This window comes from Podarcis raffonei, chromosome 9 (assembly GCF_027172205.1).
Source record: "Podarcis raffonei isolate rPodRaf1 chromosome 9, rPodRaf1.pri, whole genome shotgun sequence".
Taxonomy (NCBI): Eukaryota; Metazoa; Chordata; class Lepidosauria; order Squamata; family Lacertidae; genus Podarcis; species Podarcis raffonei.
In genome coordinates, this window is record NC_070610.1 from 70148868 (window position 1) to 70293046 (window position 144179).

General features: G+C 46.5%; 2 protein-coding genes across 7 annotated transcripts; one reads left to right on the forward strand and one right to left on the reverse strand.

Moving 5' to 3' along the window:
• Nucleotides 1–7233: 7233 nt before the first annotated feature.
• On the reverse strand, nt 7234–109453 carry SEPTIN11 (septin 11). 6 transcript variants are annotated; one of them, XM_053404344.1, is made up of 10 exons: nt 109152–109453; nt 66357–66471; nt 59169–59364; nt 47921–48107; nt 43989–44150; nt 36789–36948; nt 35284–35452; nt 29877–30009; nt 28189–28376; nt 7234–9184 (listed from the first exon to the last, which is right to left on the reverse strand). In XM_053404344.1, the coding sequence occupies exons 1-10, from the start codon at nt 109176–109178 to the stop codon at nt 9169–9171; spliced, it is 1353 nt and encodes a 450-aa protein (XP_053260319.1). In that variant the 5' UTR covers nt 109179–109453; the 3' UTR covers nt 7234–9168. The 6 variants fall into 6 exon arrangements, with proteins under 6 accessions (XP_053260319.1, XP_053260317.1, XP_053260321.1 ...); XM_053404342.1 differs by lacking the exon at nt 7234–9184 and adding an exon at nt 13268–14882 and having other exon boundaries at nt 109152–109452; XM_053404346.1 differs by lacking the exon at nt 7234–9184 and adding an exon at nt 13268–14882 and having other exon boundaries at nt 36789–36885; nt 109152–109451.
• A 30877-nt stretch (nt 109454–140330) lies between these two features.
• On the forward strand, nt 140331–143428 carry SOWAHB (sosondowah ankyrin repeat domain family member B). Its single transcript, XM_053404338.1, has one exon. It carries the CDS (start codon nt 140574–140576, stop codon nt 142611–142613), a length of 2040 nt encoding a protein of 679 aa, XP_053260313.1. The 5' UTR covers nt 140331–140573; the 3' UTR covers nt 142614–143428.
• The last annotated feature ends 751 nt before the right edge of the window (nt 143429–144179 follow it).

Here is a 144179-nt window from a genome sequence, read left to right on the forward strand (position 1 = left end):
GACGGCTTTTTCTGGGATCTGATTTTGCAATGGTGGTATAGATAAGGAAGCGAGAGATTTGGGGCTGGGGCGTGGAACAAACGGTGGTGCCTGGAATGACGAGGCTGGCTTTCTTGGCCTGAGCTGGAAGATGGGTTCACAATGCTACACATACAATCTCGCAAGGTTATTCTCAGGGGGCAGGTCAGCAATAAATCACACGGAGTAAGTGGAGTTAACTCTTTATTGGAAGAAACAAGGCTGCTTGCTATGACAGGCCTAATGAGGACAGTGACTCTTCCTAGTAGATCTTGTACCTATGAGATTCAAGGTCCCCGCCTTCCTGTAGCTGCTTAAGCCTCCTCTCCTGGGTCCTTCCCAAGTACCGTATTTTTCGCTCAATAAGACGCACCAGACCATAAGACGCACCTAGTTTTTTGGAGGAGGAGGAAAACAAGAAAAAAAATATTCTGAATCTCAGAAGCCAGAACAGCAAGAGGGATCGCTGTGCAGTGAAAGCAGCAACCCCTCTTGCTGTTCTGGCTTCTGGGATAGCTGCGCAGCCTGCATTTGCTCCATAAGACGCACACACATTTCCCCTTACTTTTTAGGAGGGAAAAAGTGAGTCTTATAGAGCAAAAAATACGGTAATCGGAGACTCTGCAGACACGCCTGCCTCTGATCCTTCCTCTTCATACCGCTTCTGGTTCTGGAAGACCAGAGAGGAGGGGAGCCCATTGCAGCAGGAGACACCCGTGCCTCTTCACCAGCCTGCCTCATCTCTGCCTCCGATTCCAGTCTTCTCTGCCAGACTCCCCACTCACTAAGCTGTTACCTTTCCGGCTCACGAGTTTTCCCTCTGCCCACTCTTTGTCTTCCCAATCCCCTGGCAATGAGCCGCCTTCCCTTGGGGGTTCCCCAGCTGGTGCTTCCCATTTAACCTAGCACTAAACATGCACTGAACTCTGCATCTCAAAGCAGCTACCAAGTGTTTAGAAATCCAGGGTTGCCCTTGGAAGTCTTTAAAAAGGTAAAAGGTCTTTCAAGTCTTTCTTCCACGCACAAGAGGAATCCAGAGCAAACGTGGCTGGAGGATATGTTGGTTGTGGGGTTTGCCCATAGTGGTCAGCCTTCCCTTTTTTTGTGGGAAATTCGCTTATTTCAGCGCCGTTTCCCGCTGCTATCCCAGATTGTTAGATATCCCGTAGACTGTTTCCAGGACAGGTGAGGCTGCTGATCCCTTATTTTCAAATCCGAAAGTTGACAGTTGTGAGTTTGCCTGCCTGTGCCTCCACTCGTTTTTTAACCTGGAGTGGGAACCCTTGTCAGCCCATGGCATGCACTGCATCATGCAGTTGAGAGAGGACATATTGGGTAGGCAAACTAAGGCCCGGGGGGCCAGATCCGGCCCAATCGCCTTCTCAGTCCGGCCCACGGTCGGTCTGGGAATCAGTGTGTTTTTATATGAGTAGAATGTGTCCTTTTATTTAAAATGCATCTCTGGGTTATTTGTGGGGCATAGGAATTCATTCATTCCCCCCTCCATATAACCTGGCCCCCCACAAGGTCTGAGGGATAGTGGAGCGGCCCCCTGCTGAAAAAGTTTGCTGACCCCTGCACTAAGCTGTTACCTCTCTGGCTTCGAGTTTTCTGTCTGCCCACTCGTCGTCTTCCCAATCCCCTGGCCCTGAGCTTTCTTCCCTCACACCACTCCTCTGCATCTAGCCCATCTAGCCCATCCATGACAGTTGTATGCCATATTGAATTATCCCTGAACAACTGCCCCCCCCGGCGCTCTCTTTTTTGTTTGCAGCATCACCAACTCAAATTAGAACTGCAGCCTTGCTGTCTTGCAATTGCTACCCTTTCCCCCCCAAAATTATCCTAGGCCTAATAGACAGGAGCATGAGAAGCTATTTGCACCTCAGCAAAATTAGCACATGCAAAAAATAGCTTGCTGTATCATCTGGGGCCCTTTTGTGGGTGGTGGTGGGTGGATATCAGTAACACAGCTGCATCTCCTTTCCAATTCACCTATTTTCCAATTCGCTTTTTTACAGCGAAAAAGGCAGGGGGGGGGATGAGGGGAACCTCACAAAAACTCTGCGTCTCAAAGCAGCTACCAAGTGTTTAGAAATCCAGGATTGCCATTGGAAGTCTTAAAAAAGGTAAAAAGGTCTTAACCACACATTAAGTCTTACCTCCACGCACAAGAGGAAGCCAGATGTGGCTGGAGGATATGTTGGTTGTGGGGTTTGCCTGCCTGTGGCTTCACTCATTTTTTAACCTGGAGTGGGAACCCTTGTCAGCCCATGGGTTGAGAGGGCATATTGGGTAGGCTTAGTGCTTGCTTGCCGCACCTGTTTGCATGCTCAGTTCTTCATCCAGCTTCCATATGAAGTAGTTTTGGTTTCTGCAAGACGGTCTGTGGTGGTTGCCGACGTCCCACCTGCAAGTCATTGCTTGGCACAGATAGAAAAACTCATTTCTAGGGGGCTGGGTGTATTCCCTTGTCTGTGAGCCCCTTCCCAGGCTCCCCTCTCACCAATCCCGCTTTCCATCACCCTCCATCAGGAAAGTGTCCTTGCACTCTGACAACAGCTCCTGCTTGCCCAGGTGTGTGTGGATCTGTGTAGAAACTATCCTGTATACAGCTAAAATCTGCATTTCTTGCTGCACCCACTGTTGCCTCTGTGCTCTGCCCACCACGGTCATTGGAGTGAACATGACCCCCAGTCTGAACAATGTCTCCCCACCCTTGATTCGGCAGGACAAGCCTTGAGCATGGTAGGTGTGAGGTCTTCCTCTTGCAGAGTCAGAACACCAGGTCAGAGCACAAGAAAGGATGTGAGGAGGGCAAACCCAGCCATTCCCCTTCAATAAGCAAGCCTGCCTTTCGCTAAGCACGGCTTTCGTTATCAGGCATTCAAAATGCCCCTGTGGATAGCACTCTCTTTAGTGCAGTGGAAGCACACTAAAGGCCTTTCCATGGCTGGAAGAGGGGATGGTGTTTTGTCTCGCAACAAGATCTTGGTTTCATTGGAGCAAGACTTCGTGCCATTCCAGTTGTGTCCGTGCTTCTGTATAAACGACGGCTGAACGCAGAGACAAACACGGAGACCGCTCCATCACAAGTTTGCAAGGCCAGTTTGTGTTTTATTTGCATACGACGGGCACAAAAAAAACTTGCACAAACTTAATAGATCAGTTTAGGAATCCTTGAACAATGGCGTGGGCACTGCCGAGCCCCTAAATTCTGTTTTTAGAGAAGGCTCAAAAGGTAGCTGCGTCAACTCTTGCTCCAGAGAGAAAAGGGGGTTGGGGGCCGGTTCACACATTGCAGAGAGGACTCTGGATTTAATAGGTGTACACTGTGCAGGGAGCTGCAGTCAGTCATAGCTCCCCAACAAATGCACCTGTAGGATGGCGTGGTATTTGCATAAAAGGTAAAGGACCCTTGACAGTTCAGTCCAGTGCGCCACTCATCTTGCGTTACTGGCCGAGGGAGCCGACGTTTCCCTGCAGACAGTTTTTTCAGGTCATGTGGCCAGCATGACTAAGCAGCTTCTGGTGAAACCAGAGCAGTGCACGGAAATGCTGTTTACCTTCCTGCTGCAGCGGTACCTATTAACCGTATTTTTCGCCCTATAGGACGCACTTTTTCCCCTCCAAAAATGAAGGGGAAATGTGTGTGTGTCCTATGGGGCGAATGCAGGTGCGCACCCACCCCTCTCGCTCTCCAGGCTTCAGGAAGCTATCCGCAAGCCTTCGGAGCGCGGCGGGAGTGCCCACCACACTCCGAAGGCTTGCGGATAACAGCCTGCAGCTCGAAGCCCGGGGAGCGCTGCGCAGCGCACCCCGGGCTTCGTGCAGATATCGGGCAGCCCCACAAGCTTGGGGGACAGCGGGGAGGCGCAGCGCGCCTTCCCGCTGTTCCCCGACCTTGTTCGGAGGCTGGCGCTGGGAGAAGAGCGCTTCTCCGCAGCGCCAGCCCCACAAACTCGGGGACAGATATCCGCAAGCCTGGGGAGACCGGCGCGATGTCCCGCCGGGCTCCCTAGGCTTGCGGATAGCAGCCTGTTCTGGGGGCTGGGGTCGGGGGAAGCTCGGGCATCCCCCGCCCCAGCCCTGCGCCTGGGGGGGAAAAATAATTTTTTCCCTTTATTTCCCCCCCCAAAAAACTAGGTGTGTCCTATGGGGCGAAAAATATGGTATCTACTTGCACTTTGATGTGCTTTCGAACTGCTAGGTTGGCAGGAGCTGGGACTGAGCAACAGGAGCTCACCCCGTTGCGGGGATTTGAACCGCCGACCTTCCGATCGGCAAGCCCTATGCTCTGTGGTTTAGACCACAGCGCCACCTGCGTCCCTGGTATTTGCATGTGTGCCCCTAAAGATGTAATGTGTTAACTGGTCCATGGAGAGGGAACTACAGTTGCAGGAACATGGCAGTGTGTTTTATATATTAAGTTAGGCAAAGATTTGAGACAAGTTGATCACTATAGGGGGAGGGGGAATGTACATCTTCCCAGACGAAGGAATCCTCTAACACAAATAAGAAGCAGATCACACTTAACAGACCCACTAAAACCACGCTAATACATCATTGTTCCATGCTTACCTTGCTAGCAAGATTTTTGGCACGTTCCGGGCTTTATTCCAGTCAGTTTTACAGTTAATTTGTTTTTGCATATGTTCCATACAGAGGCTATAGTAAGCTATTAAGCAAAAAATAAAGACATGGAAGGGATAGGAGGCTTCGTCCCCACAAACAAAGTAAAAAGGAGGGTAGGAAGTACTCTTCCAATGGCAATGCAAAATATCAGAGTTTGCAAGTAAAACCCAGCTTCCTACAGGACTACTTGGGAAACATGGGCAGATGTGGACATGTGGTTGTTGTTTTTTTAAAAAAAGACTTGTACCAAAGGTTTCTTTTTTAAAAAGGACCCTTACCCAAGATGTTTGTAAAATACGAACAACAAACAGGAACAACATGTGTCTACAGATATGTGCATCACAAACACTTAACTGTTTAGGATACTGGGATTGGCTGTGTTTTCAGCTTCCTTATGGATATTTACAGTGGCAAACCCCTTTGCCACAGGCTGACGTGTGAAAGGGGCATCTCAGAATGAGATCGTATCAAACGGTGGAGGTTGGCAAGGGATCTCGGTGAATGCAACATTTTGCTAAAGGTAAAGGACCCCTGACAGTTAAGTCCAGTCGCAGACCACTCTGGGGTTGCGGCGCTCATCTCACTTTACAGGCCGAGGGAGCCGCCGTTTGTCCGCAGTAGTTTTCCGGGTCATGTGGCCAGCATGACTAAGCCTCTTCTGGTGAAACCAGAGCAGTGCACAGAAACGCCGTTTACCTTCCCGCCGGAGTGGTACCCATTTATCTACTTGCACTGGCCTGCTTTCGAACTGCTAGGTTGGCAGGAGCTGGGACTGAGCAATGGGAGCTCACCCCGTCGCGAGGATTTGAACCGCTACCCTCCCAAAAACCCAGGACCTACCTTTTAATCCCCCCCCCCCGTTAAAATGCAGCATTTCAAAGTGTGAGATCAAGCAGGTGAGGGTGCTGTTTTGGTGGGTGGGGGAGTTGAAGCCCACTGTGGAACTCAGGAAGGTGCCTTAAACAGATCATGAGTCCATGTAGCTCCATACTGTCTACACTGGCTGGCAGAAGCACTCCAGGGTTTCAGGCAGGGACTCTCCCAGCAAGACAGTCTATCGCTGAGCTATCTACCCCATAAAGAGTTGCTCATGTGCTTCTCTAGATTATACCCTAGAAGTAGCTTGATAAATGTTCGTGCCGAGGGCATCTCTACATTGGGACTGGCACAAGGAACAGAAACTCTGCTTTTTGTGCATATAGCCCAGTGTAGTCGACTCTTGACATGCAGTGGTTCTCTGGGGTCTGAAGGAATAAAAGTTACATGCCCACCCCGTACACACACCTGATTCCTAGTTATTTTAACTGGAGATTTGAACCTGGAATGTTCTGAAAGCCCTGTCTTTGCTCTGCTGAGTTCCTCCCCTGACTTTACACTTCTCCAAGTCGCAGCAGTGACATAATCTGCAAGGAATCCTTACAAACTTGGCAGGGTTTTTTTGGGGGTGGGGTGGGGATTTTGGGCTGTGGTTAATCTTACATTTCTACACAGCTGCTTCACCAAAATAGCACCCAAGACAGTTTATAATGTTCAGATGTCTCTTGAAAGATGGATGTTTCACAGCTTGATGTTTCCACTGGACACTGTAATTAAAGGACTTAACTCCCAACGAAATCAACGAGATTAAAAGGTTTAACGGACTCTGGCTGTGCTCCTACATCATGTAAAACAATGGTTTAGCACTACCTGCACGAGCATGGGAGAAGTGTTTACTTAAGTTGACCTGGAACTCAGCTTCCCATTGTGTCAACCGAGGGTTGTGTTTCATATAACTCAGTTTCAAAGCAAGCCAACTTCAAACCATGGTTTATCAAGTTGGTTGGTTTAAACTAACCATAGTTAATGTAAATCACTGCCACTGGTTCCCATGCAAGAAGCAAAGTTTAAAGGAAAGGCATCAGTGCCAAACTCTTCCTTAGCATGTGGCCAGAAACCCGCATTTGCTTAAGGTGGTTCTTCTAGTGCATGTCACAGTAAACAATGGTTTGGCATAATGTTCAGATGTGTTTTTTCTGCCCTGTTGTTTTTAATTATAGGGCAGTCACCTGACAATCTCAGCTCAGTAACCATGCAAGTTTTAGTTGATTATAAATGTTGCTGATCATACCCAACTTGCTTCCTCTGTAACATCTGAAATGGGAGTAGCTGTGCAACTACCTCGCTGGATCCATGTCGGCTTACAGTGGTGGGCTGGATGTTGGCCAATGAACTGAGCCTGAATCCTGACAAGACAGAGGTGCTATATTTGAGTGGTTCCCGTCCATTACCTGTTCTAGGCAGTGCAGCACTTCCTTTGAAGGTGCAGGTACGTAGTCTGGGGGTACTCCAGGATCCATCTTTCGTCCATTGAGGTCCAGGTGTCCTTAGTGGCTACGGCTGCCTTTGACCAGATTCCACTGGCAAGACAGCTCCAGCTCTTCCTGGACAGGGCTAGCCTGACCACAGTTGCGCCTGCCTTGTTAAATCTGGAGATCTGACTACTGCAATGCACTCTTTGTGGGGCGGCCCTTAAGGTGGCCTGGAAGTAGAAGCTAGTGAAAAATGTGGCAGTTAGGTTGCTAACTGGAGCAGCCAGCCTTCTCAAGGTGACATGCTACCTGGTCAACTTTAAGGTTTTGGTGTTGGTATATAAAGACTTCCTGGAGGGATAACCCCATCAGTGCCGCCTGTCAGTTGCACAAAGCAGAAGAGCAGTCCCTTATATTGTTTCTGTATGTTGCTATCACCTTACACGTTTTGATTTTGTGGGACTTTTTGCTGCATGCCACTGAACCTTCTCAAACATGACTCAGGGACAAAGTGCCCACTCAACAAGGGGGCACATTTTTAATTGCTACACCCCGCTGGAATTGATTTATCGTTGAAACTCTAATTCAGGGTTTCCCAATCTTAGGTCTCCATCTGTTTTTGGACTACAATTCCCATCACCTCTGACCACTGGTCCTGCTAGCTAGGGATGATGGGAGTTGTAGTCCCAAAACAGATGGAGACCCAAGACTGGGAAACCCTGCTCTAATTTACATGTGACTTAAGCAGAGCTTTGTGTACTGTGGACTTCAATATGGGCTGCACTGCAGAAATCAAAAATCCTGCGATTGGTGCAAGTTACCATATTCCCTCTTTGCTAGTCACTTGGAAGTGCAAACTCTCCTTAACACCCCTATGTCTTTAGAGATTTTACATATGCTTTCAACCCTAACCTAGTTGCAGCTAGGAGGACAAGAAATCTTCTTAATTTCTTCTCTTTCCAAAGTGCCCCAGGCTGCTGAATTTTGCACCTAATACCGAAGCCATTGTGCTCATGTCCTTGGTCTCATGTGGCTTTGGTGGTGATCAGAGAATAGTGCCCAGAGTTTCGTCCCATCCCATTCCAGTTCAGCAACAGCCTTCACAGAGCAGACCATGAGACTCAATGGCAGTTCAGTGCTCCTCTGAATCGAAACCAGAAGTGTTGAGACCTACAAGTGTCTAGGCTGCTGGTCTCTTGAACTGGGACAATTGTCTTCATTTCTTAAAGGTGGGCCAGTTTGAAAATCCAAGATATCAGCCCTTACACCCCAGATGAGGGAAAGAAAGAAAGTAAAAACGGGAATTTTTCTTCTCAGACCACTTTCACCCATTGCATTTTAAGTATATTCTTGAGAAATAATAATCAAGCATACACCTGAGAATACAATGCGTGAACGAGATAAATATGAGCATCACACGCAAAAAGAGTCGGGATTGGTGACTGCATCCTGCCAAGTGTACCTGCAGGGCCAAGCCTGAGTTTCTGTGGGACAACCTACACAAATGAAACCTGATTAAAAGCAGGTTGCAATCTGAAACATGGATGGCTCCTTCCTTAAGTTCGGGTATGTCCAAACCGGTGTCGTCGTTACTTCCCCCACCCTCAATTTAGCGAGGGTTATGAAGACAAATACTGGGAACCCTTGAGAGTTCATATGGCTTTCAGAGCAACCATTTTTTGCGGTGTCTCTTGGAGAGAATTAAATTTAGTGCTAGAGCTGCGTAGGGTTTTAACGCTTGAGCAACCATCTCTGGCTTTTACACACACACACACACACACACCCCTTTCCCTCTTTCATGCAAACACACACACACACTCTTTTGCAGTCCACAATTTCCTTGTTCTCGTGTCGAGCGGCAGGTGCCCGTTGTATCAAAAGGAAAGGAAGAAGAAAATTCCCAGTGCAATGTCTTGGGTGCCACCCAAGTTTTCTCTGCCACCTTTTGTGTCTCTCAGTCTGGGCAGTGTGAAAAGTCAAGATCGGTCGCCAGCGGCGAGTGGACGGACAACTCGGGAAAGAGACGCACACATACGCACAGACACACACGCACACGCACACCGCGGTGAGTCACAGTTTTCGAAAAAGACAGAAAGGCAGAGGTGGTGGAAGAATGAGGTAACTTGTCTCCCAATGAGCGTGTCTGGCAATACGCCATGCTGGCTCCTCTAATGCGCTACTGTCCATTAGGAGAGAGGGAAGTGGACCTTGGCAAGGTGACTGACAGCTACATAAAGAAGAAGCTACGGAAAAGAGAGAGAGAGAGAAAGAAAGAAAAGGTTCAGAATCCAAAAAGGGGGAAGCAAAAAATAAAAGCGAGAAGGAAAACAAAAAACCCAACAACAGCTGTTTGTTAAAAAAAGGAAACTGTGAGGGGAAAGTGAGAAGGAAGGTTAGGGTGGGATTCATATAGTCGGGGCTGGCAGGCATCTTCCCGAAAGAACAATTTGGCAATCTGAATCAATCTGATGATGCTTATTCTGCCTGATTTGTATTTTGTTCTGTTCTACATGGTGGGGAGAGAGAGGGGCAAATCTCGACCCTCAAGGGGGGTTTCCAACATTAGGGCAAGGATTTATTTGCCTCCCCCTGCCCCAAATGGTTTGAGAAGTACTCCAAATAGATTTAAGAGGTGCACAGGGAGAGGAAAGGAGGAGCTGTTCTGCTGCACAGTTAAAATCTGTGCAAATCTGCAAAATACCGTAGATTCTGGCATAGAAGATGACGTTTTAACCCCAGAAAACCCTCTAAAAAGTCGGGTCGTCTTATATGCTGGGTATGGGTTCGCTGGGCAGTGGCAGTGGGCGGTGGGCTCCATGCCGTGAGGAAGTCGCCCGGCGAAGCTGCCCAGCAATGCTAAGCCGGCTTCGCTGGATGGCTTCCTCCTGGCGTGGAGCGGAGCCCGCCGCCCACTGCTGCTGCCCAGCGAAGCTGCCAATTTGGGGGGTCGTCTTATATGCCCAGGGACGTTGGTGGCGCTGTGGGTTAAACCACAGAGCCTAGGACTTGCCGATCAGAAGGTCGGCGGTTCAAATCCCCGCGACGGGGTGAGCTCCCGTTGCTCAGTCCCTGCTCCTGCCAACCTAGCAGTTCAAAAGCACACCAGTGCAAGTAGATAAATAGGTAGAGCTGCGGCAGGAAGGTAAACGGCGTTTCCGTGCGCTGCTCTGGTTCGCCAGAAGCGGCTTAGTCATGCTGGCCACATGACCCGGAAGCTGTACGCCGGCTCCCTTGGCCAATAAAGTGAGATGAGCACCGCAACCCCAGAGTTGGCCACGACTGGACCTAATGGTCAGGGTCCTTATATGCCCAGTCGCCTAATACACCGGAATCTACGGCATTGCAGTGGATGCTGCCCTGCAGTCCCACCCCAGCCAGAGTAAAAACCTCTGCTGCCAAAATTTTGCAAGCCACCTGTCCTCCCCCCGTGCCACCGAATGCCCTACAGCTGCTACACTTATCCCTTTCTAAACTGAAGCAAAGGATTCTGAGGGTTAAGTCCGTGCCACATACTGGCAGCCCTCTTGCCCTTTGCAAATGAATGCAGGAATGCCAAAAACAGACCCGAGTATAAAGAGGCTGGAACATGCGAGAATGAAGCACAAAGATGTCTGGACCTTGCCAAGATGCTGTGAGGGGGAACAAGAGAGCACAGAATGGACAATTTAAAATGGCAGTGACTGTGCCCAATGATCTGTGACCAAAAAGGGGACAGCAAAAGAAAAAGGGGAGGGAGTGTGTGTACAAATGATGGAAGAGACCCCTAAAGGCTGCAAACCAGCTGGGCTCCAGTGGCTCCCGTCCCCAATTCTCCCCTCCCCATCACTCCCAGAAAGTTTAAGTGGCAAACCAAAATATTTTAAAAATGAAGGCCGCACAAAAAAAGAATAATGCATGTTATGTTTTGCTTTTGCTTTTTTAAAATGTATTTTCTCCTTCCCACTTTTGTGTGTTCGGACTCTTCAGGAGTAAACATCCAAGAACATATACAAAACCAAAAGAAAACCCCCAACCCCGTGTCTGTCAAATGCACAAAGATGCCGATTGTTGGTGTGCTTGGAAAAACCATTTTTTGACATTGAAAAGTGTTAACAAAAGTCTAATGGACGGATACATAACATATATATATAGCGCTATATTAACACTGTAAGTCGGTTACAAAGTCATTCTGGTAAAAACATAGGATACTTTCAAAATAGGAAATGAATAGAAGAAACTACACCTAAAAAGTTTTAAGGCAGTCAGCAAACTCCCCCCCCCCTAAAAAACAACAACACAAAATCCCACAAAACAGAAGTATACAAACGACATTTTCCTACGGCTGTTCACAGTTCAATATCGATAAAATTGGGGGAAAGGAGGAGATAAAACAGAACCCTTCATATATGTTTCAAGGCTACACTGCCAGGCTCCAGCTACACAGATGTAAGGACTACTTTACCGTAAATGCAACCGTGGTTTTTGACCCCCTTTTGGTGCAAAGATATGGCAAGGTTACAGGTTGGCGTTCATGAATGGCAAGTCAGAAAGATACAAACCTCTTCAGGTATAATAAATGTTCACAACACACGTCTCAGTTTGTCACATAGCAAAACAAGACATTTGTAAGCATCAACCCTAGTAAAACAAATAGGGCCGCTCTTGAAGCGGGGAGCCCCATGTTCATGCTGCATAGAAAACCCATGATTTGGTGCGAATGGGATTAAATGGCTTCAATCTGCAAACTCTGGCTGTGTTTGAGTGTTGGCTGCCTATTAAACGGGGCTCACTTAAAAACAAAAATCGTGTATGCATCTACCTGGTAACAATGCAAGCACTCTAGGCAGCAGGAAGAGCGTGTTGGAGTTTTGACGGTGCAGTATGCAGATAGTGAAGAGTCTATGTTAAGGTTAATGTGTAAACCAGTGTGGTTGCAGCTGTCCCAAATAACAATGCACTATCACCATTAACACTGGCATTCTTGCTTGACACTGTGGCTTCTGGCATAGCTTGCCCCAAGTGTTTATTTGCTCGTTTTGATATCACAGAAGTGGCTGGATCTCACCCATCTTGGGTGTACATGGGGTCCCATTCATATGTTAATGTCTAGGAGCTCCTAGCTCCTGTAACTGGCTCACCAGTTGCCACTAACATCACATTCAACGTCAACACTAAACGCACAATATATATTTTTTAGAATTTTGGTGCTCTGTCAAGACTTTGTTCTTTGTTCCCTTATGTTTGGAGTCTAGCCTTTCCACTTTTGTTATTATTTTTAAGAGCCCTACTTTATCTCAATTGGACCCTCTATAGTTCCAATTGGGAAGCTGGGAGACAGAGTGCGTAATGGAAGTGACCTGGACACACATTCCCTGACCAAGAAGCGAATGCCTCCGAATGCAGCTGGTGTGTGAAAGGTGATGTGATTTTGAGGGGTTGCCCTCATAGAATAGCTCCCTGTTTGGTGATTAGCGTTTGACATTTTAGCACCCGGGGGGGTGTGTGTGTGGGTATGGCTGAGATGGCACGTTAATGCCCTTTTAGGCAGGGATTTTGGAGGAAGGCTGCAAGTTGACAGAGCTTCGAGCAAGCAAGGCCATCACTTGCTTATACTCATTCTTAATATGGGAATCACTGAGCAGTTTCGGATAGCAAGTCATCAACCACGTGTGGCAAACACCTATAATCTCACTGTCAAAAAGGAAACCAGTTGTCTGTTGTGACCAGGCCCGTCTTACCCATCGAGGCTAGTGGCGCGGGGCGCCAGGGCACCAAGTTCTGGACGGCGCCAGGAGAGAGTCCGGGGAACACTGAATGAGCGCGCTGAGTGAGCGAGGGTGCATGCGCCACTCCCAGCAAGCATCGGCTCGGTTTTTTCCCTTTTAGCCTGCAGGTGCCGAATTCTGCAGGGTGCCTGCAAACTAAAAGGGGGAAAAGCGAGCCGACGTTCAGCGGGAGTGGCGCATGTGCCCTCGCTCAGCACAGAGCCGCTCGCTCAGCGTGCTGCCTGCCATGGCCACCGCGGCACGAAGCAGCTAGCCGAGCCGGGAGGCTGCCTTCCAGCCACTGCCTGCCTCCTCCAGCCCTAAAAAAAGCTTGACAACTCTGGGAAAGGGAGGTGGTGCTGGAGGGGTCTTTGCACCGGAAATGCTTAAGACGGCCCTGGTTGTGAATGGCAAAGCTCTAGCCTTATTGAATCTCAACTAACCCCCATCAACTGTCTGTGGGGGGGTGTGTGTGTTGGTGGTGGTGGTTAAAACCTGGTGCTTAGGATATGAAATTACACATGGGAAAGAAGCATGCAAGTTCAACTTGCAATGGGTGGGGCGCATTGTTGCTATGCTATTCGTGATTCCATTGGGATTTCCCTGCCGGCTGCAACAGAAGTGGGCAGGCCAGCGCTGAGCGATTTCCAAAATACCACTCTGTGTTAATATCCACCACACCTTCCAGGGATGCAGACCAAGACTGGTCTTACTTTGAAGCAACGTGAAGCCATTGCACCAAACGTTTTTGTAAGAACCAAAACCAACCCTCTCCCACCCCAACACCAACCCTCCCAGGGCACAGCAAAGGGGTATGGTTTTTATTCAAGTGCAAATATATATACAGCTGCAGCTGTTATAGCCTTTGGCACTTGGAATAAGACACCGTGGACATTTCTTGTGTTCAACAAAAAAACAACCAAATTAGATAAAAGTTTTGGGTCTTGTTTTCCTGCTCCTTTTTATAGCAAGCACTTCTTCAAAAATAAAAATAAGCAAATGGTAAACTTCTTGATCACTTGACCTTCCTGACTAAACACTACCAGAGCTGGCCAAATACAATAGTGAGAATTTACTCAAGGGCCGGTCATCATTTCTCTACTTATTGGTTTGAGTGACAGAATACTAAGCTGGCTCCAGGAAGTTATTGGGAGGAGGGGAAACTCGGCTGTCTCATGGCAGGTATTCATAGAATCACAGAATTGTAGAGTTGGATGGGACCCCAAGGATCATCTATTCCAACCCCCTGCAATGCAGGAATGGGCAGCTGTCCCATACATTAAAACACGTATAAAATAGAAAATAAACACGTAAGCATGCATATTAAAAATGGAGCTTGTGTCTCTAAGCTGTGTTTTTTCTAGGACTACCAGTAAAACCTGGGTATTTAGGGCGGTTAAGCTGGGAGATCACACAAAATGGTGAAGTGGGCTTTTTTCCTATCACAAAAAATAAAAATGGGAGCACCATGAAAGCACTGTTGCTTGAAGCGAACAGGGCTGGAATTGCGGGCGGCTCCTGTCAGTGAAGGGCCAGGCAAAAAAATAAAATAAATACAAATTGCATAGCCCTACCTCCAAATCGTGGGGGAGGAGTAACTCCTTCCTGGATAACCACCACTGCTGAAAGTGAACTAAACGTTCACCACTTGGATATTAAGCATTTTTACTTGGCAGTATGTTCCAATGCTCTCTCAATGAAACTTTCTGGATATCAGATCAACAGAACAACCCTAAACGTCTTTACTTAGAAGACCGCCCTGCAATCAATATGTACAGCACAGCACCCTTACTTGGAAGTAACTTCAACCGAACTGAATATAATTTCTGGTTCAACATGCACAGGTTCCAGCAGCAAAGCCCTTTGAACATTATTTGTGAACAAACTGCGCCACTGAGCAAAAGGAAAGCCAAGTTAAACCAACTGTTGCTGGACTGGAGTCGCTGTGCTTGGCCACCTGCTGCTTCGCCCCTTCTGTTCTGTACTACCGAGTTGCAATTTAGCCGAAGGAATATTGGAACATCTCTGCACCCCTGCAGATCACGAGCACCCCTGTTTGCAAAAAACCCCCAGCCCTTTCGGGTAGTTCCTAAAGGTGGGCAGAATGGTCTTGTGCAGCTATACTTACATGCAAAGGAGAAAGCACATCCAAAAAGCTTTTGAGGAGAGACATTATTCCGTGCAGAGCCAAGGACTGCTGTGAAGAAAGGCATAGATACAGAAAGGAGAGGCAAGTGCGATATTTAGCAAGCTAAACGTGGTCTGGGGAGTGGCTAAGGTAGGGCAAGACCCTGGCTCTCTGGCAGTTAATTAGCTCCCAGGGAACTCGTGGCCCTCCAAATATTGTACTGCCATCTTCTTTAAGCACCGGCCATAATGGTTGGGACTGTTGGGAGACCAGCAATATCCAAAAGGCCACAGGTGCTTCACCTTTCTGAGCTAAGGCGACCCATGCAGGTAAGCCAGCTTCCATGCATGCATCTCTCGTTGGATCAGGAGCAGACAAATCTGGTGTGTCTCCAAATATACGCTGGGATCTGCATCTGAGTGTGGCTGCTGCTTATCTGTACTGAACTGATTATTATGATATTATTAATTGAATTTATATGCCGCCCTATACCTGGAGGTGCTTTTGACTGCACACGCATTAAAATTCTGGTGCACCTAGTTGTGAGCAACCAACTGACAAGAGGTGGACTGCAGCCCATTCTAAGGTGCCGTAAAGATGCCATGTTTCGAAACGTTTAAAAGGTGGGTTTCGAAAAGGGCATTACAAGAGTCAGATTGGAGCATACATCAACAAATAACTTTACGTTATGGGGGTTTCTGAAGGGGAGGGAGATCAGAGCAATCGGAAAGAAATCCCCCTCTCCCAAGAATGAATTTCATTCTCTGGATTAGTGGGCTAGGAAGGAAGGAAAGAAACTCGCGGAGTTTAAAAAAGAAAGGAGGACAAAAGCCAGAATACATTTGGCAAAGTAGTTTGCAACGGGAGATCTGTAGAGACATCTAGACCTAGGCTGCAAATAGCAGAATCTCCAGGATCTGGGTGCCTGCACTTATATAGTCCGGCCCCCCACAAGGTCTGAGGGACAGTGGACCGGCCCCCTGCTGAAAAAGTTTGCTGACCCCTGAGCTATACTGACTGCTGGAAATTGACAAGACAAAATGCTTGCTTTAGCAAGAACGTCTATTGTGGGCTACTATCTGTCTTCTATCCTGGCATATTAGCCACTTGCCTACTCACCTGTGGTGACTAAGTCCTGCTTCCAGGTGATCAGATAAAGAGGCTTCTGAAAACTGAAAGGGGCTTGCGGGGGGAGGGAACAGGAGGTGGCCTAGGTGCCACAAGGGCTGGCACTCACATGCATTGGCAGGCTGGCTTATCTGCAAGGCTGTCAAGAGCCTGGTAAGTCCTGTGCCTGTACGGCCTCCTCACCAAGCTGGGCAGAGAATTTTATTACCCTCCTGTTCTGATTTCTGGGAAGAAACTTCTGGTCAAGTTCTCTTTACCGCTTGGTAGGTTGCTATAGATGGGGAAAACACCTTATTTCTCAGAGGGATTCTCTTAAACTAAGCAGGCGGAACAAATAAAATACTTAAAACAAACTGAGCAGGCACAAAAGCCGATTAGGAATCAGGACACACACAGACATGGCTGGTGCAAACACGGCACACAAGCATTCAAGCTTTGGGAAACTTGAACATATAGTTGCACAACGAAGCTGCTGCATTGCATGATTAGGAAACTGGCTCCTTCTGTTCAAGGCCAAGAGAGAAGCAGTTGTTTGGATCGCTACTTTTCATCCAGCTTGCTTAGCTGGCAAGTCCTTCTTTTGGCCGCAACGCTTGCATTGAAGCAGCCTTAGGCAACCTGGAACCCTTCAGATGCTTCGGACTACAAGTTCTGAAGCATTTGGAGGGCACCAGGTTGACAAAGGCTGCATTACAGTATAGCACAAAACTGGTCCTATATTTTGCTGATCTGCCTCCCTTTGGGCAGGTTTTCAGCCATCCTGCTAAGGGTGTTCACACATCATATTCCACAAAGGTACAACCTGTGCATGCAGATAGCCAAGAAGGACACTTGAACAGTTGATGTAATGTTTCAACAAGCGCAGTCCGTTTGCACAACCTCTGGGCTCCACAAATGGACATGTTTACACCCCGCCACACGAAGACTTGTTCACCTGCAGAGGCAGCTTGAACCTGTGTTTAGTGTGATGTGTGAACCAGCCTTCTGGCTTTTGCTAAGAACAGATTAGCCTTTTTTGCTGCTTAAGAGCAAGGGAAGAGGAAAAAGAAAAAAAGACACCTTGGCGGTTTGGCAGAGAAGCAAGCAAAGTTGGAAAGCGAAGGGAGGATGGTGACTTTGGTGATGAGCGTAATTTCAAAGAGTGCGTTTTTAAAAAAGGTAAGAAACAGGAGACTACCTAGCTGGAAGCAGAGGGACAATTGGCTGCACGTCAGCAGTAGAGAAAATGTTGAGGGAAGCGGAAGGTAAACAGGACTCGCCATCTCTTGGAAAGTGTCAGAAAGGAAAATGTTCTGTCCAGCACAGAAAAATACAAACAGTTAAATACTTCAGAGTCAGCTTCACAACAGTTAAAGTGAGAGCGAGGGAAAGCAAAGGAGGAATAGGAGGTTGGGTACGGGGTGAGATTTCATTCCAATATTTGCCTTGGCTGGCACATACAATTTCAAAGTGGAAACAGTAAAAGTAATCTGGACAGGAGAGGCTTGTCTTCCCTCACAGTTCGACATTGACACTGTGAGTTCGAGCAAGTTTAGAAATTAGTTTGGCTGCCACACGGCTTCACGTTCTGCTCAATAAACCTGGCAAAGGCTGGTTTTAAACAAGGGTGCCGAGAACCAAAAGCTACGTCTTCCACAGTTCCCTGGGAAGTCGTGGTGGTTAGACCAGCTTCATAAAGATGTGATGTTAATGAGATAGAAATCGATCTGAAAGTCACTGGAATTCAAAGGAGCTTTCCTTCTATCCCTGCTTGGCTCAGCTTCGGATGGACAAGTACATTGGTTGCAACCAATGAAACCTATTTTAAAAAATACATGTGGCCTTTTCGCTCTGCAGAAAGTCAGGGTGCTGTAGCCATTTCTCTCTCCTGTGGGCCCAGCCTTTGACAAACATGTCTCCCACCTCCGCCAAAATGTCTGGCTACAACTCCCATCAGCCCCCATCATGTTCTGGCTGGGCTCTTATGGGAGAAGTAGTCAAAAACATCTGAAAGTTGGTGAAGGCTGCTCTACGCTCTGTACGTTCCAAAACCCTCACATTCCCACAATACTCTTACTCTCTACCTACTTGCCAGTTTTTGTTGTGTAAATCCTGCTAACCATTAACAAGCACAATCATGCACACAATCAACAGAGAGTCGCACCCATTTCTGGTACTCTGATGAGCGTCCGTGTGCTCCCAAACACCTATTTTTCAACACCGCAACTTAAAACTTTGGGTGCACGCTCAGAAACGAAGCAAAGGGGATTTGGGTGCACATCTAAACTTGTGTGAATAAGCCCTTGAGCAGGTGCCTATGACGCTAGTCTGGCAATGCCTTGCTCGCTCAGCCTACCTTGTCCTTGCAGCAGCAATTCTGAAGTCCTGGCCCAAGCAGAGCTTTGACAACAACCAGCAACTAACCATGGTTTAACAAATGGCGTGAAGCCCGAGGGATGGTTCTTACGTTGCAGGAAAAACATGGTTGTCTCTCTCCCATGGCTGCACCCAGTGCTTTTTTCCTGGGGGTAACGCATAGCCCTAAACATTTTGTGAATCTTTGTACTTTTTGTCCATTTACTGTATTTATTTCTCCCAATTTGAACTATAAAATGGCGATTTTCTTGGGTCAAAATGAGAGTACCCCTCAACATTTTTTTAAAGAAAAAAAGCACCGGCTGCATCCACACCACACTTCAACAATGTTAAAAACAGGAGAGATCACATGGGAGCACTGAGATGGTAAGACCCGCAGGCTATTTGGAACTGCTATTCACTTCTAAGAACTGAGAAATGAAAGATGAATCTTTTACATTGAGCTCATATACTTACACAAATTCATTTAAAATCAGATGACAAGAACAACACCCATCACCCATAAGATTGAGCCCTAAGGGGGTAGGTTTAATTTCTTCATTTCAGAATAAAACAGACCACTAATTCTTCCAGTAAATCCTTGATGCTGTAAAGATTATTAACATTCCAGGGATGTTTCTCCTGTGCTATCTGATGCCCTTGTGGCTCCTATGTGTTCAGACATTTGTAGTAGGTTGTCCTCCATCAATTAAAAATAATAATGTGCAGCTCTGGTTTGCACACATGCTGCCTTCGTTAGTTATATCATGTTTGCAGCGAGGTTTGGTTAAAAGCAAGATCAAAACTTACTGGGGGAGCCTGTTAAAAAGGACATGCCAAAAGTGAAAAGCATTCAAGAGGTTACAAAAGGCATCATGCGTGTGTGAAGTCATGCAATGTCAGTAAGAGACATGTCACAAATCCTGAGCCTGGGGCTTCTTCCGCAAACTTGCAAGCTATTTCCAGAAAAAGTCTTAGACGGAGTGGGACCGGTGGCTTTGGAACACTTTTGTGTCAGGATGAAAGAGCCTTAGGACCCATCTGCACTCAACATTTAAAGCAGTATCATACCACTTTAAACAGCCATGCCCCCCCCCAAATAATTTTGGGAATGGTAGTTTAAAACTGCTCAGAGTTGTTAGGAGGTCGCGATTCCCCTTGAAGACCTACAATTCCTAGAGTGATTTAATAATCAATTGTTCTTCCCAGGGAACTCTGGGAATTGTAGTTCTATGAAGGGAACAGGGGCGTCTCCTAACAGCCTTGCCACCTTTAACAAAAACTCCACCTCCCAGGATTCGTTGGGAGGAAGCCATGACTGTTCAAAGTGGAAGGTTTTAAATGCATAGGGCAAGCGGGGCCTTACTCTATATCAGCAGTTTGCTTCAGATGTAGCCCCACATGACTCCTCAGGCTACTGCTCTAAGACAGTGTTTCAGCTGTTTTTGGACTCCCATCATCTTGTTCAGTCCTGGACTGGCTTTGCTAGTTGTAGAAATGGGTTGTATCTGGGGGGTTGGGGAGGGTTTGTGTGAAAAGCTAACCACAGTGAGCCAGTTCAGTATAAATGGAATGTGCTATACATAGCCAAAATTCCTGAGCATGGCTATAATCCTCCTTCACTCCGACAAGTGATGAAGTTTTTCAAAACATCATGGCCCTGGTGCAGACGACCACACAGCAATTTGCATGTGTAGTGGGACTTTAATTCTTTCTTCTTTCAAACCCTAAATAGTATCCCCTTTGTACTAAATCTTCTTCTAAAGGAAAATCAAGGCACAGCCCTGAGACCCACAAAAGCCCCATTGATTTCAATGGGAGGAAAATGCAAACATGTACTTAAACCTTCCATAAAAGAAACCCATGGACTTTAAAGGGTTTTATGGTGGCTGGATGGTGTTCTTGCTAAGAGGTGCATTGGTGCAGGAGGTGGGAGGGTAGGAGTTTGCCATTCAAAATGGGGGGGGGGGAGCATAAGCCCGTTGTACGAAAGCAACCCAAGTTTCAGACACCTCAAGAGGATCTCAAGAGGACCATGGCCAAAAGGTGGACCCAAGTGCAATGAACAAGACCCAAGTTTAAAATTGTTACAATCTAGTTCCAGCTCCCATTCCAATCAATTTTACAGTTTCTGTTCTTCAGAGGAAGAAGGAATATCCCCAATAAAGCCCAAGGCCAGGTAGCCTTTGCTCCATCACCCACCCAACACAGTATTATTAATATAGTAAGGATTTGTGTTTAAAAGGGAAGAGAGAAAAAAACCAAAACAAAGATGGCTGAAACTCATTACTGCAAAAGCAGGTGAATGCAGGAACATCCTTTGACTTGGCAGGCTTTATGTGAAGCTTGAACTGCAAATCAAAAAACAAACACGAGAACAGAAATGTTAGAAATAATAGCAACTCAAAAAAGGGGGGGAAATTAAATTGAAAAAAAATATCAGTGGGGAATGACAAGGAAGCTGGCGACAGCTTCTTGCTTCATGGCAGAGGGTTTTGCAAAAGGGATTATTATGGAATGGGAAGGAATGAAAACCAACCAACCCTTAACCTTTAAAATCCATGCTAAGTTCTTATTGTGTGGAAGCCTAGTAGCAAAGACATAAAACACAGACCCAAAAGCCACACAGCATTTTTAAATTTATGGCCATGTGTGACAAAAACAGGACGGTCTGGTCGGTTAATTTATCCATTTCCCCAGTTAATGCTCCGGTTCCGGCGACAGACACAAGCAGCTGCCTCTCATAAAGTTATGGTGTTGGAAGGGACTCTGAGAGTCATCTATTCCAACCCCTTGCAATGCAGGATTCTCAACACCTGGTCTCCCATCCAACTTGGAACCATACTGGACCCTGCTTATCTTTGCAAGTGTGCCGGCAGTTTTAATGCTGCACCACTAGGTGGCTTCACTGGTCCAGCTACCTGTCTGTTCCAGCCTTCCCAAAGCTGGTACTCTCCACATGTTTTGGATGTCCGTTCCTGAGCACTGGCCATGCCAGCTGTGACTGATGGGAGCTTGGAGCCCAACAACACATGGGCAGTTCCAGCTTGGATAAGGTTAGTATCCTTTGAGTAGTTTGGGAAAGGGGCATAGCTCAGCCACAGGATGTGTGCAAGAGGTTCCCAGGCTCAAAACTCTTGTGTCTCCAGATTGGGTGGGGAAAGACTCTTGCCTGAAACCCTGGAGAGCTACTGTCAATCGATGTAGACAAGACTGAGCTAAATGGACCTATAATCCGTACAAGGCAGCTTTCTGTGTACCTCCAAGTGCTCAGGCAAAGGCCTTTCCCCAGCTTTGCTACTGGAGAGCCTTTCAACTGGGCATGCCAGGACTTGAACCTGGGGCCCTTCTTCATGCAAGCACACACATTCCCCCCAATGCCCTCCTTAGATGTGCATGGGATGCGCCATTGATTCAGTGCCTCATGTGCAAAGAAATGCATGTGCAGATGGGCTCCCTCCACTGGAATGAATGCAAAAGTTTCTGCAAGCAGTGGGAGCCTGTGCATGCCTTGGGACAGATTGGAACACAGCGATTTAATTGCAGATTTAGAAAGCGTATACCAGTTAATTGGCAAATCACTATCCTTGAGTAGCATATTGTACTTTGCACTAAAAAAAAACCCCCCAACCCCAACAACCCTTAATTGAGCAAAGGAACAGACACCCACCGCAAAACACCGGGCAAACTAAGTGCCTTGGAAAAGTTCTTTAGTAATCTTGGTGAAGCAAACAAAGCTGTACATCTCCCAGAATTAACAAGCTAGCATGTTTGAAAATTGTAGCTAAAGGAATGCATGCTGCAAGAGTGCATGTTACATGCAGGAGTCATGGGGTACAGAATTTCCTGGACTGCACCATTCTTGTTTGAATGCTGGGGGAATGGAGGGACTCCCACTAGCAAATTCTCTCCACATCAAAAAAACAGTGCAAGACAAGAGCCTAAGTCAGCACACAATAGCGCTGATAGGAGTTATGGCATCAGGTTGCAGAAGGCTGGCAATGACTGTTTTAGGACGAGGGTTTTTCCCCTGCTTCCTGAAATCATTTAACTGGAGAAGTTGATCTGGAAGTTCTGCTCCAGATCAGCACATTGTCTCCCGGAAGTGTTATAAAAATGCTAGATACTATATATTCTGCCTTGCCACAAACATACAGCTGCCCAGTTCCTGCTCTGGATTAAAAGGGAGCACTCCAATTTGCTGGGTTTCAGAGGGAAGTCATGCCGGCAGCAGTGAGCAGGTTGATCTGCCACTAGTCAATGGACTTCAACAACACTGCAATCGTGCCACTGTGGGTTCTGTTACCAAGAAAAGTCCAAACCCTTTCCTAGGCAAAGTGGAGCACTGCATTCAAGGGCAAGACAAAACTCAAAAACCTTTTAAAAGCAGAAATCCAGGCTAGGTTGCAACATCTGTGGGTGTGCATGATAAATATATCTGCATATAAATTGCAATAATGATGACATACTCTCGCTTTTCCATTTAAAGCATTCAACAGCAAGTGAAAGCACTAAACTGCACATCTGAGCACACAACAGTTTCTAAAAGTGGAAAGAGCTACCTGCACAGAAAGTGATTCTCTGCAGGAGAGAATCATAGAATCCTAGAACTGCGGAGCTGGAAGGGACATCTAGGGGGTCATCTAGACCAACTCTCTGCAACGCATGCAGTCCATTGCGAATTGTTAAATGTGGCCATCAGACACAGGCAGCATTTGCATGCAGTGCCAAGTCACAAAGTATAGTTTCTTAAAGCATAGTGTTCATGCAGTTCAAGCCCTTAGGCAACATGCCTCCCTTCTGCATGCAGGTACACAAACTGTGAAAGTTTTGTGACTAATTGATTGCGTTTACTTATATGTTGCTTTCCCACAATAAGCTGTGCCCAGTGTTCCTTACAGTAAACATTCAAGAAGACATCAGAATACAAATATACCCTATACAGAGCATGTCAGTAAAGCTAAGTGATGCCGGAGATCATGGTTTGTTCCACCCAGGCAAATCACAATAGCTTAGGTAAAAAACAGGTAACTGTGGTTTGGGCAAAACAAAGGTTTAGATGCAAAGCTAACCAGCTCATCGTTTGTTTACCTGCTTGCAGAAGGAAGGGGGAAAATAGGAGCACTTGGGCTGCATTAATAAACCACCCTCTGTAGCTCAGCACATGTGCTTGCATCTTGACAAACCAGTTTGCCAGAGGGCCCCATCTTGAAAGAAGCTACAGTTAGCCTTCTCTCGCCAGATGCAGCCTCCAAGAATATGACCCCATCGGCCTTGAGGGGGAAAAGTGGAAACCCCTCCACCCCCAGTCCAATTGCTGCTGACTGCATGGAGATAATGCGCACATCCGTGTGTGGTCGTGGCACATGAGAGTGTGTGTGCCTTCCAAGTGTACATTGTGCTCACACGGTGTGGCCCCTGGCTTAGCATTCTGTGTCAATGCTCTGTCAGGGGTTTATATCTGCGCTGAAACCTTGCCAGGTGTAACTGGGACGCCTCTCAAACCACCAAGGACACCCAACCCTATAACGGCAGACAGCATGCAGCATCTGGGTTGGCCAGGTGTGTCCTAACTATCAGGAGGCTGGATCGTGTCCTGCCCACTGCATTTCAGGCTCCAGCACCACAACTCCACTTCTGGCAAATGACAGTGAGAACCGGGGTTGGGAAACACCTATCACAGGGCGTGATTTAGATATGCAGCCCTGTGCGTGTCCTACATGTGTGTGTTGCTGCATGTATGAATAGTGCACGTGCGCAGGAAAGCTGAGCCAAACCACAGCTTCCTAGCAGATGTATACATGCAGTGAAACAAACATTATAACCGTGAACAGCCAGTCTAAGCCAACCAGAATCTGGCCCCATGTTTGAAGCATCTGCAGCCCTTAACAGTATTATCTGCAAACCCAGCAACTGCTCCTCTGGCTTGACAACTGCAGTGACAGTCTGACGCCACGTGGGGGAACTCCAGACACGTAAAAAGAAATAACAACCAAATGTTTTATTGGATCCACTACAAAAATAACCTTGAGAATTCCATCTTTCCTCCTCTCTCTCTCTCTCTCTCTCTCTCTCTCTCTCTCTCTCCAAAAGTTAATACTTTAGGCCCTTATCGTTGCAGCAAAAAAAGGCGAAATGAAACAAAACCTGGAATGTGTCCACAGAGCCTGATAAAAAAATATTAAGTTCCTGTAGCCCCCATTCAGAAGGCTCAGCCTTATCTCCTGGAAAGCTTTTTGGGATGCTTCTCAAAAAAGGCTTGGTTTCTGCAGGGATGCCAGAGTTGCCATTTTCAGGCTTCGCCCTTCTGTTAGCTCTAAACATTACACCTCTGAGAAAATGGCACGTCTTAGGCCTTGCCCCCCTCCCCATCCCTCCTAAATTTTCCTTAATGTAACATCTGCACTTTCCCTAACTGGTCCCTCTTTATAGTGAGTGAGGGGCAAGGGGTCTGTTTGGGATTGCAAGTTTGAAACCCAAGTCAAGATGTTACGGTTTATTTCATTTCTCTCTCTCTTTTTTTACAAAATTCACTGCCGCATCTCAGACGCATGCTCAAACAAGGAAGTAAAAATGTCAGCCTAATTTATAGTCGAAGGTGGATGGCTTTAGTTTTGGGAAACAGAAAGTTGCTGCCTCATAAAATATTATTATAGAAGAGATTGTGCTTATATAGACAGCAACTACAGCTTTCTCTGAGCTAGGGATCGGTACCAGAAACTTCCTATCACCAGGTTCAGCCCTGGAAGATGTGATATTATAGTAACGTTAGGGAAATCCCTCTTGCACAGAGTGCTTTTCCTTCACCACTGAAGAACCACAGCCAGCCACACATTATCTGGTGTTGGAGAAGGGTGGAGAAAAATTATCTCCAAGTGAAGCTCATTTCCACCTCCTCCTGTTTTAGAAACTGAGGTTGGGACACTGAATGTGGGACTAAATGAACCAGGCATGGATGGGGAACCTGAGGACCTGACCAACATGGGCAGAGCTCAGGACAATGGGAGCCAGCCATATCTAGAAGTCTACAAGCTTCCTAGTCCTGGTCTGAACCCGTCCTGAAGTTTGTCTGCAATCAATGGAAGAATACTCCTTCACAGCTACCCAGTTTGGGTTCTGCACAGCAGAATGTCTCCTTAACTGCTCTACAATAAAGGTGCATTGTGAACAAGGCCAAAGGGGCACAAGGTGAGGTGAGATAGCCAGCCCATGCTGAAAATGTACAATTTTCCAAAGATGGAACGTCCTCCTGTAATTTGCAAATTCGACCAGAGACAGACCTCCTCGACTAGGTCAAGCAATCACCATTACAGATGCTTATAAGATATACAAAAAATAGTTTCTTCCATGTAAAGACAGCTTCAAAAATAATTACTCTTTCAAAGAATCCTTCATTTAAAAAAATATAACCTACATATTGATTCCCCACCCCCACAAGGGAAGCACAGTCAGAAGCTAGAACAGTCAGAACGGACCTTGCTCTGCTCATTTTTACAAATTGCAGAATAGGACTTCGGTTATAGCAGAGAGGTAGCCGTGTTAGTCTGCCGTAGCAAAAGCAACCAAGAGTCTTGTAGCACCTTAAAGACCAGCACTCAATTTGTGGCATGAGCTGTCATGAACATGAGCCCAATTCATCAGATGTAGGAAGTGGCAGGGATATATACTGCACAAAAATTTAACGGATCTACCGAACTCCTTTGCAACCCATGACATTTGGCAACACCGTGCATGGAAATTATTTTGGCCCCTGCGTTACATGATACTTATGTCATGTGACTGTTGTTGATTGTCTAGCCAAATTGGCATCAATCCACGCCCAAAAGAAGCGGGAGGAGATCATCAGCAAGACTGAGGGACAGCCCCCAAATTTTGCACAAGTTAAAAATAAACCTTCCCTAAGGCTCCTAAGGGAGGGAAATTTAAAAACAGTGAGGACGGAGTGTGGCCAATGGCCACAAAATGTTGGGTGGAAGGAAGGATGGAGTAACTAGAAGTTTTGAAGAGCTGCAAAGAGCAACGGTGTGTTGCAGATCTTGCTTGTAAAGAGAGATCATGTCTTTAAGGTGTCTGTTGTTTTAGCTACTGCAGAAACTAAGCTTAGCCAGTATTCAGGACAAGTAAGAGAGAAAGACGGAATGGATACGAAGCTCTTTGGTGGGTCAACTTCCGCTGGCAGAAGTGTAACCAAAAGGAGTTTCCACACCAAAGTTTTTGTGGGTGACCGGCACTCTGAAACTTGCAAAGAAGGTCAGGAAAGACCTTTGGGGGTGCACATCCCTGGTTACATTTTTATGGTGCAAGATTGCTCCCGTAACTCTCTCCAGCGGTCGCAACGCCTTTAAAAAAAGGTCAACACAAAAAAGGCAAATCTGTATACCTACATTGCAAGTACATAATCCTGAAGCCAGTAGATGGCTCCATCTTTTGTACTTCGCCCTTTTCAGTACCTTGAGACCTTGTAAGTGACCTGCAGGAGGACTCCAATGTTACAAAAATGCAACCAGGGAAGTTACGTTAAGTGGCAAACGTCACCCAAATCTCCTATGGGTGCTATGCGTGCAGAGCCGTATGCACAGGTGCAGAATCAAAAGGAAACCCGCTGCAGCCCTGGCACCCACCAGGATTAGAAGAAAGGTCTGGAGAACAATGGCAGGGGAAGAGAAAGGGCTTAGTGGTCCTGCTGTAGACCAGACACCTGTTAAGGTTCATGCCTAGTATGCTTCTCTCTTTCTCAAGAGACACTGCAACAATGCTTCGAAATTCCCCCTAAAAGGTATTTATCAAGAGGAAACATACTGCCTTTGCATGTGCTACTGCTCCTTCAAGAAGCACTTGGGGGACCCATGGGCATAGCTCCAGAGCCCCATCCATGCACGGCACTCCCATTGCTGGTGCAGTTAAGTACCCTTACGTGTCTGCAAAACTTTTCTTCACTTCCGCAGCCAAGCAGCAGCTAAAGGTCTGACTGCAAATATGCGGGTCTGACTTGCTCCAACGATGCCAGACTGCTGGTTTTATTTTATTTTTTACTTTTACAGTAAGAAGCATTGTACTGCAATCATAGCATACCAAGCACTGTTAATTTGTTTGGCTAGCAGAGGGGCAGAACTGGCACCAGATAGTTTATACTGTAACTAGAGTTACTTGCACGCTCTAACAGCCACTTTTGCAAATAGTCGCTTTTGGCACTAAGCTACTCCGAGCTGAATATACCTCTGGCTGGTTAGGAATGCAATATGAGCCGAGTCGCTGCGTACGGTTAAGGGGGTTGGGGCCACAGGATCACATCCTCCCTGCTGCCCGCAAAACCTGGAGGTGAGGCGAGGGAACCTGGCGGCATGGTCTTGCGGCCCAACACAATCACTTAACCATGCGGCTAACACTCAGGAAAACTGTCATCTCTACACTGGCCCATTGTGGCAAGGCTTTTACACAGTGAATTAAGCACAGACCTTTTGAAGCATCACTGGGAAAGACAGCGAGAGACGGAGCGCTGTGTGTTTTGCTTTGGCAACAGAAAATCCAAGACTTATTGCAAAGTCGGTTCAGCCGATCGCTGGGTGGGCTGGCTTTCGGTCTCTGCTCCCCAACTGCTCTCTTGCTTCTTTGAACCAGCTAGTCAAGCTTTTACAAAATATTATTTAGGTACCCTCTGTATAAAAAAATAAAGCCGGTCATATTCCCTTCCCGCTCCTCTTTTAAGGAAAAAGCAAACAAACCTGTATTTTCTTTTATATAAAAAATAATTCAGTCTGGGGTTGTTGTTTTTTGTTTTAAAGTGGGGGCAGGGAGAGAGGGAGGGAAGCCCAGTTTCCAGTCTGATAATGGGAAGAAGCGAATACAGACATGCAACGGAAGACAGCACACTGGAACAGAAGCCCACAGAGCTTGACCTGAGACAATGGCTTACTTTTTCTTGTCCTTGTCTTTCTTGGTTTGCTGAGAGCCAGCCTGCTGCCCTTGTGACTGGAGCAACTGGGCTGCTGCTTTCTTCTTCTGGAAATTGCCCAGCTCCTCCTCGAGCTCCTTCTTCTTGTCGTCCACTTTCTTCTTCTCTTCCTGGTGAGTCCGCTTTAGGTGGTCAAACTTCTCGTGAAGCTGCCCAACCGGAAAGAAAGAGGGAGGTCATGGACACAGAGAGAGGCAGAGAGAGAGAGAGAAAAGAAGCGTTAAGTGCAGGAAAAAATTGTAATAGTCCAAACCTGCTGCACAGGCTCAAAGGATGGAAGGGGCTTGAACAAGCGGACTCATGGCCTATGGCCAGAGATCGCAGCATCATAGAATTGTAGACTTGGAAGGGGTCACCAGGGCCATCTAGCCCAGCCCTGTAGGAATCTTTCACCCAATGTGGGTCCCTAAGATTAAGGGTCTCCTGCTCTACCAACTGAGCAAGGTCTTAGCACACTCTTCAAGCAGAGAAGGGAACAGGGTGTGTGAAGCATCAGACCCTTGATTGGGAAGCAGTTTGAAGACTGTGGATTGATCCGCTCTGACATAAACACCAGGTGATGGGCTGTGGTTGAGTGGGTTCAACCGAAGGGTTCAGCCAGCCTGCTTATATACAGCTCCACTACAACGCAACTGTAACCATTTCCTGTAACTATCCAATCACTGAACGTCACTTCCAATCCCCTATTTGCATATGTGGACCTGAGTGAAAACTATCTACAGTATCCCCCTGCTGGCCCAGGGTGAGAACTTCAGTACATAACAGTAGTGGTGCCTTCTACCTGATGAACGTTAAACTCCAGACTGGGAACAGCCCTTTTCTATCTCCCTCTCTAGCCCCACAACTGACCTAGGTGATTCTGGTCAGGATTGACTACAGGCCCCTCCAGAAATCTTTTTTTTTATTGTGCATTCACAAAAACACTGGAGGGGGTTCTGTGTGATCCCACTTTCAATAAAGTTCAGGCCTGCAACACTTTCAGGATCGACATACTGCTTTGCTTCCAGTCGGCGCATGCCCCATAGCATCCTTCAGAATCTATGGGGCATGCAGGGCAGAAGTCCTGTAATTTTTTAATACCACAAATGTCCTGGTTTTTCTTTTTATGTTCTGCGTTTTATTTGGGGCTTTATTTTTTGTCCCGTTTTTGCTGCACTACGCAGCATGAAAATCCAGTAATGTGGTAAGTCTTAGGAAGCATTGCGGGACAACTAATATAGACTAAGTTTTAATGTATATATTTTTAAACTGTTGCTATATCTGTATTGTCCCTGTTATACCTAATTGCAAATTCAAATGTATCCCCATAGTGTTCTATGACTTCCTTGATACTGTATGTGGGCTGGAACTGGTCTGTGACCGAAATAATAAAATTCATTCATTCAACTAATATAGTGGCAGAATGTCCAGCATAAATCCACCACAAATGCGCTATTACTGCAACAATGACTTGGTGCTGAATGCACCCATACACAAAAAACACCAGTCTGGAGGGACCCTATACATGATCCAGCCCCAAATAACTCTGGTTTGTGTTTTCTGCTTCACACAAGTGCTCCCATATGGACCCCCTGATGATTCCAAGCTGAATCATTCAGAGATTCAGGGGTGGGGTCATGTATTAAGAGTGAGGGGAGGAGTCCACTTACATCCTTTTCTGCTTCTTTCAACTCGGCTTCTTTTTCCTTTACCCGCATGACGAACATTTGCCTCATTTCCTCCTCCTTTTTCTGGAGCTCACCCAGGAACTCATTCCTCTTGGCTTCATAAGTCTCTTGCAGACTTGTTATGGAAGCACCCCGTTAAAAAAAAAGAGAGGACGTGGTGGTCGTGGGCAGATAGAAAGAAAGCCAAACCTCATTAGTATCAAGGATGAATAACATCGAAGGAAGAACAAAATCAATCAATCAATCAATCAATCAGCAGCTCCTGGTAAATCAGGTAAAGTTGCACATGAGCCTGTGACATACCTTGCTGGGTTATTGAGAGGTTTAAAGGTGTATGAGCATGGGAGGTTGCTTTTACACCCCCCCCCACGAGTCCATCTAATGTGTTATTGGCAGAAGCAATTCCCCAGGGCTGTGTGTGTGTGTGTGTGTGTGTGTGTCTTCCCAGGCCCATTTGCAGAGATCTGGGAGATACAATTGGCGATTGAACTTGGAACACACACAGAACCAGGTGGAGGGCCTTCTCGGCAGTGGCACCCTCCCATCAGATGTCCAATATAACCAACTATATGGTTTTCAGAAGACATCTGAAGGCAGCAATGTACAGTGGTACCTCTAGTTACGGATTTAATTTGTTTCGGGGTGCCGTGCGCACCCCAAAAAATCTGTAACTAGAGGCGCCGTTTCTGCACACACGCGTGGGGCGATAAGAGTTCTTCTGCGCACATGCGAGCGGTGAAACCCGGAAGTATACACTTCCAGGTTTGCCGCAGCCATAACCCGAAGATTCTATAACCTGGAGGTTACGCAACACGAGGTACCACTAGATAGGGAAGTTTTTAATGTTTTATTCTGGTTTTGATATATATATTTTGCCAGAAGCTGCCCAGAGTGGCTGGGGCAACCCAGTCAGATGGGTGGCACATAAATAATAAAATTATAATGTACCAACCCTCCCCCCCAAAAAAAAACAAGCCTTGGCACCTTATACACAGCTCAGAGCTCTTTGAAGGAAGGACAGGATACAAATGGGATACCCTGAATAAATAACTGTTCATCCCAACAATATTTACTTTCAGCCAGGATTTTTCTGGCGTGGAAACATCAAGTCCTTATCAGTTGAAAAGTGTTTTTGAAAAGAAGCACAAAACTGGATGAAAAGCAAAGAAGGCCTAAGTAACTTCTATACTACTACTACTATTACTACTACTACTATTACTACTACAGTCCTAAAAGCCTGAGTGAATTACAAAATATATTGGCCTAATGCCTAAAAACCAACATTGATGGTGCCAGGCATGTTTCCCTGGGGAAAGCGTTCCACAAACAGTGGGGGCCACTACTGAAACGTCCGCTCTCTGCACCTCCCTTGGATGAAGCGCCTGGAGAAGGCACCATTACCAACACTTCTTCTGTGTGGTGCAAAACACTTCTTCCCTTCTTTTGCTTCACCCTCCGCAGAGCAAAACACGGCACTCATGCTGTGCTGTGCACAGACCCTGCCTCAGCTTCCCCCTTTCTTAGAACTACACCAAAGCATCACTTGCCAAGGAGCTTGATGAAGTTTGCCTGATACCGGGGAAGCATCTCCTTGCTCTCGCCCCTTATGCGCTGGGTCCTTCGTGAAGTAAACGGGTTGTCACCACTTCTTTATCCAGCTTGGTTTCAAGAGTTCCTGGAATGCTTTCTGCTCCCTCTCAGAAAGCAAGGCTGGCTTGCTGAAGAGTCCAGGCTGGTTTGAAAAGATTAAAAGTGCCTGCACTTCACATCTATTCTCCAGCTTGTGCTATGAGACAAGAAGAAAGTGCCCTTATCTGTGGTCCTCTATCTCCTCTCTTTCTCCACTTCCTCTTTGCTATCTGAACTTGAAAATAAATAAATTGCTACTCTTGGCTCTGTCCTACCCCTGCAATTATCTCATTGCAACCGCCAAGCGGAAGCCATTTTGGATCCATTTGGCCAGAGGTTTTCAACCTTTTTGAGCCCACGGCTCCCTTGACCAACTACATTCTTTCTGTGGCACCCCTGTGGGGCTCAGAAGCCCAGCTATGTCACCCCTTGCTTGCCTGCAGAGCTGGCAATCTCTCACCCTTTTAAAAACGCCCTTTCTGGTTGAGGATTCCCTCAGCCTCTTCTCCCCTCTCTTTGGGAGTCTTCTGGGCGGCTGCTGCTGCCTCCCCGGTCTCTGAGCTGCGCCCCCCTGCCCAAAACTGAGGTTCGCCAAACAGGGACCTGGGAAGAGGATGCCCCCAGCCTTAGTGGCCCAACAGACTGGCCAAAGATGAACGTAAGTCTAGCACTACAGGGGCCCGGGACTTGTCTGTCCATTCCAAACAGCAAGGGCTGGTGGACTGGCTGGCTGGGCTCCCTCGCCCACTTGTTTGCTCACTCCGAGGCCACCTCAGCTCCTGGCAACCAGCACCCCTTGGCCAGCCCCAGAGGCATCATTTGCCTGCAGAGCTTATAGCCACGGCTGCTGCAACGAACAGCTGTGCAAGCCTTCGGGAGGCAGAAACACAAGAGGGCATCAGAGGAGGGAGGGAAGGAAGGAAAGAAGGACAGAGGCCAGTGTTGCCCACAGCACCCCTGACCATCATTCAAGGCACCCTGGTTACAAAACCACAGCATTTGGCTATTGCTGCCATTAGCAAGACAGCATCTACAGGCCTTGCCAACATTTTTAGGCCTGTGGGCACATTTGGATTTTGGGGGGAGTGGTGTAGGTGATAACTTCTCTGGTCTTGTCTCTCTCCTCCTCCTCCCAGACCAGATCATCCCCCTGCCCCAAAAAAGATTGAAAGAAATAAAGTGTGCTTCACTTTTCCAAGGGATCTGGGCAAGAGTCAGATCCAGCAGAACTAATCTGAGCCATGAAATGCAAATTTCATTACAGCTGCTTCAGGTTGTGTTTTTTTGGGTTACGGACTGCCGAAACCTGAAAGTACCAGAATGGGTTACTTCCGGGTTTTGGCAGTCGCACATGCACAGAAGTACTAAATCACGCTTTGCACATGTGTAGAAGCGCCGAATCGCAACCCACACGTGCACAGACGTGGATTGTGAACGCTGCAGGTTGCAAATGTGCATCTTGCATGGATCACGTTCGCAACCCGAGCGTAGAACAGAACGAGGAAGACAGGAAGAGCTTCACTACCTTCTCCATCATGTCTATGTATTTTCAAGGGATACAAAGGTAGACACACTTAAGAAGGCTTTGAAGTTATCAATGCATCCGCAAGCACCATGTTGGAGACTGCTGAGCTATAGTGTTGGATTTTGCAACAGGAAGACCTGGATTAAAATCCCTTCTTAGCCGTGATGCTGACAGTGAGTGATAAGAACCTACAAAGAGCTTGACAGATCAGGTCAGTTGTTCATCTGCTTCAGCATCCTGTTTTCACAGCACACACATATACTGTGGTACCTCGGTTTCCGAACGTAATCCGTTCCAGAAGACTGTTCCGAGACGTTTGAAAACCGAGGTGCAAAGTTCGGTCTGCAAATTTAATAGAGAAAATTGAGAAAAATAACATATACACTCTGCAGAAACTGTTTGACTTCTGAGGCGTGTTCAGAAACGGAAGCATTTACTTCCGGGTTTACGGCGTTTGAAAACCAAAATGTTCGTCAACGGAAACGTTTGAAAACTGAGGTACCACTGTACACACAATTATAGCTACACACCCATCTCTAGCTCTCCGTGCCAGCAAATTACCATTCCCAGGAAACAGTGTGGATGCTCCTGTTTCCCCAATTAAATAACATAACCGTGTTCATATACTATTTCTGTATGAAACTGATTTAAGATGCAGACTGATGCAGTAGCAAAAAAGCTGGAAGCAGAGTCTGGATCCAGACCAGGCAAAAGCGTGGCAGGCTGTGAGGAGAACCTGCTTAGCCACATGGACGGGGAGGAAAACAGGAGAAGGTAGGTGGGGAACGAAAACCCGACATCATCTGCCAGTCGCTAGCGCACAACTTTGGCAGAGGGAGCCAAGCCTGCCTTTGGCAGATTAGACCAAGAAACCATCATGTTAGGGGAAAAACAGTGAACTGGGTGGGAAGATGAGACCCAACGCTTTGCTCCTACGCTTGCGTAATTGAACAGAACACTTGTTGTTGCTCAGAGATAAACCAGGGCTGCTTTATAAATCTGAACTATTTTATACACCGACAAAAGCGATACTGACTCAAATAGCCACTCATCTTGTCGCCCAGCAAAGAGTAAGGGTTACCCAGAAAGGAAAGGGAAGTTTTTATCAATTATCTCTTTTAGGCCATGGATGGATTACCAAGGAATGTGTTTACAGGCAAACTAGCCACCTGGTAAGTTCTGTAGACTTCTTCGCCATGCTGACATGCACACATATCACTAATAAAATATATCCAGGGCTTTATGCATTCCTTGCATCTATGGGGATTGCCAAGCTAGCGTAGAATTTGACCTTTGGTACAGAGTCCACCATCTTGCACATCTCAACCGTCTTCCCCTTTACGGCCAAGGAGATAAAATTTGAAAGCATATGGGAGGATTATGGTGTGGCCTCATCTCAGAAGTGACAAGAGGCTGGGAACTGTTATCAGGAAGTTGTTAATCATTATTTAATAGCTATAAAGCCAGCCATAGGATAATGTCTTTGGTCTGCATAGCAGATCAGTGGAAGGGCTGGTTCTGTGGGTCGACATAGTTACTATTCAACCAGCCGGTGAGTCCAGCCCCTTCTATTAGGGGCAAATGGGGCATTACCTCCCCAACTTCAGCCTGTCCACAGTTAGCCTCCTTACCAACGACCAGTTTGGGTGGGGTGGGAGAATTGCTTGCCATTTACGCTGGTCTCCTTGCCTTCTGCCACAATGACCATTAGCCGCCACTGTCCCCTTTCCTATGAAAGGAATACCCTGGAACCTGAACTGTTATGACTAACTGCCAGGGAAAGACAGTCTCCCAACTCTCTCTCTCTCTCTCTCTCTCTCTCTCTCTCTCTCTCTCTCTCTCTCTCACACACACACACACACACCCCCCCCTACAAATCCATAATTATATTGAACCTTGGTGTGGATTAAATTAAGAGCTGCTATGGGAGCCATTCTTGCCTGGAAAGCAGGTATGAACTCATCATCATCATCATTGAGCTTTTAAGCATTCAAAGTGCTTTGTGTGTTTGTTGTAATCCTCGCAACAGCCCTGGAAGGTAGGTCAATACGTTATCCCAAAATTGCAGTTGGTAACTGGCTTGCCTAAAGGGAAGTTTGGGAACATGGCAATGTTCAAAATGAGCTGTGCCACTATGCCCATCACGTCTGGAATTCTTACAGCAGAATGCCTTGGGCAACTGTTCCAGAAATATACTCTGCTTTCCATGCCGGTTGGGTGTTGCAGCTGCCTTACCTGAATGGTTTGCTGTCAGGGTCTGTGTCTTTGAACCCCATCTCTTCCAGCTTGCAGCGGCGATAGAGCTCGTAATGTCGGCTGTGAGTCTGTTCCCTCAAGTCCTCCATGTTCACTCTTATGAGCATTTCACGCAGCTTCACAAAGTCACAGTGGTTTTCATTTTCAACTACAAAACAAAAGGGCTCCTTTAGCAATCTAAAACTTATCAAGGTTCTCCCATCTTCACCCTCCCCTCGCCCGAATAACTTTTCTACGCACAAAAGACCTGATTTCCCCTGGGAAGATACTAGTCACTAGACCAGTTCCGTCACTCCAAAGGATTTTCCTATGAGCTTAAGGCACTTCAAGTGCAATACTTCAGCAATAGCTACAACAACCCTGTAAAGTAGGCCAGAATTCTTTACAGATGGGAAGCGGAGTTGAGAGCTAATGGCTTGCTCCAGTTAGTTCATGGATGAGTTGAGTTTTCATGAATCAGGCCCTTTAATCATTATGCTACAGCTGCTCTGAAAGGCACCAGCTTATATTTCTTTGCAAGAGACACAAGAAACGGAGTGTATATATTAAACAAGCCATAGCTTTCCAAACAGCAGTTGTTCCCAGCTGTCATTTCTGGTCTCCACTTTTATAGTATTGCAGTCTCCCATGTGTCCCAACCAGAAGGCAGTTTCTAAAGTCTCACTCTGAGCCCCCAGTGAGTGCTCCCTTTTGCCTGTTGACTGTTACAGCTTATAGAGAAAGGGCTCAGCAATGGCCTCTTCTGGATTCCTATCCCATGGTGTTCAGGTTTCAAACATTTTAGCGTCTGATAATGTGTAGTACAGTGGTACCTCAGGTTACAAACACCTAAGGTTACAAACACTTTGGGTTACAGACGCCGCTAACCCAGAAGTAGTACCTCGGGTTAAGAACTTTGCTTCAGGATGAGAACAGAAATCGCGTGGCAGCAGGAGGCCCCATTAGCTAAAATGGTACCTCAGGTTAAGAACGGACCTCCGGAACGAATTAAGTTTGTAACCAGAGGTACCACTGTACAGTGCACCTGTAAATAGCACAGTGCACAACTTAACCCAGGCAAATGCATGAGTATGGATTTGAACTCGGGCCTTCAAAGTCAGAAACTCTAGCCAGATACCCAGTGCAAGAACTCCAGCAGGTCCAGAAACTGCAATCTCCAGGCCAAGAACAAGGGCAGCCCCACAGAAAGTGCACTGCAGTAATCTAAATCCTGAAGTTACCGGTGTCTAAAATACTGTGGTTAAAACTCTCCCAGTCCAGGAACATATTAGGTGCAGCTGGTAAAAGATGCTTTTGGGGAAAGAGAAGGTTTCTGCATCTGACACAGCTTATGGGGTCTTAATATGCTCTTCACATTTTCTTTCTCACTCTGTCTTTTTCTGTTGCTCAAAGAAATTAGGTTTTATGGTGCCACCCTGCATTTCACTAAACCAAAGCTGAGCAAGCAGATCTGCCACCCAACCCCACTTCTGCAGCCAACATACCTTGCACGACTCCCCATGGGTATTGCCTGGCCTTGGCCATCTTATTGCCAATTTTCACTTCTTCGGTGCTGCCAACCACAGCAAACGGGAGGTGGACCTGCAAGGCAAGAGGCAGAGGAAGACCATGGGAGCCTTCAGTTGCTTTGCCAGACATATTTTCCTTAAATGAAAAACAAACAAAAAAAAAGGGAAGTAAAAGCAGTGGGAAGAAAACACTTCAACAGACAACTGCGCTGGCTTTCACCGATTTAGAAGTTGTCCAAGTGTTTCTGGAACACAGCCTAGCTTTTTGAAGAACAGGTTTGGTGGGAATCAAGGACAGCAAAGCGGCAGATCAAAACAGTCTCCTAATATCTGAGTGGTATTATAGGCCGAGTGAGCTGGTTTCTTCTTCTTCTTTGGTGGCCTGATTCTCTGGTTCCCTTTTACTTGTTCGTGTGTTTAGAATAAGGTTACCGGATTTCTTTCAATGAATCTCAGGACACTTTTCAACTTCAATGGATTTTGTATGGGGACTGATTTGTAAATCTGGGGACTGTCCCCGGGAAACAGGGACATCTGGTAACCTTAGTTTAGAATTGCATATTGGTGGGAGATTTTCTGTTGTCTGCTTGTTTTGCTCTTAGGTTTGTTGAGACCAAATGTATAGGGGTATATGCTCCCAAGTTTTTAGTGTTTCTTTGCCAGTTTTCATTTGATTATAGAAGATCTTAATAAACAGTCTTAACACATGCACACCCAAAGAAACACTTCCTTCCCTAGGAATTAAACACAACCTTAGCATTTTCATTGGGCAGTATTTAGATACAGTTCATCATCATCATCACCATCATCATAAATTATTATTTGTATCCCGTCCATCTGGCTGGGTCTCCCCAGCCACTCTGGGCGGCTCCCAACAGAATATTAAAAACACGATAAACACCAAACATTTAAAACTTCCCTAAATAGGGTTGCCTTCAGATGTCTTCTAAAAGTCAGATAGTTGTGTATTTCCTTGAAATCTGATGAGAGGGCATTTCACAGGAAGCCACTACTGAGAAGGCCCTCTGCCTGGTTCCCTGTATTTTCGCTTCTCGCAGTGAGGGAACCGCCAGAAGGCCCTCGGAGCTGGACCTCAGTGTCCAGGCTGAACAATGGGGGTGGAGATGCTTCTTCAGGTATACTGGACAGAGGCTGTTTATGGCTTTAAAGGTCAGCACCAACACTTTGAATTGTGCTCGGAAACGTATGAATCAGTACTCATCTGTATCCCACATACCTGACATGCAGAGCATTAAGCAACTAGGTGGAGTACTGAAAGCATGTCCCTAATCACTGGGAACCTTACTCAGCCTCTCCTCTCGCTTCTGAGGTTTAGTTGGCTGTATGGGCAACACTTTCATGCACATCACTGCTCGCTTTTTAAAAACGGAAGCAGGGATTCTCAGGATGTTGAAACTTGGGACCACTTTCTTCTGTGGTCCTGCAGAATTCTAGCCACGTACATAGTCTTCCTAGAGAAGAGTGCACCCCTTGGGTCCATCAAACTCAGTGCTGCCCACACTGACTGGCAGCAGCTCTCCAAGGTGTCAGAATGAGAGTCCTTCCCAGCCCCACCTGGAGAGGCCAGGGGATTGAACCTAGAACCTTCTGCATGCAGAACAGATGCCCCACCACTGAGTTACGAACCTCACCTGAACTTCACATCAGCACACGCAGTTCGACCCACTCCTTAAACCTGATGCACGTATGATAAATATTGCCAAAGAGCAGGTGGGTCTGACTTTGGATGAGAGTCACATGCAAGCAGCGTGAGTAAGGCAGAGGGGTCAATCATATCTGATACCTGCCTTCCCCCATCCCCAAAAGCAGCAGAAACAACATCTGAAAGGGGCCTGAATGCTTATACCTTCAAATTAGGATTGATGGAATGTTTTTATTGTCAGTATCAGCTGGCATTATTTCCCCCCTTTCTTTCTTTCTTTCTTTCTTTCTTTCTTTCTTTCTTTCTTTCTTTTTCTTTTTAATTTTTTTAAAATTTTATTAGTATTTTCCACACAACAACAACATGAAAAATATCGAAAAATAACAATACACAAAACCCAACATACAAAAAAACCCAAATCCATATCTTACAAGTTAATAATATAAACACTAAAAAGAAAAACAAACATTGACTTCCACCAATCCCACAACACCTCCTTTACCTCTCATTATGTCTTCCTGCTTCCCTTATCATCTCTATCCTAGCATCTTGATAAAAATCCCTCTTTCTTATCCTTTCACTTCACAAAGTTATTCCAGACTCAGCCAGATTTCTGTCTTCGAACCTTGACTTTTCATGTATTCATTTAGACACTCCCATTCCATTTTCACTTCACTTTTTGGTTTCTGTCTTATTATATCTGTCAATTTGGCTAATTCTAAATATTCTGAAAGCTTACATAACCATTCTCCTCTAGTGGGAAACTGATTCCCTTTCCAATACTTAGCCACCCTTTCTTTCTTTTCATCGTATTTGCAAATAATTTTATTTACTTTTTTTTAAAAAAAATGGATGGGGCCTGAGAATGCACATACCTCCCGAAACACGCAGTAGCTGGATGTGCTTTCCTTCTAGGGGGAGGGTGGGGGGGTTGCAAGACAAACAGATATGACAGCAATAAATGGGCTGACGGAATCGTAAATTGACCTGGGAAAGGAGTAGTCAGGGGAGAGCATTGTGACTCAGGCACTGTCTGCTTCCTCCTCGTTCTGTTTAGATGCGCTTGTGCAGTTTACATACTGATGGTCCATAGCACAAGCCGGCGCTGACACTTCCTAGGGAGTGGGGAGCAGGGTGAATGGAAGGAAGTCGAGATTCTACCCACCCCATTTTATTAGCTTTCACTAAAGGAGGAAGGAAAAGGGGACTTTAAAAAGGAAGCCTGGCTCTAGTCCAAGACGCCTAAACTAGCCAGCCAGCCAAGGCAGCCTGTGGAAGGAGAATGCGTAGATGCTTGTTTCAAAAGGGCCAGCAATAGTTATTGGAGGCAATGCAGCAGTAAGTGAGGATACTATAAAGCAGTGAACATAGCAGCGATTAAAGAATGGTTCTCGACAGATATAATTACAGTAGAAGAAGAAGCTACGATAAAAAGAATTTTAAAAGCGTGTTGTGATACAAAAATATCTGGGAGAATATTTCAGGCAAATGTACGTTCTCCCTATGCACCATTAAAAGTTTGGCGTGGAATTAATATTCACCACTAATGGCACAGTTTTATAACAAATATTTGAAGCCTGGTTCAGGATGCAACAAAATCACTCAGTGCAGGCACGTCCAAAGTCCATTTTGGGGGCCTAATCCGACCCCATGGCCAGTTTTATCCAGCCCCTGTGGCAGTTAATGTATTGGTGTCTAATCCAAAAAAACAAGTTCACTCCTAAAAATAAGCTCAACAACCTTGGGGGGAAATCGTAAAAAAAAGGTTGGCCCTCACGCATGTTCACGTCATCCAATCCGGCCCTCTTTGAAAAAAGTTTGGGCACCCCTGACTTAGTGGAAATGGGAGAAGCATGCATACACTTACATTCCTACCAACCAAAGTGGGGGACAGACACCTGTGTTCTTCTCCATCTCAATGGTAAAACAGACTAAGAACATAAGAAGAGGTCTTCCAGCCTAGCATCCTGTTCCCAGTATACCTGAAGGAGTGTCTCCATCCCCATCGTTCTGCCCAGACACTGAGGTCCAGCACCGAGGGCCTTCTGGAGGTTCCCTCATTGCAAGAACCAAAGCTACAGGGAACCAGGCAGAGGGCCTTCTCGGTAGTGGCGCCCGTCCTGTGGAACGCCCTTCCATCAGATGTCAAAGAGATAAACAACTACCTGACATTTAGAAGACATCTGAAGGCAGCCCTGTTCAGAGAAGTTTTTAATGTGTGACATTTTAATGTATTTTTAATATTTATTGGAAGCCGCCCAGAGTGGCTGGGAAAACCCAGCCAGATGGGCGGGATACAAATAATAAATTATCATCATCATCATCATCATCATCATCATCATCATCATCATCATCGCAGTAGCCAACCAGAAGCCTATGGGAAGTCTACAAGCAAAACCTCCATGCAATAGCCTTGTGTGGTTGGGCACAATGTATTTATACTTGTTTTCAAACTGTTCATAAGTGACATCGCCTTAACTGGGGGGTTTTTTACAGAGGAAATTGTTTTACCGATGTTTTTATTGTTAACTCTCTTCAGAGATATTTCACAGGAAGCACTTCATGAATGAATCGATGTATTGACTGGACAAGCCACCGCTGAATTGTATCTCTGACTCAAGAGGAAGGTGGACCACAGAAAACAGGATTGCGTCCCCTCATGTGGTTGGAAGGGTCCAACCATCGTCTGGCTTCTAAACTGTGGCTGGAGAAAACATGGTTTGGGGTGGTGTCTGAACTGAAATCATTCTTTCAGATACGTAAAGCTGAAGTTTGTGTGTCTTTTGCTCAGCAGTTTGTTTTGCTGGAGGACCCCTTTGGAGAAGAGACTGTGGGATGGAAGAACACAGCCTTTCCAATGATCCACCCAATAATAATAATAATAATAATAATAATAATAATAATAATAATTTATTTATTTATAGCCCGCCCATTAGGCTGGGCTTCCCCAGCCACTTTGGGCGGCTTCCAACAAAATATTAAAATACTGTAATATATCAAACATTAAAAGCTTCCCTAAACAGGGCTGCCTTCAGATGTCTTCTAAAAGTCTGGTAGTTGTTGTTCTCTTTGACATCTGGTGGGGGGGCGTTCCACAGGGCGGGTGCCACCACCGAGAATGCCCTCAGCCTGGTTCCCTGTAACTTGACTTCTCGCAGTGAGGTAACCGCCAGAAGGCCCTCTGCGCTGGACCTCAGTGTCCGGGCAGAACAATGGGGGTGGAGACGCTCCTTCAGATATACTGAACCGAGGCCATTTAGGGCTTTAAAGGTCAGCACCAACACTTTGAATTGTGCTCAGAAACGTACTGTTTTACTGCTCATCCACCCACCCTACCCACTTCTGTCTCTGGAGTCAGAAGGGTAGAAAGCGCAACGCATTTGGCCTATGGACCACTACTTACTGAGCAGTTTTGCATACGGTCAACTCTTCACCGAGTTCCTAACCATGCAGTGCATTAAGACAGACAAGACACAAGGCCCCCTGGCCTGGCCAGAACAGCGCACTTCATTTCCTCCTGCATTTCCTAAGCTCCAAACCAAAAAACCTCAAAACCACACTGGAGCTCTTGGAATCTGCCAGTAAACAGCAGCTGAGCTTGTGCCGAAAAAAGACGTGCCTAGCCCAGCCCGCTTAGCCATAAAAGATGCACTTGGGATTCTTCCCCGTCCAGGATATTGTGTGTTTAGAAACGGGAGCCAAAGCCAAGAGGAAGCTGGGTCTGTTTTCGGTCTCTCAGGACTCGTCCAGGTGGTGTTTTCATTACGCTGTGTGCAATTCTGAAGGGCTGGCTTGCATTTTGGGGGAAGGCCAGGGGCCATGCCCAGTCTGGGGCGGGAGAAGAGCCAAGAGCTGGGCAGATGGGTGGAGAAAGGCTCTCGCTTACATGCTGTGCAGGACAGCTGCCGCTTGGACATTTCTGTGGCTGGAATAACTGTCTCTCCTCCCTGCTCCCTGTCGCCTTGTCACAAGCACCCACACTGGGGCAGCTTCTACTCCACACTGCGGCTATGGCCAAGCAGCACCGCCATGGGGCAGCCTCCAGCCCCACCTACTTCTCCTCATGGATTCGAGCTCTTCTGTAGAGCTCATCAGTAGAGCTGAAGAGCCAGGAAAAGAAGTCTTCCCCATTTACTTGCATTGCAGTGACAAAATGAGGATTCTACCTCATGGAGGAGAAGGGTCTCTGTAGCTACTAGCCACAATGGTTCTGCTCCACCTACATTGTCAGAGGCAGAGTGCCTCTGCGTGCCAGTTGCCGAGAGCTGCCAATGTCACACTCAGGTCCTGCTTGTGGGCATCCCAGAAACAATTCCTGTTTTGCTAGATAGGTCCAGCGCCGAGGGCCTTCTGGCGGATCCCTCACTGAGAGAAGCCAAGTTACAGGGAACCAGGCAGAGGGCCTTCTCGGTGGTGGCGCCCGCCCTGTGGAACGCCCTCCCACCAGATGTCAAAGAGAAGAACTACCAGACTTTTAGAAGACATCTGAAGGCAGCCCTGTCTAGGGAAGCTTTTAATGTTTAACAGACCACTGTATTTTAACACTTTGTTGGAAGCCGCCCAGAGTGGCTGGGGAAACCCAGCCAGATGGGCGGGGTATAAATAATAAATTATTATTATTATTATTATTATTATTATTATTATTACTGTTCTACTTCGGTTCTTGAATGTCTCCGCTGACTAATGAATGCCGAAAACCCGGAAGTAAATGCTTTCATTTTCAAACACGCCTTGGAAATTGAACAGCTTCCGCTGAGTGTTGTTCAATTTTCTCAGTTGAATTTGCAGACAGCCCTTTGTGCCTCAGTTTTAGAACATTTTGGAACTCGAACAGTCTTCCGGAATGGATTACATTCGAGAACTGTATTATTATTATTATTATTATTATTATTATTATTATTATTATTATTATCCTTTTGCTCCGCTCTTTCCAGGTAGAGACCAGCGCTTTAATGCCTCATACCTAAGCGGTTTTGGCTGTTTTTATTGGCTCTGAGCTTTCGCAGAGGAAACCACTCTTTAAAGCTGAATTGGAACAAATGCCAACTGGGTGATGTTTGCACCTATTGAGCTTTAAGGAGCAGTTTTTGAGGAGAAAGCTCTGGAGCAAAAAAAAAAAAAAAAAGGGTGGGTGGGTGGTGGGATGGGACTCGGACACAGAGTTTTAAATTGTGGACCATTCCTGGAAAGAGTGGAGGAAAGGTTAAATGTGGATAAGCTCTAGGCTGCATCCAAGGTGTAGTTGGCTTAGAAAGCCAAAGAGTGACACAACACGGCCTGGACATAGCCCAGAGGTTAGAGCATCTGCTTTGAATGCAGAAGGTTCTAGGTTCAATCCCCAGCATCTCCAGGTCGGTCTGAGAGAGAGACCTTGATGTGAAACCCTGGAGAAATGTTGCCAGTCAGTGTACTGAGTTAGATGGGCCAGTGGCCTGACTCTGTACAAGGCAACTTCCTATATTCCCATGTCTTTCGAGAGCAGGGATGGAGGACACAAGGAAAACAAGGCTTACACTCATTGTGGCATTAATCTCGGCCACTGTCTCTTCATCCGTGGGGAACTGGTAGATCTGGACTCCGTTGCTGACCAGCTCGCTCATGATTTTGCTCTTGAATTTATGCAGCTCGTTTTTCGCAATGGTGTCAGCTTTGGCGATTATGGGGATGATGTTCACCTGCAATGCAAACAGAGAGCAATCAGTCATACTGTACCAGTGGCTGGTGATGCAGGGACTCTCCAATGGCAAGCAGGAGGAGAAGAATGGCAGAAAATCAAAATGATGCCCAACCCTTTTGTACGAAACCAAACTCATACACAGCTTTCCTTTTTCTTTTTCTTTTGCCTGGACAATATTAACCCTTATTATGTGCTGGACCATAAAGAAGGCTGATCGCCGAAGAATTGATGCTTTTGAATTATGGTGCTGGAGGAGACTCTTGAGAGTCCCATGGACTGCAAGAAGATCAAACCTATCCATTCTTAAGGAAATCAGCCCTGAATGCTCAGATCCTGAAGCTGAGGCTCCAATACTTTGGCCACCTCATGAGAAGAGAAGACTCCCTGGAAAAGACCCTGATGTTGGGAAAGATGGAGGGCACAAGGAGAAGGGGACGACAGAGGACGAGATTTTTGGGCAGTGTTCTCGAAGCTACCAGCATGAGTCTGACCAAACTGCGGGAGGCAGTGGAAGACAGGAGTGCCTGGCGTGCTCTGGTCCATGGGGTCACGAAGAGTCAGACACAACTAAACAACAACAACATGTGCTGGAATATCTCCCACTATAACTGACTGAATATGAAAGCAAATCAAGCTCCGCTTTAGTTAGAACAGAGAAGCTCCTGGGACAGATAGGCCCCTTGCACGTGAACCCTGAGCTCTGATTATTTGACAAGGAAGAGCTGCAGCTGCTTCCTGCCATTATGGCAGGGGTGTGGAACTGGCAGGCCAATTTCTTAATTCCCCACACCCTGCAGACCAGGTTTGGCAGATACCTGTCAGTCCCCTGACGCCAGGCAAGCCAGCCCTTTGGAAGCCCATTTGCAGGGGCCATTTAGATTCCATCCCTGGAAATGAACGGAGCAGGGCTCACTGACAGCAAGCCCCCCAGCTGCACAAGGGAGTCCCCTATATGGGGAACTCCTCAGTGCAAGTGTGATAGGAATTTTGAGGTCTTAGATATAAATTAAATGTTCATAAATGTACCAACCAAGCACGTACATAGATCAGCACAGGAAGACCGACCTGAAACCGTTTTTGATTCCCAAACTGACCAAATGTTTTCTCTGCAAGGTCAAAGGAAAATGGAAAAGCCTCCCCATTGTCTTTTCCTTCACAGATCCTGTCTTAAGGGCACATTTAAGATATGAATAGGGTGTGAGCCTGTGACCTGGCCCAGGAACTAAGTATTTAACATTACAAAAGACTGTCCAGGCTCCCCAGGCAATCCAATCAAGCGACCATTAAACAGGTAACCTGTCAGAAGAGATAAACAACACACTCAGATTTCTGCTGTCGACCACCTTTTCTGTGGTGTAGGTATGATGTATCTGGGGGGTGGTCTTAGGTTACACCCCTTCTGTGATGCATGGAGGGGTGGTCTTGAGCGCCAAGGCAGGGAATTTAAAATGTCTATATAAGGGCAGGCACACCTTGGTTCTGGGTTCCTCCTCCCTCCTGCGTGTGGTGAGTGAGAACCCTGTTGCAACAGATCAATAAAGATCAGGCTTATTAGCTGCTTTGCTTCTCAATATTCTCTGGTTGGCCTCTGTTATTTTCTCCTACCAATAGGGAACCTACGTAAGGACTCTATACGGGCTCTTGGATACCCCATAAAGGAAAAAAAGGGCAGATTTTTATTTACAACAGAATCAATTCCAGGGGGGCTTGCTGTCAGCACCAATCAGCTGATCAGCACCATCAGGGAGCCCTGCTTGCAAAGGAACTATCATCCCACAAGGCCAATTGGCACTGCCCTCGATGGTGGCTTTAGCATTTAAACCTGCCCCAAGCTATTCTCTTCACACAGCTATCACCCATAAAAATGCCAGGCTGGCAGATCTAACTACGCTTCTTCCATTTCACGTGTACCGTCTATTTTGTTCAATGCAAAGCCAAGCCAAGCTTTCCAGGTGATGGAATTCAGGTTATGAAGTTGTGGTGAATGAAGACCTTATCAAATACCCTTGAATGTGAATTGCAAACCTTTGTGCAGCCTATCTTCTCATTTCCTTCTTTTTCTTTTCTTAATTAGCTACACCGGCAGTGAAACAGATAAGATCCACCAATTTGCATTTCAGAGCAAAGGAGTTGGCCATAAATAGAAGTCACACACAAGTAGCTGTTTCCTCTCTGCTTTCTTGAGGTGGTGAACAGGAAATGCTGTGTGTCACCCAGACTGTAGTAACGCATTTCCAACAAAAGGAGATAGCGCGACCATGAATTTGAATTCTAAGAGCCTTTGAGCTCCTTGGGTGCTGCTATCTGTGCACGCACATGAATATTCTGAATGTGAGCTGGAAAGAAGTTAGTTTGGCTGCATATGGAAACCTGTTTGAAATCTGCCAGAGGCTCAGTGGTCTGGTTCTGAGAGAATTTAAGTGAATAAACCTGTGCACACCTCAAGTTCATGCGGTCCCGGTCCACAGACACAACTGCAGGGAGATCAGAAGCTTGCATTTCACTCATTTTTTATTACCTTTATCATTACATCGTAATGATCATTACCATTATCATTATCACAACAACGGTTTGTTGAAACAATCCTACTTCGGTAAAGCAAAGTTTGAAGTTGGCACACTTCAGTAAGCCACAGTTAAGGCAAACCACAGTTTCTTCTGCGTTCAGGCATGATGCTAAAATGAGAACAGCTAAAAATGGAAGAGCAAGGTGCTGGAAGAAGGGAGGGGAAAGTCCAAGGCTTGCACAGGCTCGTTTGCATCACAACAAACCACAGTTTACCATGGCAGTCAAGCAAGACCACTAAACAGTCTTAGGAAATATCACTTGTTTTTCAGATTAGTATCCTGTGCATAAAGTGGGAACAAGAGTCACAGGGTTGCTGGGAAACAGAGGAGATCGGGGCTGCGGCTGCAACACCTACTTACTTAGCAGAAAGTCCTACTGGGTCCTATGAGACTTTCTTCTATATAAATACACAGGGTTGTGCAAAAGGTAAAGCACCTTGAGGACTTTCCTTAGTGCTATGCAAGTGATTCACAATACGCTTCCAGGGCCACAAACTGGGTTTCTCTCTTGCTTTATGAGGTCGATCATTTGTAAGGGAAAAGAAGGAACCACACATAAGCAACAAGGTTAAGGACTGCTTCAGTGCAATTTCCTTCCATAAAACCAGAGGATTTGCTTTTTAAAAAAAACAACACAATAACCCTGGTAGAGATGATGTTAATATTGACCCAGAAATCAAGAGCTTTTTAACTACAGACAGTGCTTGTGCTTGACAATCCTCTTATATTATATAAACTCACTTCCTGTGGCTGCTGCTAATCCCTATTTGGAAGAAAAGCAAAACAAAACCCAACAAACTTGTGCCAAAATTAAAGGCCTTATTTTAAGCAAATGTCTATTCGGGGGGGGGGGAGAGAATCCAGAATCATTTTTAAAATTACTTTTTAAAGGAGCATTTCAGTTGATTAACTGTAGGTTTTAAGTAAATCTGCCTGAATTTGAATAAGCACAATTTTGGGGGGTGGGGGTGGGGAGGAAGCACACTGAGGGCCAAACAACACATTAAGTGCCATCAGCCAGTTTCAGAATCCTGCCCCTCCATCAAAACGCCACCTCTCGCTCTCAAAGCTTCTTACCATTAAGTGAATTAGCATGGCATTTTTATTTCGCTCCACAATTCTCCGCAACAGAAATCTGCTTCACTGTTATAATTGTGCAACTAAGCAAGGCAAGGTCTCATCAAGGTGAGAAGTGGAGTACCTTACTGTCGAGCTTCTTCATGGTGACCAGATCAAGAGATTTCAGCGAGTGACCGGTAGGTGCGATGAAGTATAAGCAAGCGTGAATCCTGGTGTCGTGGTAATTAAAGAGGGAGCGCTTGATCTTCAGTTCCTCCTGCAGGTAGGCTTCAAACTGGGCGTCTATGTATTCCACAATGGGCTTGTAGCTGAAAACAGAAGAATCACATTTCAAACCCAGATGCAACTGCCATTATAGGGTTTTTGTCAAGGTGACTTCCAATGCAGTTATGAGACCAGTCTTCCTCTCACACTAAAACCAAAAGTCAAGGTATCAACAGGAGAGGAAGAGGATTAGGTTTCTTTAAAAGTTCTTCAACCACCCCCTGTCCGCCATCTTGTGTAAATCATGGCAAGTACAGGTCAAGATGAGGGACGTGGGTGGCGCTATGGGTTAAACCACAGAGACTAGGACTTGCCGATCAGAAGGTCAGTGGTTCGAATCCCCGCAACGGGGTGAGCTCCCGTTGCTCTGTCCCTGCTCCTGCCCATCTAGCAGTTCGAAAGCACATCAAAAGTGCAAGTAGATAAATAGGCACCACTCTGGCAGGAAGGTAAATGGCGTTTCCGTGCGCTGCTCTGGTTCACCAGAAGAGGCTTAGTCATGCTGGCCACATGACCCGGAAGCTGTACGCCGGCTCCCTTGGCCAATAAAGTGAGATGAGCGCCGCAACCCCAGAGTTGGCCACGACTGGACCTAATGGTCAGGGGTCCCTTTACCTTTACCTTTACAGGTCAAGATGGTGGGAAGGCTGGCAAGAGTTTGCTCAAGTTTCACATAGTAGGCTGCTGGCTGGCACACTACACAGGGCAGGTAGGTATTGCCTTGTTTGAAAAATGTGACCCAGCCTGCGCACTTGGACTGCACTCATGCTATATATGACTTTATAAAGCACATTCGAAGCACATTTACCCCTTCAAAGAATTCTGGGCACTGTGGTTTGCTGAAGCTTGCTGGGAATCATAACTCTCTGATGGATAAACTACAGCGCCCAGGATTCTTTGAAGGAAATGATGTACTTCAAAAGTACACTGTGAATACAAGCCTTACCACTTTTGCCCTTTGCTTTCTAGGTCCACGCTTCAAAGTGCTTCCCTTTTGCCCCACTGTTTTCCCCAGGAAAACCCGGCTGAATCGGAACAGATGGCAATTTCTGCAAATTGTCGTTGGGTCTGATTATTATTTTATTTGTTGGTTTGTTTTATTATTTATTGACTGTCTGGAGACAAGACAATCATGTCGTGCGCCAATAGCATTGACCAGAGGAGGAGTGACCGCTGGGAGGAGCAGAAAGGGAAGAAACGCCATGGTGCATCGACAGCAGCACCTTAACCTGCCCCAGCTGCAACAAAACATGTCTCTCCCTGCATTGCAAGGGGTTGGACTAAATGACCCTCGGGGTCCCTTGTTCCCAAGAGTCCCATTCCCCATGATTTTCCCATAACGGTCTCTACAGCCTGCTGCAACCTGCCGACAGTTTGACTTCATCCTCCGAAGGTGCAGTAGTCCATTGATATAGTATTAATAGTACTAGTAGACCGTCCTTCATCCAAAGATCTCAGGGAGATTCACAGCATAAAAATACAAGATAATACGATTAAAAATACGATTCTATGGTGTTTTGCAGGGGGAAAGTGTTCAGACATAGAGCTTTGAAATATGGATCTGAAGTCTGGGTCAACCCTTATTCATCCACAGCCAAGGGGGTCTAAATTATGTGGCAACATTGTGTACTCCCCCGACCTTTGAATAGCCTTTTATAGCAGATCAACTTTGGGCAAGGGAACCTGCTTACGTGCTGACTGGGTCCCGAATTCTGTGCTTTTACAGAGATACTGCCCACAGCTGGCTGTTCAACTGAAGATGAACCTTCTTTATCAAAACAGTTTATAATGAGCTGGGAGCTGCTGTGATCGAGTGTCCGGCTATCAGGACATCCCGTTTGTACGCTGGGAGCTAAATTAAAAACCTGCTAATTCCCCCCACAGCTGTTCCCAAGGTCCTGTTCCTCGGTTTTAAAGGGGAGAGGAGGTTTTATGCAAGGAGAACGACAGCCTACAGCAAATCTCAATCTTAAAAAGAGAGATTTAGTGATTAAAAACGGAAAACTTGTGCTACTGGGATTGCCAAAATTTATTTTTTTTGCTAGAGTGTAATGAGAGGCAGTTAGACAACCAAATGCATTCTGGGTAGAAGGCTCTGAGCTGCAGTTTTGTGCCTAAGGCATTGAGTGCAAAAAACATTTGAGGTCAAGTAGGATAACACTGTGGTTGACAAGATTGTATGAACGACCAACCTCAAGCCATTGGCCCCACGTGAGCCAAAGCAAGATATTCTTAAGCTCCAGGGTCAGAGGTCTGGGCTTGTTAATTGCTTGAGGAGATAAACTTTGATGTTGGATTGTTTGAATCCCGGTTTCTTGGTATTTTGATGTTTTGTTTTGATTTATGTATCGTATTGTTGGTTGATAGTTCTTGTATTATATGTAATATTGTTGGTTTTGTGGTGTGCCTTTTAATATATTGCAAGGGAACACCGTGGGAACCTTCGTGTTGAAGGGCAGAACACTAATATGATATGATAGCCATGTTCAAATATATAAAAGGATGTCACATAGAGGAGGGAGAAAGGTTGTTTTCTGCTGCTCCAGAGAAGCGGACACAGAGCAATGGATCCAAACTGCAGGAAAGAAGATTCCACCTAAACATTAGGAAGAACTTCCTGACAGTAAGAGCTGTTCGACAGTGGAATTTGCTGCCAAGGAGTGTGGTGGAGTCTCCTTCTTTGGAGGTCTTTAAGCAGAGGGTTGACAACCATATGTCAGGAGTGCTCTGATGGTGTTTCCTGTTTGGCAGGGGGTTGGACTTGATGGCCCTTGTGGTCTCTTCCAACTCTATGATTCTATGATTCTATGATTCTAATTTAATAAGTAAGAATTAATAATAGTCGTAGTACATGAGAGAGTGCTCTCCCGCACCAAAGACACTCATGTATGCTGACAGCCCATAATGTGTTAACAGGGCAGAGGGCTATGAACATGTAAAAAGTAGGAGAAAGTGAAGAGGGTTAATGGACGGGGGTTCCCTTCAGATGTTAGCCCCAAGATGGCTTTGATATGCAGTTGTAGGAATTTGACCTTTCCTGCCACATAAACGGAGATTCTCAGGAGGCCAAACTCTGCTCCAGATTCCATACTTCATGCTGGGCAGTTGTGCAGAAGACCCACAGCCAAATTTCTGACAGGGCCTCATAGCATGAGGGCATGATGCAGAGGACTGCAACGCCTGTGTCTGTGGCCTTTTGCATCGCTGTGGAATGTGAATACTGAGCTAAGGAGAAGCATGGAAGGGGGGAGTGGGAAACTGGGAAAAGAAGGGGGAAGAGCGAAGGAGCAGCTGGTGACTGGGGGAAGCCGGAGGCAAGCGGAGCGAAGCAAAAGGGCTATAAAAAGAGGCAGGCAGAGAAAAAGCAAGACTATGTCCAAACACCCACAATGTGGCAGAGAAGGTTGAGGGCCCTCTGCACTTTTAATAACTAAAGATTCTGCGGCCAGGCAACCCAAAGCCTGAATCAAGAAGTGCTGATACTGCAAATGAACCCAACTCATAATGTACCTGCATTTTTAAATATAATCTACGCTGGTTTTGCTGATCATGCAGAGAGGTTAAGGAGCTTCGTGGAGGTATGGCACTCAGGTCCCAACCACCATCACTGGAGATGTTCCTCAGCCACACTTCTAGCTCCTAAGGCATGCATTGCCAATGAATGCACTTTCAAGCCTCTATCTATAGATGTTAGGGACTAGGAACTTGCTCAATGAAGTACATGAAAATAGATTCTCAAGAAAAACTGAATTGTGCGCACAATATAACCAGTGTTTGAAATTAGCCAGGTGCCAGGAGCGTTTTGCTACTGGCGTAGGTCCAGTTGGGACTGCATGGAGATTTCTGGGCACCAGGTTGGTGACTGCAGTTTAAAAGTCTCTTCCTTAGTCCATCGTTAATACTATTCCTATTTCCGCTGTGTGTGTTTCTCCTTTCTGCACTGGGACAAGTGAACTGTTGTAAGCGCAAGCTACAGGCAAGCATTGTAGCTGAGATCATAGAATCATAAAACTGCAGCGTTAGAAGGGACCCAGAGGATTATTTAGTCCAACCCCCAGGTGAACAGACATTCAGTTGTGGCGATCGCAACCTAGATTCAAGGTGTCATTTGGAGCCTAGCTTATATACCCGAGTTTCTAACACTGAATATAACATTCCGCGCCCCTTCTGCACTCCCACAGAACTGAGGCATGGGCACAGACAGCTGTAGTTCAGGACACATGAAAGAAAATACTTCTACACAACATTAGGATTCCTGCTTCGGACAAAGGCTTGCTGCAAAAATCTCAGCAGCCAAAGGAAGCCACTCTCCTACAGAAGACAGGTGGCCTGCGAATAACAGGCAAAAATATAAGGTGAGCCTGCTGGCCAATGTCCCATCTAGTTCTCACAGTGGCTGACCAGCAGTGTTCAAAACTCCCATTGTTCTAAGGCGCATTTTGCAACAGGGAATTTCTGAGCAGTTTCTGAGCTCTGGGCCTAATATTTCAGATTACTGCGCCTAATATTTCAGATTAAAACTGCAGAGTGTGAGGAAAGTACAGTGGACGCTCGGGTTTCGAAAGTGTGAGATTCACGTTCGCAACCCGCAGCACCCGCGAGTTGTGATTCGGCGCATCTGCTCATGTGCAAAGTGCGATTTAGCGCTTCTGTGCATGTGTAACCGCTGAAACCCGGAAGTAACCGGTTCCGGTACTTCCAGGTTTCGGCCGTCTGCAACCCGAAAAAATGCACCCTGAAGCGTCTGTAACTCGAGGTACGACTGTAGGACCTTTTTCTGCCTCCCCACTTCCAGCTACTCTCTGAAGACTGGAGAAGAGACCCTCTTAAGAATATTAGGAGGGTGGGCAGGGGAAGGACTAGACCAGGGGTCTGCAACCTTTAAGACAAAAAGACCCACTTGGACCCGTTTCCAAAGAAAAAAACAAACTGGGAGCCGCAAAACTCGTCATTATAAAAATAACTTTTTTGTCACTTTTTTTTATTATTTCTTTGTTTGACCCCTCAGAATTACTCCTCCTCATAGTTAAATTAACTACTCCTCCTTGTTAAATTAACAAGTTACCTTTTTTTGTGTGTGTGTTCTTCACTCCCTTTCAAAACAGTGACCAGCGTACATGCCCCTTACAATGTAGTAGTGACCAGCGTACGTGTCCCTTACAATGTAGCGGGCGGGAAGGTGACGTCGGGGCGGTGCGTGACTAACGCACGCACCGCCCCCATGCGACGTCACAGCCAGTACAGCGCCCGCCACAGTGGGGAGTGTCGGGGCGCACAATGCGCCTCCTCCCCTCGCTAGTATCCGCCCCGGAGCCGCGGCAAAGGTGTAAAAGAGCCACATGCGGCTCCGGAGCTGCGGCTTGCAGACCCCTGGACTAGACCATATGAAAAATGAATGTAATATTTTAGCAGGAGTCCATTTGTTTTCAGCTTTGCATTATTGTTATAGAAAAAGCATGCCTAGATATTCCGTTGCTGCACCCATAACCTGGGTTTAAGGCGTCCTTTAGCTCCTAGCCTTCATATCTCAGTTTCTGACACTGCTGACCAGATACCTGTGGGAAGCTTGCAAGCTGAACATGAGCGCAACAGCCCTCTGCCCACCTGTGAATCGCAGCAACTGGTATGCTGAAGCCATGACGTCTCAGAAACTCTGCGGTTTGTTCCCCGACTCTCCAGTTCTTTGTCCCTTTGCCCACATGTTCTAGAGATAACTGTATTGCTTTGTTTCCATGGCATAAAGGCGGCGCTTCAAAGTTCCTGTAGCCACGAGCACAATTGCTCTCCTTGTCGGTGCTCTTACCGCCAGCACCTCAGACTTGAACATAGCCTAGGTTTGACTGCTGCAACTCTCCTGGGTTTCTTCCCTAGCTCTGCAACCAGATATCCTTTCCAGAGGGAGCCAGCATGGTGCAGCCATTGCAGCAAGTGTGTGTGTGGGAGGGAGCTTTTTTGGAACAAGTGACACATTCCCTTCTGGGTGACTTTGCCCGTGGTGGGGCCAGAGGCATAAATGGGCGGAGCAATGAATATCTATCTGTCTGAAGGAGCGTCTCCACCCCCATCATTCTGCCCAGACACTGAGGTCCAGCGCCGAGGGCCTTCTGGCGGTTCCCTCACTGAGAGAAGCCAAGTTACATGGAACCAGGCACAGGGCCTTCTTGGTAGTGGCGCCCGCCCTGTGGAACGCCCTCCCACCAGATGTCAAAGAGAACAACAACTACCAGACTTTTAGAAGACACCTGAAGGCAGCCCTGTTTAGGGAAGCTTTTAATGTTTGACAGACCACTGTATTTTAATGCTTTGTTGGAAGCTGCCCAGAGTGGCTGGGGAAACCCAGCTAGATGGGCGGGGTATGTATGTATGTATGTATGTATGTATGAATAAATAAATAAATAAATAAATAAATAAATAAATAAATAAATAATAAATAATTACTATTAATACAGTGGTACATCGGGTTACATACGCTTCAGGTTACAGACTCTGCTAACCCAGAAATAGTACCTCGGGTTAAGAACTTTGCTTCAGGATGGGAACAGAAATCGCGCGGCAACAGTGGGAGGCCCCATTAGCTAAAGTGGTTCCTCAGGTTAAGAACAGACCTCAGGAACGAATTAAGTTCTTAACCCAAGGTACCCCTGTACCTATATCTATATATACACATACATACACCCACACCCCTTTATACAGCTGTCTAGTTTTATGCCAGGGGTCAGCAACCGAAGGCCCATGGGCCACAAGCGGCCCACGGGGGTCGTTTAACCGGCCCGTGGACCCCTGCCGCCCGCTCGGTCCATGGAGCAGGGACCGCCTTCTGCAACGCTGGGCGGCCTCCCATTGGCTACAGGAAGCTGCGCATACCTCCTCAGTGCTGGAAGGAGGATTTGTGCATGTGTGTGCGTTTCGGCCCACCATGGCGTCCGCGGGACCGTGAATCAGCCCAAGCTGCAAAAACTTTGCCGACCCCTGTTTTATGCGCACACACTGTGTCCTGCATCCCGGGAAGCGAGGAGCATCTTTAGGAGTTGAAGGACGCAATTAAACCAGGCAGAAAAACCCAGGCAGGGTACAGTGCAGGCCTGGGGAGGGTTTTGGACTGAGACGAGTCTTGAAGGCCAGATACAGAGTCCTGGAGGGTCACATTTGGGCCTGAGGTTCCTCACAGATTAGGAGTGGGGTGAGCTGCGTGACACTTGAAGCCAGCCGCTGTGACCTCTGGGCCAGCCGCTGCGTTTTCAGCCTAACCAACCTCACAGGATGGCTGTGAGGATAAGAAACCGTGTGGGTGAATGGAGGCCTCAATATGCAACCATGGCAATGGTGCCAGGGACTGCGCTATACCCTTCTCTCCTTACATGTGCTGTGGCAGCTGTGGTATCTCACCCGCCTATATGGAAGCCAAGATGCCTCACTTTCAGAATGGGTTAAAAAGCAGGCATCCTTGAAATTCTTCCTCACAAGCCGCACATTCCAAGAATTCCTTGCTAAAGCTTATTTCCTATTTAGGAAAGTTTAGATGAAGTCATTAAAATAGCTTTGCCGCCAGATAAAGCGCAGTCAGCAAACTGAAGGCTTTTAAAGTTCAGCTACAACATGCGTTCCCAAAACTAGTTTAAAACGAACTTAAGCATTCTTGGGTTTCCTGTGTGGAAATAGCTGAACTGCCAGCTAAACTGGTTTTTAAAAGGAGATAATAAGAGACATAGCCATCCAAACAACATATTCCGGGTTTCAGGTAACATGCAAACACAGAAATGAATTGTTTCAAGAAATATTTTGGCGTGGGAGTGGCTCGCCCATTTCACTTAGGACTACTGTGCAACTGAAAATCCCCTTGCTCGTTTACTTGATTATGTTTTTAAAATGTATATATTGATTTCGTAGAAGGTAAGGCTACTCATCATAAATAACAAACACCAGGAGAGAAATCCCCAGAATTGTAAAAATGAATAAAAGGCAAAACAAAAGTCAGTGTTTAGTCTGATTATTTTGCCTCTCTTCACAGGTTCCTTATACTTGATCATGTATTGGTCACATATTAGGAGGCCAGTAGCGCTGCATTACAAGCGGGAAGGTAAACGGCGTTTCCGTGTGCGGCTCTGGCTCGCCAGAGCAGCGATGTCACGCTAGCCACGTGACCCGGAAGTGTCTCCGGACAGCGCTGGCCCTCGGCCTCTTAAGTGAGATGGGCGCACAACCCTAGAGTCTGTCAAGACTGGCCCATACGGGCAGGGGTACCTTTACCTTTACCTTTAGCGCTGCATTATGATCTATGCAGGTTAAGAAAGCTTGTTATGCATAGATTCCCCTCAGCACCTTACATTTCAAGCACTCTCCAACTGGGATACAAATCCTCTAAAAGAGAGCTTTCCAAACTGTGTGTCACGACTCATTAAGCGTGTTGGCTGCAGTGTGTAGGTGTGTCATGCAAATGCTTCCCGCGCTCCTCCCGGGGGCTGGAAAGGAGTTAGCTTAAAATAATAATAAATAATTTATTTATTTATACCCCACCCATTGGGATGGGTTTCCCCAGGCACTCTGGGCAGCTCCCAAAATAATAATAATAATAATAATAATAATAATAATAATAATAATAAGCGATAAAAAAATCAAACACGTTTCCTTTCCCATGCCATTCAAATCTATTATCATGGCCTTCTAAGTCCAATGCTTCTTCCTTTTCCAGTTTTATCCAGTCCCTGATCCATACCAAACATGCAGCCTCAGATAGTTGTTTATTTCCTTGACATCCGAAGGGCGGACGCCACTACCTAGAAGGCCCTCTGCTTGGTTCCCTGTAACCTCACTTCTCGCAGGGAGGGAACTGCCAGAAGGCCCTCAGAGCTGGACCTCAGTGTATAGGCTGAACGATGGGTGGGGTATACTGGGCCGAGGCCGTTTAGGGCTTTAAAGGTCCAATTTGCTAGTAAAACTGAATGACTGTGTCGCAAAATGATGCATGTCTAAAAAGCGTGTCACCAGTTTGGAAAACTACGCTCTAAAATATTGCTAGCCCTGACAAAGCTGGTGAGAATGTCTTGTGCTGCCTGAAAGAGAAACCCATCGATGGCTGACCTTGTGACAAACATGGGTACCGAACGCAGCCCTGGGTAATCAAGCTGCATGGCCACAGAAGACCCACCAGCATGCATAAAACTGGAAAAGACAGAGGAAAGTCTTGAAACGAGATGCATCTTGTGATCCTGATCTTTTCCTCCCAGATCTGCCTTCTTCAGAAACCGGAGACAACGCATATGCTCCACAAGTGGTCTCCGTCAACAGTGCGCATTGTAAGCAATCAGCGTTGAAGTCTTAGAGCTCTTCCTGCTCTGGGCTTAGAGAGAAGAACCCCCTTGTAAATCACTAAAACGAGCCAGGCCAGGGCAGGAGACTAATTGCAGCCATGATGCTTAGCTTGCGATCGTTTGGGACAAGCGCCCAATTGTGGCAAGGCGCAGAGGAGGTAACGGCTCTCCCATTCACGTCGTGGGTCATAGCGTGAGCCCTGCTGTACACCCTTGAACAAAGGAGGTCTTGACAGATGAGGGGAGACAATGCTTCTGGCTCTTGCTGAATTAAATCAGATGCAAAGCGGTTCAGGAGACAAAGTGGCAACACATTTCCATATGGAACACCTGCTCCTGGGAGGGTGGGCAGGCTTTTCATTTTAAAAGTCCTTTCCCTCTTGGTTTGTGCACATATGCACCACTTAAAAAAACAAGAGCTGTTTCAGTGTGTCTGTACACACACACACACACACACACACACACACACACACACACACATATCCAGGCTTGATGAAGGGAGAGGAGAGTTCAGCAAGGAGGGCTGAGATTCCCAGCAAGGTTTGAAACCCAAGGCCCCATCTGCACATTTACAGCAGTATCATACCACTTTAAGCAGACATGGCTTCCTCCCAAAGAATCATGGGAACTGTAGTTTGCTAAAAATGCAAGAGTGGTTAGGGGACCCTTATTTTCCCTCAGAGAACTACAATTCCCAGAGTTCCCTGGGAAGGAGAGTTGATTTCTAAACTCAGGGCTTTTTTTCCTAGCCAGAACTTAGTTCCAGCACCTCTCAGGTAGACACCATTGCCGTTATAAGAGAACAAGGGAGGAATTCGTGGTGAGTTCCGGCCCCTCTTTTTCTAGAAAAATAGCACTGATTAAACTGCTCTGGGAGTTGTAGTGGGTGAAGAGGCGTCTGCTAATAAGTCTCGGCACCCTTCATAAACTAGTAAAGGTAAAGGGACCCGTGACCATTAAGTCCAGTCGTGGCCGACTCTGGGGTTGCGGTGCTCATCTCACTTTATTGGCCGAGGGAGCTGGCGTACAGCTTCCGGGTCATGTGGCCAGCATGACTAAGCCACTTCTGGCGAACCAGAGCAGCGCATGGAAACGCCGTTTACCTTCCCGCCGGAGCTTTCTTAATAAACTACATATCCCATAATTCTCTGGGGAAAGTCATGCCTGTTTAAAGTCTTTTAAATGTATAGTGTGAATGGGGCACAGATATTACTATATATTTACTGACAGCACACCATTTTCCCTGACAGGACTCAAGTTGGCTTACAGATAAGAACAGCTGACAACATAGAAAAACCAGTAGTCAAAAAACCCAAAATGGATGGAATCGAAATGATATACATATATAAGATCCGTTTTAAAACATACCAATAGTTACAATAAAAACACAACACCAACCCTTTTAAGTAAAAAGCAGTCAATGGCCAAAAGCCTGCTTGGACGACAAAGGCTTTACCTGCCAGTCCAGCTTCTCCACAGAGGGAGTTTCAAAGACTAATGTGCAAAGGTAAAACACATCACATCCATTGTTCCACTGAAATCTGAGTCTGCCACTGCCCCAAATGGATAAGTCAAAAGTTGTCTGTGTCATAGTATCTTTTTCACCTCAAAAGGCACTTGGGGAGAAATCGCATGTTTGAAAAGCATACCACATTTCACCCTGCAGATCAAGAGGCAAACGGAACATGTAAACTTTCCACCAAAACCTTCCAGCATGAGGAAAGCTTACACGTGCGATTTCTCTCTGCAAAGCGCTTGGCCCTTCAAAGAAGAGTCTGGAGCAGCCTTAATGCTAACCTGTCATCTTTGTTGATCTGGTCTCCAAATCCCACCGTGTCAACGATCGTCAGCTTCAGGCGGACGTTGCTCTCCTGAAGTTCGTAACTCCTTGCTTTCAACCGCACGCCAGGCTCGTTGTGAGTGGCTGGGTCACTTTCAAACTTTGTGTTGAACAGGGTGTCCATGAGCGTCGATTTGCCAATGCCCGTTTCCCCTGAAAAGGACCACATTCAGGTTAGGAGTCTGAGAAGCCCATAGCCACTACCTTTAGCCTCCCAGTGACTTCCTTCCTGGCGTCCAAATCAAGGATATTCTGCTTAAATGAGACATTAGAATTCCAAAGTTACAGGAAGCAAGCATTGCTTAGGAATGAGGCTCAATGGTCCGCTAGATTAAGTAATTTATAGTTCAAATCCTAACTTCACAACGAGGTCAAAGCTGGGCAAACTTCAGGCTTGCAGAAGCTACTTCCTTTTTTTACCAGGACTCTTTAAGTTGACCAACAGGAGTAAAGAGCAAAAGTCGTCGGTTTGAGTCCTACTTGGAGCAGACCCAGTGAAATTAATGGACATGAGGCTATTCATGTTTTTTAACTTCACTTGGTCTACTCTGAGTAGGGCTAACACTGAAGGCAGCATGTACACTCAAAGTTATGGGATTCTGAGCTCAGGAGCTTGTTTCAAATACTAGACCTGGCATTTTGTTGCTGCTACTGTTAAAACAAGGGAGAGTCAGAATTCCTTGGGACTCAGGCTGCTTTAGTTTATAAACCAGCACGTTCAGGTCACACAGTTAAAGTGCATTTGGCACTCCTGTGCAACAAACTGGACTTTTTGCGGTAAGGAAAGTGAGGGGGAGAAACACTGGAGAGAGTGGGGTAACAAAAAGTTTGATGTGGTATTATTTCACACCTTCTCACAGATGAGATAATAAATTATCAATATAAGTTGTATTATGTGTGTGTGGATTTTATAAAGGTTTAAAATATTTACTTAGCTATTTAAAGTAATTTATTACAGGCATGTATGTATCTACATGCCTCTCACCAGCTGATTTTATTTTTATTTTCGAAACTACCCTTAACCACCTTGCAACTCAAATCATAAGACATCCATTCATTTTTAAATATGGCAGGAGAATCTTTCTGGACCTGCACCAGATATGCTGTATTTTTATTTTTATTTTTTATGTTAACTTGTGGGACTTACTTTTGCCTGGCTAACAATAACTGGGAAGAGGTTTATTATTGCCTGGACAGACACAATTGTTTCTTTTTTAAAGAGAGGTTGCTATTTGTGAGCTATACACAGGTTTGCATTGCTTCAAAAATCTGCAAGACCTATTTCATCAGTTCTCAATTAAAATTGCAGCCAAAAGTTACATCAGATCAGAAGTCTACAACTGCTAGAAGCTAGTCCTGGACCAGCAATGACACACACACACACACACACAGAGAGAGAGAGAGAGAGAGAGAGAGAGAGAGAGAGAGAGAGAACTTTGAGAAATCTATTAAGAACAACATAGAATCATAGAATCATAGAGTTGGAAGAGACCACAAGGGCCATCGAGTCCAACCCCCTGCCAAGCAGGAAACACCATCAGAGCACTCCTGACATATGGTTGTCAAGCCTCTGCTTAAAGACCTCCAAAGAAGGAGACTCCACCACACTCCTTGGCAGCAAATTCCACTGTCAAACAGCTCTTACTGTCAGGAAGTTCTTCCTAATGTTTAGGTGGAATCTTCTTTCTTGTAGTTTGGAACCATTGCTCCGTGTCCGCTTCTCTGGAGCAGCAGAAAACAACCTTTCTCCCTCCTCTATGTAACATCCTTTTATATATTTGAACATGGCTATCATATCACCCCTTAACCTCCTCTTCTCCAGGCTAAACATGCCCAGCTCCCTTAGCCGTTCCTCATAAGGCATCGTTTCCAGGCCTTTGACCATTTTGGTTGCCCTCCTCTGGACACGTTCCAGTTTGTCAGTGTCCTTCTTGAACTGTGGTGCCCAGAACTGGACACAGTACTCCAGGTGAGGTCTGACCAGAGCCAACATTGTTTTTGCAGCACTTACAAAACTCAGTTAAAAGGGATCTAGGGGGTCTCAGTAGAACACATTCGTAACATGAATCAACACTGTGATGCAGCAGCCAAAAAAAAAAAAAAAAAGCTAATGCAATTATTAGGCTGCAGCAAAAGAAGTATTGTGTCCAGAGTCCAGATCAAGGGAAGCAATAGTACTGCTCTGTTCGGCCTTCCTCAGACTGAACCTGGAGTCCTGTGTCCAGTTCTGGGCACCACGATTTAAGAAAGCTATTGACAAGCAGGAACCTGTGCAGAGGAAGAGACCCAAGATGACGAAGGTCTGGAAACCAAGCCATATGAGGAGTTAAGTATTGCTTAGCCTGGAGAAGAGAAGACTGAGAAGAGATAGGATGGCCATCTTCAAATACCTGAAGCACTGCCACCTGGAGCAGGTTTGTTTTCTGCTGTTCCAGAGGCTAGGACCCAAACCAGTAGATTCAACTTACAAGAAAGGTGATTCCGGCTAAACATTAGGAAGAACTTTCTGACAGCAAGAGCTGTTCAACAGTGGAATGGACTCCCTTGGAAAGTGGCAGATTCACCTTCCTTAGCGGTTTTTAAGCAGAGGTTGGATGGTCATCTGTCAAGGATTCTTTCTTTCCATCCTCACTGCGGGTGCAGAAAGTAGCAGCTAGCTTCCAACTATATTCCTTTAGTTACTACCTTGATTTCACTTTCTTCCCACAGGTTTTTCTCCCATGCCTGCTTTTAGCTGACAACTCTCCCTTTGGCCAGAGCACAGAAGCAAAGCAGTGTAAAATCCCAGTTTGTTGTTGTTGTTGTTGGTGGTGGTGGTGGTTGTTCTTCCCCCTCCTCTTCCTCTTCTTCTTCTTCTTCTTCTTCCAGTCATGGGTGCAAACCGTCTCCATTAATAACAGAACTACGAAACCAGTAGGATGCATTGCTCGGGTAACTGTTATGATATTGAGAATACAGTGGTGCCCCGCAAGACGAATGCCTCGCTAAACGAAAAACCCGCAAGACGAAAGGGTTTTCCGATTTTTAGCGGCTTCGCAAGACGAATTTCCCTATGGGCTTGCTTCGCAAGACGAAAGCCCATAGGGAAATCTCCGGGGACAGCGGGGAAGCGCAGCACGCCTTCTCCTCTGTTCCCGGACCTGTCCTGAAGGCTTGCGGTGGGAGGAGGGTTTTTCCTCCCCACCGCCAACATTCAGAACAGCTACCCCTATCCGCAGCTTGGAGAGCCCTGCGGGGAAGTCCTGCAGGCTCCCCAAGATGCGAATGTCTGCCCCGCGCGAGGGGCACTCTGAAGCAGAGCGCCCCTCGCACGGGGCAGCAGGCTGCTATCCTCAGCCTAGGCAGCCCTGGGGAACTCTTCTGAAGGCTGGCGGCGGGAGAAGGGCTTTTCTTCCCACCGCCAGCCTTCAGAAGGCTGTTCTGAAGGCTGGCGGTGGGGAGAAAAGTCCTTCTCCCCCCGCCAGCCTTCAGAAGAGGTCCGGGGACAGACTGTCCCCGGACCTGGTCTGAAGGCGGTCTCCATAGGAACGCATTAATTGATTTTCAATGCATTCCTATGGGAAACCGTGCTTCGCAAGAAGAAAAACTCGCAAGAAGAAAAAACTTGCGGAACAAATTAATTTCGTCTTGCGAGGCACCACTGTATAGCCTGCAATGCACACTGGGTGCCCCACCACCAAGCCCTAAAGCAAGGAAGGAGAAACTATGGCCCTCCAGATGTTTTTGGACCCCATCAGCTGCAGCCAGCATGGGTGATTGGCAGGAGCAATGGGAACTGTAGTCCAATAACATCTGGAGGACTACAAGTTGCTCTCACTTGCCCTGCCTTGCAGCGCTCTTTGATAGGGAATGGCTAAGTCATCCCAGGCCACTGTACTCTGCAGCCCAGGAGTGTTCCAGAAATGTCTGATGCAGCCCACACTGTTGAATTTGTGTTTCCATTAAGAGATACACATTGTTGGACAAAGGAATCAATTAGCGTGCTATTTCTTATGTTCCTTTAACAGGAAAAATATATATGTGCCAATTAGCACTGGGTTTCAGCCTTAATTGGTTTAGCTGGAAATGGGTGGGAGGGCCCAGAATTTAATAAAGAAAGGCTAAATTTAAATTCATATAGTTAAAGCTATGGTTTTCCCAGTTGTGATGTATGGAAGTGAGAGCTGGACCATAAAGAAGGCTGATCGCCAAAGAATGGATGCTTTTGAATTATGGTGCTGGAGGAGACTCTTGAGAGTCCCATGGACTGCAAGAAGATCAAACCGATCCATTCTGAAGGAAATCAGCCCTGAATACTCACTGGAAGGACAGATCCTGAAGCTGAGGCTCCAATACTTTGGCCACCTCATGAGAAGAGAAGACTCCCTGGAAAAGACCCTGATGTTGGGAAAGATGGAGGGCACAAGGAGAAGGGGACAACAGAGGACGAGATGGTTGGACAGTGTTCTCGAAGCTACCAGCATGAGTTTGACCAAACTGCAGGAGGCAGTGGAAGACAGGAGTGCCTGGCGTGCTCTGGTCCATGAGGACACGAAGAGTAGGACATGACTAAACAACAACAACAACAAAATTTAAATCGGCGGGGCTGGGAGTTTATGAGCACGTTTACTCATATATTTTTTGAGGTCATTTTGGTTTGGGTATGTTACTGTAACAGGAAGCAAAGAGAAGCAACACAACTGGGGTTGGCCTTTCCTTTTTGTGGCAAGTGGGACCTTCCACTGGTTAAATTATAAACTGCCGCATATTTCCTGCAAAAAAGGCATCGGCACAGAGGTTTTGGCAAGGGTACAAAAAGCTCAACTGCGTAAGACCATACATCTCATAGAGGAGAAGACTGCCAATGGCTACCAGCCATCATGGCCAAGCATATACTATCTCCAGGGCTTTTGACTGCCAATTGCTGGGATTGAGGAGAGCTTCTCATAATGTCGAAATCAACTTCGTGACATGATATATTAAAAAGTAGCTTTTCAGTTGATCACCAAGTCCAGTACGTATGTACAAAATACAAATCCTATTTTGTCAGTGCCGTAGTACATTATTTTCTAATTTCTTCATCTTCTCTTGTATTTTTCTGTCTGACGTATTCCGCTTGTGGAGGGCTGTTCCATTCAGGTGCTGCTTGAGATATTCCCATAAGGCATCTGGTTGTCCACTGTGAGAGAAGGATGCTGGCCTTAAACCAGCTGTGGATGCAAGTCACGTTCCTTTTCTTTTTTAAAAAAAACAACAACGGTGCAATAAAACCCCAGTCAATATTTTCTCTTTTAAAAGGAACAGCGAAGCTGCCGGCTAAAGTTTCATTGTAAAAACAAAACCGGATTTCATATAAACAGACAGCAACGGGAATAGCTGAGCCCTGCCAAGCGAAGTGCAGAGATCAATGGTTTCGTTTTGCGGATGCACAGAAATGCCTTTCAGGGGATGCAAATAGGAAAGGTCTCGGGGAAACAACATCGCTTCAGCCTCTAGAAGCTCAAACCACTTTGTTCAACAGCTTGCTGCGGTTTTGACATCTCTTTTCGCCGTTGTTTTAATTTGATGGATAGGAAAACACTAATCCTCATGGGAGAGCAAAGAAGAGGCAGAGGCCTTTTGCATTCCACGGATAAAATTTGACTCCGGATGACTTTGGCCACAACCTTGAGGAAAGTTCACCCTGTACGCAGCCTCAGAAGAGAGGCTATGTGTGGAGGCCAAAATTCCCACTAGATTGCGGAGAAAGCAAAGCAATGCGATGCGAATGGATGCAAACTGCAGCTATCAGGCTAGTGAGCTTCCTTTTTGTTAAAAAGAAAGAGGAAAAGAAACTCAGGTTTCTAGCCCTCGTGTTTACAAAGAGATGGGAGTGCGAGGGAATTCCCTGCTGAAATCTCAGGAGCCAGGCTTCCAGTCTTTGGGGACATTTGCTTGAGAGTTTCCCTAGGGCTGCAATTTGGTGCTACATAAGTTTGTGAGGAATTCACCGGGGTGGGGAAGAGGCACAATTTGGCATATGTATATTTCCAGTTCTATCAACTTGCCTTGCAGCATTGGCTTGTTGATTTTTCTTACAAAATTTATAGACCACTTAATAATGAAAAAAATAAATCTCTAAATTTATTTAGAGATAAATAAATTTACCTAAGGTACCTAAGGTACTAGAAGATACTATTTATTTTTTTAAAACTTCTGCACTTTCTCTGCCAATATATGAGCAATGGCGTAATTCAGTGCAAGGAAACGGAAGTGGTGTTCCCTTATAAAGTCTGGATGTTTGAAACGGTTGTGTCAATGCAGAGTATTTTGTACTTCCTACTCGTATTCCCCTGCTCAATGTTAGCTACATAATTCTCTATGCTTCAGAAAGTGCATTCACATTCGTGTCAACAATCGCTCGCTTTTTACAGGGCAGAGTGTGGAGCTCCACATTTACACACCTCGTGTGGATGGCATGGCCCCATTCCTTAGCCCTGAATGACTGGGGAAAGTGTAGGTCTGTCATGGAGAAACAGCTACAAGCCACTATAGCTATAATCTGCCACCACTGTTCCAAGAGGTATGCATCTGTATACCAGTCACTTGGATTCAGATGTGGGGAGAGAGCTGTTGTACTCTGGTTCTGCTTGCAGAATTCCCAGAGGCACCTGGCAGCCCAACAATTAAGAACAGGACACTGTTCTTCTTGTGTCCTGACACCAGGTGCTTAAGCAGACACCTAAATGCCAATACTGGATGTTCTTATGTACAGGATGCAATGCTCAGTGGCGACTAGGCTATAGCTCCCCAGTGTCTATGCATCCGTGTAATTTTCACATTGACACCTGGTACATTTGCAATTTTAATTGAGGGAGAACAAACTTTTGCCCAGGTTTCCAAAAATCCAGGAAACACCAGCTAAGCATCCAACATCACTTCCCAGTTTAGTTTCGGTGTTAAACATGCGAGGTTCCTAATGCTTTGCTGGTTTTTTGGTGGGGGGTGGGGAGAAACATGCACAAAAAGCTGAGCATTTCCATTTAAAAGATTCCCTGTGATGCTTCGTGTATTACATGCTAGGTACCACCAGGCAGGAGGGATTTTATATTGTTCGCCCTGCATGTTGCATCCGGGAAGGACACGCAGATAATCTCTTTGTTCAGAAGCCCATTATCATTACTTACCAACACAAAGGATGTTGAAGCAGAAACCCTGCGAGGTTGACTTATTGACCAGCTGATCAGGGAGGCTGTCAAAACCGACGTGGCCCGAGAGGGACAGGTTTCGGAGATCATCGTTCTGAAATTGCAAAGAAGAAACATGTCAAGGTTTTTATAGAGTTGGCTTTATCATTCTTATCAGTGAGAACCACTGCTCACCATCATGTCACATCACGTAAATGTATCCTCCATTGAAATAAACATATCTAGCTAGCACTGCCTTTCAAATACAATGGTACCTCGGGTTACATACGCTTCAGGTTACATACGCTTCAGGTTACACACTCCGCTAACCTAGAAATAGTGCTTCAGGTTAAGAACTTTGCTTCAGGATGAGAACAGAAATCGTGCTCCGGTGGCGCAGCAGCAGCAGGAGGCCCCATTAGCTAAAGTGGTGCTTCAGGTTAAGAACAGTTTCAGGTTAAGTACGGACCTCCGGAACGAATTAAGTACTTAACCCGAGGTACCACTGTACATACATTTAGATGCAGAAACTAGAGTTCTTTGGAGGAAAGATGAGATTTGTCTGCAATAAACAGCAAGAACAGGCAGCTTCTAGGTTCCGAAATACTCTGTTTCATGGAGGGCAATATAAAAGCCTCTCAAACATAAGTAAATCTTCTCTTTTAAAAAACCACCTTTTAAAAATACTGATTAGCACCCTGCTTCTCAGGAATAAAAAGATAAAGCTGTACGGGAAGAGAAAGCATTTCCTTACACAGAGTCAGACTAGAGATGCGCGGGCCTCTCTAGGGCCCCATCTCCTCTTCTCATTTAAATAACTATCATACTACTTTAAACAGCCATGGCTTACTCCAATGAATTCTGGGAAGTGTAGTTTGTTAAAGGTGCTGAGACTTGTTAGGAGACACCTATTCCCCTCACTGAGCTACAATTCCCAGAGTTCCCTGGGAAGAGGGATTGACTGTTAAACCACTCTGGGAATTGGAACTCTGCGAACAGGAGAGGGGTCTCCAAACATCTGGCTTGGCCAAAATTGGCACATTTAATTTTATTTATTTAGAAAGATGTGCAAGCTGTGTAAATCTCCATATTCTCCAAGCTGTGTGCATTTATGAAATTATCAGTAAAATTGAAAATTTTACTGATAAAATTGGTAAAATTGAAAACACAACTACACATAAAGCACAGCTTAAAATCGATCAAACAGAGATAAAAAAAACCAATAAAACTTATGCAGAACATGTCACATATGGGGCTTGTAAAAGCTTAAGTTCCAGCACTCTTCACATAATATGCTATGTTATACCAACTTCTTTTGACAAAAGACTGTCCGGGGGTGGGGAGGGATGGCTAGTACCCATTTGGGCAAAACTAGTTGTAATTAGCTGCATCACACTGTTTAAACCAGACTTTGCCCTGCCCTGGAGCCTGAAGGGAGCTTTAATCCAAAAACATCTGGAGGGCAACAGGTTGAAGAAGGCTGACCTAAACTATCAGGGGTCTGTACTATCCATTTTGAAATTTGGGGCAGCCCAATTGATAATGAGGCCACCCTACAGTCCAAAGCGTGGATTCCTTTCCCATTCACAGAGTGTGTGTCTATATGTTTGTTTGGGGGTGGACTTTGGTAATCTTTAGTAATATGGTGTCCTGGGGGAAGGTGAAAAATTGGCACCCCCAAATGGATCTTCTCCATCAGGGATCTTCTCAATTTTGTGGCGCTTGGGCTCAAGTGCCCTGTACAGTCATACCTCATCTTACATCTGCTTCATGTTACAGTGGTGCCTCACAAGACGAAATTAATCCGTTCCGCGAGTCTCTTCGTCTTGCGGTTTTTTCGTCTTGCGAAGCACGGCTATTAGCAGCTTAGCGGCTATTAGCGGCTTAGCGGCTATTAACGGCTTAGCAGCTATTAACAGCTTAGCGGCTTTAAGAAAAAGGAAACAAACTCGCAAGAACTCGCAAGACCTTTCGTCTTGCGAAGCAAGCCCATAGGGAAAATCGTCTAGTGAAGCGACGCAAAAACCAAAAAACCCTTTCGTCTTGCGCGTTTTTCATTTTGCGAGGCATTCGTCTTGCGGGGCACCACTGTACGTTCTTTCAGGTTACGTCCTGTGGCGACCCGGAAGTACCGGAAAGGGTTACTTCCGGGTTTCACTGTTCACACATGCGCAGACGTGCAAAATGACGTCACACGCATACTCAGAAGTGGCGAATCGCAACCCACGTGTGCGCAGACACGCCGCTGCGGGTTGCGTTCTTTCCATGTTGCAAACGGGCCTCCGGAACAGATCCCGTTCGCAACCAGAGGTACCACTCCACGACACCCTAAATCTGGCACTGCGTTTTCTGCCTATTTATTATACACATAGATTTATTATTATTATTATTATTATTATTATTATTATTATTATTATTTGGATTTATATACCACCCTATACCCGGAGGTCTCAGGGCAGTTCACAAAAGAAAATATAGAGAGGAATGAACAGGGCGTGGGGTGGAAATACAACAGAAAGAACGTCATTCCAGGAGAATAAAAGTGAGAGGCCCAAGGAATAAGCATTTCCCTCGCAACCATCCAAAAAGCACAGAAGGAAAGTTTGCCATGTGACGGGCAGCCACTTCTGGAATTGCCATCTCCACTGTGGGCTGCTATTTATAAACCAAGCGGGGCTCTGCTAACCGGAGCTAATAAAAATGAAGCGCTGCAACTGTGCCCTAAGTCATCCGCTGTCCTTCAGCAGGCCTTGGAGGAGAAGGAGGAGAGCGCAGAATTCTTCTGGCTCAGAGAGAAAAGAGGATTTTCCTCCTCCCCCCTTCCCACACAGCCCCAAGGCTCAGATCCAAACCATGGCAGGGAAGCAACACAGAAGACTATTTAAAGTCTCAGGAAAAAGTAAAGGGGGGAAACCCATTAGCTTGACTCACACTTTTCTCTCTGGTGAGATACATTTATTCGGAGCAACTGGTGCAAACTCTAGTCTTGTTAATGACGGCCATAAATGCTAACGCTGTCCTTCATGTCTAACATTTAGAATTTAGAAAGAAATAATGAAATGAAATGAAATATTTTATGGGTGTGTTTATTGCCCGGGGCTCCTTGGGTTGTACAGAAATCAAATCAAATAAACAAATAAAATTCTGGCCTCAGCTCCACTTAAGTCAATCTTAAAGGTCACGATGGAGGACATTATTAGTCTGCCTTCCAAATATGTCTACACAAGCTACCAACTCAGAAACCTACCCCCCCTTCCTTTCCTTTCTACTATTTACAGGTAAGTCATTTGTGGAGTAACCAAACAGTTTGAAACCAAAGACTCATGTGCCTTCCAATTTACACAACCAGCCCCTGCCTACTCCCCTGGAGGAAATTCCAGCTCATCACAGATGACTAGGCAAGTGGCTATTTACAAGCAAGTTTACTGTATCAGTACAACAAGTGCTTGCAGATGGGTGTTCCTATCAACTGCTCCTCCCTTGGAAAAATACCATTCTCCTGTGGACTAGTCAAAGCCAGGGCCCGCGTTATCTTCCAGAATCAAAATGAGATTTTATTTCTTATTCGAACGATTGCAGCAGACCTTTGTATCACTGGCAGCATTTCAAACAGGATGAAATAATATATCAATCTTGGATGTGTTTGAGGATACTGGGTTCACAGCCAAGAAGCTCAGGGGATTTCCCAATCCCAGGCTTTCATCAAACAGGAAACAGTACTGTAAGAGAGATTTGCTTCTGCTCAAGGTGGGAAGCATTTCAAGGCTGTAACAGAAGAACAAGCCTTGCTGAGGAAGGCTTAGCATGGCTTCTGTACAGGGAAGCCTTGCCTCCTCAGTAACAGCCTTCTTCAGGAATTCCTTGCTCCACTGAGGCTCAGCGAGACAGTTGCCTCGGGGAACTTTGTAATGGAACCTCTGCTTTATGGAGAATATGGCTACTATACACAATGGTTATGTTTTACTTCATCTGTCGGAGGCAGTGGACCCTTGAAGACAGGGGAGAAGGCAGCTGCAACACTCAAATCTTGCTTTCATGCTTCCCATTGGCATGGCCACTGCAAGAATAGGATGCTGAACTAGATGGTCCATTGGCCTGATCCTGCAAGCTCCTCTTACGTTCTTATGGCAGATGTGCTGGTCAGTTTTCAAGGCTCTTTTTCCACCCCGAAAGACCTCCACGCTGGGTTTGTCCACTTGTCAAGCAACGCTGCTTTTCCTGGATCCCTCTCCGGCTTGTACTAATTTTAAAAGACGCCACATAGACAAAGTTTACCAAGCCAGCCAGGGAGCACAATAAGTAACAACCAAAACAGCAAGCTCATGATTTGATTTAAGTTCTCCTCTCCAAGGAACCCTTTCTCTCCCTCCAAAGCTTTCCCCCCTGCCAAACAAATCTTGAAAGCGGTAGGCTTATTCTTCTCCTTAAGACATGCAGCTTGAAGAAAACCTGCTAGAACAATTTACTCGCTCATGGCAAATGTTGTGAGCCAACTGCTGTTGGCGGGAAGCGAAGTGGGGATTGTGCAGTGTATGGATGTCCTCCCATCTGTAACTAATAGAACCACTCTTGCATCTGAATTCAGAGAGGTGTGCTTGATTTTGAAAAACATTTCAGCAAAGCGGCTGTGCTTTCACTAGGGAGGCTATTGTGGACTAGTAAATTCAGAATACAGTGGTACCTCGGGTTACATATGCTTCAGGTTACATACGCTTCAGGTTACATACGCCGCTAACCCAGAAACAGTGCTTCAGGTTAAGAACTTTGCTTCAGGATAAGAACAGAAATCAGGCTCTGGCGGTGCGGAGGCCCCATTAGCTAAAGTGGTGCTTCAGGTTAAGAACAGTTTCAGGTGAAGAACGGACCTCCAGAACGAATTAAGTACTTAACCCGAGGTACCACTGTAAGTGTTTATGAGTATCGTCATCAGACGACACTGCTTCCCCAACAGAGGAGGCTTACGTTGTGAAAGCTGTTCATGAGGAATAGATATGCAATTGTTTGTATAGATGAGTGTGCTTTTATATGGGGGGCGTGATGCACAGGTAAGCTTGTTATTTGAACGAAATGTGCCCCAGTGACTCACACCTGTGCCGTTGTCTGTGACCTTGAAAGGGAAACAAGAGGTGCCATACTGGTCGCATGCAATGCAGAAAAATTGTTGGGGTGGGGAAACCATATGTCTGCTTTTTTTTTCCAAATCAGTGCCTTGAACACATTGCAACAGAAGGCAGGACTAAGCCTGAAAATACGGCAAAAGGGAAACAGAGGGTTGTGCCTAATTAAGTCCAGCTCAGCGTGAAACCCATGTAAAACAAATGGACCTATGTTAGCCATGCCCATAAATTTCGATGGGTCTACTCTGAGTAGAGATAACATCGGCTGCAATCCAGTGTTAACAACACCCCTGGTTCAAAAGATGCTTATTTAACTCGCTGGAATTGCATTCAGATAAGCAAGCATTTTGATTTCCAAATACAGAGGGAAAAGGAGGTATGTAGTCTATGTATGTGGCACTGTGGGACGCTGTGGGGTGGCGCTGTGGGACGCGGGTGGCACTGTGGGTAAAACCTCAGCGCCTAGAACTTGCCGATCGCATGGTCGGCGGTTCGAATCCCCACGGCGGGGTGCGCTCCCGTCGTTCGGTCCCAGCGCCTGCCAACCTAGCAGTTTGAAAGCACCCCCAGGTGCAAGTAGATAAATAGCGACCGCTTACCAGCGGGAAGGTAAACGGCGTTTCCGTGTGCTGAGCTGGCTCGCCAGATGCAGCTTGTCACGCTGGCCACGTGACCCGGAAGTGTCTGCGGACAGCGCTGGCTCCCGGCCTATAGAGTGAGATGAGCGCACAACCCTAGAGTCTGTCAAGACTGGCCCGTATGGGCAGGGGTACCTTTACCTTTTTAGTCTATGTATGTAGTCTGTATCCATTTTGAAGGAAATCAGCCCTGAGTGCTCACTGGAAGGACAGATCGTGAAGCTGAGGCTCCAATACTTTGGCCACCTCATGAGAAGAGAAGACTCCCTGGAAAAGACCCTGATGTTGGGAAAGATTGCAGGCACAAGGAGAAGGGGACAACAGAGGACAAGATGGTTGGGCAATGTTCTCAAAGCTACTAAAATGAGTTTGACCAAACTGCGGGAGGCAGTGGAAGACAGGAGTGCCTGGCGTGCTCTGGTCCATGGGGTCACGAAGAGTCGGACACGACTAAACAACTAAACAACAATGGTCTATCTGAAGAAGTGTGCATGCACACGAAAGCTCATACCAATAACAAACTTAGTTGGTCTCTAAGGTGCTACTAGAAGGAATCTTTTTATTTTATTTTGTAGTCTACCAGAACACCCTTGGTGAGCTTCAGAGGGAAAAGACGGACAAGGCCACATGTTTAAATTCCCTTCTCCCACTTAAGGATCCTACAGAGGAGATTCCACTTTAGCATTTAGTGCCTGGAGCTTTGGGGATGTGTTCCCCGCCCCCTGCCCCCACATCTTCGTTTTTTCGAAAGAGCCCCGACACAAACATGACAATCCGACCTCGCTCACTGCAGGGAGAGCAAACTCTGATCTCCGAGGCAGAACTGTTTGGCTAGAAAGGTCAGTTCAAACTCCAAGCAGTAACAGCACCACTTCTGCCAAGAAACGACATAAAAGGCCATTTCCCTTCCTTAGGGTTTTTCCTCCAAACCGCTAAGATTTCTATTTGGAGTAGAAGTGACTAATGCATCTACCAGTTCTCATGTCACAAATTACTAACCAGCAGAAAAAGCTGAAGGGTGTTTTTTTTCTTCCTTCTTTCCCCTTTCCTGGTGGGGTGGGGGGGAAGATAAGAACCATGTGTGCACATTCCTGCAAGTCTTGTGAAGCGGGGAGGAAAGGGAAAGGGGGAAAGAAACACACACACACACACACACACACACACACACACACACACACACACAGCACCATGTGACAAACAAATATAAAGAATTTCCAACGACAAAGTCCAATCAAAAACAGATGCTCTTCCCTCCCACTTCTCCACATGCCTAGCCTTGAACTGCCAATCTGAATGGCTGCATTTAAGCCGATATCAGTCGTTTCCCAAGACTTTTAGGTAGAAACGCCACATTGTACTGCCATTACTACAGCTAAGAAAGGAGAGCAAGATTGAGGGCAAATGCAATGGGCTGCATCCAACTAGGTTCTGCTCAGTGCAGAACCACAGACATGCATGCCCATCAACTTCAATGGGTCTGTTCTTGAGTAGGGCTGGTACTGGAGACAACCCAATATGGCTTTCCCAAAGGAAACCAGAGGAAGCCCAGAGCACAATCTCTTGAGTCGCAACTGGATGAGTTCCTCTTGGCCTGTGGGCCTGCTCACATCCTGCTTTCTTCACCCCCTTTGGAACAAGGAAATTAAAGCCAAGTTTTTTTCCAGGGCAAAGGATGCCTTGATTTGTATGTGTATTGGGACGGCTTGAATTGTAAAGCTATTTAGAAGCCCATTTTGTTGTTGTTGTTGTTGTTGTTGTTGTTGTTGTTGTTGTTGTTATTATTATTATTATTATTATTATTATATTTATACCCCACCCTCCCTGGCCAGAGCCGGGCTAAGGGTGGCTAACACCAGTAAAATTACAGTAAAAACATAATAGGGGGGGAAAGAAAAGAAAAGAAACCCCAATTTAAAATTCAGGTTAAAATGCAATTTAAAATACAGACTCATTTTAAAAGTAGCCCATAGATCAAAACCATAAGCGGAGAGAAACATAAGGCTCAGACTGAGTCCAAACCAAAGGCCAGGTGGAACAGCTCTGTCTTGCAGGCCCTGCGGAAGGATGTCAAGTCCCGCAGGGCCCTAGTTTCTTGTGGCAGAGCATTCCACCAAGTCGGGGCCAGTACTGAAAAGGCCCTGGCCCTAGTTGAGACCAATCTAACCACCTTGCAACTTGGGACCTCCAAAATGTTGTCATTTGACTGTTACAACTTTCCCCTAAAAGGGAAAAAACAACCTTCGAGAACCACACCTACATTTAAAACCTACTCCATATTATCACATTGACAGCCAGTGTGGCACAGTGGTTAGAGTGTCGGACTAGGACCTGGGAGACCAGGGTTTGAAGCCTCACTCGGCCACGAAGATCAGTGGGTGACCTTGGGCCACTCACAACCTCCCAGCCTAACCTACCTCACAGGGTTGTTGGGAGGGTTAAATGTGAAAGGGTGCGGAGTCATGTACCTTGAGCTTCTTCGGGAAAAGGGTGGGGTGTGAATGCAACAAACAAATATCATGCGAAGGCTCCAAAGTGGCTTACAGGTTGAAGGAGACAATTAAAAAGAAAGAAATCACACCCATGCAGCGATCCTAGTAAAACAAAACAAGAAGACAGCAGAAACCCACTCCTTCGCCTCCTCAGCTGCACAACTTAGCAGCAATTGCCCATTTAAAAGCCAGGTCCCATAACCAGTCTCCTATGGGTTTGGTGGGTTTCCCCAGGGAATGAGTCTTGTAACAAGAGAGAAGCCACCAAGAAGTCCCTGTCCCTTGTCCCACTTGCCACCTCCTTGGAAGCTCTCAAAAGCATAAATGGAAGCAGAGAGCTGGGGGTGCTTGGAAATATTAAATATTCCCCAGGCTTCCAGTTAACCCTGTTAAGGGCCCTGGCTGAACAAGTTAGAAGCCGGTTTAAAAATCGAAGCACAGATAGCATGCCCACAGTCCATTGAGTTCAGATGTAGCTGAATGGGTAAAGGCAGTGAGAAACTCAGATATGTCACCAAATTGCTCCTTAAATCAAGGTTACAGTTGTCAAAACCTGTTGCCATTTTGGGGCTAGATATCTCTCAAGTCCTATTTTTCAAATGATGGGCTGACTGTGATTGATTTTCAGTGAAACACCTGGCTGGTTCAGATGACAACCTTGAGCTGGGATAAGAGCCTTGAGAACTTAGAAGAATTAAATTCACTTGATCCAGGGACGGTCCACATATATATCGGCCTATTCCGACCTCTTTTTCTTAAGGTTGGCTGCTCCTGCTCAGGCTGCACAGGAAAAGCATTTTGGTTCCAGAAATTTGTTCTGATTGTGCAGATAAAATATAACAGAAAGAATTCCACCTCCAGGTGGTGGAAATGTCAGGTGCCGTCCTGGCATCCACGCTTGGTCGCAAGCGGTCAAAAGCCAGGTGCAAAATGCGCCTGGCGCCTGGCTAATTTCGAACACTGTCTGCCTTATACTGAAACAGACCACTGGTCCATTTAGCTCCGTATTGTCTGCACTGATGGACTGACTCTCCCAGCCCTACGTGGAGATGCTAGGGACTGAAATTGGGACCTTCTGCACGCAGAGCAGATGCTCTGTCACTGAGCTATGGACCTTCCCATAGTTGCCATGCATGCGCCACCCACAGGGCGCAAGGCGACCTGTGCTTTGACAGGAAGAGAGGTTTCAGCTTGAGGCTGCTGCAGAGTCCACGCCAACTTCCTTCCCTCTGAGGAGGAAGGCAGAGAGAGAGAGAGAGAACGCCGCTCTGCAAAGTGCAGAAATGTGAAAGTTTGGCATGCCTGCACTCCATCAAGGTTGTGTATGGACAGGTGCGAGGGAGGTAAATCTCTTTTGCCCAGGTGTGGCAGCTACCATGCCCATGCCAGTGATTTTAGGCTGACGACATGAAAAAAGCATACCTGTCCATCTTTTAAGTTGCCATAACCAGTGGTTCTCAATCTGCGGGTCCCCAGATGTTGTTGGACTACAACTCCCATCATCCCTGAGCTCTGGCCTTGCTAGCTAGGGGTGATGGGAGTTGTAGTTCAACAACATCTGGGGACCCACAGGTTGAGAAAGGCTGCCGTTAAGGCTGTGTTATTTCAGTGACTTGGGAGACACACACACACACAAAATAACTCCAGCCGTCTTCCAGCTTACAAAGGAAGCTTGATCGCCTGCAGGCGTTTCATATTCATCCTGGGCGAGTGGCTATTTTAAAAACTCCTGCCATAATCACAGTGACATCTTATGTATGTATGTATGTATGTATGTATGTATGTATGTACAGTATATGCAAAATGCTATTATGTGCTGGAGCAATCTGTCAGCCTTAGCTAAAATCTTTGATTGGGCACCAAATTGTGTTTAAGGTTTTGAAGCCAAAACGCTCAGCTTTTTTTGCAGACAGAGGGAGAAAAATATATTAGCTGTGCCTCAGAGAGTTCTCCCAGCTGTGGATCTCGCTCATGTGTGATGCAGAGTCATAATAAATACTTAAGCAGTGGTGGCGAGGGGACGACTCCTCCCGTCTCCCCCTTGCCGCTGCATTAATGTAAGTCTACGTAGAAAAAACCCACACCAAATAACATAAAACCCAAACATTCTTTACATAGGCGAACAGAGAAAGGAATGTTCTCACAGTTCCTTCGCATTCTGTGCCCACAGGGGACTAGAACATGCATGCATGCATCTGATTATTCTACTCTTAAGTACCACATCAATATTTTAGGTCATAAACAACTTTCCAAAATCAGCTGTATAGAAGCTCATGAGACACCCTAGAGTGTTAAGAGGCTCATAAAGGAATTATAATGAGGCTGATAATTAAACATCTACTGCGGAGGCAATATTGAATCCTTTGGCCTTATCAACACATGCCACAGAAACAAGGTGGTAGAATTAGCTGCACAGACAGCAAGGCAGGGTGGAGAGGACGGAAAAATCAGATTTTAATGCTCCTCTACATTTTTTTAAAGAGACCCTGGATGGAGAAAATGAGCACAGCAGAGAATGGGCTGTTCCTGAATCTTACCCCCTGACATGCTAGTTTTCTTCTTGCGTGGAGTTTTTCTTTTAAGGGGGGGACCCCAAAATAGCATCTTTGTCTGTGGGTTTTGCAGACTTCCTCCACTTCTCCCCAACACTGTCTTCACTCCCCCACCTCTTCTCGTTTCTACTTACAAGTGGCTTCAAATTTCACTGCTCCCAAGTAACAAGGTAATTTGTACATCTAAGCTACTTAGGCCTTTTAAAAACGTATACATGTATTAAAAAAAAAACACCTACATTAACAATTTCTGCATTTGAAAAGCACTGGGACTTTTTATGCCAAAGTCAATAAACTCTTGCCTTGTAAAGATTTGACGTTTTCATCCCCAAAAAGTTTTCGATTTGAGTTTCTACTGATATGAGTCTGCATTTTAATGTTGTATTTTAATTTTGTTTTTAAGTTGTATTTTAATCAATTGGTTTTTTTACCTGGTGTTAGCCGCCCTGAGCCTGGTCTTGGCAGGAGAGGGTGGGGTATAAATTATTATTATTATTAAAGACAAAAGGAGGGATCCAAAGATATTTCTCCCCTTCACTATCAGACATTTGTGCATCCCAATTCTGACACACACGCGCGCGCACGCGAAAGCCAAACATAAGGAAATGTGAGCATTCCTATCTCCTTTTCCACGCAGAGGTAGTAAATTCATGGCTAATGTGGAGTTTAAACTCTGGTTTAAGTCCAGAATTCAATCATGCAGACCTCATGTGGGGAGGTCGGGAGTATGGAAAACACAGGTGAGTAAAAGCGGGCGGGGGGGAGGGGTTTGAAGGAATGGCACTTGTGGGGTGGGGTAGAAATTTGGTCTGTGTACAGTTGGAAGAGATCTGAGAGTGGAGGGGATTGTTGTTGTTGTTTAGTCGTTTAGTCGTGTCCGACTCTTCGTGACCCCATGGACCAGAGCACGCCAGGCACTCCTGTCTTCCACTGCCTCCCGCAGTTTGGTCAGACTCATGTTGGTAACCTCGAAAACACTATCCAACCATCTCGTCCTCTGTCGCCCCCTTCTCCTTGTGCCCTCCATCTTTCCCAGCATCAGTGTCTTCTCCAGGGAGTCTTCTCTTCTCATGAGGTGGCCAAAGTACTGGAGCCTCAGCTTCATGATCTGTCCTTCCAGTGAGCACTCAGGGCTGATTTCCTTAAGAATGGATGCGTTTGATCTTCTTGCAGTCCATGGGACTCTCAAGAGTCTCCTCCAGCACCAAAATTCAAAAGCATCAATTCGGGGAATGGTTTAGATGGGGATTACTAGTTCTAATCCTATTCACCCCAGACTTCAGTTTGCTGTGAATTTGTTTTCATTGCTCCTCAAATAAACAAATACTCTGCTCTCAAACCTGGGTAACTGTCTGTGAAATCCAGGCTTCAAGGATCTTGGAACACCTGCCCCACACCTACAAGAGCGAGGTGGGGCAGAACATTTTCCTTTGGGGGGGTGGAGGGTGGGAGAAGATCCCTGTGCTTTGTGTATTCCGTGGAAAATTGCCTGTTTCTAAATATTTGTTGTTTGACCCAGTTCATTGGGAGCAATGAACAAATGCCAATACAAGATTTCAAAGTTGTGATTACTTGGTCTTGCGTCCTTCAGTAACAATCAAAGAGTGGTTCACACAACGAATGAGCGAAATACGACGACAACCAAACGATTTAAAGCGGATCCATTAAAGCTCAAACAATGCAATCTGCGGTCAATATAGCAGTTAGTGGATATACATTTGGTATACGCCATGGGCTGCTCACCCGAAAAGTTCACACAGGAGGTTCCGAACACCCAGGTGAACAGGTGTGTCTTAAGTAAATGACAAAACTGAACTACAGATGAATCCTGACGCATTGTAATAGACACTGGGAGCTGCCTCAAAAGGGTGCCACCACAGACAAGGCTCTTTTATCTTGCATTGCCAACCAATGAACGTGACCCACCTGGGCTGGTGCCTTTTGGGACTGTCAGGACGGGAAAAAGAGAGGTCGATGACTAGAGAAGCCCCAGAGCCAATGATCTGCAGAGTCAATGACAGGCAAGGCCAGCTAATTGCAATTTAGTCCTCACTTTCCTCCTGGAAATATTGTTGAAAACACTAGGCCTGAGCTGTGGTTTGTTTCTAGTGATTTATTGCTTTTGCTGCTGAGCTATGCCTGATTCCAGCCCTGATACCTGCAAAGCAGCCTCTCGTTTTGATGACACCCCTCTTGCAATTCAAAAGAGTTGTTTTGAATCCATGGAGCTGTGATTACTATGGAGTAAAGGTAAAGGTAAAGGGACTCCTGACCATTAGTTCCAGTCATGGCCCACTCTGGGGTTGCGGCGCTCATCTCGCTTCATTGGCCAAGGGAGCCGGCGTACAGCTTCCGGGTCATGTGGCCAGCATGACTAAGCCGCTTCTGGCGAACCAGAGCAGCGCATGGAAATGCTGTTTACCTTCCCGCTGGAGCGGTACCTATTTATCTACTTGCACTTTGACGTGCTTTCGAACTGCTAGGTTGGCAGGAGCAGAGACCGAGCAACGGGAGCTCACCCTGTAGCGGGGAATCGAACCACCGACCTTCTGATCGGCAAGCCCTAGGCTCTGTGGTTTAACCCACAGCGCCACCCTGAATTTAACGGGAGCAATCTGGAATGAATGGCTTTAAAGATAGTAGGCTTGAGACTTTAAAACACACACAGTAATCCCAAAACAACCACTCACCCTGGAACTGTTGTCCTAAAAGGCATTTGTTGACGCAAAGCACTATGCTTTAAATTGTTACACAACGAAGCACTGATGGAGGCTACCTTACAGATGCCCTCAAGTGACATGAATACGAGAGGCCTCGAAACAGCTGCTCACTGAACTGCCTTGCAAATGTCAGAAAGCTAGCAGAGGCTTTTGCCTGACAGCTATGCAATTAATGTGGTATTGTACAGGGCCCAAGCAGCAACAAAAAGCCCAAACTACTATTGTTTGCAATGTTTATTTTTTCAATATATTGCAGAGAAAGCCAAGTGCTATGTATTCTGCATCCTGCACGTAATGTACTACCCTTGTGTTGTGAAAAGCCCCAGTAGCTAAGTATCAGCAAAAAATAGCAGGCTTCAGATATATTGGGGGGCGCGAGTAAAAGAAAACAAAGGCCCAAAAAGCTAAGAGGCAGAGATGAAGATGTTGCCTGACACATCTAAGAGTTTTTTCTCATCTGGCAAGGTGAGGCTGGGCACCTGCATCACTGGGCAATCACCCAGTGGGCCAAAGAATTGGGACCCCGTCATGCACAAGATAGCAGGATTTCTTCCCTGCTTGGAAAAATCTATCCATGCATTCAGACGGTTGATCCTAGGACTGCAGCCACACTTAACAAATTGGATCCAGGTGTGCCCCTACAGATAAGACAGTGTGATTGGGTTTTATTTTTAAATGCACACACGCACACAGCCTGCATACAATGAAATGTAGCAAAACAGAATCATACCTCGGTTATAGCTTAACCTCGAAGTATGCAAAAATCCAATCAACGTGAAATCACGCGGTTAAGGGGGCTCATAGCACAAGTTCATGGAATGAATATCCAAATGTAATCTGGAGAACGATGTCAAGCGGGTGGGTTGGAATCTTAGTGAAGGTATATCCCAGGATCCATTCAGTCAGTCGAACTGATCAAGAGGAAGTGCATTCAAATTGCAGATTTCTCATCCCGCATGTTAAGTTCCTTGGAGGGAGAAGGGTTCCTTCCCCAAATCTAAGGTTCTAAGATTCTGTGACTGAACCTCCAGCACCTCAGGCTGCAGGGAAACAGAAAGGGAAGTGGGGCCTGCTGTTGTCAACATCCCACGTTTGTGCCCTGTACAACCCCAAAGAAGCAGCTCTAAGCCTTGGTGAAAGCACTGCTGTTAAGTTTGGCAGCCTTGATCACTGTGGGGGAGAGGCCAGACTTTGTAATGCTGATTAACTAGCTAATAGACAGAAAGGACAAGCTGATAGTGGGGGCTAATGGTTTTAGGGGATGTTTCTCCCCTTAACAGAGCAATCTACCTGCAGGGGGTAGGGACAGAAGCCAGTGCTATACAAAGGGTGGGGGGCTGGGAAGGCAGAAAAAGATGGCCATTTGCGCTTTAAATTGGAAGAACTTTGAATTACAAGTTATGAGCAGGGCTATCCCAAGACTTTTTGCTGCCCAAAGCAAATAAGCACTCCCCCAAATCCACCTACAGAAATTGACCAGAAATTGACTGGAAGTTGCATCTCCCATCAGCAATAGCAGTGGGATAGTCTCCTCCACTGCACTCTAGTTTAGAATGTGTGTCACACGTGGCCCTGATCTCCAGCAGAGGGAAATGGGCAGAGGATACCCAGTGCTGCTCTTCCACCCAGGTTCTGCCAGCCCCTCTCTGCCTACTGATAGGGCTGGCTGAGCTTTAGGCAACCCAATGAGATGCAAAATAAAAAAATTCCTTCCAGTAGCACCTTAGAGACCAGCTAAGTTTGTTATTGGCATGAGCTTTCATATGCATGCACGCTTCTTCAGATACACTGAAACATAGCTGTCAACTTTTCCCTTTTTTTAAGGGAAATCCTGTTCGGAATAAGGGAATTTCCCCTTAAAAAAAGGGAAAGGTTGACAGCTATGCACTGAAACAGAAGTCACCAGACCCTTATATATAGTGAGAGGGTGGGGAGGGGCATTACTCAGAAGGGTGGTGGGAATGGGTGATTGGCTAATAGGTGTGGTAAACCTGTCGACGACTGTACTGCAATTGGTCTTACAGGAAAAAGCAAGGGGTGAGATGGCTAAAAATAGCTATATCATGTATAATGAGATAAGAATCCAATGTCTTTGTTCAGACCAGGTCTCTCCATGGTTTTAAGTTTGATAATAAGTTGCAATTCAGCAACCTCTCTTTCCAGTCTATTTCTGAAATTCTTTTCTAATAAGACACCTACTTTGAGATCTTTATAGAATGTCCTGGGAGATTGAAGTGTTCTTCTACTGGTTTCTCTGTCTTGTGATTCCTGATATCAGATTTATGTCCATTTATCCTTTGGCGTAGGGACGCGGGTGGCGCTGTGGGTTAAACCACAAAGCCTAGGACTTGCCGATCAGAAGGTCGGTGGTTCGAATCCCCTCGACGGGATGAGCTCCCATTGCTTGGTCCCAGCTCCTGCCAACCTAGCAGTTCAAAAGCATGTCAAAGTGCAAGTAGATAAATAGGTAAGGTAAGGTAAGTGGCATTTCCGTGCGCTGCTCTGGTTCGCCAGAAGTGGCTTAGTCATGCTGGCCACATGACGCGGAAGCTGTACGCCGGCTCCCTCGGCCAATAAAGCGAGATGAGCGCCGCAACCCCAGAGTCGGCCACGACTGGACCTAATGGTCAGGGGTCCCTTTACCTTTACTATCCTTTGGCGTAGGGTTTGGCCTATTTGTCCAATATGAGATGCGTTAGCACAGCGGTGCCCAAACTTTTTCCAAAGAGGGCCAGATCTGATGAAGGATTTAACCCCAAAGCTGCTGAGCTTTTTTCAGGATTGAAGTTGCTCAGCTTTTTTTAGAATTTTACCCCAGGACATATGCTGCCACACGCCCCCAAAACAGACTTTGGACATGCCTGGATTAGCAGCTGCGTATTTTTGCCGCCAGTGGGTTCTGCTTGTGTATTTGGAAACAACACAAATATGAGAGAAGCACTGGGGTCCACCCAGCAGAACCCACCCTAGAATGCCTCATTGCTTGGGACCATGGGGAATACCGTATTTTTCGCTCTATAACACGCACCCGACCATAACACGCACGTAGTTTTTAGAGGAGGAAAATCCGTAGGCATGCCACCCGTAGGCATTTCCTCCATAACACGCACAGACATTTCCCCTTACTTTCTAGGAGGAAAAAAGTGAGTGTTATGGTGCAAAAAATACGGTACTTCACAGAAGGCTTTGCTAGTCCTACTAATTTATTTGCGAAGTTAACAGTTTGCCGGATTAAAAAAAAATCATATGCTGAGGGTTTACAGACCGCGGGTATTCGTGGCATTATCAAACAGCAACTTTCCAGCATCAAATCATTCCCGCCCACCCAAGTCTGCTGCAGCCTCCACCGCCAGCTGCCAACAGCCTGCTGCTACACAGCAGAGGTTAAATTATAGCCCTCATCCATGCAAGTGACTGCTATTCCCTGCTTTGATTTGGCCTGCCTATGTGGTATTTGAAAAGGAGAGTCAAAAGCAGGTTTGTAACACTAAAGGAGTTAACTTTAAAACACTCCTCACCTATGCCAAAAACACACTACACTGCACCATTATTGATAGCAAAATTTATGCCAAAAAAGCACCTTGGATCTACTGGAGAGTAAATATGCAATCTGGGTTGAGGGGGGGGGGAAGTCCCAACTTTGTGTTGAAAGCAGTGGAATGGGCCTTAAGTCACAACCAACCTGTCCTTCTCATTTCACTAGAAAATACCCGTAAATTAGTAATTCTTGCTCAATTAGAAATGCTGTTAACTGTCTCTGTTGAGGTCAGATGCACACGACATATTAAATTGGCCCTAGCCTAGTACAAAGAATACAAGGAGAAGGGGACGACAGAGGACGAGATGGTTGGACAGTGTTCTCGAAGCTCCCAGCATGAGTTTGACCAAACTGCGGGAGGCAGTGGAAGACAGGAGTGCCTGGTGTGCTCTGGTCCATGGGGTCATGAAGAGTCGGACACGACTAAACGACTAAACAACAGCAACAACGGTACAAAGAATAAGTAGAGCACAGCCAAGACTTACTGGAAAGCAAATCCTACCGTACTTAACCACCTTACTTTTGAGTAAGAATGTTTGGGCTCAGACTGCAAGACAGCCAGCACTGCACCTGTTAAAGCTACACCTTCTATTGTGTTTAGTTTCAACTGCAGTCCTACACAATTACCTTGGAGTAAACCCCGTTCAGCCTACTTCTGAGGACTGCATTCTCAGTTCATGGACTATTAAAAAAACCCATGCAGTTTAGGTGCAGCATTCTACTATGATGCAAGGAAAGAGACCTTTTTTTCCTGCGACAAAGAACTATGCACAAGCCAGTGTTTAAAGTGGGAATTAAATTTAGTCCTCCTGGATTTACCCTTCAAGTTTCTGGCTGACTTGGTTTAGAAGAAAACATGTGGTTTTGCCAGTGCTCAAATAATTGTTATTTTAAATTAGATTAGGAATAAAGTTACATAACACAAAACATAGGCAGGCATGTGTGTGTCATCCCAAAAACGCTCACAATTCGTTTAACGGCAAACCACACAATTCATTTGGCAGGTTTGACTTCCTCTAAATAACGCTCCTGCGGTAATTTAAACGAGGCTTTTAGGAATTGTCCCTCCAGTTCAGTCTTCCCCAACCTCATGCCCCCTACAGATGTTCTGTAGCCTGTGTAGAGCATGGCACCGCCACCTGTCAGAACACCGATATTTTTCCTAAATCTTCCTTTCAGTGCTTTGAAACCTGTTGTTCCTACTTGCTTACAGCAGGTCAAGAACCAAGGCCAAATCAGAGTTTAATTCTAATTGGCTCAATATAGAACTAAGGTAAAGGTAAAGAGACCCCTAACCATTAGGTCCAGTCGCGGACGACTCTAGGGTTTCAGCGCTCATCTCGCTTTATTGGCCAAGGGAGCCGGTGTACAGCTTCTGGGTCATGTGGCCAGCATGACTAAGCTGCTTCTGGCGAACCAGAGCAGTGCATGGAAACGCTGTTTACTTTCCCACCAGAGCGGTACCTATTTATCTACTTGCACTTGACATGCTTTCTAACTGCTAGGTTGGCAGGAGCTGGGACCGAGCAACGGGAGCTCACCCTGTCGTGGGGATTCGAACCGCCAACCTTCTGATTGGCAAGTCCTAGGCTCTGTGGTTTAACCCACAGCGCCACCCGGGTCCCTAGTGTTTGCTTATTCCTTAAGCCAGTACAATACAACAAAAGGGTAAAGAATGTTGTCTAGTAATACACACACACACACAACACACACACACACACACAGAGAGAGAGAGAGAGAGAGAGAGAGAGAGAGAGAGAAAGAAAGAAAGAAAGAAAGAAAGAAAGAAAGAAAGAAAGAAATGTTCCCATAATGCATTCTCTCAGTAAGTATTACACAGAGTTACTTCAACTGAGATGAACATGAGGCTCTAAGGGGAAAACAATATCTGGATTCCTGGAGGTGGGCGGCAGTACCTTTTTTTGGCTGAGGTATGCATCAATAAACACCACCCGCTCATCTCCAGCCTGTGTGTGCCATCAGCATGTGTCCTGGAAGGCATCTGATTATCTGAGGGGAAATGGTTTTATTTCATCCCTCGATCCATGCTTCCTGTTGAATTCAGAACAGCTGTGGTATTGAATCGCTACTGCACACTTGAAGCCAAAGATTCAAGCCTTTACTGGAACAGCCCCAAGGCTCAGCAGGGAAGCAAGCCCAGGAACCACAGTGGTCTTCATCCTTGGGATAGGATCAAACTAAAAAGGTTTATTTGTGTTCTGTATGCAGGGCCCATTTGCAGAACAGGAATCTCTGATTGCGCCTAGATACCAAAACGGCTGCAAAGTTACCGTTAATCATGGCATCCATCTAAGGTAGGGCTGTATGCACATCACAACTGAACTGTGAAATTGGTATTGGCACAGAATAAAACAGTCTAAGAGCCTGACCTTTTTTTCTCTTCAAAAGCAAACAGAAACAAGTTTCTAGACCTTATGACTGGGTTGACAAAAATGTGACAATACTTGGTAGGATAGGTAAAGGTAAAGGGACCCCTGACCATTAGGTCCAGTCGTGACCGATTCTGGGGTTGCAGCGCTCACCTCGCTTTATTGGCCGAGGGAGCCGGCATACAGCTTCCGGGTCATGTGGCCAGCATGACTAAGCCGTTTCTGGCGAACCAGAGCAGCGCACGGAAACACCTTTTACCTTCCCGCCAGAGCAGTACCTATTTATCTACTTGCACTTTGATGTGCTTTTGAACTGCTAGGTTGGCAGGGACTGAGCAATGGGAGCTCACCCCGTTGCGGGGATTCGAACCGCCGACCTGCTGATCGGAAAGTCCTAGGCTCTGTGGTTTAACCCACAGCGCCACCCGTGGTAGGATACCTGGTTCCAATCCTTATTGACAGCCACTTTGAGCTCTACTGAGGAAAGAAGGAATATAAATGCTTTGAAGGCTGAGCATGACTTTCACTCCCTACCAGAACAAAAACCAATTATGCAATGCACACACATTTGAACTGATGGCCAGAATGCAGAATCTGGGTTGCTTTGGCACAGAATTTTCAAACCCAGATCTCATCCAGGGAATAAATCCACTGGATTGCTTCTTATAGTCTTGGATAAGAGTGTACGCATGCACCAAAAAACCCTGGGGCAGCTATGTCTATGTGCAGGGAATGTGTTATCTTCCCTAAATGGGGGTGGGAGTTCCAAAGCTAATTGTCATTACTTATCATATCAGTTGCTGAAAACTTGCATTTCCCCTACAGCCCAAATGGGTTTATTAACTGTTGCTGGAGAATAGCAAGTTTCCCAGCAGCTAACATTTCCAACATCTAGTAGGAGTGAGAGAAACCAAGGGACCTGGGACTCAGTTTGCAACTGGAGTTTTGTCTGCTCTAGAGCAGTTGCTCTTCGAAGGTGCAGCTCACAAACAGCTCTGTTTTTCAAAGCCACCTCTGATCTGCCTCCACACCATCTGATCTGCCATCTTCTCCCCGCAATGAGAACAGATGGGAAGCGGTGGAAGAGGTTTGGGGAGGAATCAAGAGTAGCTTTTGAAACAACAGTTAAAAAGGATATAGAAGGTTACTTAGCAGTTGAGAGGAACAGGGCCCCCAAATCCTTGAACCATGCAAGCAGTTTGGGAAAACATACAAGCCGCATTTGAAAGCTTTAATAATAATAATAATAATTTTTATTTATACCCTGCCCTCCCCAGCCAAGGCCGGGCTAAGGGCGGCTAACACCAAGTATAAAAACAATTGATTAAAATACAACTTAAAAACAATATTAAAATACAACATTAAAATGCAGCCTCATTTCAGTAGAAACTCAAATCAAAAACTTTTTGGGGATGAAAACGTCAAATCTTCACTAAGGCCAACTATCCAGACTGGTCCTACGTGGGTCAGAAAAAAGCCAGGGAAGTCCCCAATAGGGGTTCCATCACAGAAGGAGAAAGGAAAGAGGGGGAGGGGATCAAGTTGATTCCAAGCCAAAGGCCAGGCGGAACAACTCTTGTCTTACAGGCCCTGTGGAAAGAAATCAGATCCTGCAGGGCCCTGGTCTCACGAGACAAAGCGTTCCACCAGGCCGGAGCCAATGTTGAAAAGGCCCTGGCCCTGGTTGAGGCTAATCTGCCTTCTTTAGGGCCCGGGACCTCTAGGGTGTTGCTATTTATGGACCTTAAGGTCCTCCGCATACTTCGGGAATGACCCAGAATCAAAAGCAGAAGAATTCACCAAAGACCAAGTTCTGAAACACTGCTTGAAGTAGGATTCTTAATTTATTTTTGTTTTTCTATCTACTTGAATGTGCCACTACACTGTATCACAAATTGCTTTTGGAACTGCTCTGCATTTCCAAAGCGTTCTGCTTCAGACAGAGGTGGGAGAGAGGACTGCTGCTGTACAAAACTGAAGTCCGACGCTCTCTTGGAGTCAGTTGTGTAGCCCTTGGAACCAGGGACAACAGGCTGAAAAAACAAAGTACTTTTGCACATGGCGCACAGTTAAAATTATGGGATTTGCTCCCTCAAGATGTTTTGTGGACCACCAATCTGGATGGCTGTAAAAGAGGATAAGACAAATTCAAGAATACGCTATCAACCACCGTAAGTCATGGTCTACCTCGACTGCTGGAGGCAGGGAGTATAAAAGCAAAAAGAAAACTAAATCAGACATGTGTAACATTTCATTCACGTAACAGAATTGCACATCAATCCACATTCGTGTTGAGAGATCTGCTCCACCTGCTGATCTGCTGCTGAGCCAAATTTCAGGTATTACTATTAGCATATAAAGTCCTCAGCAGCATGAGACATACAGGCCTTACCCTGTATGTGCCAACTCATTCATTTTGATCTGCACAACTAGTATTTCCGTGTTATGCACTTATAAGGAGTCGATCCTTCAGTATGGCAGTACCGGCCCTTTGGAACTCCCTGCCCATTGATATTAAGCAGGAGCTGTGCTGTTTTCAAGGCCTGCTAAAACATTTTTTTTGAAGCCTATTCAGACATGCAATTGTATTGTGTATATTGATTTTAGAACTGCTGCATTTATTTATTTTTGTTTGATCTATTTTGTTTTTAACATTTGATTTTACTGGTTATTGTTAAATCGACCGTTTTATATTGCTTTATGTAACCAGCTTGGAGGTTTCTCTTGGTTTAAGCGGTACATATAAATCATGCTAAATAAATAAATATACAGTTACAGATAGGTAGCCGTGTTGGTCTGCCATAGTCAAAACAAAAAAATTTTTTTCCTTCCAGTAGCACCTTAAAGACCAACTAAGTTAGTTCTTGGTATGAGCTTTCGTGTGCATGCACACTTCTTCAGATACACAGAAATATACAGTTACCGTAAATACCAAGTTACCAAGGATACAGTTACTGAAAGTCCCTGCTATAAACCATTCCTGCCAGTCCTCAGGCCACCATACAATGAAACCAGTTAATTGTTAAGTGTGCAATTGCTTGTTAAAGTTATGCAGATGTTTACCTGAGCACAAGACCTGCTCAAAAAACCAATGGGAACCAATGCAGTGATTCCATGCACGCTTAAAACATATTTAGGATTGTGTTGGTTTTCTACATCTTGAGAAACCAGACAATAAAATCTGCATGTATTGTTTGTCCTAATAACCCAGACTTCGATTAAAACAACAGCAACACACAGCTGAAGAAAGGTAAAAGAAAATCAGGTCACTTGCAAGAAAAAATGCCAATTATTTTTATACATGGTGCCTGCTTGCTCCAGAATGACGGGTAATTCTACACCCACAGTTGTCAAGATATTTGCAGAAAACTCCTGCTTTTCATCAACTGCCATATGAAAGTGACATGTATTTAATATTAATGAGGCTGAAGAAGAACAGCAGGGTTCGCCAGCATCTTATCATGTACCGTATTTTTCCGTGTATAAGACGCCCCACATATAAGATGCCCCCTATTTTAGGGGACTCCAAATTAAGAAAACACCCCCTCAGCACTACGCCCCCATGTATAAGACGAGCAGCAATTTAACACCTAATTTTTTGGTTTAAAAAACCCCCTCGTCTTATACATGGAAAAATACAGAAAGTCACTCTGTGGCAAAAACACGACATCCTTTAACATGCACAACATTTTGGCAGCCTTCTCTTGGTTTCACATTGCATACAATATTTGGGAAATTATCTTGAAAGTAAACGTAAGCAGAGGAAAGGCTGTGTGAAGAACGCTAAATTTCAAAGACACCATGGTATTCTGGATTGTTAAAGAGTTGGTGTAGGTAGGGAATTTATGGTTCTTAACTCAAGGCACTTTAAGAGCCATTTCCAATATTATGTGGCTGAATAGCTTATTTTTTGATTTTGCAAATGAGCATGCCCAAATCCAGACTTAAGAAAGCTCTAGGTATGTCTACAGGGGTTTTCCCCCTTTTTTGCCCTGGCTTTTGAAACTTGCAATGTGTACTTTTAGGACCCACCTTATTTCTATGATTCTGAGTTGTTTTAAACTGTTTTTAATATTGTTTTAATTGTTGCAACCCACCCTGGGACCTCAGGATAGGATAATAATAACAGTAATAACAGTAATACCACCACTGAGTTTGTTTTAAAGAAAAAAGTTGAGTAAGGAAGCCCATAATAAGTGACAACTAAGCTTCTCAACGGGACGTGGGTGGCACTGTGGGTTAAACCACAGAGCCTAGGACTTGCCGATCAGAAGGTCAGTGGTTCGAATCCCTGCGATGGGGTGAGCTCCCGTTGCTCGGTCCCTGCTCCTGCCAACCTAGCAGTTCGAAAGCACGTCAAAGTGCAAGTAGATAAACAGGTACCACTCTGGCGGGAAGGTAAATGGCATTTCCGTGCACTGCTCTGGTTCTCCAGAAGCAGCTTAGTCATGCTGGCCACATGACCCGGAAGCTGTATGCCGGCTCCCTCGGCCAATAAAGCGAGATGAGCGCCGAAACCCTAGAGTCGTCCGCGACTGGACCTAATGGTTAGGGGTCTCTTTACCTTTACCTTTAAGCTTCTCATCATTGGGCTGGGAAGAAAAGAGGTAGGTCAATTGGTAGAGCATGCAACTACCATTTCAGGATCAGGACTAATTTCAGGATCGTGGGTTCAAGCCGCACATTGGGCAGAAAAATCCTGCATTGCAGGGGGTTGGACTAGATGGCCCTTGTGGTCCCTTTCCAACTCTACGATTCTGTAATTCATTTTGCCTGACATACAGATGAACCTCTATTTCAAATACTAAACAAAGGATGAGAAACACAAAGGCCCCGTTGGCACATAATACCAAACCCTAGTTTAAAAATTAAACTATGACAGAACGCAAACAGTGCTGATGTGCACTGTTCAACATTGCTCCGTTTTCCTCACTCTGACTTTGCTGCACCAGGGAGGGAGCAAGCCAGAGTCTGGCTTTGCATTATGCACAAAGCGGTTAGTTTCCCCCAAAAGAAACCACAAGTGGTAAGCAGAGAACAAACCTTTGCTTCAAATATGAATGGTATTTGAAGAGAAGCAACAAGCGCTGGCTTACAAAGCCAGTCTCTGGTTTGTTTTCATCCCTGGTGCAGCAAAGCCAGGAGTCGGAGACGAGTCGAAATTGGGACTTTTGAGCTGCATGTACTAGCATGCTACTCATTTTAATTAAACCATAGTTATTCTTTAACTATAGTTAAATGTTACAGGCTAGCCAGCCTAAAGTGTTTTGTGGCACCAGACAAAACAAGTTTTCTGATAGCACAAGGCTTCATGGGCTAAAGCCCAGTTCATCAAATGTGTTAAGTGTTACCCATGGATGGCTGGCAAGACTGGTTGGCAGGATGGATGAGGACAGTGTGGTCAAATAAGAATGAAATGGTGGAGAAATGGATAGCCTATCAGAGATTAATTAAATGCATTTGTTTTATTTATTTGCCGATTCTATAAACCACCTTTCACTACATTGTAATTTCAGAGTGGCTTCCAACATGTCACAAAAGCGAACTGCAATACATCAAAACACTAACAGTTTAAAGTAAGTTGATGTAATATAATATCAAACAGAAAACAAGAGCAGATGGAACCTCCGGACTAAAAACCAGACACTGGTTAAAACCAAGACAACTCAACTCATTCAAAGGCCTTGGGGAAGAAGCATTGTGAGCCATCAAAACTGTAGTAATCGCCGATAACACAATTGGTTTTAACACCGTTAAAAGTTAATTTACACCTGCAATGCTAAAGGAAAGCTATCACATTTCTCAGTAAGTTCTAATTCAGCACTATCATGTGGGAGGCTCCCACTCAATACATGAATACAGCATTCTTGTCTTGTTGGCCAAGCCGTAGCCTGTATGCCAGGGCTAGGAAAGCTTGTTGTTCGACTCCAACTCCTATCATCCCAAGCCAATAGTTGATAGGAGATGTAGTCCAGCTACACGTGAAGAGCCAATGATTCCTCTTCCCTGTTCCTACGCAAACTGGTCAGCAACTGCTGTGTATATATTGGATCCATGTCAAAAAGAGAGACTCAAAGGATCTCAGGACAGCATAGGTTGTTTTCCATTAATCCTGCCCTCACAGCAATCCTGTGAAAGGGCAGGTTGAACTGCTGACTCAAGATTGCCCATCAGTTCTAAGCCAGGGAGGACCTTTCCTGCCAAGTTCCATTGGTCAAGTTCAAATAACAACACTGCTCTGAGTCAGGCTGTAGGCTCAGTGGTAGAGCATCTGTTCTGCATTCAGAAGGTCGCAGGTTCAATCCCTGGAATCTCCAGGTAGATAGATAGGGTTTCCCAAACTTGGGTCCCCAGCTGTTGTTGAACTACACAACTCCCCTCATCCCTAGCTAGAAGGACCAGTGACCAGGGGTGATGGGCTTTGTAGTAAACAAAAGAGGTTTAAAGACTATCTCAAGGCCAATGTAAAAAAATGTTGTATAAACACTGACAACTGGGAAACATTGGCCTGTGAGCGCTCCAGGTGGAGAACAGCCTTTGCCAAAGGTATCATGGGCTTTGAAGACACTCGAACTCAGGACGCAAGGGAGAAACGTGCTAAGAGGAAGGCACACTTGGCAAATCCACACTGGGATCAACTCCTGCCTGGAAACCAATGTCCCCACTGTGGAAGGACGTGGGGATCCAGAATTGGCCTCCACAGTCACTCTCGGACTCATTGTTAAAACCGTGTTTATGGAAGACAATCTTACTCGGCTACGAGTGATCACCAAAGAAGAAGTCGTCCAACAACAGCTGGGGATGCAAGTTTGAGACGTGGGACGTACACAATACTGAGCTGGATGTGTCATTGGCCTGACTCAGTATGAGGAAGCTTGTTAGGGGGCGGCCGCCGAGACCATATAACACCGGTCTTGAAAGACCTACATTGGCTCCCAGTACGTTTCCAAGCACAATTCAAAGTGTTGGTGCTGACCTTTAAAGCCCTAAACGGCCTCGGTCCAGTATACCTGAAGGAGCGTCTCCACCCCCATCATTCTGCCCGGACGCTGAGGTCCAGCGCTGAGGGCCTTCTGGCGGTTCCCTCATTGCGAGAAGCAAAGCTACAGGGAACCAGGCAGAGGGCCTTCTCGGTAGTGGCGCCCGCCCTGTGGAACGCCCTTCCAGCAGATGTCAAAGCGATAAACAACTACCTGACATTCAGAAGACATCTTAAGGCAGTCCTGTTCAGGGAAGTTTTTAACGTGTGATATTTTGCTGTATTTTGGTTTTTATGGAAGCCGCCCAGAGTGGCTGGGGAGGCCCAGCCAGATGGGCGGGGTATAAATAATAAATTATTATTATTATTATTATTATTATTATTATTATTATTATTGGTTTCTAAAGCAGTCTCGTCTTTACTTTTGCTATCAGCGAGTTGCCCTTGGAGACACACCCCAACCTTTTTTGGGGGGGTGTAAAGGAGGCAAAGCAAGGAAATCTCTAGGTTAGAGCAACTGACCACTGCAGATCAGCACAGGATGTGGTTTGCTCATTGCTCAAGAATGAACAACGTCCGTCCACCCCACCCCCCCGGCTTCAAAACTCACACTATTGTTTCTGCTGCAATAACAACGCTTTGCAGCAAGAGAGGGGATGCGGTGTGACCACAGTAGCCCATATTTATAGAGAGAGAGCAGGGAGGATGCTGGGAACCTCCAGGAGTTCAGTTCCTCTACAGCAGCAATGCCCAAATTGTGGGCCAGGGTGAAAGAAGTGTTACTATGCCACAAGAAAGGAAAGTATTTCAAAAGTCCCCAAGAGCTGAATATATAGAGGGGCGTGGCAAAAGAAAGCTATTTGCAGCATCTGTGCATGAGTGCCTGTTCTGGTCTTTCATTCAGCCTCTGCTGGGGTTAAGTAGGCGTTTCTGTCTTAAAACTGTAGACGCACAGAATCGTAGAGTTGGAATGGCCCACCAGAGTCTCCTAGTCCAACCCCCTGCAATGCAGGAATCTTTTTCCCCAATGTGGGGAGCTCAAACCCATGACCCTGAGATAAGTCTCATGCTCTACTGACTGAGCTATCCCAGCAATTATTCAATGGATGATTCCATGGCTTCCAAGGCAGAACTCCCAGTCCTTGGAGAACCTGTGACTCACAATAGACTCACAATAGAAATGCAGTGGGCTGAGCTCTTCTGAAGGTGTGTAATTCTAACACATTCTGAAAATAAAACTCCAATTCTCAATTGGGGGAAGTGGGACAAATATGCACTGGCAACCATGAGTTGGGAGGAACATTGGGCTCCAGTGTAGAGAGACTCCCAGTGCTCTAAGTCAGGCATGGCCAAACCTGGCCCTCCAGATGTTTTGGGACTACAATTCCCATTATCCCTGACCACTGGTCCTGTTAGCTAGGGATGATGGGAGTTGTAGTCCCGAAACATCTGCACAGCCAAGTTTGGCCATGCCTGCTCTAAGTGAACACTTTGTAGAGTTCTGGTTGCCTAACCTCCTCAAGGATACTGTAGAGTTGGAGAAGGTTCAGAAAAGGGCAAGGGGATGGAGCAATGGCTGCAGCATTTGAGACTTTTTAGTTTAGAGAAAAGGAGATATAATAAAAGATTATAAAATTACACATGGCATGGATAAAGTGGGCAGAGAAAACTTCTTCTCCCTCTCTCACAACACTAGCAGGCATCCAATGAAGCTCAGTCAGTAGAGCATGAGACTCTTAATCTCATGGTCATGGGTTCAAGCCCCTGGTTGGATGAAAGATTCTAGCATTGCATGGGGGTTGGGACTAAATGACCCTTGTGGTCCCTTCTAACTCTTCTATGATTCAGTGAATCAAAGAAGGTATTTTGTTGTTCGTTTAGTTGTGTCCGACTCTTCATGACCCCATGGACCAAAGCATGCCAGGCACTCCTGTCTTCCACTGCCCCCGCAGTTTGGTCAAACTCATGCTGGTAGCTTCCGAGAACACTGTCCAACCATCTTGTCCTCTGTCGTCCCCTTCTCCTTGTGCCCTCCATCTTTCCCAGCATCAGGGTCTTTTCCAGGGAGTCTTCTCTTCTCACAAGGTGGCCAAAGTATTGGAGCCTCAGCTTCAGGATCTGTCCTTCTAGTGAGCACTCAGGGCTGACTTCCTTCAGAATGGATAGGTTTGATCTTCTTGCAGTCCATGGGACTCTCAAGAGCAGGGGTAGGCAACCTAAGACCTGGGGACTGGATGCGGCCCAATTGCCTTCTCAATCCGGCCTGCGGACAGTCCGGGAATCAGCATGTTTTTACATGAGTAGAATGTGTCCTTTTATTTAAAATGCATCTCTGGGTTATTAGTGGGGCTTAGAAATTCGTTCAGTTTCCCCCCTCAAAATATAGTCTGGCCCCCCACATGGTCTGAGGGACGGTGGACCGGCCTATGGCTGAAAAAGGTTGCTCAAGAGTCTCCTCCAGCACCATAATTCAAAAGCATCAATTCTTCAGTATAACAACCACAAAGCCCACTGGACCAGTGAGAGGGCAACATGGCATCTTAGAACCATAGAATCATAGAAGTGTAGAGTTGGAAGGGACCCAATGGTCATCTAGTCCAACCCCCTGCAATGCAGGAATCTCAGCTAAAGCATCCATGACAGAGTCCAACCTCTGCTTAAAAACCTCCAAGGAAGGAGAGTTCACCACCTTCCAAGGTAGACAGTTCCACTAGTTCAGATGTTGCTGAACTACAGCTCCCATCATCCCTGACCACTGGCCATGCTGGCTAAGTCTAATGGGAGTTCTGATCCATAACCTCTGGAAGGCACTGCAATAAGTATCCTTGAAATATGGCCTCCTCTCACTAGAGTAAGTAATAATAATATTGGGAGCATGAGCAGTTCTCTAAACACTTTGAAACCAGGAGGCATCTGAGTCAGGTTCTTCAGTCCAGAACAACCCCCGTTCCTTCTGTCAGTGATCTGCCTAATAAAGCTCTCTTCCCAAACATGGTGTCCTCCCGATTTGTTTGGACTCCAGCTCCCATCAGTCCCAGGCAGCACAGCCAATGGTCCAAGGTGGTGGAACTTGTATCACAACATATGTTGTTGTTGTTGTTGTTGTTGTTTAGTCGTTTAGTCGTGTCCAACTCTTCGTGACCCCATGGACCAGAGCACGCCAGGCACCTCTGTCCTCCACTACCTCCCACAGTTTGGTCAGACTCATGCTGGTAACCTCGAAAACACTATCCAACCACCTCGTCCTCTGTCGCCCCCTTCTCCTTGTGCCCTCCATCTTTCCCAGCATCAGTGTCTTCTCCAGGGAGTCTTCTCTTCTCATGAGGTGGCCAAAGTCTTGGAGCCTCAGCTTCACGATCTGTCCTTCCAGTGAGCACTCAGGGCTGATTTCATTAAGAATGGATGCGTTTGATCTTCTTGCAGTCCATGGGACTCTCAAGAGTCTCCTCCAGCACCAAAATTCAAAAGCATCAATTCTTCGGCGATCAGCCTTCTTTATGGTCCAGCTCTCACTTCCATACATCACTACTGGGAAAACCATGGCTTTAACTATACGGACCTTTATTGGCAAGGTGACGTCTCTTATGGATGGATATGGATGATACCAAACGGGGAAACACAGCTCTTCACCCTCCAGCTCTTGAGAGAAGCTTTCTTTCTTTTTAAAAGCAAACTGAAATGAACTCTTCCATCAAATCAAACATTGCAGTTGCCATACTGGACGGGAACAAATTTCTGTCTCCAGTCCAAGGCTTAACAGTGGCCAGCCAGAAGCCTCTAGGAAGGTTATGAGCAAGGCACAGTGGAGACAAGTCTCTGGCTTTCTCCCCAGCCTCTGCTACTACACCCAGTCTTTGAACACAGAGGTCCCACCCAGCCTAGCTGACAGCTCCTGAACAGAATTCCCCTCTAACCCACATTTAAAGACAACTGAGTTGCTGACTGTCACAAATTCCTGTGGCAAACAGTTCCATAAGTTTGATTAATAAAAGTTTGCATGCGGCTAGTCCCAGAATATGAAAACCTACAGAAAAGAAATCAAGACACCTGCCTAAATAATGCATTCCACTAAAGTGAATGTAATTTAAGATGGTGCAGCAGCAGTTCTGGGATTGTGGCCTGAATCTCTTGGGTTTATTTCATTTTTAAAAACAAGTTCACCAAATGCAGCAAATCTCAGGACCGACCAACTTCCGCCCAGTTGAAAGATTGCAGTAACTGCTTTAGTGAAAGGTCAATGGTTTGGATCCACTCCCAGCTGAACTCTCTGGTGCTTTTCCCTTCTCACCAGCCCTAAGCAAGCAAGCGACATGAGCACAGAAAGCAGGATGAGGAGTTAGCGGCTGGCACATACAGAACAATTATACTGGTAAGTTCAGTTGGGTGTTCTGGCACCATCACAGCAAACTCATACTCAGCATCTGGTCTGCATGCATAAAGTTCCAGGTTCAACTCCTGGTATCTCCAGGCCTGCCTAAATTCCTGGAGAGATGCTGCCAGTCAGTGCAGACAGCACAGTTAGATGGCTCAATGTTCTGAATGAGGCAGCTTCCCAAGTTTACTCTCAAGTGCTGGTCCATATATAGCCAAAAGAGAATCATCCCACCATCCATTTGGATTTGCAGATAGTGTCTCCCTGAAATAACTCCAACTGCTGGGAACTCCATGGCAATATACTGTGTGCTCCAAGTGGAACAGCAATAGTAATCACTGCTCCCCTTTTCCCAGTAGCTGAATTCTGAACTTTGAATTTCGACCATGGCGTGCAGACCAGAAATTGGCAGGAAGTTTCCGAGCAATCTGATCAGGAGTCTATAAATCTCATCACTAGCCAATATCAATGTACCGCTGGCAAGTGCCTCATGTCACATACCCAGGACTGGGGCCGGCCCTACCATTGGGCAGAGTAAGGTGACTGCCTCAGGTGGAATGCTGGGAGACAGTGGCAACAGCCCCCTGACTAATCTTCCTCAGCCCCAAGCCATTTGCCCTCTGCTGGCGGATATTGCTGTGTATGCCACACGAATTGTCCTGGACCCGCTAAACAAGGCTGCTGCCTCTGCCATGTGTGCTATCCTGTTGCTAGTATCAAAGTGAGAGTCTACTGCTAGTTTAGTTGGTGCCTTGTGCATAGAATAGGGGGTAGGGATGCATCTTGTTCATTGCCTCAGGCAGCAAAATGCCTTGGTCCAGCCTTGCCCAGGAGAGAGGTCCAGAGAAGCCCTGTGAGTTGCACACCATATTACAGAGGCCCAGCTAGCCTCAGCTAGATGTCAGGCATTTAGTGCTGCTAGTCCCAGGCTGCAGAACACTCTTCCAGCAGAGATTCAGCATGACATCCTTCTCGCTTCCAACTTCCAGGACCCGTTTTTGTGCTGGCAGACCGATGCAGCTGTTCAAAACTTTCTTGATTATCCAGTCATTTTAATGATGGTTTTGTACTGTGTTGTTGTTTTTAATGGGGCCTTGTTTTAATAAATACACATTGGTGTACGCTTCACTGACAAGTTTAGGAGAGGGCTGTAAGGTGAATGTTTATAAATGAGGAAATAAACAGAAGATCCCTTCTCTTCTGAGCGTTCATGCCCTGCACTGGGCTCACGGAAAGGAAAGGAGAAGGCAAAGGAGACCACACAGCCACAGCACCCCAAGTCTGCAGAACTCGGGAGAGCGAAGTAGCCTGGCTTCTCGCCCTTCCTCTTGGGTGCTTGTTTGCAGGAGGTGAGAGAAGCCAAGACACCCACTGCGCTGCCTGCAAAAGCACTCTGCGAGGCCAGACAAAAAAATGTCCCTCCGTCCCACCTAGCTCTCTGCACATGCCACAGGGCCCAAGAGGCGAGGTGTGGACCTGCAGTAATCACAAAGAATAACTGGGTAGTTAGCAGCCAAGCCAATATGTGCAGGCACTCCTGCTTCATTCATTTTCCCTTCTTCCCTCTCATCATTAAACCCATAGCCTGCTAGGCAGCTGAAGCCACAATGGCCAGAATGATGTGAAAGGGGACCTGCCACAATCACAGAGCAGCAAATGAAGTCCCCAGAATGTCTGCTTTTGCTTTTTTAAATAAAAGCACGTTAGGAGAGAGTAGAGGAAAATGAAACCAGCTAGGAGAAATTCTAAGAGTTTAGTAAAACATGTTGGGCAGAGCTTTCTGTGGTCAAAGGATAAGGATCAACTCAATCTCTATATGAAAGCCTAAGGGAGTGGCCCTCAAACTTTTTTCTCTGAGCCACAGTTTCAGAATAAAAATTTGCTTGCACCGAACCGAATTTTTTATTGACAAGAAATACATTGGGGGGAAAAGGAAAGAACTCTTAGCAGTGCCTGGTTCATAACATGGAACACAACTACTTTATAGTATGATCACGGGGAACCCCTGAAAGTATAACACAACGCAGCTACATAAGAACATGACTCATTCCCAAAATATAATTATAAGCGAGCCTCCTACATATGTACCTTTAGTATGCCTACAAACTCAATGAGAGGTGTGAGCTTGCTTTTGCTGGGTAATCTCAATTATATTAGGTCTGATTTGAGACAAACAAATTCCCATTTCCTCATCAACCCAAGACGTTCTCTTTTCTGATCTTTCTTATTTCTCAGAATTGAAAATCCCGGTTGACAACAATATGTGTTGCAGAACTGCAGCCAGTGTTCTTGAAGAGAGGCGAAGATACTGTTTTTCTGGCTGTATATATTAAAATATATTTCGATACTATGCTATACTATACTGCACTGAAATGTTTAAACGTTTGGTTATCCTTAAATCTTCCTGCCACATTTGTCATCTTCTCATGCCACAACCTTTGAAAACCACTGGCCTCCGTAGCTCAGAGGCGCAAGAGCTCAATTATTGGAGCCCAGGGCCTGGCCCAACAGTAAAAGCTAACAGCAGCATTCATAATAATAATAATAATAATAATAATAATAATAATAATAATAATCTAGTAATACCAAATTATTTGCAGATTCACAAGAGGCAGTGCGGGGTTCCAGGTTCCCTGCAATCCTCAGACTGTGTGTTCTTTGCCCACCCACTTCCAAAAGAGACCCTCCTGAACCTGCAACTTCTAAAAAGGGAAGGAAAAGAAATTGCAGCGAATGAGGCAAAGAAAAAAAACAAAACAGGAAAACAAAACCCACCACATTCCTTCAGGTGCAGGCACTGAGCCAGGAAAATCTTGCTCTGGAGAAGAAAAGGCTTACAAACCCGGGAAGAGACTAAATTGCTGTTGAAATTAAAAGTATGTTTGTTTGCAAAGAGCCAAGCAGCTCAGAAACTCTCAGCATTTAAAGGGTCTTAGTAATTCAGGCTCTCTGGCATTTCCCCCAGCTTGTGCTAAGGAAGATGTTCAAGAACTTCCCACGCTCCTTGACACTCACACAGCTTCTCTGGGGTTAGCAACTGAAAGAAATCAGCAAAGCCACAGGCTTGCTAGAAACCAGATACCAGCCATTTTATTCTAAAAGGGCAGCATACATTGCAAGTCCAGTGCATATTGGGAGAAAGCTGCTACAGAACAAGAGTCTTTTTTTTTTTTTTGCAAGTAAGAACAAAGCATATCATATTCCCAATCTGTGCTCTTTGGTAATAGCTACACAAAAAGATATCGTCTGATAGAAGGAGAAGCAGCAACTTGTGTACTCAGGAACCAACTAAAATTCTCCATCTAAAAAAACCAGGCTGCAAGGTTTGATGGAGAACTGAAAATAACTTTCGACCACTACAACACACGTGTGCATCACCTAAAGACAACAACATGTAAACTTCTTGCTTCAAAACCACTGTTTTCACCACTATGTGAATTAAAAAAATCAATTTTAAAGTTAGTTTTCGTCAACTAACATTTATTTCACCAATTTGCAGCCCTACTAGTGAAGATGAACTATGAGGAACGAAGACCTGTCAGAATAGAAGTCCCCAGTTTTGCTTAGCATCCAAGATGATTTTGGGAAGCAAATGAGGAGGGCATGAGGGTAGCTGTTCAACAGTTTTCAACTCTCCCCGCCTTTTGTTTCTTAAGGCAATACTCACTATTTGTGATTATAACACAGGGCATTCCTTACTTATGGCCATGCTCCCTAGTCTTTGGGGGAGAGGGGACAGAAGGCAGACCCCTTCCCCTCATCCTGTACCAGATCCCCTAAGACCAGAATGAGCAGCTATTCTGGGAGCAAAATTAGACTGCAAAATCTGCAAAGCAGTAGTTTCAGAAACTGCACCCGCTAAAAGGTGGTGCAGTTTTGATTCCTACATTGACATTTCCTCTTACAAGCACTGAACTCAAGGCTCTTGGGGATATCTGGCTGCACCTATATTGCTGGTTCACGCAGGCATGTCCATCCAGCAATGCTAGCATGTATGAAGATGTCCTCAAAAGGCAGAACTTCAGGTCACGTGGAAAGCTTTCCTAGTCAGTCACTTCACACCTTCAGCACCAAGCCACCAAGTAATGAATGTCTGAACCAGCCCGTGGAATTGCTCTGAGCGAGGGCAATGGAGGCTCTACAGCGGACGCTTGGGTTGCGAACGTGATCCATGCAGGATGCACATTTGCAACCCGCAGCATTCGCAACCCACGTCTGCGCATGCACGGATTGTGATTTGGTGCTTCTGTGCATGCGTGGGTTGTGATTTGGTGCTTCTGTGCATGCGTGGGTTGTGATTTAGCGCTTCTGCGCATGCGTGGGTTGTGATTTAGCGCTTCTGCGCATGCGTGGGTTGTGATTTAGTGCTTCTGCGCATGCGTGGGTTGTGATTTAGCGCTTCTGCGCATGCGTGGGTTGTGATTTAGCGCTTCTGCGCATGCGTGGGTTGTGATTTAGCGCTTCTGCGCATGCGTGGGTTGTGATTTAGTGCTTCTGTGCATGCGTGGGTTGTGATTTAGCGCTTCTGCGCATGCGTGGGTTGTGATTTAGCGCTTCTGTGCATGCGTGGGTTGTGATTTAGCGCTTCTGCGCATGCGTGACCGCTGGAAGCCGGAAGTAACCCGTTCCAGTACTTCCAGGTTTCGGCAGTCCATAACCCGAAAAAACACAACTTGATGCAGCTGTAACCCGATGTATGACTGTACTAAAATCAGAACCTTCTCTGCATGGAACCAACACCTACCCCATAAGTTTGTTTTGATGCTGCCATGGGAGAGGGATGCTTGGGCAGAAACTATTTCTTCCCATAACCCCCATTGACATTCAGCATGGTGAAATCCAAAGCAGACCAAAGACCTCCTGTAGTCCATCCTCCACGCTCTCAGCCCCTTCCCTGGACTCTGATACCTCCTGAATCCCACCAACTTCCCCCATCTCACTTGGGCCTTCCCAAGGTCCCCAGCTCCAACTTGTTGAGAGTTCCTCCCATTCGTCCTCAGGATCAGACCATGTTTGATGCCGCCATGGGACTCGTGGCATCTACAGGGAAAGACTAAAACACTTCTGGCTTTTTTAGTGGATTTCTTTTTAAAGTGGCAGGGACTCAACAGAAGCCTACAGAGTTACTAATGGCTCCTAAGCGGTTTACAAGTACAAAAGCATTACGTAACTCAAATACACAATAAAACAATTCCACAAATGGCACACATACAGAGAGGGAGAAGCGGTCAGACATTGTTCTCCCTCTCATATAACACTGGAAACCAGCTGCAATCCGAAGAAGGCTGTCAGTTCACAACGGGCAAAAGTGCCATTTTCAACAACCATTGGGACTCTCTGCCACTGGATTAGAGGGGTCTTAGGAAAGAGCCACCGGAGAAAATTAGCAATGACATCTAAACAGAGCAAGCAGGGTCTCCCTCCTCAGCAGAGGGCTGGACTACGTGACATCTGAAGTGCCTCCCTATTCTATGGTTCTTTGTTCACAGGTGGTATAACTCTGGTGCGTACAGCTCAGCAGCAGAACACATGCCTTGCATGCTGAAGGACTGGGAGGTGCTCCCTGCTTGAAACCCTGGAGGGCTGCTGCCAGTCAGTGCAGACAATACTAAGTCAGATGGGCCAAAGGTCTGGTTCAGTATAAAGCAGCTTCCTGTGTGCATAAGTAATGCAAGAAGGGCTTTTACATTTGCCAGAAGCTCGGCTCTGCCCTCGCCGGTCCTGGAAGTATCCTTTTAAAAAATCCAGTATGACCAGAGAATTTGCGCCTGTCCTTTGGGGGATATAGGAAGCCCTGAACCCATATTTTTTAGATGAGGCACGTAGAGAAACCATTGACCCCCTGCTGGTGAGGCTTGCTGACCTCCCAGTAAAGCAAAAATTCAATCTTCTCCTGTTAGGCAAAGACCACAAGATGACCAGGACTGTCACCAGATTCTGCACATAGATCTGTAGGTGCAGACCACCCCCCGATTCAATCTAGTTTGCTTAAGAAAATTCCCAAACCGGGATCCACGGGCGACTTTGGGTCATTTCTCTAAGGTAGCCTATTTTAAAGTTTTTATGTGTTTATATGCCTACCACACTTTTAAACTTAAAATCCATTGTTGTATATTGTTTTAAATGTTTGTTTTGATATTGGGATTGTAGTTCCATTTGTGTTTCTCAAGCTGGTCTCTGACCGTAATAAATTTCATGTGGAAGCCTCCCCTCTGATGCAGGAGAGCTTTTCTTATAGTCTTATGCTAACAGCTTCTGCAAAGCACCTCACTGCTGAAGCAGCTGCTTTGCATAGCCTATTTTTACATAATTAGCAGCTTGCATGGAACTGGCACACTTTTAAAGGAGGAACTATTGGCAACGGGCAAATCAGGTACTAACAACCGGAGTCTGAATAAACAGCAGTGGTAAGCAAGGTCCTGCTGCCAGTTCCAAATTATTCAAATTATGATGAATTGAACTATAATAAAAATGGGAAGCTCCTCACTTGCCTTCTGGGGACAGCAGTCCGTTCGGACCTATTGCATTTGCATTCACAAGAATTTCCGAGAGACATGAGATCTAGAAACTTGTTTATAACATTGGTGGAAGTTGAAGCTCTCAAGATCAGTAATGTGAAGCCAAGGAATGCTTAGGAGGGGGAAAGGAGGGGGGAATAAAATTAGGAGAAGAGGAATGAAAGAAGCAGATACCAGGTGTGAGGGAGAAAGATAGACAATATGGCAAAAATATTAACTGGGTGCCCTGTTGCAGGCTAAGATTAAAGGCGGGTCTTGGGTCTGTAAAGGTAGAAGACTAAAGCTTTAATTAAAAATAGTGAAACTTTTGTCTTCATAGATAGATCCCTGCTGCAGGCTGGAGTCTGACAGTAGCTGTTCTGTTACAAATGTGGATATACTTTATACTTTAGATAATGTTACTCATACAAGTAGCTAGAGCAAACCACCAAACAGAGTGGTTTGCACGATAACGTTTGCCCTTGTTACTTTATGTGCATTATTTTATAATCAGCGCAGTGTCATTTCCCCAGTACATCTCAGTGGGCAAATTCCATGACTCAATAATGCTATCTTGGTTCTGTTAAATCAAGCCAGACTGATCTTTCTTTCAGTTCCTCTCCCCACATCCTACACACAAGCCAAATGTGCCCTCTCTCTCTCTCTCCATGACCAACAGTTTTATTAATGATTAACCCAATTAACCTGCTCATCAGAGCAGTAGTACAATAGGCAGATTCCTGCAAAGATATGGAAAGGAAGTGTTAGGTAATAGGAAACTGGACCCCCAGAGTCTATGCAAGGCCACAGTTGCATAGCTGTCAACGTTTCCCTTTTTTAAAGGGAAATTCCCTTATTCCAAATAGGATTCCTCACAAGTAAAGGGGAAAGTTGACAGCTATGCAGTTTGCTGTCATGCTAAAACAAGAGGGGGAGGGGGCCCCTCTGTTCCTAAGACTCCATGCTCTCTAGAGACCATCCACTAAATATGTCACACTTCATGGGAAGAATAGAGGAGCTGCAAGAAAAGGATTTGGGATAGGTTGGCAAGGAGTCAAAGTATGACTTGGGTGTGTGCGTGCGCTAAAAGGAGTTTTAAAAGTCTGACGTGCTTTTTGAATAGTCCCCATTTCCAGAGGTGTGATGGTTTGCTGGGATGAGTTAATGACATTATACTCTGTACATGCTCAGGGATATCCACCTCTTTCTATTCTGCACGCACGGAGAAAAAAAACTCAAGAGAGAAGGTAATCATCAATAAAGAGTTTCAGACTCTGGCATCTCCAGGTGGAACCGGAAAAGGACCCTGACTGAAACCCTGCAGAGAACCACTGTCCATCATTGTAGATCATATTTGTCAACCTGGTCCTTACCGCCCACTAGTGGGCATTTCAGGATTCTAGGTGGGCGGTAAGGGGTTCTACGGCACAAGTTGAATCCTTCTTCGATCGAGCAATGGTGGGGAGTAAGGAAATTTTACCATCAAGAAAGATGCATTAGTGGGCGGTAGGTATAAAAAGGTTGACTACCCCTGGTGTAGACCATACTAGACTAGATGGACCAATGGCCTGTCTTGGTATAATCATAGTCATTATACATGACATGCAAACTGGGCCATTATGGGGAAGATAGTTGAGATTGTTTAAACCATTGTTTGATGTAGAAGCTGGAATTTTAGTGATAGAACTCTCATTGCCGTCCACAACACCAGCTTCACAAACAAGTACACAGATGTTGCTAATGTGTCTGCCCACAAATACATGTCAGTCATATGTGTCACTCTTGTTACCTTGAAAGGAAAGGGAAATCACCACCATTCTCTTCCATCTTACAGAAGCTTACCTGCTCAATTGCCTGGAGACTATTTCAACTCACCATAGGAGAGTGGCTTTTTCACAAAGCTACCCTCAGCTCATATATCTCACTGCCTCATGCTGTGGCCCTGTGAATCAGCCACAATACCTTTTATTTGGGCTCCCGTGTGGCTGGACCCATTTTGCCCTGGACCCTTTCAGAAAGCAACAAATCCAAATCCAAACTGAAACGTAATTGTTACCAGTCGCACAGAGGAAACGGTGGGAAGAGTGTAATTTTTGTTCATTTAAAATGATAAATGAAAAAAAAAAATATTTACATGAACAATGTTCTTTTTTAAAAAATAAAGTGGGGTAGGGTGGGGCATGATGCAATTGCCAAAACACAATGCAGTCCGTTACCCTACTGGAGCCACAAATTGTATTATAAAACGGTAACAGAAACTAAGCAAGGGAGCCAGGTCACATCTTGAATGCAGACACCATTTTTCACATTCTGAAAGTAGCCACACTGAAGTCATTTGCTCACGCGCAACATCTGTTTTACTGGCATGCACTTAAAAAAAAAACACAACGAACAGGAAAAAGTCAATCAAGTCCCCTTCTCCCTCCCTCCCTCCCTCCCCTCCTCAAGATGTATAAGAGTCCTTTCATATGGCCAGCATTTACTTTCACCAACATCTCTCTAAGTTATAGACATAATAAAAAGGATCTCTATGTCTCTCTTTCGGTAAGGATTTCTTTATGTGAAGCAGCCTGGCAAGCCTGTGAAACAAAGTTTCTCAGACGTCACTGGTTTATCAAAAAGGAAAGAAACCCTACCAAAAAAGTAGGGAGGAGAGACTCCTTCAGAGATCTAATTTCATCCCAACATCTCTCCAGGGTATTCTTCCTATTTTTAATGGCTAAGAAGATCCTCAAGCCTGAATCTTCAACCTTGAAAGGATATGTCCCTTAATATTTTTTTAGCCTCCATTTGTTTAAATCTTTCCTTCACAACCCCAATGCACACCTATAGGTGTATACAAACTGACACCTTCTCTTATCTGCTTCGGGCTTTTGCCACAGGGTGTATGAGAAACCCTTAAGGTGCTATAGGCCTTGCAGAGGTTTCTTGTGGCAAATGACTGCGTCCGCTCGAGTTGACATTTCTCAACTCCCCACCTTAACAAAAAACAGAATTGTACAGTGGAAGGGCAGCAGCTGGATGCTTCAGCGTGTGGGAAACTGCTTGAGAAGCCATTAAGAGTCAAACAAATAAACTGAGTCGCCAACATCATTTCTGTGTCTATTCTTTGGGGAACCAGAGAGACAGAGAGAAGACAGAGGGGATGTTAAGCGAGTTAAAGTTTATACGAATACCAAACTTCTAGTTGCCTCTATTGCTTTTCCACACAGCTCTGCTTCTGATCCCAGAGAATACTGCAACTCTTCGCCCAAGTGATTTTTGGGGGGTGGGGGGAGTTGGGAAAGGAAGGAGAAGGCTAGGTTAAGGCATCTCCATCCAGTACTCCCGTTACCATTGCTGCTGCCTGAACAGAGGATGTTTGAAAACCTCCCAAGAATGCAGTCCTGAAAGACAGACATCCTACTATATGCAGCCCCTTTGCCTTGCCCTGTTTGAAATGCGGTTAACAGGCCACCAGGATACAATATATACAACCCTATATACCTACAGCTTGTTTCCCTTTCCAATGTGGACTAAAAGATGAAGTTCTCTAAAAAGCAGTAAATCGGAAACCACACACGGGTGTTGCAAGCCTGCATTCTTTATAGCACTTTAATTTTCTATTCTTGGGTCATGATCTGCAAGGAAAGTCACACCCCAGTCTACTAATATAAATACTAACAACGTATGCACTTATGGCTTGACTTTTAAAGTGCTCAAGGTGTTCTGCACACTTACAACAACCCTGTAAGGTAGAGCACTACCACTGTCCCCTTACAGAAGATGAAACATTAGGAAGCTGCCTTAAACTGAGTCAAGCCACTGTTCCATCTAGCACAGTGTTGTGTACACTGGTTGGCAGCAGCTCTGTAGGGTTTCCAGCAGGGGTGTTCCTCAGCCCTACTTGGGGTCAGCCAGGGGTTGAACCCGGGATCTTCAGCATGCAGATGCATTGAGCTATGGTCCTGCGCCCTTCTGCATGCCTCACAGATGCTCTCGCACACGGCATGCCAAAAGGTTTGCCATGGCAAAGGTGAGATTCCAATTCAGGACTTGCCACTTCATAGAATCACATGTGTCTCTCTCTTTTGTTCTGGGGTGTTGCTGTTGTCCCCAATGAAAGAGGGGGTGGGGGAGAAGATGCAAAAGAAGGTAAGACAAAAAGCCAGAAAGATAGAGAAGGAAAAAGGCAGGCTTTGGGGGGAAGGAAGGATATGCCCCATATTTTTTTCTGGTCTTTCATATGAAAAGATTCAAAGTGACAGCTCTAACACCACCCCCTTCTGCATCATGGAAAAGCAAAGAGAGTCTTAGAATCAAAGAACTGTAGAGTTGGAAGAGACCACAAGGGATATTTTACCCAAAGTGGGGCTCAAACTCAAGACCCTGAGATCAACAGCAGAGCTGCAACCCACGTCAGAGCAAGTCCCCTGAAAGAGGATTTCCTCCCAAGCAGACATGTATAGAATTGCAATATTACATATTTGCATATGCTAGTCTTCGCCTAGATGTGCTGGCTTGGGCTGGCGGGAGTTGTTGTCCAGCACATCTGGGGGCGGGCACCACGTTGGCGAGGGCTGGTGCATGCCTGCATGTCCTAGATGAATGATGCGCTGGCCTGGAGAGATGTGGTGCTCCGAGAGGTTGTGGGGTTGCAACTGTATATCACCTGGCTCCTCAGCCAGCTAACAAAATCTCACAATGGTTTGGGGAGGCGGCCATCCCGTTATGCTCCCCATGCCTTCTCCACAACACAAGCATGTCCCTCGACCCTAGAGGACAACTTTGCCGCCTTCCCCATCCGCAACCTCAGGCACCTTTCCTTTCCTTTATTTCTGAAGCCACACACCTTCCTTCCACTGACACTGATCCCGGGCACCTTTTCAGAATCGCCAGGGAGGGCGGCCTATTCGTGTTTCCGTCTCCACTACCCACTCCCTCCGATTTTCGTCTGGTGTGCCCTATTTTTAGATAAGACAACCAGCTCCATATTTTGCTACCACACACAAACAAACACACCCCTTTCCCAGCTTTCTTTTCTTTCATTCTCTCCCCCCCCCGCTCTTTTTTTAGAAGCTTGGTACACGGGAAAAGAAACCGGGGTCCGGGCCCTCCTCCTGGCACGTAACGTCTGAACGCGTCCCGTCCCTCGCAAATCCGACCCACCCTCAGCCTCTCACCCCACAGGCGCCCACCTCCGGCGATCCCCTTTGCAATGAATGGAGAAGGAGAGAGATGGAAGAAAGGCGGACGGGCGGGAAGGCGGGGGGAATGCCGCGGACCCCAGGCGGGGTCTCTCTGGCTCGCGTTCCCGGGAAGCAACAAGCGGCCGCCGCCGCCGCCGCCTCGCCCGCTCGCTCTCCCGCCTCAGCCGCCGGGAAGGGAGGCTCGGGCGCGCTCTTCCCCATCTCCGTTATCCGAGCCCGGGCGCTGCGCACATGGGCTGCACGCCCGGCTAACCGGGGAGCTCCAGCGGGAAGGGCGCTCCAGCGGGAAGGGCGCCTCTCCCCTCCTCACTCACCGAGGGTCTCCCCACCGCCACGGCCATGCTGCTGCTGAGGGGGGCGAGGGCGACGACGACGAGGCTCCGGCCGCTGCTGCTGCTGCTCGCCTTCTTCCCCGGCGCCTGACGCGGCGGCTGCTGCTGCTGCCACTGCCCCTCCTCCCGAGCGCCCTCCCCGCTCGCATGAAAAGCAGCCTCTGGCTTCGCCTGCGCTCGCGATTATAAGCGGCAAACATGGCCACCCGGTTGGAAGCGACCATTCGCTGGCGAGAGGGGTGGGTGGAGTGGGGACGTGCGCCTCTGTGCAATGGGGACGGGTGCGCGGGCGGCGGGGGTCGCGAGGCGGCCTTCCCCACCCCCCCAGCTCCCCTCAACCCCGTTTTGGACCGCCGCGCGCGCACGCTCGGAGGCGCCTGCCCCAAAAGGGGCGCGCGAAGAACTGAGGGGGCCGGGAGGCGCCTCGGGGAGAAAGGCGCTTTCCCTCGACTGGGCTGGAGGAGCCATTGGCGCCAGGCGCCCCTTCGGCGAGGGGCTCGCGCCCGAGTCCGTCCGGGCAGAGCGCGCGAGCGGGGACGGCTCTCTCTCCTCCGAGAGAGCCAGGCGGGCAGGCGCGGGGACGCGGCGGGTGTTGGGGGGCTGAATTTCCCCCCTCTGCCTTCATGTGTGCGCCGCCGGGCATGGGAACGGCTAAGGTGGGCAGCGGAAAGGACCTCGCGCTCTCCCCTCGACTGCTGCTGAGTTGGGCAAGGCGGGGCCGTGGCTCAGGGGCAGAGAGCGTCCGCTTTGCGCGCGGAAGGCTGCGGGTTCAATCCCAGGCAGGGTCGCTGCCAGCGTGGGAAGACTCCCAAAACCAATTTCGAAGGGTTTTGGCATCCGCTTAATGATTTCCTTCCGATGCTGTGTGCTGCTTCATTGTGTTTTTATTCCATCCTCTAGTCCAGGGGTCAGCAAACATTTTCAGCAGGGGGCTGGTCCACTGTCCCTCAGACCTTGTGGGGGGCCCGGATTTCTTTGGGGGGGGGAATTGAACGAATTCCTATGCCCCACAAATAACCCAGAGATGCATTTTAAATAAAAGCACACATTCAACTCATGTAAAAACATGCTGATTCCTGGACCATCCGCAGGCTGGATTTAGAAGGCGATTGGGCCGGATCCGTCCCCTGGGCCTTAGTTTGCCTACCCATGCTCTAGTCCAGTGGTTTCCAATCTTTTTTTGGCCATGCACCACCTAAGCATCTCTAAAATCCTGCCCCCCCCCGCCCGGGACCACTGTCAGAGGAAGGGGGGTGCGGTCTGCTCTGGGTGTCATCCCTGAGGGGGGTTGACATCGCCTCCCTGCCCCCCTGGGATGCTCGCCCCACCCCCGGGTGCACAACATGTGCGCCACTGGTGTTGGAGCAGCTAGCTCCTCCTCTGCCTGTGCCATTTAATTCTTATTATTTAAAAAGTGGTCTCCTATTCATGTGGAGGAAGCCTAAAAGGCCATTAACTGTTAATAACTCATTCTTGAATTGCCCCCCCCCTTTAAAATCAAATTGCCCCGCTGTGAGACGTGCACCTCATGTTGGGAATTGCAGCATATAGTCTATTGCAAATGTTGCACAAGAAAGCACAACGTGAGAAGCGAAAGAAGCAGGAAGGTGTCATTCAAAAGCAGGGGGCCTTATACTGAATGCCGGTATCCTGCGGAGACCCAACATGAAGATCACGGACCACTGGCACGTCATGGACCACAGTCTGGAAACTCCTGGTGCCGGAGGACTTTCTTGCACCCTTGGCAAAGAGCGGCTGGGGGAATGCACAAGTGGGCAGGCTCCTAGCTAATCTGAGGAGAGGTGCAATTTTTGTGCCATTTGGGTTTATGCCCTTGGCTTCCAACTTCTAGGTACGTCCCTGCCTGCTGTAGATAATACTGAACATGGTAGACCAACGGTCTGCCTAGGTGTAAGGCTGATTCATATATCAGGAGCTTCACAGCATGTTCCTATTTTTAAACAAAAAAAAAAAAACCACCATTATTTCTCTTTCATAAAGAATTTCGTTCCAGATTGCACAAAGGGTCCCTCTAGGCCAACATCCTAGGCAGGCTTTTTTTAAAAAAAGAAAAAAAGTGTGCCCCATATTTTTCACGGTTCTTTGCTATGAAAAGATTCAGAGCTCTAACACCACCCCTTCTGCATCATAGAAAAGCAAAGAGAGTCTTGCAAAACAAACCTCCCCCCCCCCGCAGCAGATGTCACTCAGAGATAGAGTTCCCCTGAACACCGAAGCTCAATTGGATTTGTCATGTTCACAACAGACCTCCAAAGCAGATTCCAGGAATCCAGAGAAGGCTGGCCTCAGCCAAGACACACTGACTTTCCATGATGACTTGTGAGGTCACAGGGGGTGCCTAAGGCAGGCACACAGAGAAATGCCACAGTGGGGCACCATCCAACAGGTTTTATGCATGTGCCTACTTGGAATGCATGGGCAATGCTCAAGAGCACTACCGCACTCATACACAACAACTATTCATTTCAACTTTTCAAGACAACTACCTGGTGGAATATGCCCACTACGTCCAGAATTTGCCAGACATATCCGGAATACTGCATTCGTCAGCAGTGTCTGGGCAGAAATCAGTCAAATGTCCAGGAAAATCCGGATGTATGGCAACCCATGTCGTCAGCACTGATGTTGGCAACAACTTTTCTGTCTGGGTTTTCACTGTTTGAAATATGGCAACCCTAAATAATGTGATGGTCCAGTGGTCTGACCTGCCTCATAGCAGAGCCCCCTCTATGAGTGCAGCTCTAGTACCGAGCACAGGCCTTTCTGACTGCCCACTTCCACTGGCACGCCCAAAAATATTGTTGGCTGATGACTTCTTAACTTTTTGATAATGGCCAACCGCAAAGAATTCTCAAAATGTCTTATTACCAGTGCAAGTTGCTTTGATGCAAAGCACCAAGGATGCAAAAATAAAATTAGTGTGACTGTACCACTTTTTGCCGCCACTCTGCAGTACACTTGGGACACGGGTGGCGCTGTGTATTAAACAACAGAGCCTAGGACTTGCTGATCAGAAGGTTGGTGGTTCGAATCCCCGCAACAGGGTGAGCTCCTGTTGCTCGGTTCCTGCTCCTGCCAACCTAGCAGTTCGAAAACACATCAAAGTGCAAGTAGATAAATAGGTACCGCTCCGGCGGGAAGGTAAACGGCGTTTGTGCGCTGCTCTGGTTCACCAGAAGCGGCATAGTCATGCTGGCCACACGACCCAGAAGCTGTATGCCAGCTCCCTCGGGCAATAAAGCGAGATGAGCGCCGCAACCCCAGAGTCAGCCACGACTGGACCTAATGGTCAGGGGTCCCTTTACCTTTACCTTACTGCAGTACGCTTGGTGCATGTTGGGACTGAACTCATCAATTTCTTCTGATTACAATGTCTTATATGAAACTACAATAAAATGTCAAACAGCATATCAGTCTGCATTGGTTTTATAGTTCATGTGAGTGGGTGGAATAGAAATACTTCTACAGGAACATGAAAGGAAACTGCTGACAGGCCTGCAGTCCCGATACTGTGCTCAGCATCTGACTCACTGAGTCTCTCTCTCTGTGTGTGTGCCTCAGTTTCCACATCTGTGAAATGCTAACTATGGCAACATGTTGTAAACAAACAAAAACAAATCGTGTACAAAACAAGTTTTCATTGGTCACGGTCTAAAGTCCAAACTGGATGTTGTATGTAGTGTGTGTTAACTCCCCAACACTTGAAAAATCAAAAAGACCGCCAACCCTTTTCCCTCTCTTGACTTCCTGCCATGCATGTTTGTTGACAGTCAAGTTATGAAGCAGAACCACTGTCCTACCCAAACCCCATTTGCGACGCAATCTGCCTTCTGTCTCTTAATCTGTATGGAATTTATGATGACTGCCATTTAGAGGTTGACAACATAACATGTTGTTTAGTCGTTTAGTCGTGTCCGACTCTTCGTGACCCTATGGACCAGAGCACGCCAGGCACTCCTGTCTTCCACTGCCTCCCGCAGTTTGATCAAACTCATGCTGGTAGCTTCAAGAACACTGTCCCACCATCTCGTCCTCTGTCATCCCCTTCTCCTTGCGCCCTCCATCTTTCCCAACATCAGGGTCTTTTCCAGGGAGTCTTCTCTTCTCATGAGGTGGCCAAAGTACTGGAGCCTCAGCTTCAGGATCTGTCCTTCCAGTGAGCACTCAGGGCTGATTTCCATCAGAATGGATAGGTTTTGTTATGTACTGATTGATCTTTTTGCAGTCCATGGGACTCTCAAGAGTCTCACTGCCTTTGCCATGGCAAAGGGACTTGAATAACTCAGAGAAGCTATGAGCTATTCCATGCAGGGCCACCCAAGATGGACAGGTCATAGTGGAGAGTTTTGACCAAACGTGATCCATCTGGAGCAGGAACCGGCAAGCCACTCCAGTATCCCTGCCAAGAAAACTCCATGGACAAAGATGACATAACATAATTTTCTTATATATTTCACCTGCTGATAGTTGAAATATGATTTATTGATGGTTGGTATTTTGTTTTGACCCCCCTTCCTGGACATTTGTGAGACAAACATCTAATCTGCCAGTCCTGATGATGATCACAGAGACATCAAACGCACCAGCAGGATCTGCACAGAAGCAGGGCTGATAAAGCAATGTTCATCCTGCCTAGGATGCTAATTCAACTTGTCTTGATAGAACCTACCTCCTCTGTGAGGTTTACTTCCTATCTTCTTCTAGGTTTTTGCTGGGGAAGTTTCCAAGACAGGGGTAGCCATCTTAGTCTGTTGTAGCAAACACTACAAAGAGAGGTCCTTTGGCGCTTAAAATCAGGCGATCAAATTTTTGTGGCATCTGAGTCACGGGAGACGTTGGTGCAGGGAAGCCCTCTGGTGGTCAAACCAAAGGGTGCTTTTCTGCAGTTCTGTGCATCTCCTCAATTCCTTCGCTGCTGAAGCATCTTCCCAGTGCCGGTGCGTTTGCACACCATTAGACTATTCGTGATTATTTCCCCTTTCTTCCTCTCCCTTTCCAAGCGGCTTCTTGCAACTGTATCTGAAGCTGCTTAAAAGGCACCAAGAAGAAAACAGGAAAGCTACACTGGGATTTCAACTTAGTCAAAATTGAGTGTGGTGATTAATGCCTCAGAGATCTCCAATCGGAAGACACAGGACACAGATAGTGTGAAATAGTTTAATGGAGCTTTCTATGCTCCTAAAATATTACACAGGCGGTTTTGCTCCTTTTGCACAATTTAAACCAATTTCAATTTTTCTCAGTGCAGAATTTGGGCTCTCCTGGTGCAGAGCTCCGGTTTTCTTTTTATGTGCAGAAGATACCGGTCTCGTCTCTCGTTCTCTCTCTTCACTCCTCTTTCCTTGGAGCACAGATGCACCTAATGCATTTTATTTGTATAATTTATAAATGAAAGGAAGCCCATTAAATCAACTGCTGAAAGAACACACACACAGTCGTTTCCTTGATAGGCTCGCAGAGGTGGAGAGGAGGAATTCCTGGGCTCGGGCTCTGTGATGAGGTCTGGTGGAGGAGATTACATAATGTGGGAGAGGGTTTATGTAGGTTTCACTGTGATTAATGTTGCATAATAAGGCAACGAGGAGGGAACAGTATTGCTGGGCTGGGCTTCCAAAGTGCATTTCATCTGAAGGCACAGAAAAGAGAGAAATGGAAATAGAACCATTTTCCACCCTGCACTTCCCCCTGCACAGTTTTGCATAAAAATACAGACCTTCTTCATCCAGGAGAAAGAGAGAGAGAGAGAGATCGGAGCACTGATAGTCATGGTATGATAGTGCGTCTTTGCCAAGAGGCACGGAGACACAGGCAGCCTGGATCCTGTTGCTCCTGTTGTTGCTATTTATAGAAACTATTGATCCCAGAAGAAGACAGAAGGATGCAAGCATACCATGAGAAAACCAGGCCACATTTGGATCAGCCCTGTGACTCAACCTGGCCTGCTCTTGCATGTTGGACAGCAGTTCAATTTGCAGGTGCCTTTGGCTGAATAGGGATGCGGGTGGCGCTGTGGGTAAAAGCCTCAGTGCCTAGGACTTGCCGATCCAAAGGTCGGCGGTTCGAATCCCCGCGGCGGGGTGCGCTCCTGTCACTCGGTCCCAGCGCCTGCCAACCTAGCAGTTCGAAAGCACCCCCGGGTGCAAGTAGATAAATAGGGACCGCTTACTAGCGGGAAGGTAAACGGCGTTCCGTGTGCTGCGCTGGCTCGCCAGATGCAGCTTGTCACGCTGGCCATGTGACCCGGAAGTGTCTTCGGACAGCGCTGGCTCCCGGCCTATAGAGTGAGATGAGCGCACAACCCTAGAGTCTGTCAAGACTGGCCCGTACGGGCAGGGGTACCTTTACCTTTACCTTTGGCTGAATACTGTTGCAAGCCAATCCATCCCAATCTCCAAGTGCTGAGATATTCCATGCGCTAAGTCCAGGTTTGTGTTTGAGGCACAAAGGAGACTGTAGTCTATACGGTCTATTTACACATACATATATGGAACATCTGCTTTGAATGCAGAAGGTCTCACTTTGAATCCCCAGTGTCTGTAGGTATGGCTGGGAGCGCCACTACCAGTCAAGGTAGGCAATACTGAGCTAACTTGGCATAATAATAATAATAATAATAATAATAATAATAATAATAATGTTGCCCATCTGACTGGGTTGCCCCAGCCACTCTGGGTGGGTTCCCAATTATAAAACCATATTAAAACATAAAACATTAAAAACTTCCCTATACAGCGCTGCCTTCAAATGTCTTCTAAGATAGTTGTATATTTCCTTGACATCTGATGGGACGGCATGACTACTGAGAAGGCCCCCTGTAACCCCACTTCTCTCAGTGAGGGAATTGCCAGAAAGCCCTCAGAGCTGGACCTCAGTGCCCAGGCTGGACGATGGGGGTGGAGACGCTCCTCCAGGTACAAAGGGCAGCTTCCTAGGTTCTTAAAACCTCCTGCACATCAAAGTGCTGGTTTCTGCACTTTCATCAGACTGAGGCAGAGCCTCAGGGCCCAGGCACAGTGACCGATTCTTGCTAAGCACAGCACACTCCCCATTTTCCATCACTACGCCTTGAAGATACCGCTTTCCGTCTGAGCCAATTAAGATCACCTGGTAGGAGCTCAAACAACCTGCAGCAAAGGATATAGCCTTTTACAGCTATATCCACCCCCATCCGCCGCTGCCTGCCATTAGGAACACAGGAAGCGGACCTCTACCAAACCAGATCACTGGCGCATCTAGCACCCTAGTGCAACGGTTTCCAAACCCTTTTGGACCACTGTTTGCTTGGTTCCATAAACCCACCCACTCCCAGTGTGCCCATTACCCCATAAAAAAGCATAATTCCAAATAACTCTGGCTGGCTTCAGGAGCTGCTTGCTGCCATAGCGCCCACCATTTTTCCTCTCCAGAAGTCCCCATATGATGTGTCTTGTGCGCAACACATCATATGGAGAAGAAAAATGGTGGGTGCTACAGCCGTGAGCAGCTCCTGAAGCCAGCCAGAGCCAACTGCACTACCAGGCTGGCTCCAGGCTGCTGACTGCCACTGCCGCCGCCACTGCCAAAGGGGAACCAGGGACGTCCGGCAGTACAGATCTCCTGCCCCCTTCACCCTTTGTTTTGACTGATCGGGGGAGGCTCGGAAGTCGTGGGCGGCCGGCCATTGCCCAGTTTTTTAAAAACTCTGCGTATTTATGTTTCACAGGGTGCGAAAGAAGGGCTTTGCACCATGCCTGGCAGAGAAACCGCGCACCTTGTGCCCTCCCGGGCAACGGCCGCCCACCCACAACTCCCGAGCCTGCCTCGATCTGTCAAAACAAAGGGGGAAGGGGGCAGATCATCGGGGAAGGCTCGGGAGTCACAGGCAGGTGGCGCGCCGTTGCCCAGTTTTTTTTAAAAAAAACCTCTGCGCATTTATGTTTCACAGGGTACGAAAGAAGGGCTTTGCAGCACCTTTATACATTATGCATGTGTGCTTGGGCCCAGGGTCTTTTGCCTCACCATCCCCACTACTGACTCCCTGTGGCTACTCACCTTCAAAAAAGGGGGGGAAAGTGTCCCCGGATTCATTGAAAAAAATATGGTAACCATACTCTGCCTGGTTCCCTGTAACCTCACTTCTTGCAGTGAGGGAACTGCCAGAAGGCCCTCGGCACTGGACCTCAGTGTCCAGGCAGAACGATGGAGGTGGAGACGTTCCTTCAGGTATACTGGGCCAAGGCCATTGAGGGCTTTAAAGGTCAGCACCAACACTTTGAATTGTGCTCGGAAACCTACTGGGAGCCAGTGTAGGTCTTTCAAGACCAGGGTTATATGGTCTTGGAGGCATAACCATACATTAACATATATTGAGGTCGGGGGAGACAGGGGTTACCCTGTTTGTGCATCCACAAAAATGGCTTAAAGTTCATCTTACCTGCACTGAGCGTCCTCTGGGACATTTTTGGCCAAACAGGTTAATCAACTATTTCTGGTTGGAATTCAGAAATGGTCTCAGGACAGTAAATCACGTTTTAAAATTGCATGTTTGGGGAACGAATGCTAATTGCAGCCCTGCCAGAAAGCATTTATTATTTTAGGACTTAAGCTGCAAAATTGTTATGCTTGTGTCAGTGGTTTATACATGCTCATTGCTTCTAGATCACAGCAGGGCTAACTCTGTCTGGACAGTTACCAAAAACATTATGGGATTAACCACATTATTCATTTCAAGCACTTTTCACCACTGTAAACAATCGTGGTTCCCCCCCCCAAAAGAATGCTGGGAATTGTGGTTTGATAAGGGTGTTGAGAATTCGATCACCCTCACAGAACTACAATTCCCAGAGTAACCGAGGAAGAAGGATTGTTGCTAATGCACTCTAAACCTGACCCCTATTTTGCTTAACCATTCTCACTCAGTTCCCTCACATTTGCTAGCAAGGATAGCAGTCACCTCCAGAATATATCAGAACAAATACTCCATAAAGACTGGGAATAGGACACCTCTGAGGTGTAGATTTTAATCACTCACCTTCTTTTAGTGATTGCAAGTTGTTTTAAACAGTTTTTAATGTCATGTTTAAAAGGGACACGGGTGGCGCTGTGGGTTAAACCACAGAGCCTAGGGCTTGCCGATCAGAAGGTTGGCGGTTCGAATCCCCGCGACGGGTTGAGCTCCCATTGCTCGGTCCCTGCTCCTGCCAACCTAGCAGTTCGAAAGCACATCAAAGTGCAAGTAGATAAATAGGTACGGCTCCAGCAGGAAGGTAAAGTCATGCTGACCACGTGATCTGGAAGTTGTATGCCGGCTCCCTCAGCCAATAAAACAGGATGAGTGCCGCAACCCCAGAGTCATCCTCGACTGGACCTAATGGTCAGGTGTCCCTTTACCTTTAATGTCGTGTTTTAGTGTTGTAACCCGTTCTTGAACCTTATGGTAGAGGCAAGTAACAACAGCAGCAGCAATAGTCTTGCTCTACCTTAAAAAGTCCCTTGGAAAGGACATTCCAAAAGGCACAATTAAAATTATAATTGTGATAAAAAGGTAATGAACAAGAAACAAAGTTGTGCATAGCATAAACGGACATATAAATAAGTGAATCTCCCGTCTTCATTACTTTTTGAAAATTGCTTATTGACACCCATAGATCCTGCTCAGCCTTAAACCTATTAAACTGACAGCTGAAATAATGGGTCCACTTATACGGGCCTAACATATTTAGCCTAAATATTGTATTTATCCTCATATTTTGTCATCTCTTTGATCCTCCAATTAAGTCATTACATGCTCTCTTGGCTTCGTCTCAGCAATATCCATGGCAACATATAGATGTCATACAGGATTACGATGTCAAAGCAGGAGTCATCTGATGATTAATAGCTATTATTGGAGCTACGCAATGCAGCAGAGTAACGGGCATTGGGACTTTTCAAGATCATGAACTTGTCCTCCCTTGCTGTCAGAGTCATGTTGCTCACATAGCGATTTCTAGCTGGCCTGAAAATTAATCCAGATAAAATTGGAACAGCAGTATCTATTGGTCACTTTCCCCACCAATGCAAGTTTGACCCAAAACAATGTACAAACATTAAAAATATTACAACATAGTGCCAACATTAAAAATCAAGGCTCGATCTAGACAGAGAAAAAAAACAAAAACATTTCAGGAAAACGCGTTGTAAACCTCAGAATGGGCAATCACATTGCCAAAAGATGGGACCCCACAGCGCCATCTAGTGCCACAGTATTATAACACATTTAAAACGGTTTTTTCTTTACTAATGTAGCTGAGTCCCGAGTCTTAAAACCCTAACAGTAATAAAAGCTTGTGTGGGGCATCCATGCACTTGATCTGGAAGTTGCAATTAGAACAGAGTGCTGCAGCACAATTGCTGACCGGAGCGAGGCATTGTCAGCATCTAACACAGGCACAGGCAAACTCGGCCCTCCGGATGTTTTGGGACTACAACTCCCATCATCCCTAGCTAACAGGACCAGTGGTCAGGGATGATGGGAGCTGTAGTCCCAAAACATCTGGAGGGCAGAGTTTGCCTATGCCTGATCTAACTAACACCTGTTCTCAGAGATCTGCCCTGGTTGCCAGTTTGCTATTGGGTGTCAGGTGGCAGTGGATCCAACCAACACAGCAGGTCACCAGGAACGGATAAGACAAGGAAAGGTTCTTACCAGTTGCTTTTTATTCAATATTCACAGAGAGAGGCTTAGAAATGCAGCCTCTTGGAGTAATGGCATTGCCCCAAGTGAGTCTCCACCCCCTTCCTCTCTCCGTCATCATTATGAAAAGTGCCCTCTGCCTCTGAGCTCTCTGCTCTTGTACTTTCAATGCTCGCTGGGTTCTGGAAGGGGGGGTCTGGAATGATTTCTAAAGACACTGTGTCCGTTAGCTGTGTCCCCCCCCCCCCGGTGCTTCTTCTTCCTCCTCTCCCATTACAGTGGTACCTTTGGATGCAAACGGGATCTGTTCCAGAGCCCCGTTCACATCCTGAAGTGAATGCAACCTGTGTCTGCACGTGTGCGGGTCGCAATACGCCGCTTCTGTGCATGTGCGTGACGTCATTTTGAGCGTCTGTGCATGCGTGAGCAGCGAAACCCAGAAGTAAAATGAACCATTACTTCTGGGTCACTGCGCAGCGCAACCCGAAAACGCTCAACCTAAAGCAACTTTAACCCGAGGTAAAGGTTCGTATAGTTAAAGCTATGGTTTTCCCAGTAGTGATGTATGGAAGTGAGAGCTGGACCAGAAAGAAGGCTGATCACCGAAGAATTGATGCTTTTGAGTGATGGTGCTGGAGGAGACTCTTGAGAGTCCCATGGACTGCAAGAAGATCAAACCTCTCCATTCTGAAGGAAATCAGCCCTGAGTGCTCACTGGAAGGACAGATTGTGAAGCTGAGGCTCCAGTACTTTGGCCACCTCATGAGAAGAGAAGACTCCCTGGAAAAGACCCTGATGTTGGGAAAGATGGAGGGCACAAGGAGAAGGGGGCGACAGAGGACAAGATGGTTGGATAGTGTTTTCGAGGTTACCAGCATGAGTTTGACCAAAGTGCGGGAGGCAGTGGAGGACAGAGGTGCCTGGCGTTCTCTGGTCCATGGGGTTACGAAGAGTCGGACACGACTAAACGACTAAACAAATGACTGAATTTCCCAGCTTTCCCCCTCAACTGCCTCTGAGCTGTGACCTCCCTCAAACCCCTGTTGTAATTCAGAACTGTCGCCTTCTTCTCTGGAAGGGTCAGGCTAGGCAGACGGGGTCCACCATTCCTCCTCTGCCCAGTCACTGATTGGGCTATGTTCAAGGTCAGGACCGGATTTAGGTTTGATGAGGCCCTAAGCTACTGAAGGTAATGTCCAGCTGTCCTTTGCATAGCTGTCAACCTTCCCTTTTTTTGCGCGAAATTCCCGTATTCCAGCACCAATTCCCTCTGCTTCCCGCTGCTATGCCAGATTTTGTTAGATATCCCGTAGAATGTCCCCGGGACAGGTGAGGTTGCTGATCCCTTATTTTCAAATCTGAAAGTTGACAGCTATGGTCCTTTGTCAACAACAAATTGTTGATGCTTTTTGTGTTGAATATATGCTATATGGTAATTGATTAATAGGTATCTAAAGCCATGTGCAACCAGTCCATGCAGAATGTAGGCACCCTATATATAGAAATGAGCAAACCAGTGATGTTTTAGGGAGCAGGCTAGCAGGCTGGGCCCATGACTTACATTGCAGGAGCCTACACAACACAAAACACTGTTGCTGTATGTAGGTTTTATTTTATTGGTTTTTTATCTTATATTTCAGAAATGTACATCCAGTTTTTTTCTTCCTTTAAATTTTTTGCCCCCCCCCCCCAAGAGAGTGGGGCCCTAAGCTATAGCTTGTTTAGCTTATATGTAAATCCGGCACTATTCAAGGTGTTACTAATAGCATATAAAACCCTTAACAGCTTGGGACAAGTTTACCTGCATCGCCTTATGTCAAACATACCTGCTTGATGACTTCGATTAGCAGAATTTGGCACTATTACTGGTGCCACATAATACCCATTCTGCATTTGTGAGAGCTTAGTCTTTTAGTGTGGCAGCATCTATTGACATCAGGCAAGTGCCATCACTGTACAGTGGTACCTCGGGTTAAGCACTTAATTCGTTCCGGAGGTCCGTTCTTAACCTGAAGCACCACTTTAGCTAATGGGGCCTCCTTCTGCTGCCGGAGCACGATTTCTGTTCTCACCCTGAAGCAAAGTTCTTAACCTGAAGCACTATTTCTGGGTTAACAGAGTCTGTAACCTGAAGCGTATGTAACCTGAAGCGTATGTAACCCGAGGTACCACTTTACTCTTTTCAGCATCTGCTAAAAACATTTTTCTTTAGACAAGCCTACCCAGATATTTAGAAAGTTGGTGCAAGTTTAATCTGTATTTATTATTTTATTTATTTTAACTTTCTAAAGGTCTTGAATCCTGAATTTTTCTTATTGATAATTTTATTGAGCTTTTTTTTTCAATCAAAGGGCGTATAAATTGTATGAAATAATAAATAATAAAATAATATAAAAGGCAGGCTGAACACATCCCAACCACATTGAAAGGGGGCGCAAACACATAAAACCCTCCAAATTAAGGGCCAAAAGCCTGATTAAAAATGAATTTTTATTTTTGATTTTTGCTTGGGCATCTAAAAATAGATCAAGGTGGTTTGGAATATTTGAGAAAGATCTGCGATCAAATGAAATCAGGGGGAAGGATTTGAATTATGAGCAGCAGATTGAGAAGGACAATAAATGTAAAATAGGAAATACTTATTAGATAAGGTTTGACATATATTGTAGGATGTTATGGGTGGGGATAAAAACACCACAGAGGTAATTTTAGAAGAAAACGTATATTGAATGTGAAGTTAATGTGTTTAAGTTTTCAAAATTGAATAAAATTTATTAGGGTGGGGAGAGAGAGAGATCAAGATGGCAAATGCATACTTTTCACCAGTGTTGATGCTGTTGTTGTTGTTTTGCCTCTGTAGTCCTTTCCTGAAGACTGGCTTAGCCCTGGCAATTCACCCATCTGCATTCAGGGAATGCAGGGGATATATTTCTGAAATAAACAAGCAAAGTATAAAAAGCATCCTGGCCATGTGGGAAGTTTATTGCTCCTTTTGGTGGACCAGATGGCAGGCTGTTATCCAACAGCTCCCTTACGCAGCCAGATCATTTTTCAGCGTGCGAAAAGGTGTGCTGCAAACATTACCTTGCCCTCATGCTGAAAACTGATCTGGCTGGGGGTGATGGAATTGCCAGAGGACCACTTTGCCACGTGCCCAGGTGCAACATGCCCTAAAATTACCTTTCAGTTCTGTGAATTAGTGCTGGATCCAGGAAGGAGCTAAGACAATGCCTATCAGCTAAACCGGCAAGGGGAGGAGTAGGCCATTGCTGTTCAGGCTTGGCCTGGCAACTGTTAACAGAAACTTAAAATAAATATAATTGTAACACTAGCCTTTGTGCATAACACTGGAGAGAGGAGGTGGCAGACTTCTAGTTGCTACAGTAGAAGTTGCAGCTCCAGCAGCGAGAAGCAACACTGTCTATAGTACTGTAAGGCAAAGTGCCAACTATTATTTTATTGGAAGGAGAGCAAAAGTGCTTGCAATCCTAACCCAGTGGCGTAGCGTGGGGGGTGCAGGGGGGGCCGGCCGCACCAGGCGCAACATCTGGGGGTTAGGGTTAGGGGGCGCATATCCACGGGTTAGGGGTGCAAATTACTTGCCTTGCCCCGGGTTCTGACAACCCACGCTACACCACTGTCCTAACCTCAAGTTACCTGGGAGCAAGCCCCTTTGAATTCAACAGGACTTGCTTCTGAGTAGTCGTAGTTAGCCTTGCGCTGTAACTTTTTGTTACTGTGTTGATTCATCACATTTGTAACCGGCCTTCTCTCCAAGGACCTCAGCGTTAGTATAATTGCAACATGCCGAGTTCTTCATATCCTAATTTGAGCAGTAACTCGGTAGAGCAGGGGGAGCAGAATGCAAATTTGATTTGCTGACACATTGTGGGAAGGTGTGCAAGTTGTAAAAGAAATGATGTCTGGGTTCTTTCCAGTTTTCATATGATCTAACTCAGTGCTATTTTTCAAGAAAACCTATTCCATTCCGGAAGTCCGTTCCAAAACCAAAGCGTTCCAAAACCAAGGCACGCTTTCCCAAAGAAATTAATGCAAAACAGATTAATCTGTTTCAGGCTTTTAAAAACAAGTTGGCCTCGCCTGTCTTATTTCAACCAACTTATCCCTCACCATTTGCGAGGAAATTAAATCTTCCCCTTACTTTCTCACTATAAAGATCCATCTTCCAAAGACCAAAAGCCCATGGTTGATAACTACAGTATATCTGCCCCCGGTAATCAATGATTTCGACCGCAATGAAAGGTGGTCTGAACTTTCGTCTTGGCTCCATGATCTTCAAACAACTAACCCAGGACTTCCCCAAATCCTCTTAGGCGACTTTAATGCAAGAATAGGTCCCAACGACGATGATATATTATCTCCCGCAGCACTCTTGGACAATCCCCCGCAGCCCCCCTGGGGAAACAGATGCTCTCTTGATCCTATAACAAATGCGTCGGGGAGGCTGATGGCCCAATTGGCCATGGAAAACGATCTTTGCATTGCGAATGGTAACATCACTCCCTTGTCTTCGCAGCAGTTAACGTGCATCACTTCCCGGGGAACCAGTGTTGTCGACTACATTTTATTGACGCCGGAGCTATTTTCAATTTCTACAAAAATGGAAGTGGCTGAATATTTTGGTGGTGACCACCTTCCATTGACTCTATTGTTAAACCTAATAGAGCCATTTTCAGCCCCCTCAAACTATAGTTCCACGGCACAAAGCCACCCTGTATATAAAACAAAGAAATGGACAAGCCTCAGTTCCTCTCTTGCCCTGGACATACAAAAATCATTTGATATGTCTGCTGTTCCTTCTGACCCAATTCTGCCCGCTGACCAATATCAGAAATTAATTGATGCTTTCTCAACAACTTACACAACCACCACCTCGCCTACCCACCAACGCCTCTTTTCTGAATCACCTTGGTTTGACAAGGAATGTAAAGCCCTAAGAGGGCGAATTAGGAAAATGGTCAGAATCATCAAATTTTCCAACGACCCCCAAACCCGTGCAAAGCTCATAGATATTAAAAGGACATACAGAAACATGATTCATTGCAAGAAACAGCAGCACATCCTTGAGGCTTGGTCCACTCTTCGTTCGGCTGTAGAGAGGCATGACTCCCGCTCCTTCTGGCGCTTAGTTAGACCTTCGGCACCACTCAATTCAGCTACCCAGATTTCCGCTGATGAATGGATTGCCTATTATTCAACCAGTTTCGCTTCTCCAAATCATCTTACAGATCTCTTTCACCCCCCGTCGGACTTCTGTTCCTGTTCTCTTAGTCCCACTTCTTCAATAAACTTTACCTCAACTCGCATCTTCAACATCATAATGTCCATGCGAAGGAATAAGGCCCCCGGCCCAGACATGGTCCCGTTGGACCTTTTCCTGACTGATCCTCTTTGGTGGAGCGAATAGCTGACTCCTGTATTCACCGCTATCTCCTCCGCCCTAGACATCCCCGACTCCTGGAGAGAAGCTATAATAGTTCCAATCTTCAAAGGCGGCCAGCCAAACATCCCTAGGAACTATTGCCCCATCAGTTTATTATCTATTCCGGGGAAAATATTTGCCGCTGTATTACTGGAAGAACTTCTTTCATGGGTCCAGGAGAGGAACATTCTACCGCTAGAACAGATTGGCTTCCGAAAGTCAGCATCAACCATGGACCACTGTCTAACTCTTTATCACCTTGCCAGTAAATACACTGCACCAAGGCAAGGCCACCTATTTGCCGCTTTCATGGACCTGGAGGCCGCCTTTGATTCCATTCCTAGGCAGAGATTATGGTCCAAACTTGCCCATCTGGGAATTGATCCGCACCTCCTCTCCCTAATTATTTCCCTTTATTCAAACACCACAGCTTGCGTCCGAAGTGGTCCCAACGGCTCCCTTACCACTCCATTCCCAACGGCCAAGGGCGTCCGACAAGGTTGTCTCTTGGCCCCTCTACTGTTTAATCTTTATCTTCATGATGCAATTTCCCCTTTGAAGCTAGCAACTAAGTATCCTCCTCACTTAGCAGGCCACCCCGTTGCTTCCCTTTTCTATGCAGATGATGCCGTCATCTTATCCAGAACAGCTGCGGACCTAGCAAATGCAGTTAATGCATTTATCACCTATTGTAAGGCGGAAGCTCTTAATATTAATTATAAAAAATCGAAAGTCCTTCACTTCACTCGTTCCCGCAAACTCAAGCTGGAGCCGCTTAAGATCACAGGTGGCTACTTAGAAAAGGTAAAAGCCTTTAAATATCTAGGCTTAATATTCACTTATAATCTCTCCTGGACTACCCATCTACAATCTGCCTTTTTCGCCGCAACCACGACCTCCAATGCCATTGTCCGATTTTACCACCAGAAGGGCGGCAAACACCTTCCAGCAGCAATTCAAATATTTAATGCCAAAGTTGTTCCTAAATTATTATATGGCTGTGAAGTATGGACTACAGCAATATCAGGTAACTTGGATCGCCCACTTCATATGTTTCTGAGATCTCTTTCCGGTGTCCCGAGATGCGTCTCAGGTGCAGCCCTACGACTTGAGTTCGCCCAGCCCTCAACTGTAAAACGAGCATGGTGTCGAGCCATTTCCTATAGCTCCCACCTACTAGCATCGGATGCTCGAATTAGAGGTGGTTTTTCCAATCTGATCCTAAGAGATATTCACAATTCCCCTTGGAAAACTACAATTAACCTCAAACTCCGCTCTCTTTTCAATCTGAATTGCAAAACTGTTCTTAAATTAGAGTGTATCAGTCCGGCGGCCCTACCTTCAATTAAAAAGAAGCTACAGCAACTTGACTTCTCTAATATAGCTGCTGATGCAAGAGGGCCGTGTTCAGGCCTAGCCCTAGCTATTCCTCCCCCTGAAGGAATCCCTCTATACTGCTTCACAATTTCTTCGGAGGCTAAGCGAAGGGCCTTTACCTGTGCCCGTCTCAACTGTTTTCCTACAGCAGTTCTGTCGGGTCGTTATTCCAGAGTCCCCATCGCAAACAGAACATGCACCTGTAATGACACGGCTCTGGAGACTATGGAACATGTAATGCTCTTCTGTCCCAACTGGACAGATGAAAGATCTCGGTTTTTAACTCCTCTCATGAACAAGCTTCATCTCCCAATCCAGCCCTGGATAGTGTCCCTTTTTTTGCAGGACTCTGATTGTTGGATTACCGAGATGACAGCTAACTTCCTGCTCAGTGTGATGAAGAGGAAAGCGGCACTAACTTCTTTTTTAACACCACAGCTGCAGTCGATACGCTGCACAATCGAATGAAGTTCCAAGTAGCTTTATTGTACAAGGACAATGGAGCTAGGACAAATCTGAGGAGCTGAAGGACCCCTTTAACGATCCTCCTCCAGCCTCAGCAGTTTTTTGTCTTTTTGTTTTTGTACTATCGGTCACTTGATGTTTTAAATCCCCTGTTGCTTCTGTTATCTCTCTTTTTTTCTTCCCTTTTCTTCCCTTTAAGATATCTACCTTTACCTCCCCACCCCCATTTTATGTTGTTATTTCTATGTATATCATGCTATGGCCACACGGCTAATGCAATAAAATCTATTATTATTATTAAAAACAACCCCTAAAACAGCAATTTAACATGGATTTTACTATCTAACGAGACCACTGATCCATAAAATGAAAGCAATATTCAATGTTGTTGTTTAGTCGTTTAGTCATGTCCAACTCTTCGTGACCCCATGGACCAGAGCACGTCACTGTAGTGGCGTAGCGTGGGTTGTCAGCACCCGGGGCAAGGCAAGTAATTTGCGCCCCCTAACCCGTGGATTTGCGCCCCCTAACCCTAACCCCCAGATGTTGCGCCCAGTGCGACCGGCCCCCCCTGCACCCCCCACGCTACGCCACTGCGTCACTGCCTCCCGCAGTTTGGTCAAACTCATGCTGGTGGCTTCGAGAACACTGTCCAACCATCTCATCCTCTGTCGTCCCCTTCTCCTTGTGCCCTCATAAATTATTGTAGATGATAAAAATTAAAATTAATTTTTTTTCTTACCTGCACTGATAATAGTCATTGTTTGGATGGGGGGCTTTTATCCATTTCCTCAGTCAACACAATCAATCAGCAGCTGAACTGGGTTCCACACAGTCCCAAAAACAAATTAATGGAAAAAGCCTCAAAAACAAAAATGCCAAACTTAATCCATTCCAGAAATCCATTTGACTTCCGAAATGTTTGAAAACCAAGGCGCAGCTTCTGATTGGTGCAAGCGCCCCGGAAACAATAGCCAACAGCTGCATCAGACATTCGGCTTCCGAAAAACGTTTGAAAACCGGAACATTTACTTCTGGGTTTTTGGCATTTGAGAACCAAGGTGTTTGAGTACAAAGGCACCACTGTATATTTTTAACAGCAGCCTGACAGTCAGAAGCTAAGAAAGGCAATCTTTTCCCATCACTCTCCTAGAACGCCATGCCTTGCTTGATTTCTGTGCATGAGACTGCAGTTTAAGGTGCAGAAACAGAACCAGTTTTTATTTTTATTTTTAAAAAGAGAGTTGGCAACATTACACCCACTGAATCACACTGTGTCCCCTCAAACAAAGCTTCTTCCAATATAAATGTATAGATAAAAGCATATGGTAGAAAGAAACACACTCTGGCAGGCAAACAGGATTGCAATGTTCCTTCAGCGGCAGCTTGATATACGGAAACTGGCAAATGAAGCTTTTATTACAGCTCAGAGACTGCAGGCGGTTGGACTAGATGACCACTGGGGATTCATTCCAAATCTATGATTCTAAGATGAGCATTATCACCAGCTAATCTCTGCACAAGAGAGACTTTGTCTGTGTGGGCAACCTTGCGTAGAGGACCAGTATCACTATTTATTGCAATGCCCGCTGTACAGTGGTACCTCGGGTTAAGTACTTAATTTGTTCCAGAGGGCCATTCTTAACCTGAAACTGTTCTTAACCTGAAGCACCACTTTAGCTAATGGGGCCTCCTCCTGTCGCCGCACCATCGGAGCACGATTTCTGTTCTCATCCTGAAGCAAAGTCCTTAACCCGAGGTACTATTTCTGGGTTAGTGGAGTCTGTAACCTGAAGTGTCTGTAACCTGAAGTGTCTGTAACCCGAGGTACCACTGTATATGGAACCAAGAGACCAATTTATAAAGCCCCTGCTTACAAATGGAACACACTCGAACAGGGCGGAAAAGGTGAAATGGCTGCTGAGTGATACTGATGACTTTGTAACTTATAAAGTAGCACTACAGTGGTACCTTGGGTTAAGAACTTAATTCGTTCTGGAGGTCCGTTCTTAACCTGAAACTGTTCTTAACCTGAGGTACCACTTTAGCTAATGGGGCCTCCCACTGCCGCCGCGTTGCCAGCGCGCGATTTCTGTTCTCATCCTGAAGCAAAGTTCTTAACCCGAAGTACTATTTCTGGGTTAGCGGAGTCTGTAACCTGAAGCGTCTGTAACCTGAAGCGTCTGCAACCCAAGGTACCACTGGATATGCGTTGGCAGCTAGGGGGATCAGGAGAAAAGAACTAGATAAAATAGCGGTCAATTGCAAAGGTGATTCAGACATTTAAGCTGGCACATCCAATCTGAGAACCCCCTGCTAGTCTATCGTATGCAATAAATAATTTCAAGGAGACGTGACCGTGGTTCATTGTATTTGCAGCGCCTGATGTTTTTATGGTTTTTATGGTTATTGTTGTTTTTCTTTGTGTTTCCTTTGTGAATGATGCCATGGCCTTTGGCTAGTGCAATAAAGTTTATGATATGACTGAGCCCAGGAGGCATGGCAAAGGTGCCCTGTGCCTGGGCCCAGCCCATACGAATCTGCCACAAATATATATATATATATCTGCACATCACACTGCTGTTAAAGTCACAAATATGCTGGCTGAAAAGCTGGAGATGGATTCAGGTTTGGTGAGGCCCTAAGCTACTGAAGGTAATGGGGCCCTTTCTATGTCCAGCTGTCCTTTGCCAACAACAAATTGTCACTGTTTTTTGTGTTGAATATGCTATATGGTAATTTATGGACCTAATAGGTATCTAAAGCCATTTGCACATGTTGCCTTGCAACCAGTCCATGCAGAATGTAGGCACCCTATATATAGAAATGAGCAAATCAGTGATATTTCAGGGAGCAGGCAGGCAGGCAGACAGGGCCCATTACTTACATAAGGGGTCAGCAAACTTTTTCAGCAGGGGGCCAGTCCACTGTCCCTCAGACCTTGTGGGGGGGGTGAACGAATTCCTATGCCCCACAAATAACCCAGAAATGCATTTTAAATAAAAGGACACATTCTACTCATGTAAAAACACGCTGATTCCCGGACCGTCTGTGGTCTGGATTTAGAAGACAACTGGGCCGGATCCGGCCCCCAGGCCTTAGTTTGCCTACCCATGATTTACATCATAGGAACCTACACAACACAAAACATTGTTGCTGTATGTGGGTTTTATTTCATTTGTTTTTTATCTTATATTTTGGAAATGTACATCCAGTTTTTTCCTTTCCTTTTTTGGGGCCCCCCAAGAGCGTGCGGCCCTAAGCTATAGCTTGTTTAGCTTATATGTAAATCCAGCACTATTCAAGGTGTTACTAATACTTATTTACTTATACATGAATCTGGCACTGACCCTAAGTATAAAACGCTGGAGTGAGCCAAAGGAAAACAAAGTAGAAACAAAGGACCTTGTGGTGGCAGTGCAGTGGAAAAGACTTTCTGAATCTCTAGCTGTGGGTTTTTCCTTCTTCTTTTTTTTAATTGCAAAACCAAAGCAATTATCTCTCCCAGCTATGAAGATAACCTTCAGCCTGCTATAAAATCCATTCATGCTTGCCCTCTCAGTCTGCTCCTCTGCCAGATGAGAACAATCTACCCCAGGGTCTGGCTGATAGTTTCCTCCTCTTGATAACAGAAGAATGAGTCTAAATTCCCATTCTTTTCCCTCCCCCCAAAAACTAGAAGGCTATTTCCTCTGCAAACACTTAACCCCTCCAAAAAGAAATTTATCCCCAGTCCAATATAATAGTGCTCAGATTACAGGATGGATTGTCAGAAAAGAACCTCCCTGGGTATCTTTTGTGATTTTTACAAGGGTGCCGTGAAATGGCAAAAATGGGAGGAAAATGAGGAATGATGTTTGTGGGTTTTCTTTAGGCCGCAGTGGTGGCCAAACTTGGCCCTCCGGATGTTTTGGGACTACAATTCCCGTCATCCCTGAACACTGGTCCTGTTAGATAGGGATGATGGGAGCTGTAGTCCCAAAATAGCTGGAGGGCCAAGTTTGGCCACCACTGCTAGGATACATTTTTTATTATTATTATTATTATTATTATTATTATTATTATTATTATTATTCCAATAATTTGAGCACTGAACCCTACTTTCCATTCTTTTAAAAATGAATATCTCCCTCTCTCTCATTTTATTTTTGGAAATTATAACAAATTTTAACAATCATAGGTAACATAACACAAGGCCAGATCATAGAATCATAGAATTGTAGAGTTGGAAGGGACCATGACTGTCCTCTAGTTTCAACCCCCTGCAATGCAGGAATCTTTTGCCCAACAGTGGGCTTGAACCCAAAACCCTGAAATTAAGGGTCACATGCGGAGCTGAGCTAATTGAGCCAGGGAGCTATCAAAGAACAAAAAAGAAGAAGGCTATAACAATTACAAAGCTTCCCAGTCAACCCTGCCCTATCCTTGCTGTAATCCATCCATCTATTATTATTATTATTATTATTATTATTATTATTATTATTATAACCAAACTTTTAAAATATTAGCACAAGTTTATGTTTCGATGTGGCTTGGTGTGTCTCCGAACTTCTGTTCCTTCCCAAAGAGGCTGCAGCAGCGAGATGAGTTTGCAGGTTTGTCTGTCTGCAGAAAGACCACACAGCTCTCCGAGACATTATGCAAGGAACACTGTATTCCACTTAAGCTCTACAGGCCAATTAGTATTGGCTAGAACAATACATTGCGTGGCCAAGATGCATTTCCTAACCCCCAACCCCTATTTATTCTCTGCAAAGCAGCAGCGAGTAGGGAGCGGGGACAGAGTTTGCAAAATGAATAAATAAATAGTGATTACAGTATGATGGTGGTGATGGGTGATTTGGAAGAAATACAACTTTGTTGTGTGGTATGTAATCCCAAGCCACAGGCTTTTGCTTATTCAAAGAAGAAAAATGGAAGATAAACTACTGGCTATAGGTGGAAACGGCAACATCGTTAAGGAAAGGCTAGTGCTGTAGGACTGATAACTGACCCAGGGGAATATTAATAATAATAATAATAATAATAATAATAATAATAATAATAATAATTTATACCCCGCCCATCTGTCTGGGTTCCCCAGCCACTCTGGGCAGCTTCCAACAAAATACTAAAATACAATAACCTATTAAACATTAAAAGCTTCCCTAAACAGGGCTGCCTTCAGATGTCTTCTAAAAGTTTGGTAGTTACTTTTCTCTTTGACATCTGGTGGGAGGGCGTTCCACAGGGCGGGAGCCACTACCAAGAAGGCCTTCTGCCTGGTTCCCTATAACTTGGCTTCTCGCAGTGAGGGAACCACCAGAAGGCCCTCGGCGCTGGACCTCAGTGTCCGGGCAGAACGATGGAGGTGGAGACGCTCCTTCAGGTATACTGGACTGAGGCCGTTTAGCGCTTTAAAGGTCAGCACCAACACTTTGAATTGTGCTCGGAAACATACTGGGAACGAGTGTAGGTCTTTAAAGACCGGTGTTATGTGGTCTCGGCGGCCGCTCCCAGTCACCAGTCTAGCTGCCGCATTCTGGATTAGTTGTAGTTTCCAGGTCACCTTCAAAGGTAGCCCCACATAGAGCGCATTGCAGTAGTCCAACCGAGAGATAACCAGAGCATGCACCACTCTGGTGAGACAGTCTGCGGGCAGGTAGGGTCTCAGCCTGTGTACCAGATGGAGCTGATAAACAGCTGCCCTGGACACAGAATTGACCTGTGCCTCCATGAGTCCAGAATGACTCCCAGGCTGCGCACCTGGTCCTTCAGGGGCACAGTTACCCCATTCAGGACCAGAGAGTCCTCCACACCCACCCGCCTCTTGTCCCCCCAAAACAGTACTTCTGTCTTGTCAGGATTCAACCTCAATCTGTTAGCCGCCATCCATCCTCCAACTGCCTCCAGACACTCACACAGGACCTTCACTGCCTTCACTAGTTCCGATTTGAAAGAGAGGTAGATCAATGACTTGTTTTGCTCCTGTGCCTTTTACAGCAGGATGACCTGTTAAAAGGTGAGGGGGGCTTCTTAAAAATAGGGCATTGAGACAAGCATAATCACTTGCTGGTGCAATGTAGCTCAAGCAGCCGTTAAAGGCACAGGAGCACAGGTGCATAGAAAAGTTGGACAGTTCCGCTCTGTTTAATATGATGGTCAAACAGAACAACCTTTAAATCTGAGCAGTTCAGGTACAGCTGCTACAAAATGGAACAAAATGCAGATACAATGCAAAGTTAAGCAGTTATCAGCAACCCATGATTAAAATTGGCAACTCTGTAATTCTGGTATAAGACGGTGGGATGGAACCAGAAGCAGGCTTGCCACATTTTTTAAATTTGCCTTGTTCTGTCCCTATGCTCTTAACAAGCCCGATCAGCAAAAAGCAAGCCCAGAAGTCGTCTCCTCCATTTCACGGCTAGGAAAAACTTTACCTGCTACATCTGTCTGTGCCTTTCTGCCATGAAAAGACACAGTAACAGGACCAGTAAATAAAAGGTTGCAATTCTGAGCCACATTCTCTCCTGGGCTCCTATACCAATAGCCATGTGATAAGTGGAAATTCAGCTGCTCCAACTATCTCCAGCAACAGTATACATTAATGGGGATTTGGCAAGGTTTGTTGTTGTTCAGTCGTTTAGTCGTGTCCGACTCTTTGTGACCCCATGGGCCAGAGCACGCCAGGCACTCCTGTCTTCCACTGCCTCCCGCAGTTTGGTCAAACTCATGCTGGTAGCTTCAAGAACACTGTCCAACCATCTCGTCCTCTGTCGCCCCCTTCTCCTTGTGCCCTCAATCTTTCCTAACATCAGGGTCTTTTCCAGGGAGTCTTCTCTTCTCATGAAGTACCGGAGCCTCAGCTTCAGGATCTGTCCTTCCGGTGAGCACTCAGGGATGATTTCCTTCAGAATGGATAGGTTTGAACTTCTTGCAGTCCACGGGACTCTCAAGAGTCTCCTCCAACACCATAATTCAAAAGCATCAATTCTTCGGCAATCAGCCTTCTTTATGGTCCAGCTCTCACTTCCATACATCACTACTGGGAAAACCATAGTTTTAACTATACGGACCTTTGTCGGCAAGGTGATGTCTCTGCTTTTTAAGATGCTGTCTAGGCTTGTCATTGCTTTTCTTCCAAGAAGCAGGCGTCTTTTAATTTCGTGACTGCTGTCATCATCTGCAGTGATCATGGAACCCAAGGATATACCTATTGAATTTCTGCCTAGTGCCCAGCTCTCAAAGCCACATAAGCCACAGCTGGGTGGGGGAAGCATGCTAACTAATATAAAGGAGCACTGTAAATGTGTCCATGCAACTTGGTGTACATGCGAGCATCCTAAAACACAAGGGAAGTTGCTCATTAAATAATACAAGAACCTTTCTCCTCAATTTCGGATTGGAAGCTGAACAAGCTCCTGTACTACTTTGGATCAACAGTGCGCTGAGGTGACAGTATTGGTGGGGATGGGACAGGTTCCCCATCTTTGTTTTGGGGTTTTTGGCATGCTTACTTTATCTCATGATGAAAACATTATTCAAAACCAGTCCTGTGGAACTCCCTGCCACTAGAGATTCAGCAGGCACCTTCTGTGCCAACTTTTAAATGCCTGCAGTAAATTTTTTTATCCTGCCAGGCCCATGCAGGCAATTAAGAACACATCCTTCCATGTGGTTAACTGATGCATTAAAAAAACTATTTAATGGTTCCTATTGTGTGGTTTTGCGTTTTTATTGCTGCAAATCACTTCAATATTTTTTTTGACACAGGGGTATACCGATATTCTTTTGCAAACCAACAAATAAAGTGGAGACAATTAGGCCAGGTTTCCCTTGAGTTTTTGTTGCCCTTGCCGATGACAATGGGATGTCTTTCCCTTCTTGTCGTCCATCTCAAGTTTTCCAGGCCCATCAATGGCACCTCGGAGCATTGATTTCAAGAGAGGCCCAGGATCAGAGCCAGCTGCTGAGCCTCTTTGTATCAGCCATATTGACTCCGATTCAGCTTAGTGGTTTGGAAACCTGCACTTTATCACTCTGCACTACGGGAATGTCAATCCTTAGGGGACCGTGCTAATACCATCTGGGAAATATTAGGTGTGTTAAATGCGTATGGCCTCCCATGCAAGTTTCATTGCTCAGAGATAGTCTTCCATTTAGATTTTTTAAAAAATTATATTCTCCTTTGTTTCATGGTACATAACTTGTTCACCCGAGTCTCCCCCCCCCCCAAAGATGAGGTTTTATCATTTTATCACTTCTTGTTTGCTACCCTGTGCTCCTTTGGGAGGAAATACAGCTGATTCATTCATTAATGCATTATTAATTCATTTACTAATTAATGCATTATTAATTTAGTGATTAATGTATTCTTAGTGTGAATCACAATAGCATAAAGCAACGCTTTTAAAGAAACGAATAACGTAAATAATTGCTAAATGCTTGAGAGGGGTCTGATGTGTTTTCGGACTGGTTTAGCAACAGACTGGCATTAAAATAGAATGAATACAGTGTGTGAGGTAAATCAGAAAGCAAATCAGGATCTAACGGCAGGTCTCTCAGTGATTTGCAGGAGATCCAGAAAGGGTTTCTGCATTTGGCAGCAACAAAAAGGGCCTCTTTCAATCCTTAAAGGAGGTTGCTGAAACTGAGGAAACTTGAGGTAAAAATTGTGGGAGCTCAGCTCAGATCTGGTTCTGAAAAGCCACTCCTAGGCTCAGAGTGCACATTGCTCTTTTATTTTAACTGTATGCCTTTTTGCAGCTGGCTGTAGTTCTTTTTTTTCTTTTTCATTTACCTCAGGTTAAGAACTTAATTCGTTCTGGAGGTCCGTTCTTAACCTGAAACCGTTCTTAACCTGAGGTACCACTTTAGCTAATGGGGCCTCCCGCTGCCACTGCGCAATTTCTGTTCTCATCCTGATGCAAAGTTCTTAACCCGAGGTAATTTTTTGGATTAGTGGAGTCTGTAACCTGAAGCGTCTGTAACCTGAAGCGTCTGTAACCCGAGGTACCACTGTATTTTCTTGTTACAAAATCATATGTACATGTGAATCATAAAACATGACATGACTAACAGAAAATAGGTCACCGGGGGGGTTAAAATACTAAACACCTTATTATGTGGTACATACATAATAATTAGATGATTGCAGCAAACCAGTATAATGAGATTTTCAGTAAATCAACTTGGTAAACACAGAGGGAGCTAATGAGAAGTGCCAGCTTATCTACGGCAGGTTGCAATATACATTATATTTCTCGTCTGTGTGTTGTTTCATTAGCACACCAGGTTCTAGCTGGTAGAGCTTGAGTTTCTAGTAAAACCCCCAAAGAAAATGCAATAAACCTAAAGTCTGCCGTGTCTGTTGTAAAGCACAACAGAGGCAGGTTACTCACACCTTCCTTGCACACCGTTTCTCTTCAACCTGGTCTTGCCAACTTATCGATCCTCTGCTGCACTGAATTGACAACGTCAAGCCACACTACAGTGGTACCTCGGGTTACATACACTTCAGGTTACATACGCTTCAGGTTACAGACTCCGCTAACCCAGAAATAGTACCTCGGGTTAAGAACTTTGCTTCAGGATGAGAACAGAAATCGTGCTCCAGCGGCACGGCAGCAGCAGGAGGCCCCATTAGCTAAAGTGGTGCTTCAGGTTAAGAACAGTTTCAGGTTAAGAACGGACCTCTGGAACGAATTAAGTACTTAACCCGAGGTACCACTGTATTTGTGTTGGAAGCTGCCCAGAGTGGCTGGGGCGAGCCAGTCAGATGGGTGGGGTACAAATAATAATACTGTAATAAAAATAATAATTATAGTAGTAGTCAACATGCATAGGGTTGTGCTGAAAGTCAGAATTTTTCTGTTGTCCACTTTTTGAGCACAAGGCTTCAGACTGGAGGCACACCTCAAATCAAAAAGATGCACAGAATCTTGATTGACTTCCAGAACCATGGCATGTAGCCTGGCTATTTGCAGAGAAAAGGGACCAGATCAGACAGCTCTTGGCAGACTTTCAAGCCTAAGAATTCTTTGCATTCCTTTATTCTCCTTTTCCATTCCACATCCTTGCTTTTAAGTTGCCTCTGTTCTGCGAAGTGCCCTGCCTATTTTATTTTCTTGTGCTTTCTGCTGCAAATTTAAATTATCTGCTGATAATGCTTAATGAATAGTCACCGCAGGTCAAAAAAAACAAAACAAAACACTGTACAAGCTCACAAACCCCTTAATTGGGGAGTGGTTAATGTCCAAATGCAGTTGAAATGGCATGTGTTTTATAGCAGAGACAGCGCACCAGAAAATGACAGGCAGATGAAAGGAATTGTATCTGCTGAACCTCCTTGGAAAGGCCACTTCATTAAGGAAGGCTGATGAGGGCCTGTTGTCTCCTTCTCAGACCCTACAATCAAGGATGTGTTGCAGACAGCCTGCTCAGCTATTGCAAAGCCGCACAGCAAGCAAACGATGCTCATGAGGAATGCAGCTCAGCAGCCAGGTAAGGCTGGAATGCAGAAGAGCATTACAAACAAACAAACACCCTGCGGCTTTGCTTAATTAGCCTTCAAAGGAAAGTTGGGTTCTGGTTTCCAAGAATATTTTGCCCCCGGCTTACAGCCGGAACTCCTTCTGCAGGGTTTTCCTTGCTCATCAACCACGTAAATAAAGTGGCACATTCCAGCCGATGCCATCAGCCGGAGGATCAGAGGATGCTCTGGGAGGGTGCCCTACCCCCCCCCCCGCCTCCTTGAAAGGGGGAGACATCAGCTGCCTACAAAATACTGGCTTACAGTGCAGTGAGGTTATCCTTATTCTCAGTTTGGATCAAAGCTGGTTTGGGGGAAAGTGCATCAAAACACAGTGGTGCAGAGTAAACAAAAGTGTGCAAAGCTTTTTTTTTAAACAGCGTTTCCGTGCGCTGCTCTGGTTCGCCAGAAGCAGCTTAGTCATGCTGGCCACAGGACCTGGAAGCTGTACGCCGGCTCCCTCAGCCAATAAAGCGAGATGAGCGCTGCACCCCCAGAGTCATCCGTGACTGGGCCTAATGGTCAGGGGTCCCTTTACCTTTACCTTTACCGTATGCAGTCTAAGTCGAACTAGTGCCTGGGTTTGTTTTGTTCCTCCTCCCTCCCAATCCCTTTTCCTTTTGTGTCATGTCTTTTGTCAGGCTAAAGGCAGAGACTTTCTTGCTACTAACTGTTATAAGCCACTCTGGAAGTCTTTTTTTTGACTGAAGAGCAGGGTAAAAATGCCTATAAACAAACTCACTTACCAGGGAGTAAAGCCCCACTGAACTAATTGGGATCGCTTCATAAACATGCATAGTATTTAACTGCATGCTTGACTTACACATTGTTTGGAAGTAAAGCCCTGGTGGTTCAGTGGACTTTACTTCTAAGTACAGTGGTACCTCTGGTTAGGTACTTAATTCGTTCCAGAGATCCGTTCTTAACCTGAAACTATTCTTTACCTGAAGACCACTTTAGCTAATGGGGCCTCCCGCTGCTGCTGCTGCACGCCGCCGCCACACAATTTCTGTTTTCACCCTGAAGCAAAGTTCTTAACCCGAGGTACTATTTCTGGGTTAGCGGAGTCTGTAACCTGAAGCGTACGTAACCTGAAGCGTACGTAACCTGAAGCATATGTAACCCGAGGTACCACTGTAGTGGTCTACTTCATGGGTAGGCAAACTAAGGCCCTGGGGCCAGATGAGGCCCAGTCGCCTTCTAAATCCAGCCTGCGGACGGTCCGCGAATCAGCGTGTTTTTACACAAGTAGAATCTGTCCTTTTATTTAAAATGCATCTCTGGGTTATTTGTGGGGCATAGGAATTGGTTCATCCCCACAAAAAAAATATAATCCGGCCCCCCACAAGGTCCGAGGGACAGTGGACTGGCCCCCTGCTGAAAAAAATTGCTGACCCCTGGTCTACTTTCTAGTATATTCCAACCTAGCAGTCTTCTTGCAAGTCAGTCAAAGTACCTGCTGCCTTGGCTGGCATGCCATCGGCCACGTCCACAGACTGGACCCTGTCCTCAGGGTAATCTGAAGTATGTTTATTCAGAAGTAAGTTCCAGTGGGGCTTCCCCCCAAGTGAGCATGCACAGATCTGCAACCTTTGAGTTATTTGCAGACCAGAAGTTCAGCCGCCTGGTATGTGACAGTCTTGCCGTCAGCTGGAACACCAGAAAGCCAGGGCAGGGGCATTTGCAGACAGAGCTGGCCAAGACAACAAAGTCCTGTGGACAGAGAGATAGGCTAGGATAAAAGAGGATAAGCTCACGGATGTCGCTTCAAGTTGCTTGGAGAATGGATGGGTAAACAGCGGGATATGCAGCGACTTTCACCGAGATTTAGTGATCTCCACCCAGCCAAGGACCGGCTGGATTGCACCTGCTTAGCTTAGCACAGGGTGTTCAGAGGCATAGAGGAAACAAATCACATTCTCCTGGGGAGGGTTCTGAGGGCCAGATAGGAATGCTTGGAGAGCCACATTTTCGCTTCCGCCATCTGAGCCCCCCCACCCCCGTAATAGAGTAGAGTAAGTGAACGAATGTGCCTCAGATCCGGCCGCAATCCTGCACACACGCTTACCTAAGGGTAAACACCATGGAACTGAGTAGCACTTCCTAGTAAATCCCACGTCTGGGACTGTGCTGTTAATGTATAACTTCTCTGTAAACTTTAAGCAGGGACTTTTCTCGCGCCTTCCTCCCTGCAATTTCTGAAAGACTGCAGGGAGACATAGCAAAAGCGTGCGAAACTTTTAGAAACAGCTTCATCTCTCCTGTTCCTTTTAACCTTAAAGATGGGGCGTTTTGAGGGAGGGGGCGGCTGCTGCTGCCGCCAGGATTTACGTAGCATTTTTTTTCCTTAATGCACTTCACTGAGGCAAAGCAATGCAATTCCTGAACACACACACACTTCCACAAAGTGGAAGCTGTAAGGTGTGTCCCCCCCCCCATGGTAACGTAATTCACCTGAGGGTAAGATACTAACAGTTCTCTCTTGGAACTCTTCCTGGGCCTCACCTCCGCAGACACACTTTCCTTGACCTCCGCTTGGGAATATCTCCAAAACAGGTCAGGCTGATTTGCAAAGAAAGCGAGAGGCAGAAGTTTAGCTGTCAAGTATGGGGGGAAAGTGCAGAAGGGGCGGGGCCAAGGGGCGGGAGGGGCGGGGCCACGAGGTGGGGCGTGGGCGGGGCTACGAAGGCCAGGTGAAACTGACTCCGGGAAGAAGTTTCATCCTGGGCGCCGCCCCGGGGGAGAGCGCGCGTGTGCGGCGGTTTCTGTTCCCGAATGCCTCGGGCGTGCGGAACCGCGGCGGGGCTGGGGAGGAGATAAGCTTGGCGAGGTGGAGCATGGCTGGATGGAGGAGGAAGCAGCGGCGGCAGCAGCGAGAGCCGTGCGCGCTGGGCCGGCGGAGGTGATCCGTGCGCCCGGGATTTCGAGGTCATCATGGCCAAAGAGCTGAGCCAAGCCGAGGTGCTGGACTTCCTCTGCCAGGCCGGGGGGAGCGTGGCCAACGCCGCCTTGCTGAGCCACTTCAGGCACTTCTTGCGGGACCCCGACGCGTCTCCGGCTCAGCTGCAGCGCCGCCGAGAGCTCTTCAAGGGCTTCGTCAACTCCGTGGCCACCGTGAAGCAGGACGAGCCGCCGGGCGCCGCCAAATACGTGGTGCTCAGGAAGCGCTACCGAGAGCTGGTGGGAGAGGAGCCCAAGGCACCTGCCGACAATGCCGCCCAGAGCCAAGCCGCCAAGCCGCCGCCGCCGCCGCCTCTGGAAGTGGCAGTCGGCCGGGGGGCGCTGCAGGGCCAGGCCGGGGCGCAGCGCGCGCCTAGGGCGCACGGCCAGGAGCCTCCCCGGCGCCAGGTGGAAGAGGAGCGCGCCGGCCCAGGCTCGGCCCACCAGCTTAGGACTTGCCCGGAACATCGCAGGTGCCACCCGGGGGGGCTGGGAGGGCGATCGGGGGCGCTGTTTCCGCCAAACCCCGCGCTAGGCGGCCGGAGAAGCCCCTCGGAGCCGTGCGCCCTGCTTGGAACGGAGCAGCACAGCCAAAGGGAGCCCCGGCAGGCTCCTCGCGGGGACCCTCCGCTCCTACTAGGCGGGGCGCCGCAGTCAAATGGCCCCTATTTACCCGTCGGGAAAATGGGCGCGCCTCCAAGGGCCGCCAGCCCCCAGCAAAGGATCCGCGAGTGGGTGGAGAGGGCGCATGCCGTTACGCACCAGTCCGCCCTGCCTGACCCCCTTCTGCAGCGCGAAGAAGGGTCCTCCTGGCCAGCCCGGCCGTCGCCCCCCAGCTCGGTGGGGAGCGCCTGCCTTTCTCAGGATTCCTTGCCCGGGCTGGGTGCCCGGCGGGACCCTGCGCCCGTCTTCCGGAGCATCCGGTGCCAGCTCTCCCTGCAAGACCTGGAGGACTTTATCGAGAAGGCGAGCTCGGCGAGCGAAGACGGCAGCAGCGCCAGCGGAGGCAGCGACTCCTATCGGCCTGAAGGGCGCGCTGGCGTCCTTCACCAGCCCTTCCCTGCCAGGCAGAACGGCCACGGCGGTAATTCAACAGGAACAGCCCGGGCCAGGCCAGAGAGCCTCTGCTACAGACCCCACGGAAATGGCTTGGCCAAGGATGGCGCCATCCCAGAACACCTCGCCTTGCTCAACCGGGTGGTGAGCAGAGCCGCCTCCTGGGACAAGCTGTGGGACGCAGACTCCCCCAAACCCGGCAAAGAGCCCCCCAACCCCTGGAAAGTGACCAGACTGTCTCCCTCTCCCCTGGAGACCCCCCTGAGCCCGCGGCTGGTCCAGAGGCAAGGATGCTTGGCCACTTCTAGTGACGTGCAAGGGCTGGGCCCAGATCCAGATGCTCCGAGCGAAGGCAGGTCCTCCTCTGTGCCCTTGGAACCCCGAGAGCACGCTTGGCTGGTGAAAGTGGCCACTGGTTCGTGGATGCAGGCCAGGGCGCTCTTCCTGGAAGACCCCCACCTGGCCACCCGCAAAGACTTCATCATGGGCTACACTGTGCTCCACTGGCTGGCCAAGCACGGGAACGTGCAAGTGATGCAGGACTTTGTCGCCGGCGCCAGGAAAGCCGGCGTGGACCTCGACGTGGACGCCAAGTCCGGCTGCGGATACACCCCTCTGCACCTGGCTGCCATGCACGGGCACCAGCTAGTCGTCAAGCTGCTGGTGCAGAAGCTGCGGTGCAGCACACAGGTGCGCGACAGCAGTGGCAAGAGGCCCTGGCAGTACCTGAGCAGTGCCACCTCCGGGGAGGTGTGGCAGCTCCTGGAAGCTCCTCAGGGCAAGACCATATTCCCGGCCCACCCCATAGCCAGGAGCTCCACCTCACTCGGCCCGAAAAAAGGCAAGAGCCCGGAGCTGGGCAGGAAAGTCAGCAGGAAGACTTCCTTGGCGGCGTACTTGAAACCTCAGCACATCAAGTGGAAAATGGGGAGCAGGTTCCAGCAGCTGCAGGAGAAGGAAGAGGAGTACAATGACTGAGGACCGCAGGGGATACTCTCAGCTAAACCAATGGAGAGATTCCCTAGGGCTTTGCCTGCAATGTGGCTGGATTTGGCGAGGGACTAGAGGAGAGCAGAATTGAGCACTTTATCCATATTTATTTTAATTGATTTTATTTTTTTCCAATTATCCTAGGCAGGTGCTTCTATCGGGGTCAATTGATGGAGAAGTCTCGCAGCACCCACTCCTTCAAGTCTTGTTGCTCTGTGCCTCATCGCAGAGAAACTGTTTTTAACCATGTTCTTATTAGTGCCCTGTCTTCAGGATCAGGTGTGGGAGAATGTACACTGTTCGGATGCTGGTGGGGACAGCTTTGACCTCTTAGGAATGCTTGTATGGAAGGGTGAACCAAACAGCTAAGAATCTCAAACCCATTTTTAACTCCCCCCCCAAAGAGTGGGGGTTTTCTGTATGCAGGAGAGCTTTTAATATGTAGGTGCTTGGGGAATTGGGGCTGGTGGATTTGTAGCTGAAACCACCATAATAGCAGTATTCAGGATGTCACTTCGGGGTGAAGATGGCCAGGCTTTTGAACTGGGGTGTCATTTGCCCGACAACAGCCACAATTTATTATTTGCCTTTAGGAGCAGGTTGTGAACGAGACAGACAGACTGGGGACTCCTTTTTAATTAAGCTGGGATCACCTTTTAGAGGAGTTTAAACCTAAGAAAAACAACCGCAACAAAATTCTGGAGTGGGATTGAAGTGTTATCTCAAATATCAGGTTAATGAAATGAAATCCTTTCCCTCTATGGCCACCCCAAAGCACAATCAGCAAAACCTCAGAATTTATTTTACTGTGTTATTTTAAAAAGCCTGTTAATAAATTTATTTTATTTTTCTTTGCTCCTTGATATATATTCAGTATCATTTGGCCTGTGTTAGGCATATTGTTTATGTCAATGTTGCTGGAATGCTGGGTGGCACAATGGGCTTCCTTTTTTTAATCCACTTTTTTGTTGTTGAACAAACCTTGGTTACAGCTCATGGCAAGCGAGAGAAGGAAATTAACTGTGAACTTAACTTGTTTTGGGCAGCATGCTAAGTCATAAAGGTAAAGGTAAAGGGACCCCTGACCATTAGGTCCAGTCATGGCCGACTCTGGGGTTGTGGTCTCATCTCGCTTTATTGGCCGAGGAAGCCAGTGTACAGCTTTCGGGTCATGTGGCCAGCATGACTAAGGCGCTTCTGGCGAACCAGAGCAGCGCACAGAAATGCCGTTTACCTTCCCACCAGAGCGGTACCTATTTATCTACTTGCACTTTGACGTGCTTTCAAACTGCTAGGTTGACAGGAGCAGGGACTGAGCAACAGGAGCTCACCCCATCACGGGGATTCGAACCACCGACCTTCTGATTGGCAAGTCCTAGGCTCTGTGGTTTAACCCACAGTGCCACCCACGTCCCTCTATGCTAAGTCCTACCTTGGTTTAACTCTGTGTGAGACAGCAGCAAAAAGGACCAGGGAGATGCAAAGTCTCTTCAAGTTCCACTCTGGGGGCCCGCATGGTCTTGCTAAGGCATCATTGAGCTTATTGTTTTGTCC

Bases quoted from the DNA above. Each gene is read 5' to 3' on its own strand.
- SEPTIN11 (XM_053404342.1), bottom strand. From the start codon at position 109,178: ATGGCCGTGGCGGTGGGGAGACCCTCG. The intron at 48,108-59,168 runs GTTAGCATTAAG...TTCTGTTTTCAG, and splicing joins CAGATCAACAAAGATGACAG to CTACAAGCCCATTGTGGAAT. The intron at 30,010-35,283 runs GTAAGGCAGCTG...TTCCATAACAAG, and splicing joins CCTGACAGCAAACCATTCAG to TCTGCAAGAGACTTATGAAG.
- SOWAHB (XM_053404338.1), top strand. From the start codon at position 140,574: ATGGCCAAAGAGCTGAGCCAAGCCGAGGTGCTGGACTTCCTCTGCCAG.